Source organism: Zingiber officinale, unplaced genomic scaffold, assembly GCF_018446385.1.
Source record: "Zingiber officinale cultivar Zhangliang unplaced genomic scaffold, Zo_v1.1 ctg232, whole genome shotgun sequence".
Classification (NCBI taxonomy): Eukaryota; Viridiplantae; Streptophyta; class Magnoliopsida; order Zingiberales; family Zingiberaceae; genus Zingiber; species Zingiber officinale.
Genome location: NW_024589907.1, coordinates 383,711 through 505,086, shown reverse-complemented (window position 1 = coordinate 505,086; position 121,376 = coordinate 383,711). Strand labels below are relative to the sequence as shown.

At 37.9% G+C, this 121,376-nt stretch overlaps 4 protein-coding genes and 1 pseudogene across 5 annotated transcripts; all 5 read right to left on the bottom strand.

The window, feature by feature from the left end:
* Positions 1–19,446: 19,446 nt before the first annotated feature.
* LOC122037080 lies at positions 19,447–51,025 on the bottom strand (annotated as a pseudogene).
* A 6,001-nt stretch (positions 51,026–57,026) lies between these two features.
* Positions 57,027–82,812, bottom strand: LOC122037079 (beta-glucosidase 18-like). Its single transcript, XM_042596552.1, has 13 exons — positions 82,639–82,812; positions 82,235–82,552; positions 82,050–82,116; positions 81,929–81,987; positions 81,756–81,831; positions 81,599–81,673; positions 81,416–81,503; positions 81,076–81,328; positions 80,872–80,987; positions 80,536–80,779; positions 57,797–57,899; positions 57,577–57,685; positions 57,027–57,484 (listed from the first exon to the last, which is right to left on the bottom strand). The coding sequence occupies exons 2-13, from the start codon at positions 82,361–82,363 to the stop codon at positions 57,304–57,306; spliced, it is 1,500 nt and encodes a 499-aa protein (XP_042452486.1). The 5' UTR covers positions 82,364–82,552; positions 82,639–82,812; the 3' UTR covers positions 57,027–57,303.
* Positions 82,813–90,108: 7,296 nt separating this feature from the next.
* On the bottom strand, positions 90,109–102,061 carry LOC122037075 (beta-glucosidase 18-like). Its single transcript, XM_042596543.1, has 13 exons — positions 101,923–102,061; positions 101,654–101,832; positions 101,473–101,539; positions 101,341–101,399; positions 101,171–101,246; positions 101,012–101,086; positions 100,825–100,912; positions 100,485–100,737; positions 100,284–100,399; positions 99,947–100,190; positions 90,836–90,938; positions 90,615–90,723; positions 90,109–90,518 (listed from the first exon to the last, which is right to left on the bottom strand). Exons 2-13 carry the CDS (start codon positions 101,825–101,827, stop codon positions 90,329–90,331), a joined length of 1,554 nt encoding a protein of 517 aa, XP_042452477.1. The 5' UTR covers positions 101,828–101,832; positions 101,923–102,061; the 3' UTR covers positions 90,109–90,328.
* A 17-nt stretch (positions 102,062–102,078) lies between these two features.
* LOC122037073 (beta-glucosidase 18-like) lies at positions 102,079–106,560 on the bottom strand. 2 transcript variants are annotated; one of them, XM_042596539.1, is made up of 13 exons: positions 106,419–106,560; positions 106,155–106,334; positions 104,396–104,462; positions 104,265–104,323; positions 104,122–104,197; positions 103,957–104,031; positions 103,796–103,883; positions 103,458–103,710; positions 103,233–103,348; positions 102,868–103,117; positions 102,692–102,794; positions 102,511–102,619; positions 102,079–102,432 (listed from the first exon to the last, which is right to left on the bottom strand). In XM_042596539.1, the coding sequence occupies exons 1-13, from the start codon at positions 106,443–106,445 to the stop codon at positions 102,216–102,218; spliced, it is 1,620 nt and encodes a 539-aa protein (XP_042452473.1). In that variant the 5' UTR covers positions 106,446–106,560; the 3' UTR covers positions 102,079–102,215. The 2 variants fall into 2 exon arrangements, with proteins under 2 accessions (XP_042452473.1, XP_042452474.1); XM_042596540.1 differs by lacking the exons at positions 102,079–102,432; positions 102,511–102,619; positions 102,692–102,794 and having other exon boundaries at positions 102,977–103,117; positions 103,207–103,348.
* Positions 106,458–112,478, bottom strand: LOC122037072 (calcium-dependent lipid-binding protein-like). Its single transcript, XM_042596538.1, has 12 exons — positions 112,164–112,478; positions 111,520–111,621; positions 110,341–110,391; positions 109,313–109,433; positions 108,594–108,712; positions 108,398–108,496; positions 108,188–108,268; positions 108,016–108,101; positions 107,704–107,929; positions 107,456–107,623; positions 106,828–107,359; positions 106,458–106,599 (listed from the first exon to the last, which is right to left on the bottom strand). Exons 1-12 carry the CDS (start codon positions 112,266–112,268, stop codon positions 106,571–106,573), a joined length of 1,719 nt encoding a protein of 572 aa, XP_042452472.1. The 5' UTR covers positions 112,269–112,478; the 3' UTR covers positions 106,458–106,570.
* Between the last annotated feature and the right edge of the window lie 8,898 nt (positions 112,479–121,376).

Here is a 121,376-nt window from a genome sequence, read left to right as displayed (position 1 = left end):
TGTCAGGAAATAATTATCATATGTCAGAGAATATTCCAATGGTCTGCTATCATTTGCAAATGTAACCTTCTTTTAACCAATAAGAGGGTGCCACATGTCCTCTATCATCCAACAAGCCCTGACACCCAACATTCTCTAACATCGATCAGGTTCCAAAGATACGTATTGTCATATAAAAAAGGAGGTATTCTCCCTTGAGCAGGTAAGGGGACGCACACATTCGCACTCGTCTTCTACAATTCTTTTTTCCTTCGTACACTATTCTTCTAGGAAAAAAGTATCTGACTTGAGCGTCGGAGGGTCTACGCCTGGTTTCCAAGACCAAAGAATATAAAAGAGAAGGTAGAGGTGCCTCACCTCATAACAACACATCTATTATTCCTATCCTCTTTTCCTTGGTTGTAGCCGACCCTCTTCTTCCTCCTATTCTTCTTCCTTAGTGGCCGGCGGCATCTCATCTCAAGGAGTTCAAGGTGGCCGAATCTTGTTAGAGGAAGAAGGAGAGATAGGAGGCATTGTTTCTTAGCATCCCTTGGAGCTTGGTTGGTGGCCGAAGTTCTTCATCTCTAGGAGATTGTTGGTGGCCGAAACTTGGTAGGAAGAAGAAGGTTTTAGTGGAGTCTCATCTTGGTAGATCGTCGCCCACACGACGTCCAAGATAAGAAGAGGAATATAATAGAAAATTGTGAGGTCTATAAGCTACAAAGAAAAGTATAACTAGTTGTCTTATTCCACATCATACTAGTTTTCTTTGTATGGATTTTGAAATACCAAACACAAGAGGCTAACGATTCTAGGTTTCGAATTTATGATTTGATTTTGTGTTTCTTTTGTTTTTTCAATCTTGTGATTCGATTGTTCTTAATAGTTAAACCTAGGGTTACTATAAGAAGATTAAATATTGAATTTCGTTGAAAGGCTTTGTTTAGGAAGTGGTGGATGCTCCCATAACCAAGAAAGCCTAGTGGCTCGCCATGTTTAACCTGGAAGTCGATGTCTGAAATAAATATTTAATCAAATTTGTAACATGGGTGGATCTGGATTAATAATATTAAGCATCGTTTGCGATCCAAGTCTAAACCTCTAAGAACAGATAAGTTGAATTTGGAATCAATAATGTTAAGTTCTGTTTGCGATTCCAAATTTAATTTCTAAAAAACACAATAGGTTATTAGGGAAGGTTCGGGACTTGTACAAAAATTTTGTACAGGGGACCCAATATAATATTCCGAGTAGCAACCAACAGTTTCGCCCACCAAGTCAAGCTTCATCCTCCTCCGCTCGGCGTTCCCTTCGTCGTAGTGTTGCACCCGATTGGACTCTACTCCGACTTCCACCGAGATGACCGCTTCGCCACCGTATACCAATTGGAATGGGGTTACGCCAGTCACTTCTTTTGGAGTCGTACGGAGCGTCCATAGTACACTGGAGAGCTCATCCACCCAGCTGCCCCCATGTGGTCAAGCCGAGCGTGCAAGATTCGAAAGATGTCCCGATTAGTGACTTCAGCTTGCCCGTTGCTCTACAGATAGGCCACAGACGTGAAGGCCTGCTGAATTCCATATCTTTCGCACCACTCCCTGAGCCTTTGACCGACAAATTGTTTTCCATTGTCTGAGACGTGTGATAACCATGATTTTATTGTATTATTTTGATTTATACATGCATGGTTTGATGTTATGTTTATAGATAACATCTATATTTGCGTCACATTTCATACATTGTCCTTATTCTTGGACTTAATTGTAAATTATCTTATTTTTGTGTTATTTGATGCTAATATTTGATTATTATTTTATAGACATCAAAGGATCTTGGATTTGGATCTATTCGAACCGAAGTTGTGCTCGAATTGAAGTTTAAACGAAAAGATCAAGCTACGGAGCATTATGGACCGTTCATCAAAGATTGGACAGATCTGAACCATCCATTGAATATCTGGTCCATCCCACCTAAGGGAGAGTAGATCCAGACCCTTGATCAAGATCAGTACCTCCGGATCATATTTTAGGTGACTTTCCATCGTTGATCAGGAGCCAAATCGCCCACAGCCATCCATTCAGATCTCAGATCTGATTTAAATGAGAAGCTACAGTGCTTCATCCTTCGTCAATCCCCTGTGCTTTGCGTTGCGCGACGCATCTCAATGATTCCAACCCTTCTCCATTTCCAAATCTACATTCCGACCAACTTCATCGGCGACGAGGTTCCCAGCTACTGGCGATCATCTTCCGTCCATCTGAGCTCGTTTAAAGGCGTTCCTGCGGCGACAATTCGATTCTGGATGTTCTGCTTCTACCCTGATCGACAGCATTCCTCCGATCCAGCGGCTCCGCCTCACAGCAGTGATCATCGGCGGCATTCCTCCGGTGGCACTTGACCACTTCCGATGACATTATATTCCATTCTCCATAAGCTCCACACTATATCAAAACCTCAGGAATTCAGAATTGCAGATTTGGAAGGGAATTGGCAGTTCGTTCCTTACAACTTCACGTCGAGGGTTCCTTTGCGTGATTTCTAGTGAGACCAAACTGATGTTTAGTTGCAGAGATCTTCTTCTTCGATTGTCGAAGTGAGGTTTCACCGAGCTTCCTTGTGTGACAGCAAGGAGAAGTTGCTGTGTAGTGTGGTTTGGATGAGGAGATGGTTTTCTTTATTTCTTGCATTTCTTTAATTCTAGAACAGATTTCTTTTAATGTTTGTCATGTTCTTATCTTTGCAATCTAGCATTTCTTTGTCTTATTGAAGTTTAATTCATGTTTAGTAGCTAGAATTTCATTGATGCAATTTAGTTTAAGTTTTGTTAGAGTTGTTTAATTGTTAAGTTGTTAAGTTTTAAATTAGGGTTTAAATTATGCTTAGGATCAGATTTAATTGTGTTTTGTATTTCATTGCTAGTTTAAGTGTGTTGAAGATGAGATTCATTACGTAGTGTGACAATGCGTCTTGGACTGATCGGTGACACTTAGTTAGGTTTCATTTATGCATTGAATTAAGTTCTTATTTGCTGTGCTTTTCATTTATTAGATTTAGATTCAAAGTTAAACCACCCCCCATTTTCATGTTAAAAATCCCAAAAATAGGAATAAAATACGATCCTAAGATTACATCCTACCGTTGGTTCCTCGAAAGATTCGATCATGGGCTCGTTATTACAACATCATTGTGTATGTAAGGGGTTCGTGGATATCATTTGTTAATTTGATTTGCGGGTGTGACAGACTGTTGCGAGCATCAACGAGCTAGCGGGGGATGCCGAACCGGCAGATGATGTTTTGCCATACGAACTTCATGACCATCTGCTCCGTTATCTTGGCTAGGGGCTTGACTTCAACCCACTTGGAGAAGTAGTCCACCGTCACGAGCAGGAACTTCTACTAACCGGTCTCCATGGGGAATGGTCCTACGATGTCCATACCTCATTGGTCGAACGAACAGGAAACAGTGGAAACCTTCATCTCCTCTGTAGGTCGGTGCGAGAGGCTGTGGTACTTCTGGCAGGATAAACATGTAGGTCGGTGCGAGCAGAAACCTTGATTCAAACTCAATTCCATATACACAACACTTCGATTTTATTTGGTATCCACCTCCTTGAGGTGACTAATCCAAAGGTCTACTCCTATCTCACCATTTCCACTAAGAACTTCCTCCTTCTTAGAAACCTTCTGGAGGTGGAGAAGCCTTTTATAAGATTGAGCACAAGAATATAATAAGAAAATGAGAATGCAATGACAAATGAAATTGAAAATAACTTTATAATGAAGAGCCTGACTTTGTTTGCTATTTTATTGCTCTGGATTACCTTTTGGTGGTAGAAAATGTAGGAACACTTTCTCTCCAAACCCTCAAGAATTAGCTCTGAAAAAACTCCTCGAAATCCCTTCTCTAAGGCCTTTAGGTTGGGTCCAATTTTTGTCTATCAGTTGACTGATTTTATCCATCAATCGATTGATATGGTATCTAATCATTGAACAACCTCTGCACTTTCTTATTTTTTTATTTTGTCAATTATTGAAAACAACACTCACATGACTCTTTAGTGTCGGTTCTTGGGACATTGAGGAAGAAGTGTTCACTACAACAAAAACTGCAAACGACAACACCCTACGACAACGGTTTTAAGAGAAAGCGTTGCATATTTGCTCAAAGACAACGGTTTTTGCCAAAATTGTTGTCTTTGAACTCCCCATTAAATATAAAAGACAACGGTTTTGGCAAAACTGTTGTCATTGAGCGACTTCTTTTTAAAACGACAACACTTTTTACAACGGTTTTATAAACTGTTGTCTTTATCCACGTTTTTAGGGGTTACAACAACAGTTTTGATAAAACCATTGTATTTGACTTTGGTCTTTTTTCCCCTCGCGCGCAATTTTTGCTTTCCCTTTCTTTGAATATCTTTTCGGCGCCGTGTCTTCCCCTTCGCGTTCAACCCTAGCCATTTTTCTTTCCCTCTCCTCATACAATCTCTTCACATCGTCCTGTCGACGAACCGTTCGCCTCTGCTGGATCTTCCTCCCTCTCTCGATCCTGCCCAAAACACTACCAGGTTTCGCTCTCACCGGTCCATCTTCACTGCCGTCGGAAGAGGAGGAGTTGATTTGTCCGCTGAAACGGCCAGGGAGGATATTTAGCAGCTCGTGCTCGACGCGCTGTAGGTGGAGCATTTTTATTTATTTTAATTTTATGTTCTATGATTTGTGTTCGATTTCGTTGGGTTGTTCCAATTTCTCGTAGAAAGCCATATGTTGACCTTAATGCCCCCTTTCCTTCTCGCATCGGCGGTCATCTCCTCCATTTCGCTTCTGCCCTTTTGCCCTCTTCCTTCCCCAAACCCTTCCTTTTTTTCCCTTCCTCGCCTTCTAAATCCCTTCGCCCTGCCTTCAAATCTCTTCTCCTCCTCTTCCTCCCTCCTTCCCGCGTACTGAAGGAGGCTCCAAACGAGCCCTAGATTTCCTTCTCCTTCTCGACTCCGCCTGATGTGTCCCGGCTGGTTCTGCGTCGTTTTGTGATGCCTTTCGCTTTCCCTCATCAAATATCGGATCTTGGCGGCCTTCCTTCGAGGCTGGTGGTCTTCGAGTTAGCATTTAGCGTGTACGAGGTATTCTTGCTGCTTTTCTATTTCTGGATGTTGCGTTCTTTCGGTGAAGTTTGTGTTTTGAAGCAAATCGGTAGGGTTTGGGTCGGGTTTATATGAATACTACTGCGTCATTGGTTATGGAGATGGAAAGTTGGAATTTTGGACTTCAGATTAGCACAAAGCTGTAATTTTTCTTTCATGAGCTACGTTTTATTAGTGACGATTATTTAATTATGGGGGTTTTCACATTGTCTATCATGGTTTTGATGTTCGACAGCTATTGACGGAAGTAGGATTTTTGTGCTTTCTGTTCAGCTCTTTGATTGGAACATCACAATTTCTATCATCTAGGCAGTAAGGATGTCGACTTCTGCGAGGAAGAGGCTCAAAAGGGACTTTAAAAGACTGCAGCAGGATCCTCCAGCTGGTATCAGCGATGCTCCTCATGACAACAACATCATGCTTTGGAATGCTGTTATATTTGGGTATGCTTGGAAGGAACTACTTGTTACATTATTAGTTTGATGTGGTGGATTACTGATACTTTGGTACTGTCAATTGCAGCCCAGATGATACACCTTGGGATGGAGGTAACTTGTAGTGAACAATGGTATCATATTGATTTTGTATCTTGTTTTTACATTATTTAACCTTGTTTTCAAGTAAGCTGGTTAAGGACTGAATTTGTTTCATTCAAACTGAAGTATAATTTAAAGAAACAACATTTATGTCTCATGTCAAGGCATATATTGAAAAAGGTACTTATCATTGATTTCTAAATATTATAATCCATACTGGATTTCCATAGTAAACAAACAAGATCTATTCTTATCTAAAAAATTGTAAAGTTAATGATTCTCAGGAATATGGTCTTGATATCAAATCTCACTTTCATTTGATTTCTTTTCCGTTGTATATATCAAGCCTTGTGCCTGAGTTGTTAAATATCTTAGTCGATGATGCCAAGATCTAAGGTTCCAAGCCTGCCTCACTATTCAGTATGTTGAAGATCGTGGACTGCTGCAAAGATATTGGATTTCAAGATAGTTTTACTTGAGATGCGCACAAGTGCACAAATATAGGTGTGATACCCTAATGTTTCCAAACCTGCCTTACCACTTATTAAAGACAATGGACTTTGACACAGCTTTACCCAACACACACACACACACACATTAATGGTTCTCTGATGTAATACAAGTTTGCTGCACAGGGATGCAGAAAAATCCTATAAGAAGCAATGGTTCTCTGATGATCATAGAAACTGTTCTCGTAGAATATTTTAAGGGTTTTTTTTCGATATATTGTTCTTGATGATGCTTGTTTTTCTTTCTTTGTAGGTTGTTGTATCGACATCCAGAGCATAGGAAATCAATACTTCCATTTGCTTCCATTTGCTCAGTTAGTTGTCTGTCTTCCATTTGCTTTGTTTCTTAATTGAAGAGATAATTGTTATAACAATACTTCTAACAGATAACATTACTTGTTTCCTTGTGTAATTCTAATAGTCGGGTTCTCTAATTGTTTGTTTCCTTGAACCTTCCATAGATTGCTATTTTTTCTCTACAACACAGAGAATTTGTATTAAAGTTCGCATATATATATTTTGAATGTTGATAGTGAACTTAATTGATTTTAATTTTTAACTAGAGAGTAAGTGATGAACAAAAGAATAGAAGAAGGCAGAACGTATACTCTCATCAGCTGTTCCGTAAAGGATATCCATCGGTATATATGTATTTAATTGTGGATACTTAATATTATTGCCTCTCTTTGTTATCATCTTTTACTTTGATATATCAATACCTAATATACATCCATGTGTTATCTTGCTGATTGAACATTTTGTGAATTTAGTTATAGGTATTGTCGTGGTGTCCTTATAATTTTGTTTTTGTTTTGTCTATTAAACTTTGCCTCTGGGAAATAGGCTCGTCGTTTAGTGATTAAATTCGGCTGAGTTAGTAAATGGAGTTTATAGCATGTTGACTGGAATTATGAGCATGTTTTGTATATAAAGACATTTTTCCAGGAACAAAGCATATATCAAATTCCTTGTCTGTTTTCAACATTTGCCTAGACAAGTTCTTGTCATTTTGTCAATCCTGCCTATAACTCAACAAGTCTGCATCCTAAATCAATGTTTAGATGCATTTTCCGCAGGTTTAGTTAATTTCTTATTGCCAAGAGTATCTTTTAAGAATATTTTTGACTGATTATTTAGAAACTCAATGGCAAGGTCAATGACATTCATTGATCTAATAGACAGGCATAGGCAGAGTAAACTTATTCTGGGAATTTAAATCTATGTGCATAAGTTTTCCAATGGAAGTTACCAAGACAACTCTAAGTTGGTTAAATTGCTTGTATTGTATTAGTTTGTATTACATTAGTTTGTATTGCATAAGTTACATTCTGAGACTATAAGTTGGTTACATTGTTTGTATTTTATGTAGATTTATATGAATAAATCTAATTCTGGAATTCTAGAAATGAATGTTGTCCTAGAATTGCTTTATATTAGACCCATGCGAAATCATGGAATTGCTTGTATTGCATAAGTTTGTATTTCATAAGTTAAATTCTGAGACTATAAGTTAGTTATATTGCTTGTATTTTATGTAGATTTATATGAATAAATCTAAATCAGAATTCTGAAATTCTGGTATTGCCCGTTGTCATGGAATTGTTTTATATTAGAGCTATGTGAAATCCTGTAATTGCTTGTATTGCATAAGTTTGTATTGCATAAGTTTTATTTCTTAGATCATAAGTTGGTTATATTGCTTGTTTTTTATGTAGATTTATATGAATAAATCTAAATCAGAATTCTGGAATTCTGGTATTGCCCGTTGTCAAGGAATTGTTTTATATTAGAGCTATGTGAAATCCTGTAATTGCTTGTATTGCATAAGCTTTATTTCTTAGATCATAAGTTGGTTATATTGCAGATCAATTTGCAGCTCCGAGCAACTGGTTACTTGCAAAATGGAAAAGCATATTGTGCCTACCAGGTCTCAAAGGTAATGCGGTTTGGAAAAAGGCACAGAAAATTGCATGAATATTTTGTTTCAAGATGTTAATGGATGTAATGCGCTTTGCATGGATTCTATTGATCTTGCATGATAGTTCACTTAAATAATGTTAGCTGCATGTAGTGCTAATTATTTAGTAAACTATGCTAAGCTAGGTATCACTGCTCCTAGTAGATTCTGTTAGGACCAAAAGTAGCTAGAGGGGGGGGGGTGAATAGCTCGTCGCGTTCGCTCGGTGCTCTTCGTTGCTTGTTTCTTCTTGGATGTGCAGCGGAAAATACAGAAACAAACACAAACACGCTAACACTAGGATTTTACTTGGTATCCACCTCACAAGAGGTGACTATTCCAAGGATCCACACCAACGCACACACCCTCCACTATGAATAACACTCCTTTATGGTAACTACCAAAGGCGGAGAAGCCCTACAACACTCTCAATACAAGAAGAAGAAAGGGAAATACAAGTTAAGCAAAAGCTTACAAGATGTGCCGTAAAAACCCTAACCCTAACTTCTTCCTCTTGCAATAGATCCGCCTCTTGACTTGGAAAGCCTCCAAGAACCTTCAAGAACTGGCGATCACGTGCTTGTAGAGAGCTGTGGAGGAGTTGGAATGAATCTGAGAAGAGCTCGTAAAGAGATGCCGAAGACCACGCTCGCCTGCGGCTTTAAACCCGACGCAACGGTCGGATCCCGATCGATTCGAATGTTCCGAATCGATCGGGAGGCTGGATCGATCCACGGATCGATCCGAGCGCTCGTGCTCGAAGCGCGCTGGATCGATCCGGCGCTTATCGCGCGAAGCAGCATCGCAATCGATCGGCTGATCGATGGGACCTCTGGATCGATCCACGGATCGATCCGAGCTTCGTTGGGAAGAATCTAGATCGATCCACCGATGATCCACGGCTGGATCGATCCACGGATCGATCCGACGCTTGGTTTTGCCCAAAACCAAGTTCCAAACCTCCTAACCAACATCCGGTCAACCTTGACTGTTGGTACATCATGCCTCGCATCGGTCACTCCCTTGACCTGCCAGGACTCCCCACCAAGTGTCCGGTCAATCCCTTTGACCCACTTGGACTTTTACTCGTCGTGCCAAGTATCCGGTCACTCCATTGACCTACTTGGACTTCCACCAGATGTCTGGTCAACCTTGACCCATCTGGACTTCCTTCCTTGCCAAGTATCCAGTCAATCCTTTGACCTACTTGGACTTCCCAGCACCAGATGTCCGATCATCCTTGATCCATCTGGATTTTCCCTTGCCTGGCTTCACTCACCAGGGCTTTCACCTAGCTTCACTCACTAGGGTTTTCAATCTGCCTAGCTTCACTCACTAGGACTTTCACCTGGCTTCACTCACCAGGGTTTCCATCTGCCTAGCTTCACTCACTAGGACTTTCACCTGGCTTCACTCACCAGGGCTTTCACCTAGCTTCACTCACTAGGGTTTTCCATCTGCCTAGCTTCACTCACTAGGACTTTCTTCTGCCTGACTTCACTCACCAGGACTTTCACCTGGCTTCACTCACCAGGGCTTTCACCTAGCTTCACTCACTAGGGTTTTCCATCTGCCTAACTTCACTCACTAGGACTTTCTTCTGCCTGGCTTCACTCACCAGGACTTTCACCTGGCTTCACTCACCAGGGCTTTCACCTAGCTTCACTCACTAGGGTTTTCCATCTGCCTAGCTTCACTCACTAGGACTTTCTTCTGCCTGGCTTCACTCACCAGGACTTTTCTTCTGCCTGGCTTCACTCACCAGGACTTTCATTTTGCCTAACATCCCAGTTAGGACTTCCCAGTCAAGTATCCAGTCAACCTTGACCTACTTGACTCTTTTTCAATCAATATCTTATTGTCAAACATTTAAACCCAAACCAAGACTCAGCTTGGTTACCCAGGTCAACCTTGACCTGAGGGATATTGCACCAACAATCTCCCCCTTTTTGATGTTTGACAATACCACAATAACACTTACAATCTCATATGTAAGTTAGGCTAATCCCATAGCCTCCTTCTTCATGCCACTAGGTAATGAAAGCATAAATTAAGCTCTTCATTCTCCCCCTAAGAGGGCAAACTCCCTCTAGGTAATGAAAGCCTAACTTACTCCCTTTCATGAGTCCTTTCATTCTCCCCCTATGAGCTTCCCATAGGTAATGAAGGACTAAGCTTAACCATACATTCTCCCCCTATTGGCACACATCAACCCATCGTTGGACACACATCAACATATGCTCCAATTCTGGGCACACTTCAACAAATCCATTTGTTGAAGACTCTCCCCCTGAAGAGTTGCTCATCGTTGTTCACAACATCACTCGTTGTGATCAACACGATAATGAAGGTCCCATACCCTTCATTTATCCTTAACCTCTCCCTCAATGTTGACAAATACCCAACCTTGAGCATTTTCAACCACTTGAGTGTCCACTTGAAATAATGAGGATATCCACTCCCCATTTTTCCCATTTCAAGTTTAAATGCTCAACATTGAGCAAGTTCACAACAGAAGGTTAACCACCTTCCAAGGTTCATGAAAAATAATTTTCATGTCTTTAAAGAGTCCCTCCCCCTAAAGACATGGTGGTAACTTCTGTCATTGCACCAACAATGACTTGGAATCCCTAAACCTTTAGGAAACCCAAATGTGGAAGTTTTGAGGTTCAAATATTCAAAATTTGAAACAACCTCAACCTAACCTTCTATTTAGTCTTCGTTAACCAATCCATCCTTGTTTTCAACATGAAAACACCCTTTGTATGTATACAAATGTATTTAAGGGGTTTGGAATGGTTACCTAGACTCAAAGAGGTTCAAAGATGCTGAAGTCAGGCCTGCCGTGCCAAATTCAGCAACTTGGATCGATTGGAGTTGGGTTCCAATCGATTGAACCTTTACGAATCGATCCACGGATCGATTCAGACTCCTGATCGATCGGCTGATCGATCCAGTGAGTCCTCGCGGAATTGCCGTTTGAATCGATCCATGGATCGATTAGAACTCAATCGATCCATGGATCGATCGAGCTCGATAGTTGCTGAAATTCCATTTCAGTCAACTTGAAACCCTAGAAAATTCTACAAAATCCAAAAATTATGAAATTTCGTGTAGACATTATTTAGGGCATACTTAATCATGGAAAAATAGCTTTCATGAAAATACATCATATTTTCAAAGATTGACACAAACTTGAAAACTTGCAAAAACTTTAGTGTTTTCTTCAAGTTTGTGTCTAACTATTCAATGGTGATTACTATCAAAAGATAGCCTTCACCAAGGTTTTCCAAAAACATTTTAAAAACATTTTCAAAACCAATATCCCATCATGTTCCTTGGGCATAATGCACATGACTTGTACATTAGCTTTCCCAATGATGGGAAAACACATAACTATGTGTTTTGATGAACCTAAAACTCAAAAGAATGCACTAAATCAACATCTTGAGTTTTGTTCATCATCCTAACATCTCACTTGTATCTAATGTGCACTAAAACACATATAAGTCACCTTATAGTCTTTGTGAGATGTAGATTTTGGTTTTGCCCTAATCTAGGGATCATGCATATCTATCTAGGCATTTTAGAGATATTAGACATCCACCTAGGATGTCACTTGTTAATAAGTGTTGTTAAATGTCATTCGTCCTTAATTACAAGGAATTAAACTTAATGCATGATTATGTTATGGCATACATCAAAATAAAATAGCTTTCAAAGGAAAGATTTCTATAACTACATGATGTATGTATGGCATGACATGGTATTTTTGTATTTTTCATGATAAGTCATGAATGCAAAATCCAAATAAGATAAAATATGATGTCATGGCATATTATGAGCAAACAATCATGGCATGGTTTAGCATAAATAAAATATACCTAGATTACCTATCTAAGTATCATTAATCTTAGCTAATCCTAAAACTTAAACCCTAGATTGCCCTAAAGTGCTTCAAGAAAATGCCAAAGCCTAAGTTTGCATTTCTTATTCCCTTGATTAATTTATGCCAATTAAAATAAACATGTCCTCAAATGTTGGCATATTCCATTTTTCCTCAAGAGTAGCACTTTTAAATTTAAGGCCCGGATTGCCTTAAATTGCCTAAGAACATACCACAAACCCAACTTGATAGTTCTTATTAATTTTCCAATATGTGCCATTTAAGATAAAATCAATACTTCTCCAATTTGGCACATTTACTCTTTCAAGGAGTAATCATTAATTCCATTTCATTTTCAAAGGTTAACTAAAACCTTGAAAATGCTCCTTGAGTGTCAATTTCCTCAAAGTTGGGTTAACTACCCTTCTAATCGGAGTTGACACTCTCTAACCCATCTATGGGGTAGAGAAGATGCTCCTAGGAACCCAACACCTATTGGTGCTCCTTGGATGCTCTAGGTACTCACTAGGGATAACTTCCCTAGATACCTTCCTAGTGACCTTGTTGGGCCTCTTAGAAGCCTTGGTCACATTTTCTAGGTCAACTCTAGGGATAACCTCCCTTGTGACCTTGTTTGTGACTTTCTTAGACTTCTTAGAAGTCTTAGTCACATTTATTGCAAAAATACTCTTAGGGATGACTTCCCTAGTATTCTTGGCTTGACCACTAGACCTAGGGTTTGTTCCATAACTATATGGAACTCTATGGTAAGAGGGCACATCCTTCTTAGCCTTTGGTTTGTATCCCAAACCTCTATGGCCATTGGATGACTTTTGTACCCCTAAACCTAGGTTATGCTCATTTTGCCCTAATAGGATATTTTCCATCCTTTTTAGGGTCTTTTCCATTTTATCAAGTCTTGACCTCAAGACTTGATTTTCCATCACTAAGTCCTTAGTTTTTGGTTTTCCATTAAGTTCATGAGCATTTTTGTTTCTTGGCTTGTATCTTACATCCTTAGAGTTATCGCCTAGGTTTTTACCTACATTCCTAGCCTTAGGGATAGTAGTTTTGGCATGTAGGGCCACATGCTTTTCCTTAAAGCCCTCATGCTTCCTATTCTTATGGTAAATCGCATTAAAATGATAAAAGTTAGAACTATCATGCTTTTTACCATAATGTAAAGGGTTAGGCTCAATAAATGTTACCTTCTTCTTTACCTTGGAGGCTCCCCCTTGCCTAGTGCCTCCTTGAGCCTTGACCACCTTCTTCTCCTTGGGGCATTGACTTCGGTAATGCCCCTTTTTATGACACAAGAAGCACACAATGTGCTCCTTGCTCTTCTTTGTCCCGGGGTTGGTCTCCTTGAGCTTCTCCTTGCCCTTTTGTGCCATTTGGCCCTTCTTCTTGGCCAAGTTGGGACACTTACTCTTATAGTGCCCATGTTCCCTACACTCAAAACATATTATATGATTTTTATTATTAATTGAAATATTTATACCTTTGCTTGCAGGGGTGGCATCTTTTTCTTTAGATCCGGAGGTAGAAGCTTCCTCTTGATCGGACCTTGATTCTCCTCCATTTGATTTTTCTTGACTTGTGGAGGTAGAAGCTTCTTCCTCCTCTTCTTCTCTTGACCCGGATGTAGAAGCTTCTTCTTCTTCTTGCTCCGGTGTCACCAAGGATTGCTCCCCCTCAATCCTAGAGGTGGAGGCTTCATCATCTTGAATGTGAAACAAGGAGTATGCTCCCTCCTCGTTCCCTTCGGTGCATTCCCTTGAGAATGAAGCTTCTTGGATTTCCTCTTCTTCGGAGGTTGAGTATCTCTCAACCTCGGAGTCCTCCTCTTGGTCTTGCTCCAAAGAGTCACCCTCTCTGGATTCTTCATTATCTTGTACAGTGGAGGGGATCTCTTCATGAAGCTTAGCCAATTTTCTCCAAAGTTCCTTTGCATCTTCAAATTCTCCAATTTTGCAAAGAATGGTACTTGGCAATAAATTGACCAAAAGCTTGGTCACATTGTCATTTGCCTCGCACCTTTGGACTTGCTCCGGGCTCCATTTGCTTTTCTTTAGAACTTTGCCCTTTGAATTTCTTGGAGCCTTGAAACCTTCCATTAGAGCAAACCATTGCTCTATCTCCATCATCAAGAAATTTTCAATTCTTGATCTCCAAGAATCGAAGCTTGCCGATGTGTATGGTGGAGCCACCCTTGTGTCAAATCCAAGTCCATCTTGGAATTGCATCTTGAAGTTGAGCTTGATAAAATCTTGAACTTGAAGAATTTGCTCCAGCTTCTTCACCCTCTAGCTTTTCTTGTTATGCTTGACCCTTCCGGCGATGATTCCGGTGAAGAGCGGCCTTGCTCTGATACCACTTGTTAGGACCAAAAGTAGCTAGAGGGGGGGGTGAATAGCTCGTCGCGTTCGCTCGGTGCTCTTCGTTGCTTGTTTCTTCTTGGATGTGCAGCGGAAAATACAGAAACAAACACAAACACGCTAACACTAGGATTTTACTTGGTATCCACCTCCAAAGGAGGTGACTAATCCAAGGATCCACACCACGCACACACCCTCCACTATGAATAACACTCCTTTATGGTAACTACCAAAGGCGGAGAAGCCCTACAACACTCTCAATACAAGAAGAAGAAAGGGAAATACAAGTTAAGCAAAAGCTTACAAGATGTGCAGTAAAAACCCTAACCCTAACTTCTTCCTCTTGCAATAGATCCGCCTCTTGACTTGGAAAGCCTCCAAGAACCTTCAAGAACTGGCGATCACGTGCTTGTAGAGAGCTGTGGAGGAGCTGGAATGAATCTGAGAAGAGCTCGTAAAGAGATGCCGAAGACCACGCTCGCCTGCGGCTTTAAACCCGACGCAACGGTCGGATCCCGATCGATTCGAATGTTCCGAATCGATCGGGGAGGCTGGATCTATCCACGGATCGATCGGGCGCCTCGTGCTCGAAGCGGCGCTGGATCGATCCACGGATCGATCCGGCGCTTATCGCGCGAGCAGCACGATCGATCGGCTGATCGATCGGGACCTCTGATCGATCCACGGATCGATCCGAAGCTTCGCTGGGAAGAATCTAGATCGATCCACCGATCGATCCACGGCTGGATCGATCCACGGATCGATCCAACACTGGTTTTGCCCAAACCAAGTTCCAAACCTCTAACCAACATCCGGTCAACCTTGACCTGTTGGTACATCATGCCTCGCATCTGGTCACTCCCTTGACCTGCCAGGACTCCCCACCAAGTGTCCGGTCAATCCCTTTGACCCACTTGGACTTTTACTCGTCGTGCCAAGTATCCGGTCACTCCATTGACCTACTTGGACTTCCACCAGATGTCTGGTCAACCTTGACCCATCTGGACTTCCTTCCTTGCCAAGTATCCAGTCAATCCTTTGACCTACTTGGACTTCCCAGCACCAGATGTCCGATCATCTTTGATCCATCTGGATTTTCCTTGCCTAGCTTCACTCACGGGGCTTTCACCTAGCTTCACTCACTAGGGTTTTCAATCGCCTAGCTTCACTCACTAGGACTTTCACCGCTTCACTCACCGGGGTTTCCATCCTAGCTTCACTCACTAGGACTTTCACGCTTCACTCACGGGGCTTTCACCTAGCTTCACTCACTAGGGTTTTCCATCCGCCTAGCTTCACTCACTAGGACTTTCTCCTGGCTTCACTCACCAGGACTTTCACCTGGCTTCACTCACCAGGGCTTTCACCTAGCTTCACTCACTAGGGTTTTCCATCTGCCTAGCTTCACTCACTAGGACTTTCTTCTGCCTGGCTTCACTCACCAGGACTTTCACCTGGCTTCACTCACCAGGGCTTTCACCTAGCTTCACTCACTAGGGTTTTCCATCTGCCTAGCTTCACTCACTAGGACTTTCTTCTGCCTGGCTTCACTCACCAGGACTTTTCTTCTGCCTGGCTTCACTCACCAGGACTTTCATTTTGCCTAACATCCCAGTTAGGACTTCCCAGTCAAGTATCCAGTCAACCTTGACCTACTTGACTCTTTTTCAATCAATATCTTATTGTCAAACATCTAAACCCAAACCAAGACTCAGCTTGGTTACCCAGGTCAACCATGACCTGAGGGATATTGCACCAACAGATTCCATGTACTATTATTCTCTAATAAACACCACTTTTTGTTTCCTTCATTTGGTTTGTTTTTGCCTTCTATGCACTACAGATTGGTTAATTACATTCTCCTTTTGGAATTCTGGAATTTGATAAGTTTTGTTAAACTTTTCTCTTGCAGGTCTGTCAATTCGTGAGGCGGCTTGAGTTTTTTTTGATGCAAGAAGTGAGCTTTGTTAGATGTAGCTTGCCTTGCTATTTTGTAAATTAAAAGCCATATGGAGAACAGCAAATGGAAAACATGTGATTTAGTGTATATGGAGAGTAATGGAAAACATGTGTATTTTGATGAGTAACAAGTCATTTTGTATATTTTTGTATATGTGGCTACAAGATGAATTATATATGGATGTTTATTTTGGATTTAATGTAGTAAATATTTAGTTTTGCATTGGTGGTTTGCTTATAGTAAAATAAGATTGGTTGTTTGGTATTAATGAACATTAAAGACAACAGTTAAAAATGTTGTAAAAACTAGGTAAATCACAACGAATTTTTTTTGTAAAAAGTGATAAAAGACAACGGGTTTATCCGTTGTAAAATATATTAAAACTGTTGTTAAAAAAAACAAAACATGTCAAATATTATCTACCACAACAGTTTATATCTGTTGTAAAACGTATCTACCACAACGATTTATTTCTGTTGTTGAAATTATCTACCACAACGGTTTTAAAACGTTGTCGTATCCTTCGTAGCAAAATTTTGGGCATATAAACAACAACGGATAAAAACCGTTGTCAAATGTCTACAAAGACAACGGATTCAAAACCATTGTCGTAGGGCAATACATTCTACAACACCCTCAGTTACAACGGTTTTTTTACCCTACGATAACGGATAATATCCGTTGTCGTTTGCAGTTTTTGTTGTAGTGGTTATTGTATTTCCAATCAATCAAGAGGCATTTGAAGCAACAAGAGATCAAACAAACAAGGTGTTTATTGTAATGTGTTTTTATTTTCTTGTTCTTATTGTATTCTTCTGTGTTTGAGCTTATATGAGATTTCTCTACCTCCAGAGTATTTTCGAGAAAGAGAATTTTTTATAGTGGAGTGTGTGTACAGTGTGGATTCTTGGATTAGTCACCTCAAGGAGGTGGATATCAAGTAAAATCTAAAGTGTTTGCATTGGTGAGTTTTCCCTTCAAGATATCCGCTACAAATCATCATTGGCGAAGCGATCGAAGCTATTCACCTCTCTAGTACCCGGAGTGTCCTAACAAGAAGAAGAAACGAAGGATTACAAGTTTTTGGCTTGGTTCTCCTTTTCTTGATTGCTTGAAGATTGAAAATGAGAGCTTAGCATGGGATGATAGTAATGGAACAGTAGTTTCGCTTCGTGCCCAAATCTCCCCTTTGAATGCTTCAAAATCTAGTTGTTTCTCAACTTTTCGTCGCAGCTAATCGATTATCAAGAACCCTTAATCGATTATGGATTTATGATTTATCCATTAAACGGTCACTGACTTCATATCAATGGCTAAGATTACTCCATTTTGAATCTTAATCGATTGGTGGGAGTTTATAACCGATTTGTAACCTTAATCAATTGCACAATCGATCTACCAACCTTGTTTCCTCACAAAGAAAGCATTCTAATCGATTGTACCAATTGATTAGCCATTCCTAATAGATTTTACAATCAATTCGAAAACTCTCTGTGTGCTCATAGAAAACCACTAATCTATTTCACCAATTGATTACTCTAGTGCCTAATCAATTATGCAATTGATTCAGCAACTCTCTGTGCGCTCGCAGAAAGTTGCTAATCGATTACACCAATCGATTAGACATGCCTAATTGATTGTGCAATTGATTCGGCAATTCTTAGTGCGTCGCAGAGAACTTGCTAATCAATTACACCAATCGATTAGACATTCCTAATTGATTGTCCAATCGATTTGACAACTCTCTGTGTATTGCAGAGAGCTTGCTGATCGATTGTACCAGAACCTAATCGATTATGTAATCGATTTGGCAACTCTATGTCCTTGCAGAAAGTTGCTAATCGATTACACCAATCGATTGATAATCGATTGCACCAATCGATTGATAATCGATTGTGCTATTGATTCGGCAACTCTTTATGCGTCACAGAGAGCTTGATAATCGATTGCACCAATCTATTAAGCTAGTGCATAATCGATTGGTTAATTAATTTGAGAAGGGTTTAGGGTTACCCATCAATTGATAAACACATCAACTGATTCCAATTACCTCATGCTAGATAGCCTCCTATTTCCTAGACTTTTTGTCTGGAGTTTCCTCATCTTCGAGTCTTCATCTACCTTAGTATGTGATCTGCTTGGGTTCTCACCATTTGCCAAGAATCCGATCCTCGAGCTTCTTGCACTTAGCTTACCTTGCATGTAGTCTTCCAACCTATAAGGACTTCATCTTGCCAATAATTCGATCCTTGACCTTCTTAGCTTCTTTTATCTTGCAAACTTGTAACTCAAGTTAGATCCAATGTATTAACCTAAACTTAAATAATTGGCAATCATTGAAACTTCTCACCCAGGGCATGATTGTATCAACAATCTCCCTCTTTTTTATGTTTGATAATCTATTTAAGTTTAGACTATTTTTCAACATATATTATCATCAAGATGTATCATAAGCATAAAAATTGCAATTAACATAATGTTAGTCAATCGACTAATATTCCTGTTTCAGTTTTATAAAAGTTGAATTCTCATCTTGTCAAGTATTCAGTTGACCTCAATTTATAAAAGTATCTGACTATCCTTAATCTACTTGACTTTTCCTCGACCAACTAACATATTGATCGACTATCAAATATTCATTATATTCAACTTTGGCGTACCTAACGTCTCGACCAATTAACATGTTGATCAAACATCAAAATTTCAATTCAAATCAAGTCAAGTTTAATCAACCCGATCAATCTTGACTAGGAGTCAATTGCACTAACAAAAATCATCCTAAGTAACTAATTACGTGATTAATCAGCATTAATACTAATGGCCCACAAATTTAGATTAAAAAATAACATCGACAAATTGTCTAGCACAACGTTTTCATATCTTAACAAAAAGATTCTTTTTTATTTTATTTTTTTTTCCTTTTTTAATAAATATATTAGTACATTATCAATTATAAATTTAGTAGATATATCAGTAAATAAAATACTTTCTATCACAACAGATGATGCCATTGAAATATAATTATTATACAAATAAAATTGAACAAATTCCACTTAATCAACTTAATTACATATCATAAATGTACAACCGTCACATCAATAATAATACTAATCGTCTATAAATTTATATTAAAAAGTGACATAAAAAGTGCATGATTAAGACGCATCGTCCTATGAATATGAAGGGAAGTAAATACAGGTACACAGCTAAAAATGTATGACTATGATGTTAACTTCAAATAATGACACTCTAAAAATTAAACCGTGACTCTCGATCACGCGTGCGCCCCTAGCTATGCTACGCCTAGGGACGACTTAATTACAATTCGTTAATTAGCAATTTTGAATTGTCAAGGAACTCTTGATACCAAGTGGCCGAGAGCTTTGGAGTCCTCACTTGTGTTTCATAATCGACGTGATAAAATCCAAACCTCAAACTATACCCAGATAACCATTCGAAGTTATCCATCAAAGACCATATGAAATACCCTCTCACGTCAGCACCTTGCCTACAGCCAAAATTAATCATCATTAGTCATTAATCAACCTCATTAAGATCACAATTACTATCGTATAAAATTAATTAATTGATGGGTTAATTATACCTCATTGCTCGATGCAAAGAAGTGAGGTAGGTTTGTAAGTATTCCACTCTCTCCTTATCATTTAACAGTATTTTCAATGGAGTCCTATGGTCACTCTTTTGTGGATATCCTGAGTAAAATTTATATTTCATAAATAATTTTATATAAAAATAATAAAAAAATATTGAAATTCTCATCATTAATTTTCGCATGTAATATAATTAATGAGCATATATACTAACCATTTTCTGTGATAAAAATAGGTATATTTTCGTATCTTTGCTTCATGTACATCACGATCTTCTCCATGCCACGTGGAACTACAAACATGTCTGTCATGGCTGTCTGTATGTGTATAAATAAATAAATGTAAATGAAATATGAATAATTTAAATAAATGCATAAGAAAGAACAGATTATATATTATATTGGAGGTGGATCTCACGAAAACTTTTAGCTACAAGGTTTTCATGATATTTTGATTTTGGGGAATATTCCTATATTAAAAATATAGGAAGAAGATGGTGAATTGATAAGATGGCAGATTTATTGATTGCTACGATTATTTTTTTCAGAGTCTAAAAATAAAATTATAAAGGTTCAGATTAAAAAAATAATATTATATTATTATAAAAATATATAATTTTTTTTATTTTAGTAAATGGTATTAGAGTCATGGTCAAATCAAATCATATGGATGAAATATGTAGGATTTAAATTAGAAATCTTGTATTCAGGTTTTGACATAGAATTAAGATATAAGTTGAGCTAATGGCTTAGCATAATTAACTTAAACATATTATTAAATATAAAAAAGGAAATATTATTAGTGTATTTATCCTCAGGTCAAGATTTACCAGTTTAACTAACCTTGAGTTAGGTCAAGCTTGAGTTTCCATGTTTCACAATGTGTGAGAAAGAAGTTAAGTAAGTCAAGGGATGATCGGATACTTTTTTGGATCAGTCTTAACTAGAGGTTAATTAGGCGACAATAAAGTCCTAGTTGGAAACTAGGCAATGGAAGTTCTAGTGGGACTAGATAAAGGAAAGTCTAAGTAGATCAAAGAAGATCACATGTTAGCAAACGAAAGTCCTAACTATTAGGATCGTTGAACCAGCTAAAGGAAGTGAATAGCTTATAAATTTTAAATTATAACTTCTCTTATTTTCTACTTCAAAAATACACACATTAGTTAAAAAATAAATAACATAAAGAGAGTAAGGAGACTAAGAATTTACTTGGTTAACATTCTAGATCGTTGCTAATCTAAGGCAATACTAAGTGCACTATTAAGCTCCTTCTTTGACAAGGGTCGGAGGCAGAGTAGCCCCTTATAGTATTTGAAAACAATATTTGTGAATACAGAATTGGAAATTGAAAGTACAAAATGTGTGTAGAAACCTCGAGCATCAGGGGCTCTTTTTATAGCCGTCTGGCGGAGATATTTGTTTGTTGATGTGGCACATTTCGAGCGCCTGGAAGCAGTTCAGGTGCTTCGACTCGGTCGAGTTGATCCACTTAGCAACGGGTCCCTTAATGACTCTAAATGGTTTCAGTCATTCCAAACAGTTGTATATGATTCGAACCCCTGGAGTCTGTTGACGTAGACTTCGTGCTGATCCATTTTGGCAAAGGCTCTGCTAACATGGCCGCCCATCAAGGCATTTAGAATGGTCAACTTAGAAGTTGACTAATCTTCATTCTGATTGCATGGGTGATGCTAACGACATCCAGAATTGAGCTCACCCGAACTCAGCTCCGTCTTTCTCCTCTAGCGGGTCTTCTCTCGGTTTTTTATCCGTTGGATGCGCCTCATGCACACTTCTTGCTCTACCGGTATACTTTTCTGCAGCTCCTCATCCCTCGAACACCGAGCCCGTCGGTTTCCTTACCATGTTATCCTTCTTGCTCGCTGCATTTTATGCTCAACTTCTTATGTTCCTAAGTTTCTACACACTTAGACACACGACATCAAACACACATGACATAATTTAACTCAGTTGATCAATATCACAACTAACTAGGGTACTTACAATCTCTCACTTTTTGATGTATATCAACTTGAGTTAAAGTTAGAGAAATCAAATAATAAATGATTTATGTTAAAATAATTGAAAACATGAAATTTTACAATTTACTTCTCTTCTAAACTTAACACCCATTAATTCTCCCCCTTTGCACCAAAAATATGGGTAAATAAAATGAAAAAGATAGAGAGAAAAATATGAAATTTTTTCTAGGGGATGTTTATATAGTATGCAAGTCTATATATTTTTTCAAGTCGTTATTTTAAAAAAAAAAATGAATTTCTTAGAATTAAACATCAGATTTTCTAAAAAAAAAGAACTTCCTAAAAATATCAAAAACAATTAATGTACGACATAATCAATCTAATCATAGAATATTATTTTTATTGTATTAAAAAAAATATTTTTTTTGATATACATGAGTATTTTTTTTGTAAAATAAATGTTTAAAATAAATTTTGACTTCTAAAAATCTTACTAATTTTTCTAAACATTCACAATCTGGTTAATTTTGAAAAAAAACAAATTTTTAAAAATTAATCTATGAATTTTTTTTAATTTTAAAATTTTATTTTTAGTAAAAAAAACTTCATAAAAATTTATGTAATTGTTGAAAATTTTGAAAAAAAATGCTAATAGTTAACATATTTATTTATCAAAAAATTTAAACATAAAGAAAATTGAACAAAAAGTTTTTGAAATATAATTTTATCAATAATATTAATAAATAATATAAATTAATTTCTAACAATTAAATCTAAAAAATAATCTAACAGGTAAAAATGTATTTTTGAATCTAATATAAATTTTTACTTACTGAATTGATTAAATATTTTCTAGGAATATCATTTTTTGATACTTCTATAATTTGATCTTTATAATTTCTAACGTACCAATTAGACCCTCTATAATATCTAAAATTTGAAACTTATAAGAAGTTTGAATTTGAGTATGTATGATTCATTTCTAACATTTCTATTTGATCTTTTAATTTTTAATTTTTAATTTTTAATCTTAATTTTATCAAAATCTTCTAATAAGCATGCATAGTCTTTCTTTGAATTTATATATTTGGTCCTAGTTTTACATAGAGTTCTAGATAATATTTTAATATTATCATGCATTTTATCAGAAGATAAGAATTGTACCTCACTTACTGTGTTGAATTCATAGGTGAATGCTCCTCCTTCGTCGATGCTCTCTCCTGAATGCTTTCATCGTCTTTTTCTTGGTGGTTGGCCAATAGTGCTAATCCGGCATATTTCTCAGTCTCGGACTCTTCTGATGATGACTTGTTCCATGTTGTTTTAAAGTTCCTTTGCTTGGACCTTCTTGACCCTTTTGTTGGTGCAATCTTCCTTGGGTCAAGGTTGACAGGTTGACTAAGTTTGAGTTAGCTTTGTTATAATTTGAGGGATGTCCTAAGGCAATTGCCTTATGATTTTTTCTATTTATTTGATAAGTATATATTCACTATTTGAGTGCATATTGATATATTATATATTTGATTGTCTTAATCTCACTTACTGAATGTCCATAATATAATTCATAGCATGAGAGAATTTGTGATTAGATCACAACTAGTGATTATCTCTACATGCGCAATTATGAATATATTGAAATTTTCCTAGTCATCGAATTGATGCTTTCGAACATCATCAATTATGTAAGACTAGCATAGATTATACTCCTTGGTTCGGTCAAGCAGCTATTTTCTTACTGGTTGGAGACATTGAGATGTCGAGAGTTAAACGTGGATGTCGGTTATGGTAACTAGTTCATTAGAGTGACTCGTTGTAAGATTTCATATGGCTCTTTATATATATATAGATATGTCTATGAAGTTTTTACTGTAGTACGAGTGCAGGTTTCCTTCAACTTGAGGTATATAAGTCATCTTGGTCATGGAGACTTATATTTTGACATGTTAAGCAAGCATCTCATTGAGGTGTGGACCCGGGATAATTGGGTATAAGTTGAAGTGCCTGAAGGTGTTGGATAGCCCACAGAGGATTCACATCTTCTTGCAAGGAGATGTATACCCTATGCCCACTCGTTAGGATTATTACTCAAAGTGTTTGGCTAAAGCATCATATGTTAAGAGTGTGAGACTCTTGTACACATGTATGAGTAATTTGAATCCTCAAAACGAGGAAGTATTACTTGGGCTAGGTATGACGTAGTCAGCCTAGTGGGGATAAGACACATAGATCATGTCCTGAACCAAGTGGATATAAGACGAGTGAAAGGAACGAGGTACAACTCATTGTAGCTCCTGAACCAAGTGGATATAAGATAATTTCTCTTCTCCTCTCCCTCTCCCCTTTCTCTTTGCCACCGCCAATAAGGGGAAGCTTTTCCCCTTGTTGTCGTGACCACCACAAGGAAGAAATCTCTTCCTTGTGTGCTTCTCTTCCTCTTCCTTTTGATCCCTCTTTTTCGCTTGTGGCTAGTAACTTCTGAAGGAGAGGCTTATACTCAAGGAGTTGTTTTGAGGAGCTCAGTGTGGATACGAATAGAGGCGAGGTTCGACAACATCGCTACAATTGATGTTCTTCTTGTTACAGGTCATTCCTAAGGCATACCTAGCGTAAATTTACTTTCCATAAAAAATTAATTATGCGATCATGTTTAGCATATTGTATCCTTATATGCGTATGGTGTGTGTGATGTAATAATTTAGAAATTATTATTATTTTATTTTCTGCTGCGCATGTTTACGAAACGTGTTTTAGCACACACCGCATCGAGCATATCCCAACAGGCTCGAGCTTGAGTTTCGATGTTTGAATAATATGTGTGAATGAGAAGTCAAGTGGGTCAAGGATGATCAGAGACTTGACTAGCAAAGAACTAATTGGAAGTTAGGAAAACGAGAATTCCTAACTGGAGATTAGACAAATAGAAGCCCTAGTAAAATTAGGCAAATCTAGTTGAGAACTAGGTTAAGTCAAAGGTGGGTTAGCTGAGAGATAAACACTTGGCACAAGTAAAGTCCTAGTGGGACTAAATAAACCTAGTTGGGAACTAGGTTAAGTTCAAGGTAGTTTAGCTGGGAGCTAAACACTTGGCACAAGTGAAGTCCTAGTGGGACTAGGCAAACATAGTTGGAAACTAGGTTAAATTTAAGGTAGGTGGATTAGCTGGGGAGCTAAACACTTGGCACAAGTAAAGTCCTAGTGGGACTAGGCAAATCTAGTTGTGAACTAGGTTAAGTCCAAGGTGGATTAGCTATGAGCTAAACACTTGGTACGTGAGAAATCCAAGTTGGGAATTAGGCAAGGGAAAGTCCAAGTTGGTCAAGGATTGAATAGACACTTAGTGAAGAAGTCATAGCAGGTTAAGGGTGACCGAATGCTAGGCAAAGAGAAGTCTCAACGAGTGATGGATGGCTTTAGAGTTGAGCTAAGCTCGAATTCAGATTTTAGGCATGAGTAATCAATTAGCCCAAGTTCAATCGATTAGTGGATCTATTGGGAGTGTGTTCACGAAACCACAGTGGGGCTCTGGATCGATTGATGAATCGATCATGGCTAATGTTAATCAATCAGTGAATTGACTGAATATAATTTTCACGAAGCACAGAGGCGTGGTGAATAGATTGGGTAATCGATTCAGTCTCTCTCAATTGATTGGGTAATCGATTGGGAGAAGCACTCTCACCAACATGAATCGATTGGGAAGGTGCCCAATTGATTGGGAGTTTTATTGTGAGAAAATAGAAGCTTGGTGAATCGATTACGTAATTGATTCATCCGAAAGTGAATTGATCAAGTGATCGATTGGAAGAAGTAGAAAAAAGTCCTTGCAAGATTTGGACAACTAGATTGAATCTAATTTGATTTGGTAATCGATTGGAAGACCTAAATCAACACAATAAAAGGATTTCACGAAGATTCAAACACACTTCTTCTTCTCCGCTGATCCTGTCCGAGTCGCTGAATCGACGGACGCTGGGGATGTGGCGCTCTCTGCTGGATCCTCGAATGCTCCGGCGAACCTGCACAGAAGTCGGGCCGGGGAGGGGTCCCCGGCGACGACCCTCCGACGTTCAAGTCAGACAAGCAGACAGCAGATATGAGGCTCCAACATGCGAGAGAGCGTACCTCCGGCGAAGGGTGAGGACCCTTATATAGGGTTGTGAAGAGGCATGTGCACTCATACCGAGGTGCACACGTGTTCTGTGCCATACCTTAGCATGGGTTTGTCAGATGAGCTTGCCTGACCCCTTACTGCTACAGTCCGAGCACGTCTCTGATGGGACAGTGAGCCCATGCCCTAAGATCCTGCGTATCACCTGCTGTCAGAGGATGTTTCTGTCCTTGTCTCCATGCCGAGCGTCCGACCGGTCGGCGGTTTCCTCACGTCCGACCGGTCGGATGTGCTGATCCGCTCGGGAGCTTCCTGGTCGCGTGCTCGGGACTGTTCGTAGTGTTGATACTTTATTCTTTCGGCCGAGCGGGCCATCCGCTCGGCACTACTATACTGTTCATCATGAGCGTCAGAACCCCGACTCCCCGCCGGGGTGTATCGCTTCCGCTCGGAAGCTTCAGCCGGTCGTCACCATCATAATCAGCTTGGCCAAGCTTCTGGTTGGCCTTTTACCTTTCGACCTCCACGTGGCGTTGACTCTGCTAAATGGGGTCCCTCATTCTTACTGCCGGATCACTTGCCTCCCCTTCAAGTCTAGTCGAAGGAGGTGATTAAGTCCGACTGACTGGACTGTGTGTCCGAGCGGGAGGGTCTACTCGCTCTACACGTATCTAGCCTGTGCCAAGTATCGAAGGACCAACGCCCGAGCGGGCCTAAATGTTTTAATACTTATGGTTTCCGCGGTTTCTTATTCTCTGATATTCGTTCGTACGCCCGGGGTATTTATAGTCGCCGGACCGACTGTCGATTTTTAACGATGGTGCTCGTCGGTTTTCCGCTCGGTATTTATAGCCGGTCGGCGCGGCTCTCGATCTTTAACGACGGAGCTCGTCGGTTTTCCGCTCGGTTTTTATAGCCGGTCGGTGCGGCTCTCGATCTTTAACGACGGAGCTCGTCGGCGCGGATATTTATAGCCGGTTGGCGCGGCTCTCGATTTTTAACGACGGAGCTCATCGGCGCGGATATTTATAGCCGGTCGGCGCGGCTCTCGATCTTTAACGACGGAGCTCGTCGGCGCGGATATTTATAGCCGATCGGCGCGGCTCTCGATCTTTAACGGCGGTCGTTAGCGGATATTTATAGCCGGTCGGCGCGGCTCTCGATTTTAACGGCGGAGCTCGTCGGTAGCGGATATTTATAGCGGTCGGGCGGCTCTCGATCTTTAAGCGGGCTCGTCGGCGCGGATATTTATAGCCGGTCGGTAGCGGATCGGCGCGGCTCTCGTCGGCGCGGATATTTATAGCGGTCGGCGCGGCTCGATTTTTAACGTCGGAGCTCGTTAGCGGATATTTATAGCCGGTCGGCGCGGCTCTCGATCTTTAACGACGGAGCTCGTCGGCGCGGATATTTATAGCCGGTCGGCGCGGCTCTCGATCTTTAACGACGGAGCTCGTCGGCGCGGATATTTATAGCCGGTCGGCGCGGCTCTCGATCTTTAACGACGGAGCTCGTCGACGCGGATATTTATAGCCGGTCGGCGCGACTCTCGATCTTTAACGACGGAGCTCGTAGCTCCGTCGGCGCGGATATTTATAGCCGGTCGGCGCGGCTCTCGATCTTTAACGACGGAGCTCGTCGGCGCGGATATTTATAGTCGGTCGGCGCGGCTCTCGATCTTTAACGACGGAGCTCGTCGGCCTTTCAAGGCTAACTCCTTACCAGGCCGAGCGGCCTGAGTCTTCGTATCATATCCTGCGCTCGAACAATATTTATGCCCGGCCGAACAGCACGGGTCATTCGCTTACGAGTCTAAATATATACACCTCCTGGCCGATCGGCTCGAGGGCCTTCGCTTTTTTGTGCCGATGAAGGATATCGCACGCACGGCCGAACGGCTCGGGCCTTCGTCCTTGAGCATTTTGCATGAATAATTTACCTCCGGCCGAACGGCTCGGGGCCTTCGTTTTTTCGAGCGTGCAGCTCGTTCAATATACCTCCGGCCGAATGGCTCGGGGCCTTCGATCCTTGAGCGTGCGGCTCGATCAATATACGTCCGGCCGAACGGTCCGGGGTCTTCCCATCGAGCTTCTGGCTTGACTAACATACTCCCGACCGAGCGGCACGGGCTTCCCATCGAGCCTTTGGCTAGGCTAATACACCCCCGGCCGAGCGGCACGGGGTCTTCCCATCGAGCTTGGGGCTCGGTTAATATGCTCCCGGCCGAGCGGCACGGGATTTATCCCATCGAGCCTTTGGCTCGGTTTCTATACTCCCGGCCGAGCGGCATGGGGCTCGGTTAACATACTCCCGGCCGAGCGGCACGGGGTCTTCCTATCGAGCCTTTGGCTCGGTTAACATACTCCCGGCCGAGCGGCACGGGGTCTTCCTATCGAGCCTTTGGCTCGGTTAACATACTCCCGGCCGAGTGGCACGGGGTCTTCCTATCGAGCCTTTGGCTCGGTTAACATATTCCCGGCCGAGCGGCACGGGGTCTTCCTATCGAGCTTTTGGCTCGGTTAACATACTCCCGGCCGAGCGGCACGGGGTCTTCCTATCGAGCCTTTGGCTCGGTTAACATACTCCCGGCCGAGCGACACGGGGTCTTCCTATCGAGCCTTTGGCTCGGTTAACATACTCCCGGCCGAGCCGCACGGGGTCTTCCTATCGAGCTTTTGACTCGGTTAACATACTCCCGGCCGAGCGGCATGTGGTCTTCCTATCGAGCCTTTGGCTCGGTTAACATACTCCCGGCCGAGCGGCACGGGGTCTTCCTATCGAGCCTTTGGCTCGGTTAACATACTCTTCGATACTCGAGCGTTTGGCTCGGATAATTTACCTCCTGCCGAACGGTCCGGGGCCTTCGATACTCGAGCGTTTGGCTCGGATAATTTACCTCCGGCCGAACGGTCCGGGGTTCCCATCGAGCTCGGGGCTTGGCTAATATACTCCCGGCCGAGCGGCATGGGCTTTTAGCTCGAGGAATTATAATAAATCTTACAACGGAAAGAGGATAACTAAAGAACTGACCTGCCGACCAGCGAGGGTTCTGACCCAATTTCTCGACTCCCGAATACCCGTGGAGTGATGAAGAATATATATACTTGTCGAAACTCATCATGGCTCCCTCGTCGGACCGATATCGGGGCAGGAGTTACTCCCACTTGAGTGCTGGTCGGACCCTTATTTTGCCCCCATTTCTAATGCTTCTCCGGTCGTTCCTCTTGGGCCGCTCAGATATCCGCTCAGCTTGAGCCTTCTGTTTCTGTTGCTCCACGAGCTTAGCTGCTCTTGCCTCAATTAGAGCGTCGAGTTTCTCCTGGGAGAGCGTCACGGTGAGGTCGTCCAGCTTCGTCCATTTATTCTGCTCGAATACAGGCGCGTTCCCACAGACGGCGCCAATTTGATCATGTCCGAGTCGCTGAATCGACGGACGCTGGGGATGTGGCGCTCTCTGCTGGATCCTCGAATGCTCCGGCGAACCTGCACATAAGTCGGGCCGGGGAGGGGTCCCCGGCGACGACCCTCCGACGCTCAAGTCAGGCAAGCAGACAACAGATATGAGGCTCCAACATGCGAGAGAGCGTACCTCCGGCGAAGGGTGAGGACCCTTATATAGGGCTGTGAAGAGGCATGTGCACTCATACCGAGGTGCACACATGTTCTGTGCCATACCTTAGCATGAGCTTGTCAGATGAGTTTGTCTGACCCCTTACTGCTACAGTCCGAGCACGTCTCTGATGGGACAGTGAGCCCATGCCCTAAGATCTTGCGTATCACCTGCTGTCAGAGGATGTTTCTGTCCTTGTCTCCATGCCGAGCGTCCGACCGGTCGGCAGTTTCCTCACGTCCGACCGGTCGGATGTGCTGATCCGCTCGGGAGCTTCCTAGTCGCGTGCTCGGGACTGTTCGCAGTGTTGATACTTTATTCTTTCGGCCAAGCGGGGCATCCGCTCGGCACTACTATACTGTTCATCATGAGCGTCGGAACCCCGACTCCCCGCCGGGGTGTATCGCTTCCGCTCGGAAGCTTCAGCCGGTCGTCACCATCATAATCAGCTCGGCCAAGCTTCTGGTTGGCCTTTTACCTTTCGACCTCCACGTGGCGTTGACTCTGCTAAATGGGGTCCCCCATTCTTACTGCCGGATCATCCGCTATTCTTCGCCCATTCTTAAGGTTTTGTAAAAGAAGTGTTGCTACACTTTACAACCGATCTAGAGGCAATCTAGTGCAATAACAGATCAAGGTCAAGGTTCTTCATTATTGTATTTATTTCTTTGTTCTTGTTGCACCCTTGTTGTATTTTCTCATGTATGAATTTGTATGAGACTTCTCCACCTCCAAGAAGGAGATTTTCATTGTGTATTTGTGAGTGAACAATGAACCCTTGGATTAGTCACCTCAAGGAGGTGGAGACCTAGTAAAATCTAATGAGTTAGCATTACTTCGAGTTTCCACTACAACAAATCATTAATGAAACGATTGGAGCTAATCACCTCCCCCCCTCTTGCTCTCAAAGTGTCCTAACACCTTTGTCTTTTTCTTTTTCTTTATTCTTCAATCTAGGGCGTGATATGCTCTTCTTTACTGTAGTTATAGCACCTCACTTTCCTGTGTTCTCGTACTTCTTAGCTTATGTCTTATCAAATTTGTTAGTTATAAGAAATTTATTTAATTTTATTACCATGTATTCTTTTTCATCTTTGTCAGGTGATGACTCAGAATCTAGTTCAATCTTCTTAGCTTTTAAAGTGATATTGTTGTTTGACTTTTCTATGTCTTTAAATTCTGCACATCGAGATTATTGTAATTCCAAAGTTGAAAATAACTCTTCTAAATACAAGTCCTTCAAGATGTAGTAGAAATCCACTATTGATGTCCACTCTTAGATTCTAGGAAAGACGTTGACTACTGTATATCAGAGGGAATCTCAATTAGACATCATTTCTCCGAAGTTGGTTAGTCCAGTGATCAACTTCTTGATTTTTGCGTGTAGTTGAGCCACCATTTCTCACCTTTCCATATGAAGGTTGGTTAGTTGATTTCAGAGCAGGTCACATCTTGATAGTTTGGCCTCCGAGCTTTTTTCATGAAGCTTTAGGAACTTCTCTCAGAGTTTTTTAACGGTGTAGTAAGTATCAATTCAGTTGACTTTCTAAGGTGGTTGTATGCTTAAAAAATGAAATTCTACTTTACCATTGGCTACAAAGTCAATACGTAGGTACTCTTCCTTTTCTTCTTTATTCTCATTCTTTGGTCTTCAAAACTATATTTAATTATTAATAAGATATCGAAATTGGTTTTAAAAAATATCTCCATTCGTCGCTTCTAAAAAGCGAACTTTCCCTCGAATTTTGGTGGGTTAATGCTTGATCCGACCATTCTTCTTATTGTTTTAGTCAGTGGTTAGTTCTTAATAGTTGGGCTTTGATACAACTTGTTGGGATCGTTGGACCGACTAGAGATGGGTGAATAGCCTGTAAATTTTAAATTATAATTTCTCTTGCTTTCTACTTAGCAAAGATACACCTTAGTTAAAAAGAAATAACATCAAGAAAGCAAGGAGACTAAGGTTTTACTTGGTTTATAATATAGATGGATACTAATCCAAGGTAATATTAAGTGCATTATCAAGCTCCTTCTTCGATAAGGGTCGGAGGCTAAGTCTCCCCTTACAGTGTTTGAAAACAATATTTGAGAATACAAAATTGGAAATTAAAAGTACAGAGTGTGTATAGAAACCTCAAATATCAAGGGCTCTTTTTATAGACTTATAGCTAAGATAGTCATTTGTTGATGTGGCACATTTCGAGCAACTAGAAGTAGCTCGGGCGCCTAGATTCGGTCAAGTTGATCCACTTGGCAACGGGTCACTCAATGGTTCTAGATGATTTCGGTCATTTCAACCACTTGTATGCATTCCGGGCGCCTGGAGTCTACTGATGTGGACTTATACTGATCCACTTCGACAATTGTTGTGATGGCTTGACTGCTCATTCAGGGCGCTTGGAATGGTCAACTTAGAGGCTGAGTATTCTTCATTTCTGGTCCCATGGGTGATGCTCCGGACATTCAGAATTAAACTCACCCAAACTCAACTCTGTCGTCCTCAAACAGGCTTCCTCTCGGCTTCTCATCCCTCAGATGCGCCTTGCACACCATTTTCGCTCTATTGGTGTACTCTTTCGCAGTTCCTCATCTTTGGATGCATCGAGCTCGTTGGCTCTCTTTTCATATCATTCTTCTCACTCGCTGCATTTTTCGCTCAACTTTTTATACTCCTAAGTTTCTGTATACTTAGACACAAGGCATCAAACACACAAGACCTAATTTAACTCAGTTGATCAATATCAAAACTAACCCAAGATACTTACAATCGTCTCCTTTTTAATGTGCATCAACCTGAGTTAAAGTTAGGGAAATTAAACAATAAATGATTTATGTTAAAATAATTTGAAACATAAAATTTTACCATTTAGTCTTCTCTTAAAACTTAACACCTATTAATTCTCTCCTTTTAATTACATCAAAAATATGAGTAAATAAAATGAAACAAGATAAAGAAAAAATCTGAAAATTTTTCTAGTGGATGTTCATATAGTATGCTAGTCTATATATTTTTCCAAACAGTTATTTTCAAATAAATGAATTTCTAAGAATTAAACATTAGATTTTTTTAAAAAAATGAATCAATTGATGTGGAATTGATTGGCTAATTGATTCAACCCTTATGTGAATTGATTGGACAATCGATTCAGAGTTTTTTCGCAAGAGCACACAGGAAATGATTGGGTTGAAGTTCAATCGATTGAGCCAATCAATCAACCTGTTTTAGTGAGAGCATAAAAAGGTTGTGAATTGATTGAGAGAATCAATTAAGCCCTTCTCGATCGATTGGGCCTATTGATTGGGACCTTTGTCACGAGAAAGAGCTTGAGAATAGATTGTGCAATAGATTATGTTGTTTTCTCTCGCGAATAGAAAGTTTCTAAATTGATTGGGACAATTGATTAAAAACTGTCAAATCGATAGTATACCTCACCAATCGATTAAGGGTTTGAAAAAGAGTTGTTCTGCAGGTTGTTGGATGGTTAGCTGAGACATGACAATTAATTAGGGGAAAACATAATCGATTAGGAGGCGAAAAGCAGTTCGAACAGTATTCATATAAAAGGGAGTTCATCTAAGGTTTTCATCGCCAGTTCTCAGGACCCTAAGGAAAAAGTGTTGTTGTATTTTCAATCGATCAAGAGACATTTCTATTTCCAAACAACAAGATTAACAAGTCAAGCAAGATTTCATTATAAAGTATTTAGTTTTATTTTCACTTATATTCTTATTATATTTCTATAAGATTTCTTCGCTTCCAGAAAGTTTATGAAAAGGAGTATGGTCATAATGGAGCTGTGTGCAAGGTATGAATCTTTGTATTCTTTGAGGAGATAGAGATTAAGTAAATTTGAGATGTTAACATTATGAAAATCAAGTAAAAGAATCTAAAAGTATATAAAGGACTAAAAAAATTTCAAGAAATCCTCAAATAATTATATAAAATAAATTTCTTTGACCTTTTTTCCAATTGGGACTCCATCTCTGTCTCCGGTGGTGAGCACGAGGGCATCGCCTTTGGGCCCCACAGCTCCACACTCCGGGCAATCTTTCACATAGAGACTCGTATAATGATTTATTCCAATGAAGTCCAATTTACTTTGCAATTTTCTCTTGTCACTCCCTGAAAACTTTGGCAGTCTGGACCCTAAAATTTGCCTCATTTCAGAAGGATAATCTCCGCGTATAATGGGATCAAGAAACCTTCACCCAAAAAAATAATGAATTATTATTTTTCCTTAACATTTTTTTGATGCATAATTAAGAGAATAATTAAAGAGTTAATTAATCAATTACCATCGAGTTAATTAATTAATCAGTTAATTAATCATTAAATGCTAATGCTCGCTGAGAGGCCTTGTAATCCTCCGTTATATTCCTGAGTGGCTCAAACCAAGTGGTCGACATCGCAATTCCAATAGCACCTTCTTGTTTTATCTAATTTAATAAACTTTCAGGGGTAAAATGCCATAATTTTGAAATTCTAAATTGTATTTTTTAAAAAAATACAATTTTCCTATACCTGATACTTGCTCCGGTAAGTTTCTACTGCAGTAGCATGGGCCAAGATTATGTGATGAGCCGCGACATAAGGCTCGGTGCTTGAGTTGCCCGACCAACAATCTTCAAATCCACGCGAACAACGGTTGGGAGGATACGATCCGATCCGATACCCATAAGTAACTACGATGTTGGGTTCATTGAAAGTCGTCCAATACTTGACCCGGTCGCCGAATTCCCTAAAACAAATATCTGCAAATTCTCCAAATTCCTCCCTGGTAGAAAATAATTTACACACACTGTGAGCTTCATTTGTATAAAACGATTACAATTTTTTTCTAAAATATGCAAAAAGGTCCTCACTGTAGTTGTGGGTTGAGCCATCCACCGTATCCGACTTCGAGCTCTTGTGGAATGTCATAATGATTCAAGGTAGCAAATGGTTTTATTCCTAATATTTAAAAAAAAAAAAATATTCATTTACAAAAATAATTAATCAATTTTGGATTAATAATTTTGTGTTTTTAATTAAGATTACCTTTAAGCAACAAGGCATTAATGAGTCTGTTGTAGAAAGCAATTCCTAGTGAATTAGTTCCTCCAAGCCTCCCTCCTGCCAAATTAAGAAAATAAATACATTAATTAAAATTTAAATTTAAATAGTAGAAAATAATTTTATTTTATTTTTTATAAAAATACTCACTTGGTAAAATTCTGGACCATGATACGGAAAATCTATATGCATTGACTCCAAGAGATTCCATTAATTCTATATCTTCCTGTGCATAATTAATATATTCATTCAATTAAATCATATTAATTAAAATAATATTAATCAATTAATATTTATGCATATTTAAAAATTATTGGCACCATGTAACGATGGTAATGATCATCTGCTATTTCTGCATTGCTGCCGTCCCTGATTCGCCCTGAATATCTAATAAATAAATAAAAACTTAAATATATAATTTGTATTATAATTATTCAATATATAATATAATTATACCGGGAATATGTGTGAGTATATCCCAATTGCTTAAGCTCTTATTATCTTCCGAGTAGGCTCCCTCACTTGGTAGAACTCTTGACCATGATATAGAAAATCTATATGCGTTGACTCCGAGATACTCCATTAATTTAACATCCTCCTGAAATTATATTATTATTATTATTATTATTATTATTATTGATACGGTGTATAAAGATAGAGTTTGATAAAACCAGACAGTCAAAAATCAAAGGGATGTGACATTTAAGGACAATCCAAAGTTAAGAGGACGTGACAGTAAAAAATCAAAGGGATGTGACAGTCAACAGTTAGGATGAGAAAGAAGGAGTTAGACCACATGACGTCATCGACCGCATAATTCTTAATCGGGTATAGACAGGTCAAGGTTCTAGATCTGAGACATGAGATATAGCCTGGAGTAATGCCTAACCTGCCTCAACTGGTCGGGTTTCCGCAGCTCGATTCGCATAGTCAGACCTGACACTTTCGGTAAGACAGTTCCCGATTAGCCCTTAAGTGATTCAGGCGTGAAAGATGAGATCCTCGCCACAACTCGTGTCCTTCATCAAGACTCGAGCCAGGTGCCACACCCGAACGGTTATCCCGAGCCAATCGTAACTAAACCCGCGCGAGACAAGAAGCACTAGGTGACAATAATGTCAGAGAATCGTAACCTCCTCCTATCAGGAAATAACTGCTATATGTCAGGGAATATTCTAATGGTCTGCTATCATTTGCGAATTGAACCTTCTTTTAACCAATAAGAGGGCGTCACGTGTCCTCCATCACCCAACAGGCCCTGACACCCGACATTCTCTGATATCGGTCAGGATCCAGAGGTACGTATTATCATATAAAAGGGATGTCTTCTCCCTTGAGCAGGTACATGGACGCACACATTCGCACTCGTCTTCTACAATTTTTTTTTTCCTTTGTACACTGCTCTTCTAGAGGAAAAGTATCTGACTTGAGTGTTGGAGGGTCTGCGCTCAGGACTTTTTCCCTGATTTCTGGTCTCTAACATTCCGGGTGCTTGTCTGAGTGTGCGCAGAGCCTAAGTAGAGTCATTTTTGTCACCATTGTCCTTCAGCTCCACATGGGGGTCCGTCTTCCGGTGCATATACGCTAGGTGTGTCTAAGTCGCCTCTACGTCAACATCGACTCCATCTCAACCGGCCTTCGTCTGACTCAGATTCCGGACAGAATTGTTGGGACCTTTGTGACCGCTAGAGGGGGGTGAATAGCGGTTCGTCGCGCGCTTGCGTCGTTTGCTTTGTCTTGATGGTTTACAGCAGAATACAACTCGAAGACAAACTATACAATGCTAACAAGTAGGATTTACTTGGTATCCACCTCAAGAAGAGGTGACTAATCCAAGGATCCACACATCGACTCACTCCTTCACTATGAAATACTCCTTCTGGGTCGCAGCCGGAGGCGGAGAAGCCTCGTACAAACCCAAACACACAAATAGAACTTATACAAGAAGAGAAATACAAAAATACAAGTGAAAACACACTCTTCTTGCTTACTTACTGTGTGTTGTTGTTGCCTCTTGAATCTTGGAGATGCACTCCAAGAACCCTCAAGAACTGGCAAGAATCTCGGAGAAGATCGCTGGTGAAAATCGTAGAAAATTGCAGAAGAAGAACGCAAAGTTCTGCGAAGAAAACGCTCCGCCAAGGCTTTAAACAGTGCTCCCAATCGATCCAATCCATCCCCAATCGATTGTCACGTCAGCACCGCTCCATCGCAGCTGTCCATCACCTACATCCTGCCCAACGGTCGAATCCCAATCGATCGACCGATCGATTGGGAACATCTGAATTGATCAGTGGATTGATTCAGAAGCTTTCTGTGTTCTCGCGATCGCGCGAGAACTCCCCTGCCCAATTGATCGACCGATCGATTGGCAGCTCCTAATTGATCGCCCGATCGATTGGGAAAGCTTCTGTGCTCGCGATTTCACATCCCAATCAATCGACCGATTGATTGAGCCTTCCCACAATCGCAACACACTCCAATCGATCCACTGATCGATTGGACTCTGGTTCAATCGATCGCCCGATCGATTGACCAGCCTGGACTTAACTCAAACTCAAGTCCAAATCCCCAAACCCAACTCTGGTTAGCGCGCTGCGGTAGTATGACTTAAAGTTAAATCTACTGAAGTGTTTGTTCGGAGCTCGAGGGAGAAAATTCCAGGGGTACCTCGCTACTTAGCGCGGAATCGAAGCCAACCCGGCGAAGGCTCAGTCCCTTCGAGATATGCAAGCGCCCAGGAATTTGAAAGAAACACAGAAGCTGGTGGACAGGATTATGACACTCTCTAGGTTCATATCTCGATTTGCAGATCGGGTGCTCCCTTTCTTCAAAATACTCAGAAGGGCTGCTAAGTTTCAGTGAGACAAATAGTGTAGCAAAACTTTTGAGGAAGTAAAGCAACACCTAGAGACCTTGCCTTCATTGTTTAAACCTATAGCCGGAGAGCCGCTCTGGGTATATCTGTCAGCTACCCCTAAGGTCGTGGGGGTAGTGTTGGTAAAAGAACAGGACGATGTACAACAGTCAGTGTACTTCTTTAGCCACCTATTGAAAGAGGTCGAGTCTCGATATACGACCTTGAAAAAGCTAATTTATGGATTGATTCTCATGGCTCGCCACTTAATATCTTACTTTTTGGTACACCCAATTATTATCATGACCAATAGTACCATAGGGAAGACCCTTACCAACATGGAGATAGCCGACCATCTCATCAAATGGGCAACCGAGTTAGGGGAATATGATATACAGTATCAGCCCCGAAAGACGATCAAAGCACAAGCCCTGGCTGACTTCCTAACAGAAATCCATCAAGATGATGTTGAGGAAACATGGAAAATATATGTTGATGGGTCATCCACTCAGTAAGAAAGCAAAGTGGGGATACTCCTTATATCCTCTCAAGAAGATATTATGCAACTAGCTGCCCGACTGAACTTCAGAGCTACCAACAATGAGGCGGAGTATGAGGCAGTACTAGCTAGATTGCAGGCAGCTCGACATGTAGGGATAACCTGGGTAATCATTTATTCAGATTCTCAGCTGATGGTTCAGCAAGTGGCTGGTAACTTTGAAATCAACAATGGGAAGCTGCAGCTATATAGAGAAGCATAAGACAAAATGAAGGAGGGCTTCAAGGAAGTTATAGTGACCAAGATTCCCCGAGCGGATACCCAGAGAGCAGATGAACTAACCAAAATGGCTAGTTCTTTGACTACTTGGGTGTTGGATAAGTTGATATCCCAGAGCTTCCTGATAGCCCAGATTAACCTGCAGAACAATTTAGATGAATCAATTGTCTGGAGAGCGCAAATGATCATTTATCTTCAACAAGGAGTTTTGTCGACCGATGTCGAAGAAGCTAGATTGATTAGGAAGAGTGCTCATGCATAAACATTGATCGGGGATCAATTATACAAGCGGGTATTCTCTTGACCACTACTCAAATACCTAGGTTCGACAAAGCGGAGTATGCCCTGCCAGAAGTTCACCAGGGATGTTGCGGTAGCCATGTAGGAGGAAGGATGCTAGCCCGAAAAGTACTCCTGGCCGGGTATTTTTGACTTACATTGCAGAGTGATGCTCAACAGCTGGTGGACACTTGCCTCTCTTGCCAGAAGCACCAAAACCTGACCCACCGATCGATCGAGATTTTGAAGACCTCAATAGTCTCTTGTCCTTTGATCAATGGGGTATGGACATTGTGAGACTTTTTCCCAAGGCTCCTGGGTAAAGACGCTTTTTACTCGTGGCAGTAGATTACTTCTCTAAGTGGATAGAGGTAGAAGCCCAGGCCAGGATAATGGAAGGAGCTATCATCCAGTTCCTATGGAAGAACATCTTGTGCTGATTTAAAATTCCTTACAAGTTAGTCTTGGACAATGGTCGACAATTCCAAGGGCGCAAGATCCAAGAATGGTGTCGAGGATTTGGCATCATCCAGGCCTTCACCTTCGTGGCGTATTCACAGAGTAATGGACAGACTGAAGTCACTAACAGAGAGATAGTTCATGAGCTGAAGGTCAAGCTGGACCATATGGGCGGCAAGTGGGTTGAAGATCTCCCGAGTATTCTTTGGGCATATCGAACGACTCCGTGAGAGAGTACAGGACTTACTCCCTTCCATCTTGTCTACGACAACGAAGTAATCATGCCGGTCGAGGTTAGAGTTTCATCCGTTCGGCGTTTACTATATGACCCGAAGAATGCTGAGCGGCGACTGCTAGAGCTAGATCTTATCAGTGAAACTTGTTATAGGACAGCCGCCTGATTGACAACCTACTGACAAAAGATGCGGCAGAACTATGATAAGTGTTGGTGCAGCGGAGGCCGACAAGAGGGGGGTGAATTGCCTACACAAATTAAAACTACCCTCCTCGTCTTTCAACTCAATAAATCGCAACTATATAAATGAAACAGGAAAGTAAAGTATAACAGAATTTAACCTAGTTACAACCAAGGAGGTTGTTAATTCAGGGCGATGAAAAGCTCCACTAGCAGAATCTCCTTAACTGTAGGCGAAGAAGCCTTTTTACACTTAGAACGCTCAGTTAGTTGCAAGGAATTGATTACAAGTTGGATGCTTGAGTTGATTCTGAATTCCTAGCTCTAGGGGCCTTTAAATAGCCTCTGAAAATCTGATCTCGAGGGTCCAAAGCTCCTCCAATAAAGGTCCAAGGCGCCTCGAACCGAGTCAGCGGATAAAACTTTATCTGCGCTCAAACGGTCAAATTTGATCAGTTGAAGGTGCCTTAAGACTTGTTGAAGGCGCCTCCAAGGTGGAGGCGCCTCCAACAAGCTTTAAGGTGCCTCCAAGTTAGAGCCGCCTCCAGTACTTGTTGAGGGCGCCTTGAGCTTGCTTTCCGGCTTGTTTTTGCTTCACTTTGACTTCCGAAGCTCTGTTCTTTTAGGTGATTTCGGCCAACCGAAATAGGGCTCACCTGAACCCAATTTTCGGCCTTCCTCGAGCAGCCTTCCTCCCCGGCTTAACGCCCCTCGAACGCCGCACACATTCTTCTCGCCCACCGGTGTACTCTTCCGCAGCTCTCTCGTCCTTCGGGCCCACCGAGCCCGTCGGCTCCCTTCCCATGCCGTCCTTCTCGCTAGCTGCGTCTTCTGCTCGACTTCCTACGCTCCTAAGTTCCTGCACACTTAGACACAGGGATTAAACACAAAGCAGGACCTAACCAACTTGGTTGATCACATCAAAACTACCACGGGGTCCAACAAAGTGTTGGTGCGGTTAGCACTAACGGTTTAACTCAGGTTTTGATGAATGACAAATCAGGTTAAGTTAGGTTTGTCGTTGTCTAACATTCTGATTGAGTGTGCAGGCGAAGTCCAGACAGGTTGATGGGCTGACCGGATGTCTGGCACGAAGCCCAGCTAGGTCGACGGGCCGACCGGATAGCTGACACGAAGTCCAAATGGGTCGAAGGGCTGACCGGACATTTGGCACGAAGTCCAGCTAGGTCGACAGGCTGACATGAAGTCCAGATAGGTCGAAGGGCTGACCGGACGTCTGGCAGGTAAGTAAAGGTAAGTCACTGGAAGGGAGTGACTGTGAGGATGCATTCCCGGGAAGGGAACTTAGGTGCCGATCCGACTTAGAACCATTTCGGAACTCTAAGTCGAGATCGTAACTAGATTCCGGTCTCGGAAAGACGGAATCTAAGTCATTCTCTTTTCTCTTAAATTATAAACTGTGCTAATACTTTGTTTTGCAGGATATATTTTATATATTTGTCTCGGACTAACGTTGTCTTGCAGGAGAAGATGTTTTCTGGAGAAAGGTGGTCCGGGCGTCCGGAGGCAAGTTTTATCCTGATCGCGGCGTCGACACGTGGAGCTCGCTGGTTGGGTTAGCCACGTCATGATCGAGGCGCCCTGAAGGTTCCAAGCGCCCCAAACCCTCCTATATAAGGAGGGTCAAGGCTGAAGCTTCAAAACAACTCAGAACTCTCAAACTGCTCTCTTGTGCTCTTGCGACGCCGCGAGACTACTCCGACAAAGCGCTGTCTTCAGTTTATTTTCTTTCATTTTGTCGGTATTTATTTTCTTATTAGCATTCCTGTAATTCATTTTTGTAACACTCTTCGAATTGCTAGTGGATTGCCCAACGAAAGCACCCTTGTGTGTGGGCCTTGGAGTAGGAGTCGCCAAAGGCTCCGAACCAAGTAAAATTGGTTTGTGTTAGCTTTGTCTCATTTTCGTACTTTCCGCTACGTACTCGTTCGAAATTTTAGATCGATATTCACACCCCCCTCTATCGAAATTTACGATCCAACAAGTGGTATCAGAGCAGGTACCGTTTTGATTTGGTGCAACCACCAATCAGACAAGGGGGTGATATGTTTTAAATCTTTTTTCTCTTCTTTCAGCTTTCAGTTTTTCGTACAATTCCAAACTGGTATTATTACCTTTTTGAATTTTTTTTTCCGTTGTAGTTAATCTAAATTGGTGCAACACCAATTTAGTTTTCCTTATTAATTCTATTTCTTCCCGCACTACTAAATTCAAGATCAAGTCTTGGGATTTTTTTTGTCGCTACTCTCTTGTGTGCAGGATATCTCAGATCGAAGGCTTCAGCACAGTGCGACCTCCCCTGTTCAAAGGGGATGGTTTCCCGTACTGGAAGAAGCGGATGGAGGTGTATCTCAGGACGGATTTCGACTAGTGGCTTAGCATCACAAAAGCCTACAAAGCACCAGTTGACAGCTCCGGGAATCTACTGGATCCTGAACAATGGACGTCAGACATAAAGAAGAAGGCATTAACAAAGAACAAGGCGATCAACACGCTACAATGCGGATTGACAAGGGAAGAGCTGAATCGGGTCGGACCGCATCAGAACGCGAAAGAACTATGGGATAAATTGATAGAACTGCATGAAGGAACTAGTGATGCTAAGGTAACAAAAAGGGATTTGTTGTTAAATAAAATTTTTAATATAAAAATACAGGAAGGAGAAAAAGCAAGTCAGCTCCACGCGAGGATCAAAGACATCCTCAACGGGCTCCACGCAGATGGACAACAGAGACCTACTCAGGTATGCATTAAACGTGTTTCCACGCAACAATTTGCAGGCATCCATCGTGGATGCCTACAAAAATTCTAAGAACCTCTCTAAACTTAAATTAGATGAATTATTTTGTGAATTAGAGTTACATGAGCAGACTAACGCTGGAGCCGAGAAAGGTATTGCTTTATTTGCAGGTTCCTCCAAAGAAAAGAAGATCAAGCCTGAACCTGAAGAAGACTCTGACAAAGACTCCGAAAACGAAGAGTACCTGGTGAACTTGGTAAGAAAAATGTTCACCAGGAGAAAGAGAAGTTTCAGCAAGAAGGATCTACAAAAGATCAGTTCTCCAACCGAACCGAGGAACGTGACATGCTATGGATGCAACAAGAAGGGGCACTACAAGAATGAGTGTCAGAAATTGAAGATCGACAAAACAAAGCTTACCAAAAAGAAGGTCCTCAAAGCGACGTGGGACGACTCCTCGGATGAATCGGAGGTCGAATATTAGAAGCACCAGAGTCATCTTACGCTAATGGCCTACGAAGCTGAGTCGGAAGACGAATTGGAAGACGAGTCCGAACCCGAATCGAGCCACGAGTCCGTATTCATTTCCGAAGGTTCCGAAGAGGTATACCTAACTTTAAATCGAAAGTTTTTTAAAATTATTTCTTGCTTAAATAGTAAATTAGATAAATTAGAAAGTGAAAACAAATCACTCATTGAGGAGAATCAAAATCTCAAGGAACAAATTGTGAATAATAATCTAACTCAAGATCTAACACTTGAGAATGAGAATCTAACACTAAAATCAAAAATTAATAATTTAAAAGAAATGTTAGAAAAATTTACAATAAGATCAAAAAACTTAGATCTAATTTTAAATAATCAAAAAACATGTTATAACAAAGCCGGACTTGGATATAAGTCAAACTCAAACAAAACTTTTAAATCATTAATAACTTAACACAAACCAACGAGTAAAGCCTGGGTTCCGAAAGTGTGTTTGATCACACAAGTAGGACTTAACCAATACTATATACCTAAAGAAAAAATATATTATATAAATTCGAATAAACCAAATCAAAACCCAAAATACAAACTTAAACAAAAAAATTCAAAATCTAAATATTTTAAAGCTCACCAAAACTTAGACTATCACCAAGTAAAGTATAACTATAAAAGAAATAGACATAAACCTAAAACTAAAAATTAAATTAACGGCCAATAATTCAGGGGGAGGCTCCAGAATAGCTGACACCTCTAAAACTAACCTACCCGGAAGGGTAACTCAAACTAATCTACCCAGCAGGGTACTTAGGATTAATTAGAAAAGGGGACTCAAGTTTAACTTGAAAAAGGGTACTGGTGAAGTTTTGGATGATAATACGTTAGAGAAGCTTAGTCTATGCATGTCTAGGAAGATATGACTTCGACCTGGTGCATTTGGCTAAGTGGTACTGACCGAAGCTACCCTTTATGGATCCTAACCAGTTAGACCAAGGTTTTGTACTAAGTCCAGTGGATAAGACTATTTGGAAAACCTCAAAGGCATGATTACTCTAATGATGTCCACGTGACTCACCATAGTCCAGAAGTTTATCCTGAGAATGCCTATCTGTTGAACCCAAAACTAAACCCGAATTTAACACAAGTTAAAACCAAACCCTAAAATTGAATCTAATTCATCTCACAAAATTATAGGATTTCCTGATTGAAAACATAGATTGGGCGAGATGACTAAGGATTTAAAATTAAAATTAAATCAAATTAAAAATTAAATTTAATTAAATTACAATTAAAATTAAAATTAAAATTAAATTAAACTAAAATTAAATTTAAACTTAAATTTTGTTTTAACCAAAAAGTTATTTTTAACTTAAAAATTTATTTTAAAATTGAACTTAATTTTTTTTAAATTTTATTTTAAAATTAAACTTAATTCTTTTTTAACTTAAAAATTCATTTTAAAATTAAACTTATTTTTTTAAAAAAAAAATTCATTTAAAAATTAAACTTAATTTTTTCTTCTTAAAAATTTATTTAAAATTAAACTTAATTTTTTTAAAAAAATTCATTTTAAAATTAAACTTAATTTTTTTTAAAAAAAAATCATTTTAAAATTAAACTTAATTTTTTTTCTTCTTAAAAATTTATTTTAAAATTAAACTTTATTTTTTTTTAAAAAATTCATTTTAAAATTAAACTTAATTTTTTTAAAAATCCATTTTAAAATTAAACTTATTTTTTTTAAAAAAAATCATTTTAAAATTAAACTTAATTTTTTAAAAATTCATTTTCAAATTAAACTTAATTTTTTAAAAAAATCATTTTAAAATTAAACTTATTTTTTTAAAAAAAATCATTTTAAAATTAAACTTAATTTTTTAAAAAAATTCATTTTAAAATTAAACTTAATTTTTTTTTAAAGTGAGACAAGGTAGATTGGACTTGAGACAGTTTTGCCCGCAAAGAGTCCAACTCTATAACTTGAGATTCCAAATCCCTTCTATAGTGTATGAGGATCACGTCCTTAGCATTAAGTTCCTTGGTTAGGCGGTCCATCTCTTGCTTGTGCTTAAGCTTGAAGTTCTCCAGGGCTGCAGTTTGTTGAGTCAGCTCTGACTGAGCCTTTTCCTTGAGGGTCAGCTCCACCTGATACTTAGCATTAGCTAATTGATAGAGGACCTCAAGCCCCTGACTATTAATAAGAGGCTCCTGCTAAAGCACTAGCTTAGGGAATCTTCTGACTAGACATAATCTCTCTGTCTCGCTTCCATAGGATTTTACTGGGCATTACGGAAGAGCCAAGGGCGAAGGTTCGGAACATGATGACTTCTGCAGGCAAACGAAAACACCTCAGTTAGTGAAGATATGAAAGAAGAGTTGGGTAATCTTACTGAAAGGTGTGCTCAAAGGCGTCTGGATGGGGCTCAGCCTGAAAGTATACAACACGCTCTCCCGTAGCAAAGAGGAGAGTTGAAGTTGCACTCCATCCAATTTCTCAGAAGCAAGGAAGCAGGCAGGTTGATGCTTATGATCACTCAACTCAAAAGGAGAGGGAAGATTGGGACGCCATTCAACATGCCAAGTCACGAAATCAGGCAACCGAACATAGAAAAAATGGTACTTCCAGCCTTTATAGGAGGAAGGCATGCCGCCAAAAAATTTATACCCGGTCCTGGATTGCACTATGAAGACACCCGACTCAGATCACTTAATGGAATAGAAATGGTAAAAAAGTTGAGGAGTCAAAGGAATTTCATACAGGAGACAAAGAATTACCATTCCACATATGGCGCGGAAAGCATTGGGGGTGAACTGGGATAAGGGGATACCAAAATACTGACTCAAGGAGGAAAAGAAAGAAGGGATAGGAAAACGAAGACCGCTGAGAAGCTGGTCTTTGAAGAAGGTCATGAAGTCGGTGGGAGAAGGATAAGGATGGTCATTGGGTCTCGGAACGTGAAACTAGTATGCTTCAGAAAGCTGAAGCTAGATTGCACCGACCGGAGGTCACTCTTATCAAAATCAGAAAGAAAATATGCATACTACAATACTACTACTTCTCCGACCATTATTGAATCGAAAACAAAGAAGAAGAAGATGTGGGAGGAGAAGCACTTACAAAGGAGATGCACGAAGGGGAAAGTGAATGAGCAGAGAAGGAAAGGTCGAAGGAAGAAGAAGCATTGATGAGTAGCCGTCGGAAGCCTTTAGGGTTTTTAAACCAAAACTCTTAAGAAACATGGGGATTTGAGCTAGACAATCGAAATATTGAGCTGCACGACAATCGTCAGATCAAGGGAGAGAAACACCATCGGGTCGCATGCAAAAAGTATGCGTTAGACATCATATCGAGGAGAGTTCATAAGACACGTGTCAGCTCCCTATGAAAGGGCATTTATGATGGAAAGGACAGGAAAATCATGGAGTTTATATGAGAACAGTGGCACCATGTCTCATTGGTACCATTCTTGAGGACCGAAAATTCCATTTGGCTGCCTCGGGAAGTGGAGTAAGAGGCGGCGGGAAGCGTTGGTCAAAATTTAATGTCTCATCGCAACCTCGAAATCAGAGTAAGATTCAAATTTAACTAATGTCTTATCTAATACACTTCATGATCCCAGGTGAATGAGACTAAGTCCACAGGGGCGCTTCCTTCAATCTACAACGACTTCTCGGTCGGAATTCCAGACTCTCGCCCCAGTACGAGTTATAAGTGAGTATGCTCTCACAACCAATGACCTCTCGATCGGGATTCCAGACTCTCTCTCTAGCGCGAGTTATAAGTGAGCATGCTCTCACGACCAATGACCTCTCAGTCGGGATTCCAGACTCTTGCCCTAGCGCGAGTTATAAGTGAGCATGCTTTCACGATCCAATGACGTCTCGGTCAGGATTCTAGACTCTCTCCCCAACATGAGTTATAAGTGAGCATGCTCTCACGACCAACGACCTCCCGGTTGGCATTCCAGAGTCTCGATCCAACGCGAGTTATAAGTGAGCATGCTCTCACAACAAACGACATCTTGTTCGGGATTCCAGACTCTCGCCTCAGTGCGAGTTATAAGTGAGCATGCTCTCACGCCTAACGACCTCTCGGTCGGTGTCCTAGACTCTCACCCCAACGCGAGTTATAAGTGAGCATGTTCTCATGACCAACGACGTCTCGATCAACATTCCAGACTCTCGCCCCAGCGCGAGTTATAAGTGAGCATGCTCTCACGACCAACGACGTCTCGATTGGTATTCCAGATTCTCGCCCCAGCGCGAGTTATAAGTGAGCATGATCTCATGACCAACGACCTCTAGATCGGGATTCCATACTCTTGCCCCAGTGCGAGTTATAAGTCAGCATGCTCTCACGACTAACGACCTCTTGATCGAGATTATAGACTCTCGCCCCAGTGCGAGTTATAAGTGAGCATACTCTCATGACCAATAACATCTCGGTCGAGATTCCAGACTCACCCCAACATGAGTTACAAGTGAGCATGTTCTTACGCCTAACGACCTCTCGGTTGGTATCTCAGACTCTTGTCCCAGCTTGAGTTATAAGTGAGCATGCTCTTACGACTAACGACCTCTCGGTCAACATTCCAGACTCTCGCCCCAGCGCAAGTTATAAGTGAGCATGCTCTCACATCCAATGATCTCTCGGTCGGTATTTTAAACTCACCACATCATGGATGATAGATGGGTAGGGCCCCTGCCATGGCTCAGAGAAGTAGTGTTTCTGGAGGCAATTAGCATTGCTATCGTCGCATCATTCATGGATATTCAAAAATGCCTTTTCTATTAAAGATGTATGCATGAAGCAAGAGAGTTCTAGTGGGAAAGGAGTAAAGATACAGGAATAAAGACGGAATCTCGATCAGATCTATTGGTACCCCAAGGTTATTTTGATGTGATCAAATAAGTTAGGTTAGGTCATGTTGTGTTTGATCCTATGTTTAAGTGCTCAGGAACATAGGAGCACAGGATGTCAAGCAAAAACCGTAGCTAGCGAGAAGGACAGCATAGGAGAGAGCTGAGGGACTCGGTGCGTTTGAGAGACGAGGTGTTGTGGAAGAGTACGCGAGTGGACGAGAAGGAGGCGCGTGGCGTTTCCGAGGGGCGAGAAGCCAGGAGCGGAAGCTTGCTCGAGAAAGCTGGAAATTGAGTTCGGGTGAGCCCTATTCTGGATGGCCAAGATCACCAAGCAAGAGGAACCGGAGCGGAAGACCCCGACTAAGCCGTGCAAAATTGGAGTGGAAGGCCCGGACTGAAAAAGTCAACTTGGTTGACTTTCTTGGTTCGGGCGCTCGGAACTGGATTTTATCCTGATCAAGTTTGACCGCGATCCGTTGCAAAGGGGATAAAGTTTTATCCCCCTCCAGGCGCCTGGAACCCTTCCAGGCGCCTCGAGCAGGGCTATATAAGCAGCCCTGCTCCTAAAGCTAAAGAAGAACTAGAATTACAAAGTAACAACACTTGTGCTTGAGTTTGTTTGAGTTTAGCTTTCTAATTTTGTGTGTTCATTGCTATAAGAGGCTTTTCCGCCCAGAGGAGATTGTTAGTGCGCTTTTTCATCTACCTTGGGTTAACAACCTCCTTGGTTGTAACCAAGTAAATCTGTTGAGCCTCATCTTTTTAGTTTATTATTAGTTCTATATTTATGCAAGTGTTTTAATTAAGTTATAAGTTCGAGAAAATTTTTTTTGCTTGATTTGTGTAGGGGCTATTCACCCCCCTCTAGCTGGCCACCAAAGGTCCTAATAAGATCTACATTTAGTTGATAAACTATAGGGGAATGCCCCTCAAACAAAATCTCATTCTTAAATCCGTAAAGGCATAGAGGTTCTCTAAATGCTCAAAACTCTCTTCCAATGTCAGTCGTGAGTCGGCACCCCAAGCAATAGCGTTATGCTTGACCTGCTTGCTCAAGATGGATTCGAGCTTGTTCTAACTTAGCCTGAGTCAACTGAAGAGCGTGTCGTTGTTGATCGATCGTTTCATCTTTAATCTTTGTTTCAACTTGCAGAAGGGATATTGAAGAGGTGTGTTTCTCTTTTAAATAGATCATGAATTGAGCTTGACTCTTCAAGTCTGAATAAGCTTTCTGTTTTAGCGCTACCTTAGCTCGGGCTTGAGATTTAGCAGCTAGCCAGAGTTCTTCAATTTCCCTACGAAGGGAAGACTGAAGATCCCTCTCTTGTGCTAGTTCGGCTAAGGTCATATCCTTCTGGGTAAACAGTTGGGTCATATGAGCCAGTTGCTGGCGAAGGTATTGCAGTTCATCCAACTCGGAGTCCAAATCCATGATTAAGGGGCGTCAGTTAAAGGAAGTATGTTTATGTAGGCAAAGGTCAACCCCTTTTAAAGAGGAAGAGGGGGGAAGTCAACTTCTATATAATTAAAGCGACCTTTCCCCCAAGATTGATTGAGCAATTAAACAGGTTACAATACCAATGGTCTGGGAAAAGAAGCGGCATTTATAGTCATAATGATGAAGTAAATGATACTTGAGTTGGGGTCTAGTCAGTCGGACTTGAGCCTCCTACGACTAGACTTGGAGGGGAGGCTTGTGATACGGTGCATAAAGGTGGGGCCTGATAAGGTCAGGGAGTTAGAAGTCAAGGGGACGTAGCAGTCAAGGACAATCCAAGGTCAAGGGGATGTGACGGTCAGAAGTCAAAGTGACGTGGCAGTCAACAGTTAGGAGGAGAAAGAAGGAGTTAGCCCGCATGACATCATCGGCCGCATAATTCCCGGTCGGGTACAGATAGGTCAGGGTCCCAGTTCTGAGACATGAGATGTAGATTAGAGTAATGTTTGGCCTGCCTCGACTGGTCGAGTTTCCACAGCCCGGTCTGCATAGCCAGACCTGACACTTTCAGTAAGACAGCTCTCGGTCGACCCTTCAGTGATCCATGCGTGAAAGATGAGACCCTCGCCGCAGCTCGTCTCCTTCATCAAGACTCGAGCCAGGTGCTACACCCGAACAGTTATCCCGAGCCGACCGTAACTAAACCCGGGCAGGACAAGAAGCACTAGGCGACAACAATGTCAGAAAATCATAATCTCCTGTCAGGAAATAACTGTCATATGTCAGGGAATATTCCAATGGTCTACTATTATTTGCGAATGGAACCTTCTTTTAACTAATAAGAGGGTGTCATGTGTCCTCCATCACTCGACAGACTCTGACACCCGACATTCTCTGACATCGATTAGGCTCCAGAGGTACGTATTGTCATATAAAAAGGGAGGTCCTCTCCCTTGAGCAGGTACGCGCACGCACACATTCGCACTCGTCTTCTACAGTTCTTTTTTCCTTCATACACTGTTCTTATGGGAAAAAAGTATCTGACTTGAGCTTCGCAGGACCTACGCCGAGGGCTTTTTCCCTAATTTCTGATCTCTAACGTTCCATGTACTTGTCTGAGTGTGCACAGAGCCTAAGTAGGACCGTTTTCGTCACCATTGTCCTTCAGTTCCACTTGGGGGTCCGTCTTCCGGTTTACATACACTAGGCGTATCCAAGTCGTCTTTCCGTCAACATCGACATTATCTCAATCGACTTTTGTCTGACTCAAATTTCGAACCGAATCAATTATTATTATTTTCAAAAAAATAAAATAAAATAAAATAATTACCAGGTAGAGATGATAATGATCGTCAGCTATGTCAGCGTTGGCACCATCCTCAATGCGGCCTGCAAAAATTAATATGAAAATGACAATAAATTAATGATAAAAAAAATAGGAATTAAGTAATTATTTTGTACCAGGAATATGAGAAAAAACGTCCCAATTGCTTAAGCTTTTTCGATCATCCAAGTAACCTCCCTCTATCTGCAATTTATTTAATTAATTAAATTAATCAATATAGTTTCGATAGGATATTCATCAAAAGCAATAGAACAGCAAGTGTGTACCTGAAAAGAAGAAGTGGAAGTTCCGAAGATGAATGAAACAGGGAAGTGACTTCTTCGTAGATCATCGCAAGCAGAGAAGGGGAGAAACTCAAGTAGCACTAACAATTGTATAGCTATGGCTAATATTCTTGTCGTCCTCATCCTCTTCGTCTTACCTTCTTTCTAAGAGACAGAAGGAGTTAGGAAACAAGAATCATAAGATCTCAATGTTGACATAAAAAACGCCTACCAATTAAGCGGAGATGGTCTATTCGATATATCGCCTACTCGATTGATGATGATTCCCAACTATTTTGTCGAGGCTGCCCGGAGGTAGCTGCCTTTAGCGAAAAGAGGAGGAAGAGTAGGAGGAGTAGTTGGATCCAAAAATTTTGCTAATTAGTGAGGAAACAAATTATGCAACGTTTTAAATGCAATTAATTTAAATTGGAGAGATAAAGTTGTTGGTTTTAATTTAAATTGGTTAAATGTCCCTACCTCTATTATTTTCCCTATCTCTATCATATTCTTCATAATAGTGACACCATTTTTATATATTTTTTTTTGTAAAAAGAGTAATCACCATTCAATTTTATTTATAACCCAATTTTTTTTTCAAATTACAATAAAAAAAATGTCCCAAATGACATCACAATTATAATTTCGTCTTCTGCCATGTCTTATTTAATCAATAATTTTGAATCACCACGAAACTTTCTATACCAATTGATGACCGAGACTCGAGAGTTTTGGGATCCACCCTTGTGTCTCATAATCCACATGATAAGGTCCAAACCTTATACTAAAAGCATGTAATTAACCTAGCTACAACCAAAATTAATCATGTTTAGCCATTAATTACACTCATTAAGATCAAAATTAAGTGCATAGTAAACTTAAACTGATTGCTCTATCTATGTCCTTTTTGTCCCCGAAATTATGGTACCGCAGGAAGATATTTAAGTTATCATTCAGGTATCCGTGGTTCGATTTCTAGCTATAGCGTATTTATAGGAATTTTTTCTTCAAATAGAGCTCGCAACCAAAGAATACTGGACTTCTGGGCTACCCACCATGTGCACTTCCCAATTTATCTCAATGATAAATGAAAAAATTTAATAGAGCGAATTACATTTTACCCTTTGAGGTTTGGTTAAAGTATGAAACAACCCTCGTGGTTTCAAAAGTAACAAAAAAGCCCTTGATGTTTGGCTAAAGTAATAAAAAAGCCCCTTGACTGGTCGGCGATAGTAAACCGGCAAAGATAAGAAAAAGACATATATACCCCTACGTTTCAACGGGAAAAAGGTAAAAAATTATCTGAAACAGTTGAAAATTAACTAAAGTAAAAAATTACTACCGTTTGAGAGAGTCATTCCACTGATCGAGTGTGTAAACCCTAAATCCATGAAGCCAGAATATCTTTAATTACAAATTCCTTACCAAAATGTATCTATTATAAAAATCCGTTCTCCTCGTCTTATGCTCCAAATCATAACCAACCGTTCTCCTCGTCTTATGCTCTCAACCAAATTCTTCTTTCCCACGTTCTGTTTCTTTCACTATAAGAGTAATCGATCAGTGGAATGACTCTCTCAAGCTGCAACTGTAACTTTTTATTTTAGTTAATTTTCAACTACTTTAGATTATTTTTTACTTTTTTTTCCCTCTGAAACGTAAGGGTATATATATCTTTAGCCAAATCTTATAGACTTTTTTTTCCCTTTTGAAATTACGAGCATCGTTTCGTATTTTAACCAAATTTCAAAAGGTAAAATATAATCCGTCCAATTTAATAAAATCTTATCGATCATCCTAGAACTATTAATAAAATTTATTATTATTTTTCCTATCTATATCCTCATCCTTGATGTTAATTTAGTGTGTCTAGTGATAAGCAGATTCAGCTCCATTTGTTTTTATCCTGTCGACAGTTGTCAGTTGTCTTCATCGTAATAAATAAATAAATAAATAATAACAAACTGTTTGAATGGATTTTTAGATAGAGCAATGACCTCAAAATAATAGATCGCGTTTCCTTATCTTCAGCAAACACTTCAAATAACTCGCTTGTGGAAATATATCAAGCACAAATTATAATTTAACGATGAGTAATTAAAGAATTAAAACACTTGGGAGCGTTTTGAAAAGGTGAGAAAATATAAGGTAAAAGTGAAAAAAAAATTGTTAGGACATGTGCGATCTAGAGGTGGGATGAATAACTTTGATAGTTTCATCTTGATCATGAGCTTATCATTTGAATGCGTTATGGAATATTTGAATCAAACTTGACGTTACATGTATAACACATTGGTTTTACGTGATATCCGTCTCTTAAGACGATTAATCCAAGGTGTAGTCCTAATTATGATCCACCTCCAGTACTAAATCTTCTCATTCTCGAAAATTTATTAGAGGTGGAGAAAACACTTACAACATATTTCATAATAATACAACAACAATACAAGATATAGAAATAAATATAAGAATGTAAACAATTTTACAAGAATCTCACTTTTGATAGTTGTTGATTGTTTGAGAATATCTCTTGTTGGTCCGGAAATGTAACAGTATTAGGATTAAAAAAATTCACATATTTCTATAATAGTATGATATTATTCACTTTAGACCTAAACTTTATGCATTTATTTTTGAACTCTACCCAAAAGGTTTTATACTAATGGAGATATATCTTCCATTTTATAAACTTAGGATATGTATTTTCAATGTGAAACTTTGATCGTATTCCCTATTGAGACCAAAAGTATTCACATATTTTCATAATAATATGATATTGTCTACTTTGGGCCTAAACTTTCATGGATTTATTTTTGGATTCTACCCAAAAGACTTTATACCAATGGAGATATCTTTCATCTTTTAAACTCATGATCTTTTCCATATATTTTTAATATGAAACTTTGATTGTATTCCCAATAATCCTCCCCTCAAATAAAGGACTATCATTACTCTCATAGTCCGGGCCTCTCCTCAAATATCTGGTCACTCTTGACCTACTCCGGGCATCATCGCAAGTATTCAGTTACTCTTGACTTGCTTCGGCCCTTCTCGCAAGCATCTGGTGAATCTTGACCTACTTCGAGATGTTAGGTCTTGCGCAAGTTAGAGGAGGCGAATAGCTTAGATTGCTTCTCTTGATCTTGTCATTGTCATCATTTGAATGCGCAGTAGAAACCTTGATTCAAACTCAATTCCACATACACAACACTTTGATTTTACTTGGTATCCACCTCCTTGAGATAACTAATCCAAGAGTCCACTCCTACATCACCACTTCCGCTAAGAACTTCCTCCTTCTTAGAAATCTTCTGGTGGTGGAGAAGCCTTTTATAGGATTGAGCACAAGAATATACTAAGAAAACGAGAATACAAAGATAAATGAAATTGAAAATAACTTTATAATGAAGAACCTTACTTTGTTTACTATTTTCTTGCTTGGATTACCTTTTGGTGGTAGAAAATGCAGGAGCACTTTCTCTCCATACCCTCAAGAATTGGCTCTGAAAAACTTCTCGAAATCCCTTCTCAAGGCCTTTAGGTTGAGTCCAATTTTTGTCTATCAGTTGACTGATCTTATTCGTCAATCGATTGATATAATATCTAATCATTGAACGACCTCTGCACTTTCTATTTTTTTTTATTTTGTTGATTATTGAAAACAACACTCACATGACTCTTCAATGCCGGTTCTTGGGACATTGAGAAAGAAGTGTTATTGCATTTCCAATCAATCAAGAGGCATTTGAAGCAACAACAGATCAAACAAACAAGGTGCTTATTATAATGTGTTTTTATTTTCTTGTTCTTGTTGTATTCTTCTGTGTTTGAGTTTATACGAGATTTCTTCACCTCCAGAGTATTTTCGAGAAAGAGGATTTTTTATAGTGGAGTGTATGTACCGTGTGGATCCTTGTATTAGTCATCTCAAGGAGGTTGATATCAAGTAAAATCCAAAGTGTTAGCATTGGTGAGTTTCCCCTTCAAGATATCTGCTACAAATCATCATTGACAAAGCGATCGAAGCTATTCACCTCTCTAGTACCCAGTGTGTCCTAACAAGAAGAAGAAAGGAAGGATTATAAGTTTTTGGCTTGGTTCTCCTTCTCTTGATTGCTTGAATATTGAAGATGAGAGCTTAGCATGGGATGATAGTAATGGAACAGTAGTTTCGCTTCGTTCCCAATCTCCCCTTTGAATGCTTCGAAATCTAGTTGTTTCTCAGCTTTTCGTCGTTGCTTATCAATTATCAAGAACCCTTAATCGATTATGGATTTCTATTTATCTATTGAACAATCACTGACTTCATATCAACGGCTAAGATTACTCCATTTTAAATCTTAATCGATTGGTGGGAGTTTCTAATCGATTTGTAACCTTAATCAATTGCAAAATCGATCTGCCAGCCTTCTTTCCTCACGAAGAAAGTATTCTAATCGATTGTACCAATTGATTAGTCATTCCTAAAAGATTTTACAATCAATTCGAAAACTCTCTATGTGCTCACAGAAAACCACTAATCGATTGCACCAATCGATTAGTCTAGTGCCTAATCGATTATGCAATTGATTTAGCAACTCTCTGTGCGTTCACAGAAAGTTGCTAATCGGTTGCACCAATTTATTAGACGTGCCTAATTGATTGTGCAATCGATTCGACTACTCTTAGTGCGTTGTATAGAACTTGCTAATCAATTACACCAATCGATTAGACATTCCTAATCGATTGTGCAATTGATTTGACAACTCTTTGTGTATTGCAGAGAGCTTGCTAATCAATTGTACCAGAACCTAATCGATTATGTAATCGATTTGGCAACTCCATATGCTCGTAGAAAGTTGCTAATCGATTGCACCAATTGATTGATAATCGATTGTGCAATTGATTTGACAACTCTTTGTGCGTCACATAGAGTTTGATAATCAATTGCACCAATCTATTAGGCTAGTGCATAATCGATTGGTTACTTGATTTGAGAAGAGTTTAGGGTTACCCATCCATTGATAAATACATCAATTGATTCCAATTACCTCATGCTAGATAACCTCCTATTTCCTAGACTTTGTGCCTGGAGCTTCCTCATCTTCGAGTTTTCGTCTACCCTAGTATGCAATCTGCCTGGGTTCCCACCGTTTGCCAAGAATCCAGTCCTCGAGCTTCTTGGACTTAGCTTACCTTGTATTCAGTTTTTCAACCTGTAAGGACTTCATCTTGTCAAGAATTCGATCCTTGACCTTCTTAGACTTCTCTTATCCTGCAAACTTGTAACTCAAGTTAGATCCAATGTATTAACCTAAACTTAAATAATTGACAATCATTGAAACTTCTCACCCAAGGCATGATAGCATCAACATTCTCCTCCTTTTTATGTTTGACAATCTATTTAAGTTTTGACTATTTTTCAACATATAATATCATCAAGATGTATCATAAGCATAAAAATTGCAATTAACATGACGTTAGTCAATTGACTAATATTCCTGTTTCAGTCTTATCAAACTTGAATTCTCATCTTGTTAAGTACCCAGTTGACCTCAATTTACCAGGACTTCCTTTGCCCGATATTCGATCAATCTTAACTTACCGAAACTTTTCGTTGCCTAGCATCTCATCAATCTTGACCTAATTAAGAGGACTTCCTCATTGTCTAATCTCTCGTCAATCTTAACCTGTTGGAACTTCCTCGTTATCTAATATCCAATCAGCCTTGACTTCCGAGACTTTTTCATTGCCTAACCTTCGTTAAACCTTTATCTACTAGGAATTCACGTCATATGTCAACTCTTTGTTGGACGTTTGACCGCCAAATGTTCAGTCAATCATGATCCACTTGGACTTTCTTCTTGTGTCGAGTCCATCTTGGACTTCCAATCACTAAGTGTTCGGTCAACCGTAGTCCACTTGGACTTTCCATCTCGTCCAGTATATGACTATCCTTAATCTACTTGATTTTTCCTCAACCAACTAACATATTGATCGACGATTGTCAAATATTCATTCAACCTTAACTTACATAACGTCTCGACCAATTAACATATTGATCAAATATCAAAATTCTAATTAAGTCAACTCGAGCTTGATCAACCTGATCAACCTTGATTAGGAGACAGTTGCACTAACAAAAATCATCATAAGTAACTAATCACATGATTAATCAGCATTAATACTAATCGTCCACAAATTTAGATTAAAAAAATAACATCGACATATTGTCTAGCACAACGTTTTCATATCTTAACAAAAAGATTCTTTTCTCTTTTTTTTTTTTTTTTTTTTTTTGCCTTTTTTAATAAATATATTAGTACATTATCAATTATAAATTTAGTAGATATTATCAGTAAATAAAATACTTTCTATCACAAAAGATGAACAAATTCCACTAATTAATCAACTTAATTACATATCATAAATGTGAAAACGCCATATCAACAATAATACTGATAGTCTACAAATTTAGATTAAAAAAATGACATCAAAAGCACATGGTTGGGATGCACGATCTCACATATATGTACACAGTTAAAAGCACATAATCGAGACGTTAACTCCATATAATGACACCATAAAAATCGAACCATGGACCTCTCGATCACGCTTGTGCCCCCTGTTATGCTACCCCCTGGGGACGACCTAATTACATTTCTTTAATTAGCAATTTTGAATCGTCAAGCTAAGGAACTCTTGATACCAATTGGCCGAGAGCTTTGGAGTCCTCACTTGTGTTTCATAGTCGACGTGATAAAATCCAAACCTCAAACTATACCCACATAACCATTCAAAGTTATCCATCAAAGACCACATGAAATACCCTCTCACGTCAGCACCTTGCCTACAGCCAAAATTAATCATCATTAGTCATTAATCAAGCTCATTAAGATCACAATTAATAACAAATAAAATTAATTAATTAGTTAATTATACCTCATTGCTCGATGCAAAGAAGTGAGGTAGGTTTGTAAGTATTCCACTCTCTCTTTATCATTTAACAGTATTTTCAATGGAGTCCTATGGTCACTCTTTTGTGGATATCCTGAGTAAAATTTATATTTCTTAAATAATTTTATATAAAAATAATAAAAAATATTGAAATTCTCATCATTAATTTTCGCATGTAAGATAATTAATGAGCATATATACTAACCATTTTCTGTGATAAAAATAGGTATATTTTCGTATCTTTGCTTCATGTACATCACGATCTTCTCCATGCCACGTGGAACTACAAACATGTCTTTCATAGCTGTCTGTACGTGTAAAAATAAATAAATGTAAATGAAATATGAATAATTTAAATAGATGCATAAGAAATTAAAGAACAGATTATATATTATATTGGAGGTGGATCTCACGAAAACAATTTTAGCTACAAGATTTTCATGATATTTTTATTTTAGGGAATATTCCTATATTAAAAATATAGGAAGAAGATGGTGAATTTATAAGACGGCAGATTTATATATTGGCATGATTTTTTTTTAATAGAGTCTAAAAATATTATATTTTATAAGGGTTCGGACTCAAAATAATAATATTATACTATTATAGAAATATATAATTTTTTTTAACCAAACAAATAGTATCAGAGTCAGATCAAATCGTGTGTGTGAAATATATATATATATATATATATATATATATATATATATATATATGAAGGATTTACATTAAAAATTTCTCATTCATGCTTTGACATAGAATTAAGATATAAGTTGAGCTAATGAGTTAGCATAATTAACTTAAACATATTGTCAAACATCAAAAATAAAAGATTATTGGTGCATTTATCCTCAGGTTAAGGTTGATCAGTTTGATTAAGCTTGAGTTAGGTCAAGCATGAATTTCCATGTTTGGTAATGTGTGAGAAAGAAGTTAAGTAGGTCAAAGGATGACCGTATACTTTTTTGAGAAAGTCTTAACTGAAGATTAGACAATGAAAAATCTTAACTGGAAGTTAGATGACAATAAAGTCCTAGTTGGAAACTAGACAATGGAGGTCTTAGCAGGGCTAGGTAAAGGAAAGTCTAAGTGAGCCAAAAAAGATCACATGTTAGCAAATGAAAGTCCTAACTATTAGGATCGTTGCTAAAGGGAGTGAATAGCCTATAAATTTTAAATTATAACTTCTCTTACTTTCTACTTCAAAAATACACACATTAGTTAAAAAAAAAATCACATAAAGAGAGTAAGGAGACTAAGAATTTACTTGGTTTACATTCTAGATTGTTGCTAATCTAAGGCAATATTAAGTGCACTATCAAGCTCCTTCTTTGACAAGGGTCGGAGACAGAGTAGCCCCTTACAGTATTTGAAAACAATATTTGTAAATACAGAATTGGAAATTGAAAGTACAAAATGTGTAGAAACCTCGAGCATCAGGGGCTCTTTTTATAGCCTTCTGGTTGAGATATTTGTTTGCTGATGTGGCACATTTTGAGCGCCTGGAAGTAGTTTAGGTGCTTCGACTCGGTCGAGTCGATCCACTTAGCAGCAGGTCACTTAATGACTCTAAATGGTTTCAGTCATTCCAAATAGTTGTATATGATTCGGGCGTCTGAAGTCTGTTGACGTAGACTCTGTGCTGATCCACTTTAGCAAAGGCTATGCTAACGTGGCCGCCCATCAAGGCATTCAGAATGGTCAACTTAGAAGTTGACTATTCTTTATTCTGATTGCATGGGTGATGCTCACGACATCCAGAATTGAGCTCACCTGAACTCAACTCCGTCCTTCTCCTCTAGCAGGTCTTTCTCGGTTTTTTATCCTTTGGATGCGCCTCGCGCGCCCTTCTTGCTCTACTGGTATATTTTTCTGCAACTCATCATCCTCGAACACCAAGCCCGTCGGTTCCCTTACCGTGTTATCCTTCTTGCTTGTTGCATCTTCCTCTCGACTTCTTATGTTCCTAAGTTTCTACACACTTAGACACACAACATCAAACACATATGACATAATTTAACTCAGTTGATCAATATTACAACTAACTGGGGTACTTACAATCTCTCCCTTTTTAATGTACATCAACCTGAGTTAAAGTTAAGAGAAATCAAACAATAAATGATTTATGTTAAAATAATTGAAAACATGAAATTTTACAATTTACTCCTCTTCTAAACTTAACACCCATTAATTCTCCCCCTTTGATGCACCAAAAATATGGGTAAATAAAATGAAAAAAAAGATAGAGAGAAAAATATGTGTTGGATCGAGAAGCGCTAGAGGAGGGGGAGGAGGAGGAGGAGGGGGGGGGGGGGGGGGGGGAATAGCGCTCGTGGCTTTCACACGTTTCGGATTCAAAAAACTCGACGAGAGTAGGCAGCGGGATAGAAAATAAAAACAAAACACGAGGACACCAAGATTTACTTGGTTCGGAGCCTTGGGGGACTCCTTCTCCAAGGCCCACGATCGTTAATCGCTTTTGGTGAGCAACAACTATTATTTCGTAAAATGATTACAATCTTCAAGTACAATTAACAATAATAAAAATATACCAACGACAAGTGTAATAGCAGATTCAGAGCTCTGGGTCATCGGCGTCAAGTTGTAGCTTCGTCAGAACTTCTCGTTAGCAGCTGGTTGCAGAAAGGTCACTTTTTAGGTTCTCTCTTAAAGCTATTGTTCCAGACCTCTTATATAACCTACTGAAGGCGCCTCCAAGCCTATCTGAGGCGCCCCAACTTACTGAGTTAACCGTGCGGATCTGAACAGAACTGGTCGCAACTTATCCAGTTGAAGGCGCCTCCATCAACCTTTGAGGCGCCTCCAAGCTTGTCTGACGTGCCTCCAGATCCGTCCGAGGTGCCTCCAGCCCTGATGTGTGCGCTGCATCTGCCATGCACCCGAGGCGCCTCAAGCTCCATGAGGACGTCTCGGGTACTATTTGTTGGAGGATCGGTCGGCCGGCTTTAAGGGGGGTTGGATAGACGGCGCCCCCAAATACTCGCTTCCTACGTATTCGTTAGTGCGCAAGCGGAAATACAAATACTAAAGCAATGAATACGAAAGCTAGAGACAAGGAAAAGAACTAGCAAACCAATACACGTCAATTTACGTGGTTCGGAGATGATGCTCCTACTCCACGGCTGTCCGTAAGGTGGACGATCCCGATCCTTCAGTGGATTAGCCCCCGGAAACTCTGGCTATCTCAAGTCGCTCCTTGTGGGTGGAGAAACCTCACCACAACACACCAAGACCTCTTGGATTCCACAAACACTTGAGCACTCTTGTGACTACTAATTAGGCTTTAACCAAGTCTAATTTCGTCGCCTTGGCCGGCCATACCAAGCTCCTTCTTATAGAGCTTGGAACAAATCAGAACCTGATTTGCCCGTTACCAGTCGACTGGTCCTTGCACCAGTCGACTGATGCCAGCCCAACGGCTCTCTGCTACAGTGCATCAGTCGACTGGTCCATACACCAGTCGACTGCTACAGTACGCTACAGTAACTGCTACAGTGCCGCTACAGTAAAACCCTAAAACTAGGATTTTACTCCGAGTACAATCTCTCATGCACTCGTACCCTCACGACTCATTTGACTCTTCTTTGCAGCCTTGACCTCTTGCCTTCAAGCCTACTTCCTTTGGCTCTCGTCCCTCGGATGCATCCAAGCCTGCGGCTCGTCCCCAATGCCATCCTTCGCGTATGCCTCGAAGTCGCTTCCCTCGGCCCTTGTCCTCGCTGCCTTGTCAACAGTCCCTCGGATGCTCCATCCTTCACCGGATCCGAAGCCGTCAACCTGAGTCATATGTGTCACCTGCAGTCCTGCACAACTCAAGTACACATATCAAATAACAAGGGTAAACCTAACTTAAACCCTTTGCCCAAACACCAAAATACATGGTCCCGCGGACCATTGGGATTGCTCCAACAATCTCCCCCTTTTTGGTGTTTGGCAATACGTTTAAGTTAGGGAAAACATATAGCAAATAAACATGCTAATACAATGGAGTTACGATGCCAAGGCTACACACTTGGACTTACTCCGCCGAATGGACTTACGTTGCCAAGGCTACACACTTGGCAACCGCCGAATGGACTTACGTTGCCAAGGCTACACACTTGGCAACCGCCGAAACAATGCACCAAGCATTGGAACCTATCACAAGGCTCCCCCTACACCTACGCTCCCCATTGAGCTAGGATTTTATCACAGGGCTTTTTAAGAACCTATCCCAAGGCTCCCCCTACGCAAAGGCACTAAAGGTTTTCCCAACTAAACCTTAATTCTCCCCCTTTGCCTAACATCCAAAAAGTTCTCCAACAATATCCCAATTGTTGAAAATTTCTCATCCAAACTGACCCTAAACTCATGTATTAATCCCCCTTGGATCCCATACATCTAAACAAGTTGAAATGGTCAAGATCAGCGCTGAAAAACACTTTCAGGCTGGTATCAGTCGACTGCCCTAAGTGCCAGTCGACTGCCCCCTTCGACAGAACCTTACAGAAACATTCTGTAGTCGAAATCTACTGTTACCAGTCGACTGGTATCATCACCAGTCGACTGGTATCGATAAAATGAGCTTACAGAGACATTCTGTGCTCAAAAACACTGTTACCAGTCGACTGGTATCTGTACCAGTCGACTGGTACCCTATTTATGAAAAAATCAGCCTTTTCAGGCCAACTTCAGAAATGCACCAGTAATTCCCTAGACCTCCAAAAATTCCCAAATTTTGTGGAGAGGTCTATTGTACTAGTGTCTACTTGGGAAAAATATATTACAAAATATATCTATCACCAATCCCAAGATTGACACAAAATCCAAAACTAGCTAAAAAGTTCAATTGAACCTTGACCTAAAGTCCTAGTTTTGGCTTCCTCTTGATGTATTTGCCCATACCAACCCACAATGCATCCCTAGCATTGGTTTATATGGCATCTATACATCCAAAACCATTTATCATGCTATATGAACCCAAATGTCATATTTCTTGCATGAAACACAAACCATGTGTGCCAAATCCCTAGGTTTGAGACTCAAATCCATCTCCAAACCTTTTGGCACACTCCATGACTCCTCTAGACTCCCAAGTAGTACCCACCTGAGATCCATTGGCCATGGGTCCCAAATTGACTCTTAGAGCTCCCCCTAGAGCTCTTAACCTTAGTCACCTTCCTAGGTGACTCATCCACAATGGCTAGGCCACATTGGTGCACTTCCGGTAACACTTGGCCTACAAACCTTACCTTTTTAACCTTGGACACCTTGTCCTTGGTTGATTTTTCCTTACCTTTAAATGGCTTTCCCTTGCCATTTATTGACTTCTCCTTGCTATAGTCATATGCAACCCTAGCATAAGACTTTCCCTTAGCCTTGGAGACCCTAGATTGGTATCCTAGACCCGATCTATCATTGTTGGGTCTTTGACTACCCAACACCATACTTAATCCCTTAGATCCAATAGTGAATCTCTTAAGGAATTTCTCTAACTTATCAAGCTTTCCCCTTAAAGCTTGATTCTCCTTCTCTAGGTTCCTAACCCTAGAGTTAATTTGTCCACCTTGGACATTCCTAGACCTACCCTTCCTAGGCATGTGTCTCCCCTTCTTGGGATTAATGCCTTGGTTCTCCATTACCTTCTTCTCCTTAGGTAATGAGAATTTAACGTGTCTAGGTCTATCATGTATAGGTCTCCTAGGGTTATGATCTACATTAACCCTATTCTTATCATGATATTTAAATCCAAAATTTTTCATTGCTACATAATGATAATCATTATTTTTCCTAGCATGCTTGGAAGAATGAAAATTTGAATTACAATTCAAATTAGGATATACCTCCCTTACCCTTGAAGCTTCCCCTTGACTTGAGCTCCTCTTCTTCTTTTCCCATTTCTTTAGATGCTCCAACTTCTTGAACTCTCCCTTCCTCGAGCATCTTGTGTGGTAGTGTCCAAGTTCTCCACACGTGAAGCATCTAATGTGCTTCTTCTCCTTCTTCTTCCTACAACTCAAATTAGATTCTAAAGAGATTGAATTGAGTTTAGGAGATACCTCTTTCTTACCCATAGGACATCTACTCTTGTAGTGTCCCTTCTCATTGCAATCGAAGCACACAATGTGGTCCTTTGACTTTGCTTCGGTGGAGGTGCTTGCTAGATTAACCACTTCCAAGACCTCTTCTTCTTCTTCACTTGCCTTGGAATTTTCTTCAATTATTGAGGATGTAGATGATGCCTCATCTTCCTTCTCCTCCTCGGATGTTGAGCATGGCTCAACTTCCGGTTGCTCCTCCTCCTCTTCTTGAGCTACTAAGCCCATCTCCTTGGGCTCCACATCCGATTGGTCCTTCTTCTCCTCTTGGACCACTTCATCACTTTCTTCGGATTTTCTTTCTTCTTGTGTAGGCATGAATTCCTCCCATGGAAACTTCTTCACTTTGCTCCATAACTCATGGGCGTTCTCGTATTTACCTACACCACTTATCACATTAGGAGGCAATAAATCAATTAAAATTGCTATTACCTTTGAGTTTGCCTCCGATCGTGAGGTTTGCTCCTCCGTCCAATGTCGTGTTCGAAGCTTCTTTCCTTTCTTGTCCTTTGGGACTTTGAATGGTTCATTTACCACCATCATGGTGTCCCAATCCGTGTTGAAGAAGATCTCCATCTTCTTCATCCAATAGGTGATGTCCCCAAGGCTTCCTCCTTCAAATTTTGGAGGGACAATCAACCCGGCCATCTTATGCTTCCTTGGCGGTTAGTCCAACGAAGAGCGTCCTCGCTCTGATACCACTTGTTGGAGGATCGGTCGGCCGGCTTTAAGGGGGGTTGGATAGACGGCGCCCCCAAATACTCGCTTCCTACGTATTCGTTAGTGCGCAAGCGGAAATACAAATACTAAAGCAATGAATACGAAAGCTAGAGACAAGGAAAAGAACTAGCAAACCAATACACGTCAATTTACGTGGTTCGGAGATGATGCTCCTACTCCACGGCTGTCCGTAAGGTGGACGATCCCGATCCTTCGGTGGATTAGCCCCCGGAAACTCTGGCTATCTCAAGTCGCTCCTTATGGGTGGAGAAACCTCACCACAACACACCAAGACCTCTTGGATTCCACAAACACTTGAGCACTCTTGTGACTACTAATTAGGCTTTAACCAAGTCTAATTTCGCCACCAGCCATACCAAGCTCCTTCTTATAGAGCTTGGAACAAATCGAACTGATTTGCGTTACCGTCGGTGGTCCTTGCACCGATCGATGCCACCAACGGCTATCTCAGCGGCACTGCTACGGTGCATCGGTGGTCCATACACCGCCTGATCGATGACGCTACGGATCTTGTGCGATCTTGCTGATGCCGCTTCATAGAAACCCTAAAACTAGGATTTTACTCCGAGTACAATCTCTCATGCACTCGTACCCTCACGACTCATTTGACTCTTCTTTGCAGCCTTGATCTCTTGCCTTCAAGCCTACTTCCTTTGGCTCTCGTCCCTCGGATGCATCCAAGCCTGCGGCTCGTCCCCAATGCCATCCTTCGCGTATGCCTCGAAGTCGCTTCCCTCGGCCCTTGTCCTCGCTGCCTTGTCCACAGTCCCTCGGATGCTCCATCCTTCACCGGATCCGAAGCCGTCAACCTGAGTCATATGTGTCACCTGCAGTCCTGCACAACTCAAGTACACATATCAAATAACAAGGGTAAACCTAACTTAAACCCTTTGCCCAAACACCAAAATACATGGTCCCGCGGACCATTGGGATTGCTCCAACACTATTCATCTGATGCTAATCTTGCTCCTTTGTCCCAACAAAACATATTAGTCCACAAACCAACTACATATCCTGCAAAACAAAATTAGCACACACAATAAACATAATAATGTGAAAGTTTGACGGTCACGGACTGTCTAGTTCTAACTTCGGATTTCTAACCGAAAATCCTAGGTCGAACCGACGTCTACTGTTCCCTCTTCCGGAGAACGCATCCTCACCTACTCCTCTCGGGAGAGCATACCTGATGCCAGTCCAGTCCTTCAGATCGACTGGACTTTCTGCTTAGGGTTACCACCCCTAGGGGTTTTCGCCACTTAAGGTTACCACCCCCTAGGACCTAAGGTTACCCCCCTTAGGATTTCCACCACCTGGGGTTACCACCCCCTAGGACCTAAGATTGCCGCCCCTTAAGGTTTTTCTCTACCTAGGGTTACCACCCCTAGGATCTAAGGTTACCGCCCCTTAGAGTTTTCTACCTGCCTAACCGCAATTAGGACTTTCTGCAAACTTATTCATACATATCCGATCACAAAACAACTTAACTTGAACCCTTTGTCATAATCAAAATATCGATTCGATCGTCAGATGCTTCCTGCACCAACAATCTTTCCCTTTTTTATTATGACAACACAGTTCAAAGTTAAGTGAAAATAAATAAGAATTTTAAACATAAATAAAAAATTTTTAGAACTTATGCCTCTCCTTATGTTTAAATTCTAAATTCTTAATTCTTAATTTAACTTTGACTCTTCTCTCTCCCTTTGACATAAATCAAAAGGAATAAGTAGAGAGAGAACTAGAAAATATCCTATGTAATTTTAAGCTCCTCCTGAATAGTAGCACTTAGTAAAATTTAGTTTTGAAAATACTTAGCCTTTTTTTAAAAAATATTTTCTTCTAAAAATATTTAGCTAAGAAAATGATTTTTTTCCTTTTTTTTTTTGAAAAATATTTAAAAAAAAAACTTTATCAAGTACATAGCTTTTGAAAAGATTTTTAAGAAAAACTTAGTTAAGTACATTGAAACTTAGTCAAAAAAATTTTCAAAAACTTATTTTTCTAGATACAAAAATATTTGAACTTAATGAAGTATTTGATGTTTATTTAAAAACGATTGAATTTCTTAAAAAATTTAACTTAATAAAAAAAAACTTGACTCCCTTCACTCCCCCTTGTTTAATGCCTTAAAAATTTTGAGGATCCTTGAGTCCAAACATGTATTTAAACAATAATAGAAGTTATTATTTACCTAATTTTCCATCTCACTCATTCTAGATTATCAAGCATGTTCAGCTTATAAGTGAGTATGAGACGTTGTCATTAATTTTATTAATATTGAAATGATATTTAAGATAAGTTTGAGTTGGAATTTCAAATGAGTAAACATTTGAAATTTTAAAGATTTTGACAATTTATTAAAAATTAATTTAGTTTGTAATCATAATTTAAAAATATGATTTAAGAATTAATTAAGATTTTTTTTTAAAAAATGATTATGAATAAGACTTTGAATTAACTATAATTTGAAAATATAATAATTAATAATTTGAAATTTAATTATGATTTAAAAATTACAATTTTGTAGATAATAATTTTGAATTTTGAAATTATTATGATTTGAAAATGTTAATCTTGTAGATGATGATTTTGAATTTTAATTATGATTTGAACATTTTAATTTTGTAGATGATGATTTTGAATTTCAATTATGATTTGAACCTTAATAATTATCATTTGGATTTTAAAGATTGAGTATTATTTGAAACTTAAGATTAAGATTTTGAAAAAAAAATTAATAATGAATGATTATAAAATTAATTTAGATTTTTAAGATAATTATTTAAAATATTTTTAAATTTATTTTTAAAATGATTTTAAATCATTTTTAAAATAATTTTTTAAATAATTTTTAAAAGGGTTTTAAAATGATTTTTAAATAATTTTAAAAGGATTTTTATAAGGATTTAAAAATGATTTTTAAATAAATTTTACAAGGATTTTAAAATGATTTTTAAATAATTTTTAAAAGAATTTTTTAAATGATTTTAAAATAATTTTTAAAAGGATTTTTAAATAATTTTTAAAAGCATTTTAAAAGTATGTTTAAAAGGATTTTAAAAGTATTTTTAAATGATTTTAAAATAAATTTTCAAAGGATTTTAAAATGATTTTTAAATAATTTTTAAAAGGATTTTAAAAATATTTTTAAAATGATTTTAAAATAAATTTTAAAATGATTTTAAAAATAATTTTTAAAATGATTTTTAAAAGATTTTAAAAATGATTTTCAAATAATTTTTAAAATGATTTTGAAATAATTTTTAAAATGATTTTTAAAATAATTCTAAAAGATTTTTAAAATAATTTTTAAAATGATTTTTAAAAGAATTTTTAAAATAAAATTTTAAAAGCATTTTTAAAATAATTTTTTAAAAGGATTTTAAAATAATTTTTAAAATGATTTTTAAACTAAATTTAAATAATTTTAAAAATGATTTTTGAAATATTTTTAAAACAAATTTTTAAAATGATTTTTTTAAAAGGTTTTTAAAAGGATTTTTAAAATAATTTTTAAAAGGATTTTTAAAATTAATTTTTAAAAGGATTGTTGAAATAAAATTTTAAAATTATTTTTAAAATAAATTTTTAAAAGGTTTTTTAAAATAAATTTTTGAAAGAATTTTAAAAAGATTTTTAAAGTAATTTTAAAAGATTTTTGAAAGTTTTTTAAAAGGTTTTTAAAATAATTTCAAATGGATTTTTTAAAGGATTTTAAAAGATTTTTAAATAATTTTTAAAAGGATTTTTAAACGGGTTTTTAAAAGGTTTTAAAAGGATTTTTTGAATAATTTTTAAAAAGATTTTTTAAAAGGTTTTAAAATGATTTTTTAAATAATATTTAAAAGGATTTTAAAATAATTTTTTAAATAATTTATCCTAGATTCATCTCATCTGATTCTAAGTTATCAATAATGGAACTTTATATAATTTTATGAGATGATTATCTTTTAATTAAGATTATTTCTAAGGAGTAATTTACATTTGAGTTAGACTTAGGTTTTCCAATTAGTTAATTAAATACACATTTCAAAGATTGACTCTCAGGCTGTGGCGAGGCACTAGGCCTTCTTGGGTATGAGATCATCCACCACTTCTAGACAGAGCCTTTTAAAGAAATCATATATTTAATTTCCTTTTTTGAAACCCTTGGGTTTAACTAAATGATCCGGCGATAAGAACAGGGGACTCCCGTTCTGGGGAGTCAAAGCCACGTGGAAGTTAAAGGGCCAGGTGGTCGATAGGAGAAGGATGGACCGACCGGACGCCCGAGAAAAGGTTGGATCGATAGGCTGACCGGAGAAGGGTGGGCCGACCGCCCGGTGTCTAACTGATGGCAAAAGGCGCCCCGGCAGGAGTCGGGGTTCCGGCGCTCATTGAACAGGATCGTAGGCCCGAGCGGATGGCACGGTCGGCCGAAGACATAAGGTAGCATACTGCTAACAGTCTCCACAGAGCACATTACCGAGAATCTCCCAAGTAGACCACTATATATGACCGGCCGGACGTAAGGCGAGTGCTGGCCGGCCGGACGCCCAGCAGGGAGTAAGGAGAAAAGGACAAGGGACATCTTCTGACAGCGGGCATACTCTATAATCCGGCCATACTCCAAATCTTACGACAAGGGGTTCCGCTGTCCCATCGAAGACGTGCTTGGACTGTAGCAGTATGGTGTCAGGTAAGCTTGCTGACAGGCCCTTACTGGGGTATGGGCTGAGGACACGTATTTGCCTAGGTATGTGTGCCTGAGCTCCTTCCCAGCTCTATATAAGGAGCTTTGCACTTCACCAGAGGTACGCATTGTCTGATATTCGACGCCACTTCTTCGTTGTCCACTTACCTGACTTGAGCGTCGGAGGGTCGTCGCCGGGAACCTCTTCCCGGCCGGACTTCTGTGCAGGTTCGCCGGAGGTCCGTGCGGACAGTCAGGAGATCTACGTCAGCCGCTTGGAGAGCGCCACGTGCCCAGCGTCCGTTGATTCAGCTTTCGGACAGGATCACTAAACAATTGTAAATTACGCCTAGGTCCTTAATCTATCCTAGTCTAAGCATGTTTATCATAAAAAAAATAAACAAACATCAAACAATTCTATTTTATAATAAAAATGATCTTTTAATTGGCTCCCCCTAGATCATAGCCTCGATAAGGTTTATCAAGGTAATGAATTTGATCCTTGGCGACCCAATATTGTCCAAGTCCAACTTAATTAATCAAGTAGTTCGACTTTGGGACCCATGCTTGGACTAAGTTTCTATTATTTCTATTTACCAGTGATAAGTAAGACTTATATTTGTGTTTGGTCTTAAATCCAAGTTTGGATTTGTTGTAAACGACTCGTTGTTTTCCAAGAATCATATTAAGATTCTTGGAACCCAATGTAAATTGTTCCAACGTATCTTTCAGTTCTTTGACTTGAGTTTTCAAATTGAAATTTTCTTCCTTAAGTTGTTGGACTTAAGTTGAACTTCCAGTTTGAACTGACTCAGTCAAAGGACTCGAGTTAGTCACTTCCTTAAGGATTGTTACCTCCTTTTGGAGTGACTTAACTCATACGTTGGATTTAGCTAATTTCCTTAACAAATAAGAAACTAACTTTTGTAAATCGTTTACTTGAGTACCGATGAATAGAGAACTTATAGTGGAGTTAGGCCCTTTGGAAATGGATACGGAGTCGTGGCTTCGCTCGGATTCGGTATCTGATTCGTTCTCGGTTTCAGTCTTGAACTCAGACTCGGTTTCGGCAACATGTGCTAGTACCGGTAGAGCGAATAGGTTTGCTTGTTCTTCTTCGTCGGATTCGGATTCGTCTGATGACTCAGACCATGTTGCCTTCAACACCTTCCATCTTTGGTTTGGTTCCATTGTCTTGATTGTACCTGCAAATAACGCAACACCTTCCTCAGCCAGAGTAGTATCAGTCTGCTCATGTAATAATTTGTCTATTAAATCATGCTTACTTACTTTATTGGAAATACCTTCGTATAGCTCAATCAGCTTCTCCCATAGCTCTTTTGCACTAGAGAAGGGGCCGACGCGGTTCAGCTCCTCATTGGTTAGGCATCGCTGAAGTGTATATATTGCTTTGGTGTTTGCTTCTACTTTCTTTATGAGTGCAGCATCCCAATTTATGCAAGAAACTAGTTCTCCAAAGCCGTCGAGTGGAAGCTCGAGTCAGGTTTTGATGATTGTCCAGACTTCAAAATTTGTTTGGAGGTACGACTCCATCCGGCTCTTCCAGTAGCCGAAATCTTCTCCGGTGAAGAGCGGAGGTCGGGCTGTACTGTAGCCTTCTTGGAGTGTCATACAAATGAATCTCACACACAAAAAGGAAAAAGAAATGAATATCCCAAGACTTGGTCTTGGATTAGTAGTGCGGAAGAAAAAATAACAATTCACTAATTTTAGGGAAAAAATAATAAAATATTAATAAAATAATAAAAAAAATATTATTTCAAACTTTTGAAAATGTGATATTTCGCTAATGCCGACCAATGGTGAAAAAATGAAAATGAATTTTTGAAAACAGTTTTGGAGGGAAAAAGAACGAAAGACGTTGCGTTATTTAACACAAACAATATCTAATTTTCTTTCAAAATAGGAACCCCCCACTTGATTGGTGGTTTCACCAAATCAGAGCAGCCTAGCTTTGATACCAATTGTTGGATCGAGAAGTGCTAGAGGGGGGGTGAATAGCGCTGGTGGCTTTCACGCATTTCGGATTCGAAAAACTCAACGAGAGGAAGGCAGCGGGATAGAAAATAAAAGCAAAACACGAGGACACCAAGATTTACTTGGTTCAGAGCCTTGGGTGACTCCTACTCCAAGGCCCGCGATTATTGATCGCTTTCGTTGGGCAACAACTATTATTGCGTAAAATGATTACAATCTTCAAGTACAATTAACAATAATAAAAATATACCAGCGACAAGTGTAATAGCAGATTCAGAGCTCTAGGTTGTCGGCGTCAAGTTGTAGCTTCGTCGGAACTTCTCATTAGCAGTTGGTTGCAGAAAGGTCGCCTTTTAGGTTCTCTCTCAAAGCTGCTGTTCGAGACCTCTTATATAACCTGCTGAAGGCGCCTCCAAGCCTGTCCGAGGTGCCTCCAACTTACCGAATCAGCCGCGTAGATCAAAACAAAACTGGTCGCAACTTATCCGGGTAAAGGCGCCTCCATCACCCTTTGAGGCGCCACCAAGCCTGTCTGACGCGCCTCCAGATCCGTCCGAGGCGCCTTCAGCCCTGCTGCGTGCGTTGCATCTGCCTTGCACCCGAGATGCCTCAAGCTCCATGAGGGTGCCTCGGATACTGTTCATCTGAGGCTAATCTTGCTCCTTTGTCCCTGCAAGACATGTTAGTCCACAAACCAACTACATATCCTGTAAAACAAAGTTAGCACACACAATAAACATAAATAATGTGAAAGTTTGACAGTCACGGACTGTCCAGTTCTGACTTCGAATTTTCGACCGGAAACCCTAGGTCGAACCGACGCCTACTGTTCCCTCTTCCGGAGAACGCATCCTCACCTACTCCTCTCGGGAGAGCATACCTGATGTCAGTCCGATCCTCCAAATAGACTGGACTTTCTGCCTAGGGTTACCACCCCTAGGGTTTTTCGCCACCTAGGATTACCACCCCCTATGACCTAAGGTTACTCCCCCCTTTAGGATTTCCACCACCTAGAGTTACCACTCTCTAGGACCTAAGGTTGGCACCCCTTAGGGGTTTCCTCTACCTAGGGTTACCACCCCTAGGACATAAGGTTACCGCCCCTTGGGGTTTTCCTCTACCTAAGGTTACCACCTCCTAGGACCTAAGGTTACTGCCTCTTAGGGTTTTCTACCTGCCTAACCGCAGTTAGGACTTTCTGCAAACATATTCACACATATTAGATCACAAAACAACTTAACTTGAACCCTTTGCCATAATTAAAATATCAATTCGATCGTCGGACGTTTCTTGCACTAATAATATGAAATTTTTTTCTAGGGGATATTTATATAGTATGCAAGTCTATATAGTTTTTCAAGTCGTTATTAAAAAAATGAATTTCTTATAATTAAACATTAGATTTTCTAAAAAAAGAACTTCTTAAAAATATAAAAAAAATTAATGTACAACATAATCAATCTGATCATAGAATATATTTTTTATTTTATTAAAACAATATTTTTTATATAAATGAGTATTTTTTTGTAAAATAAATATTTGAAATAAATTTTGACTTCTAAAACTCTTACTAATTTTTCTAAACATTCAAAATCAGGTTAATTTTGGATAAATCAAATTTTTAAAAATTAATCTATGAAAATTTTTTAATTTTAAAATTTCATTTTTAGTAAAAAAAATCATAAAAATTTATGTAATTGCTGAAAATTTTGAAAAAAATACTAATAGTTAACATATTTATTTATCAAAAAAATTAAACATAAAGAAAATTGAACAAATTTTTTTTGAAATATAATTTTATCAATAATGTTAATAAATAAAACAAATTAATTTCTAACAATTAAATCTGAGAAATCTAACAGGTAAAAATGTATTTTGGAATTTAATATAAATTTTTACCAACTGGATTGATTAAATATTTTCTAGGAATATCATTTTTTGATACTTCTATAATTTGACCTTTATAATTTTTAACATACCAATTAGACCCTCTATAATATCTAAGGGGGTGTTTAGTTCTTTCCTAGGAATAGGAATCGGAATGAAAATCATTGTATTGTGGAATGAGAATGGGTATGAGCATGAATATCACTCTTAAAAGCAATGTTTAGTTAGTTGCATATTTTCTATCGGAATAAATCAAAATTTTCTTTTTTACCCTTAAAGGAAAATAAGAGAAAAAATTAGATGTGAGAGAAAGATGAATGTGAGAGAAAAATATGATGAAAGAGAATGATAAGAGAGCAAGTATGATGAGAGAGAAAGTGTGATGATAAAGAATGAAGAGAGAGAAAGTATGATGAGAGAAAATAAGAAAAGAGAGTGTGATAGGAGCGAGCATGATGAGAGAGAAAATATGATGTGAGAGAAAGTATGATGGAAGAGGATGAAGAAAGAGAAAATGTAATGAGAAAAAATGAGGAGAGAGATTGAGGAGAGAGACAGTATGGTGAGAGAAAGTATGATGAGAAAAAAAGAGAACAGCGAGTGTGATGGGAGAGATTGAGGAGAGAGAAAGTGTGTTAAGGAAAAAAAGGAGGGAGTGTAACAAGAGAGATTGAGGAGAGAGAAAGTATGATGAGAGCGGAAGTGTGATGAGAAAAAAAAGAGAAAAGAGATTGTGGTGGGAGAGATTGAGGAGAGAGAAAGTATGATGAGAAAAAAAAAAGAGTGCGATAGAAGAGATTGAGGAGAGAGAAAGTGTAATGAGGAAAAAAAAGGAAAGAGAGTGTGATAGGTGAAATTAAGGAGAGAGAAAGTGTGTGATAAAATGATGAGAGAGAAAATATGATGAGAGATAACAAAGAGAGAGAAGTGATATGAAAGAAAAAATAAATAAATATATTTTAATATTTGATATTAAGGGAGAAAATTTTAGTTTTAGGTCAAGGATATTTTTGAAATAAAGGAAATTTTGATTGATGAAAATAGGGTAATGGCTCATTGAAGGGGTGGTACATGGGAATGAGTTATTACCCAATTTCAAGGATTCATTCCCTTATTTGTATTCCTATTCCTATAATCTAAACATTAACAATGACAATCAATGATTCTCATTCCCATTCCCCACTCCTATTCCCCTAAATCAAACACCCCCTAAAATTTGAAACTTATAAGAAGTTTGAATTTGAATATGTATGATTCATTTCTAACATTTATTTAATCTTTTAATTTCTTTATTTTTAATCTTAATTTTATCAAAATCTTCTAATAAGCATCCATAGTCTTTTTTTGAATTTATATATTTGGTCCTAGTTTTACATAGAGTTCTAGACAATATTTTAATAGTATCATGCATTTTATCAGAAGGTAAGAATTGTACCTCACTTACTGTGTTGAATTCATAGGTGAATGCTCATCCCTCGTCGATGCTCTCTCCTGAACGCTTTCATCGTCTTTTTCTTGGTGGTTGGCCTGAATTTGAGGGGCGTCCTAAGGCAATCGCCTTATAATTTTTTCTATTTATTTGATAAGTATAGATTTACTATTTGAGTGCATATTAATATATTATATGTTTAATTGTCTTAAACTCACTTACTGAATGTCCGTAATATAATTTATAGCATGAGAGATTTTGTGATTAGATCATAACTAGTGATTATCTCTACATGCGCAATTATGAATATATTAAAATTTCCCTAGTCATCGAATTGGTGCTTTCGGACATCATCAATTATGTAAGACTAGCACGGGTCATACTTCTTGGTTCAACTAAGTAGCTATTTTCTCATTGGTTGGAGACATTGGGATGTCGAGAGTTAAACGTGGATGCTGGTTATGGTAACTAGTTCATTAGAGTGACTCATTGTAAGACTTCATATGATTTTCTACATATATATAGATATGTTTGTGAAGTTTTTACTGTAGCACGAGTGCAGGTTTCCTTCGACTTGAGGTATATAAGTCATCTTGGTCATGAAGACTTATACTTTGACATCTTAAGCAAGTATCTCATTGAGGTGTGGACCTGGGATAATTGAGTATAAGTTGAAGTGTCTGAAGGTGTTGGATAGCCCACAGAGGATTCACCACTTCTTGCGAGGAGATGTATACCCTATGGTCACTCGTTAGGATTATTACTCAAAGTATTTGGCTAAAGCATCATATGTTAAGAGTGCGAAACTTTTGTACACATGTATAAGTAATTTAAATCCGCAGAATGAGGAAGTATTACTTGGGCTAGGTGTGACGTAGTCAGCCTAGTGGGGACAAGACATATAGACCATGTCCTGAACCAAGTGGTTATAAGACGAGTGAAAGGAACGAGGTACGACTCACTATAGCTCCTAAACTAAGTGGATATAAGACAATTTCTCTTCTCCTCTCCCTCTCCCCTTTCTCTTTGCCATCGCTAATAAGGGGAAGCTTTTCCCCTTGTTGTCGTGACCACCACAAGGAAGAAATCTCTTCCTTGTGTGCTTATCTTCCCCTTCCTCTTGATCGCTCTTCTTCGCTTATGGCTAGTAACTTCCGAAAGAGAGGCTTATACTCAAGGAGTTATTTTGAGGAGCTCAGTGTGGATACGAATAGAGGCAAGATTCGACAACGTCGCTACTATTGATGCTCTTCTCATTACAGGTCATCCGTAAGGCATACCTAGCGTAAATTTTATTTACATAAAAATTTAATTATGCGATCATTTTTAGCATGTTATATCCTTGTATGCGTGTGGTGCATGTGATGTAATAATTTAGGGATTATTATTATTTTATTTTCTGCTGCGCATATTTACGAAACGTGTTTTAGCACACTCCGCATCGGGCATATCCCAACAGGCTCGAGCTTGAGTTTTGATATTTGAATAATATGTGTGAATGAGAAGTCAAGTGGGTCAAGGATGATCAGAGACTTGACTAGCAAAGAACTAATTAGAAGTTAGGCAAACGAGAATTCCTAACTACAGATTAGACAAATAGAAGCCCTAGTAAAATTAGGCAAATCTAGTTGAGAACTAGGTTAAGTCAAAGGTGGGTTAACTGAGAGATAAACACTTGGCACAAGTGAAGTCCTAGTGGGACTAAATAAACCTAGTTGGGGACTAAATAAACCTAGTTGGGAACTAGGTTAAGTTCAAGGTAGGTTAGCTGGGAGCTAAACACTTGGCACAAGTGAAGTCCTAGTGGGACTAGGCAAACCGAATTGGAAACTAGGTTAAATTCAAGGTGGGTGGATTAGCTGGGAGCTAAACACTTGGCACAAGTAAAGTCCTAGTGGGACTAGGCAAATCTAGTTGGGAACTAGGTTAAGTCCAAGGTGGATTAGCTAGGAGCTAAACACTTGGTACGTGAGAAATCCAAGTTGGGAATTAGGCAAGGGAAAGTCCAAGTTGGTCAAGGATTGAATAGACACTTAGTGAAGAAGTCAGAGCAGGTCAAGGGTGACCGGATGCTAGGCAAAGAGAAGTCTCAACGAGTCATGGATGGATTTAGAGTTGAGCTAAGCTCAGGTTCATATTTTAGGCATGAGTAATCAATTAGCCCAAGTTCAATCAATTAGTGGATCTATTGGGAGTGTGTTCACAAAAGCACAATGAGGCTCTGGATCGATTGATGAATCGATCATGGCTAATGTTAATCAATCAGTGAATCGATTGAATATAATTTTCACGAAGCACAGAGGCGTGGTGAATAGATTGGGTAATCGATTCAGTCTCTCTCAATCGATTGGGTAATCGATTGGGAGAAGCTTTCTCGCCAAACTGAATCGATTGGGAAGGTGTCCAATTGATTGGGAGTTTTGTTGCGAGAAAACAGAAGCTTGGTGAATCGATTACATAATTGATTCATCCGAAAGTGAATTGATCAAGTGATCGATTGGGAGAAGTAGAAAAAAGTCGTTGCAAGATTTGGACAACTAGATTGAATCTAATTTGATTTGGTAATCGATTGGAAGACCTAAATCAACACAATAAAAGGATTTCACAAAGATTCAAACACACTTCTTCTTCTCTGCTATTCTTCGCCAGTTCTTGAGGTTTTATAAGAGAAGTGTTGCTACACTTGACAACCGATCATGAGGCAATCTAGTGCAATAACAGATCAAGGGCAAGGTTCTTCATTGTTGTATTTATTTTTTTTTTGTTCTTGTTGTACCCTTGCTGTATTTTCTCATGTAAGAATTTGTATGAGACTTCTCCACCTCCAAGAAGGAGATTTTCATTGTGTATTTGTGAGTGAACAATGAACCCTTGGATTAGTCACCTCAAGGAGGTGGAGACCTAGTAAAATCTAATGAGTTAGCATTGCTTCGAGTTTCCACTACAACAAATCATTAACGAAACGATTGGAGCTAATCACCCCCCTCCTGCTCTCAAAGTTTCCTAACACCTTTGTCTTTTTCTTTTCCTTTATTCTTCAATCTGGGGCGGTTGTCCTTGATATGCTCTTCTTTATTGTAGTTATAGCACCTCACTTTCCTGTTTTCTCGTACTTCTTAGCTTATGTCTTATCAAATTTGTTAGTTATAAAAAATTTATTTAATTTTATTACCATGTATTCTTCTTCATCTTTGTCAGGTGATAACTCTGAATCTAGTTCAATCTTCTTAGCGTTTAAAGTGATATTATTGTTTGACTTTTCTATGTCTTTAAATTCTGCACATCTGGATTATTGTAATTCCAAAGTTGAAAATAACTCTTCTAAGTACTTATCTCCAAGTCCTTCAAGATGTAGTAGAAATCCACTATTGATGTCCACTCTTAGATTCTAGGAAAGGCATTGACTACTGTATATCAGAGGGAATCCCAATTAGACATCATTTCTCTGAAGTTGGTTAGTCCAGTGATCAACTTCTTGATCTTTGCATGTAGTTGAGCCACCATTTCTCACCTTTTCATCTGAAAGTTGGTTAGTTGATTTCAGAGTAGGTCACATCTTGATAGTTTGGCCTCCGAGCTTTTTTCATGAAGCTTTAGAAACTTCTCTCAGAGTTTTTTAGCGGTGTAGTAAGTGTCAATTTGGTTGACTTCCTGAGGTGATAGTGTGCTTAAAAAATGGAATTCTACTTTACCATTAGCTACAAAGTCATTATGTAGGTACTCTTCCTTTTCTTCTTTGTTCTTATTCTTTGGTCTTCAAAACTATATTTAATTATTAATAAGACATCGAAATAGGTTTTAAAAAAATATCTCCATTCGTCGCTTCTAAAAAGTGAACTTTCCCTCGAACTTTGGTGGGTTAATGCTTGATCCGACCATTCTTCTTATTATTTTAGTCAGTGGTTAGTTCTTCTAAGACAGTTGGGCTTTGATACAACTTGTTCGGATCATTCTTATTATCGAAGAAGGACCATTCTTCTAGAGAGGGGTGAATAGCCTGTAAATTTTAAATTATAATTTCTCTTGCTTTCTACTTAGCAAAGATACACATCAGTTAAAAAGAAATAACATCAAGAAAGTAAGGAGACTAAGGATTTACTTGGTTTACAACATGGATGGATACTAATCCAAGATAATATTAAGTGTATTATCAAGCTCCTTCTTCGATAAGGGTCGGAGGCTAAGTATCCCCTTACAGTGTTTGAAAATAATCTTTGAGAATACAAAATTGGAAATTAAAAGTACAGAGTGTGTATAGAAACCTCAAATATCAAGGGCTCTTTTTATACCCTTCTGGCCAAGATAGTCATTTGCTGATGTGCCACATTTCGAGCGCCTAGAAGTAGTCTGGGCGCCTGGATTCAGTCGAGTTGATCCAATTGGCAACGGGTCACTCAATGGTTCTAGATGATTTCGGTCATTTCGACCACTTGTATGCAATCCGGGCACCTGGAGTCTACTGATGTGGATTTATGCTAATCCGCTTCGACAATTGCTCTGATGACTTGATTGCTCATTCAGGGCACTTGGAATGGTCAACTTAGAGGATCACTATTCTTCATTTCTGGTCACATGGATGATGCTTCGGACATCCAGAATTAAACTCACTCGAACGCAACTCTGTCCTTCTCCTTAAACAAGCTTCCTCTCGGCTTCTCATCCCTCAGATGCGCCTTGCACACCCTTCTCACTCCACCGGTATACTCTTTCGCAGCTCCTTATCTCTTGGATGCATCGAGCCCGTTAGCTCTTTTTTCATATCATTCTTCTCACTCACTGCATTTTTCGCTGAACTTCTTATGCTCCTAAGTTTCTGCACACTTAGACACAAGGCATCAAACACACAAGACCTAATTTAACTCGATTGATCAACATCAAAACTAACCCAAGATATTTACAATCTTCTCCTTTTTAATATGCATCAACCTGAGTTAAAGTTAGGGAAATTAAACAATAAATGATTTATGTTAAAATGATTTAAAACATAAAATTTTACAATTTAGTCATCTCCTAAACTTAACACCTATTAATTCTCTCTCTTTAATCACATCAACAAATATGGATAAATAAAATGAAAAAGATAGAGAAAAAATCTATAAATTTTTCTAGTGGATGTTCATATAGTATGCAAGTCTATATATTTTCCAAGCAGTTATTTTCAAATAAATGAATTTCTAGGAATTAAACATCAGATTTCCTTTTAAAAAAATTGAATCGATTGGCGTGGAATTGATTGACTAATTGATTCAACCCTTATGTGAATTGATTGGACAATCGATTCAGAGTTTTTTCATAAGAGCACACTGGGAAATGATTGGGCTGAAGTTTGATTGATTGAGCCAATCAATCAACTTGTTTTAGCGAGAGCACAAAAGGTTGTGAATTGATTGAGAGAATCAATTATGCCCTTCTCGATTGATTGACCTTATCGATTGGGACCTTTGTCAAGAGAGAATAGAGAACTTGAGAATAGATTGTGTAATAGATTGTGTTGTTTTCTCTCGTGAATAGATAGCTTCTAAATTGATTGGAACAATTGATTAAAAATTATCAAATCGATTGGTATAATTCATTAATCGATTAAGGGTTTGAAAAAGAGTTGTTCTACATATTGTTGGACGATTAATTGACGTGACAATCGATTAAGAGAAAACCTAATCGATTAGGAGGCGAAAAGCAATTCGAACAACATCCATATAAAAGGAAGTTCATCAAGAGTTTTGGCCGCCAGTTCTCAGGACCCTAAGGAAGAAGTGTTGTTGTATTTCCAATCGACCAAGAGACATTTCTATACAACAAGATAATAATTCAAGTAAGATCTCATTGTAAATTGTTTACTTTTATTTTCACTTATATTCTTAACTTGTATTCTTGTTGTATTTCTCGTGTTTGAGGTTGTATAAGACTTCTACGTTTCTGGAAATTAAGTTTTTGAAAAGGAGTATGATCATAATGGAGTTGTGTGCATGGTGTGAATTTTTAGATCAGTTACTTTTGATCAAGTAAGTTGGATGTGTTAGTATTGTGGAGATCAAGTAAAAGAATCTAGAAAATATAAAGAACCTAAAAAATTCTAAGAAGTCCTCAAATAATTATATAAAATAAATTTCTCTCACCTTTTTTCCAATGGGGACTCCGTTTCTTTCTCCGGTGGTGAGCACGAGGGCATCGCCTTCGGGCCCCACGGAGCCACACTCCGGACAATCTTTCACATAGAGACTCGTATAATGATTTATTCCAATGAAGTCCAATTTACTTTGCAATTTTCTCTTATCACTCCCTGAGAACTTTGGCAATCTGGACCCTAAAATTTGCCTCATTTCAGAAGGATAATCGTCGCGGATAATGGGATCAAGAAACCTTCACCCAAAAAAATAATGAATTATTATTTTTCCTTAACATTTTTTTATGCATAATTAAGAGAATAATTAAAGAGTTAATTAATCAATTACCATGGAGCATTAAATGCTAATGCTCGCTGAGAGGCCTTGTAATCCTCCGTTATATTCCTGAGTGGCTCAAACCAAGTGGCCGATATCGCAATTCCAATAGCACCTTCTTGTTTTCTCTAATTTCATAAACTTTCAGGGGGTAAAATGCCATAATTTTGATATTCTAAATTGTATTTAGAAAAAAACAAAACAATTTTCCTATACCTGATACTTGCTTCGGTACGTTTCTACTACCGTCGCATGGGCCAAGATCATGTTGTGAGCCGCAACATAAGGCTCGGTGCTAGAGTCGCCCGACCGACAATCTCCAAACCCACGCGAACAACGGTTGGGAGGAAACGATCCGAGTCGATACCCGTAAGTGACTACGATGTTGGGTTCGTTGAAAGTCGTCCAATACTTAACCCGGTCGCCGAATTCCCTAAAACATATGTCTGCAAACTCTTCAAATTCATCCCTGGTAGAAAATAATTTACACACACTGTGAGCTTCATTTTTATAAAAAGATTACGATTTTTTCTAAAATATGCAAAAAGGTGCTCACTGTAGTTGTGGGTTTAGCCATCCACCGTATCTGTCTTCGAGCTCTTGTGGAATGTCATAATGATTCAAGGTAGCAAATGGCTTTATTCCTAATATTTTATTTTTAAAAAAAATAAAAATAAATTCATTAAAAAAAATAAAATTAATCAATTTTGGATTAATAATTTTGTGTTTTTAAGATTACCTTTAAGCAACAAGGCATTAATAAGTCTGTTGTAGAAAGCAATTCCTAGTGAATTAGTTCCTCCAAGCCTCCCTCCTGCCAAATTAAATTAAGAAAATTAATTAATTAATTAAAATTAAAATTAAAAGAATAAAAAATAATATAAAAAAATACTCACTAGGTAAAATTCTCGACCATGATATAGAAAATCTATATGCATTGACTCCAAGAGATTCCATTAATTCTATATCTTCCTGTGCATAATTAATATTTTCACTCAATTAAATCATATTAATTAAAACAATAATAATTAATTAATATTTTATGCATTATTTAGAAAACTATTGGCACCGTGTAACGATGGTAATGATCGTCTGCTATTTCTGCATTGCTACCGTCCCTTACTCGCCCTGAATATATAATAAATAAATAAGTATATTATAATTATTCAATATATAATATAATTATATACCAGGAATATGTGTGAGTATATCCCAATTGCTTAAGCTCTTATTGTCTTCGGAATAGGCTCCCTCGATCTGTATATATATAAAAAAATATGTCATATAATGCTATAAAATTATAAGAAATAATGATTCTACCCCCTATCTCCCTCCTTTTTCAGGGGTTGGAATGATATTTCTTAAATATTCATACCTGAAACGATGAAGTTGCGGTGCCAAAGAGAAATGAGGAAGGAAAGTAGGTCCGATCAATACAATCAACGGAGAAAGAGAGCATGCCGAGCACGATGAACAATTGCATTAGCAATCTCTTGGTCTCCATTCGCTCCGAATGAAATAACAAGTCTATTGGATCGGTATGTCGAAAACAAATTATATATCGACAATAAAATCCCTATAAACCAGAAGTCAAGGGGAAGGGAGATAGATCTGCACTAGTTATGAATTTGGCCTTGTATGCAAATGCCCAACTGTTTGTCCGTGCATGAATTTGGCCTTGTATGCATGGGAGCTGCTAAAGGATTACTATTCTTAGCATAAAATCAAAACTAAAAGTAGAAAGAAAGAGGATACTTTGTCGATTGATTGCTAGCTTACCAATCGTGAAGCTGACCTATGCGATCATCTACTCGGTCGATGATGGTTCCCGACTATTCGGTCAAGGCTGCCCGGAGCTAATTAACTGTCTTTACAGAAAAGATCAGAAGAGGGAATAGGAGGAGGAGGAGGAGGAGGAGGAGGAGGAATTAAGCATAAGAATACATACAACACATCACCGTCAATTATTGAAATGCCGGCACCATATCTTTATTAATTTCTTTTTCAAGTAAATGCCAAATTACATCACAATAATGTCTTCCATGTCTTTCTTAATCAATAATTTTGAGTGGCTGAGAAACTTTCAAAGTTATCCATCAAAGATCATATGAAATACCCCCTCACGTCAGCCCGGCCCTTGCCTATCACCCAAATTAATCATGATTAATTAGCCAATAATCAGACTCATTAAGATCGCATTTAAATTAATTGTTAATTACCTCATTGCTTCGTGCAAAGAAGAAAGGTAGCTTTGCAAGTAATTACCGGTTTTCCAATTGGGACCCCCTTCTTGTCTCGAACCGGAGCCGCAAACCCAGCCAGTAGGGGTCCCACGACGTCACACGCGGTAAACTTGCAATCTTTCACGTAGAGACTCGAGTAATGGTTAATTCCAATGAAGTCCAGTTTGTTTCGCAATTTCTCCTTCTCGCTCGTTGAAAACTTTGGCAATCTGCCCCCTAAAATTAGATTGCATGGCATCATTGGACGCATAATTCCCGATCGGGTACAGATAGGTTAGGGTTCTAGATCTGAGACATGAGATATAGCCTAAAGTAATGTCTAACCTGCCTCAACTGGTCGGGTTTCCGCAGCCCGGTTCACATAGCCAGGCCTGACACTTTCAGTAAGGCAGCTCCTGGTCGGCCCTTAAGTGATCCAGGCGTGAAAGATGAGACGCTCGCCACAGCTCATCTCCTTCATCAAGACTCGAGCCAAGTGTCACACCCGAACGATTATCCCGAGCCGACCGTAACTAAAGCCGGGCGAGACAAGAAGCACTAGGCGACAATAATATCAGGGAATCGTAATCTCCTGTCAAGAAATAATTATCATATGTCAGAGAATATTCCAATGATCTGCTATCATTTGCAAATGTAACCTTCTTTTAACCAATAAGAGGGTGCCACATGTCCTCTATCATCCAACAAGCCCTGACACCCAACATTCTCTAACATCGATCAGGTTCCAAAGATACGTATTGTCATATAAAAAAAGAGGTCTTCTCCCTTGAGCAGGTACGCGGACGCACACATTCGCACTCGTCTTCTACAATTCTTTTTTCCTTCGTACACTATTCTTCTAGGAAAAAAGTACCTGACTTGAGCGTCGGAGGGTCTGCGCCTGGTTTCTAAGACCAAAGAATATAAAAGAGAAGGTAGAGGTGCCTCACCTCATAACAACACATCTATTATTCCTATCCTCTTTTCCTTGGTTGTAGCCGGCCCTCTTCTTCCTCCTATTCTTCTTCCTTAGTGGCCGACGACATCTCATCTCAAGGAGTTCAAGGTGGCAGAATCTTGTTAGAGGAAGAAGGAGAGATAGGAGGCATTGTTTCTTAGCATCCCTTGGAGCTTGGTTGGTGGCCGAAGTTCTTCATCTCTAGGAGATTGTTGGTGGCCGAAACTTGGTAGGAAGAAGAAGGTTTTGGTGGAGTCTCATCTTGGTAGATCGTCGCCCACACGACGTCCAAGATAAGAAGAGGAATATAATAGAAAATTGTGAGGTCTATAAGCCACAAAGAAAAGTATAACTAGTTGTCTTATTCCACATCATACTAGTTTTCTTTGTATGGATTTTGAAATACCAAACACAAGAGGCTAACGATTCTAGGTTTCGAATTTATGATTTGATTTTGTGTTTCTTTTATTTTTTCAATCTTGTGATTCGATTGTTCTTAATGGTTAAACCTAGGGTTACTATAAGAAGATTAAATATTGAATTTCGTTGAAAGGCTTTGTCTAGGAAGTGGTGAATGCTCCCATAACCAAGAAAGCCTAGTGGCTCGCCATGTTTAACCTGGAAGTCGATGTCTGAAATAAATATTTAATCAAATTTGTAACATGGGTGGATCTGGATTAATAATGTTAAGCATCGTTTGCGATCCAAGTCTAAACCTCTAAGAACAGATAAGTTAAATTTGGAATCAATAATGTTAAGTTCTGTTTGCGATTCCAAATTTAATTTCTAAAGAACACAATAGGTTATTAGGGAAGGTTCGGGATTTGTACAAAATTTTTGTACAGGGGACCCAATACAATATTCCGAGTAGCAACCAACAGTTTCGCCCACCAAGTCAAGCTTCATCCTCCTCCGCTCGGCGTTCCCTTCGTCGTAGTGTTGCACCCGATTGGACTCTACTCCGACTTCCACCGGGATGACCGCTTCGCCACCGTATACCAATTGGAATGGGGTTACGCCAGTCGCTTCTTTTGGAGTCGTACGGAGCGTCCATAGTACACTGGAGAGCTCATCCACCCAGCTGCCCCCATGTGGTCAAGCTGAGCGTGCAAGATTCGAAAGATCTCCCGATTAGTGACTTCAGCTTGCCCATTGCTCTACGGATAGGCCATGGACGTGAAGGCCTACTGGATTCCATATCTTTCGCACCACTCCCTGAGCCTTTGACCGACGAATTGTCTTCCATTGTCTGAGACGTGTGATAACCATGATTTTATTGTATTATTTTGATTTATACATGCATGGTTTGATGTTATGTTTATAGATAAAATCTATATTTGCGTCACATTTCATACATTGTCCTTATTCTTGGACTTAATTGTAAATTATCTTATTTTTGTGTTATTTGATGCTAGTATTTGATTATTATTTTATAGGCATCAAAGGATCTTGGATTTGGATCTATTCGAACCGAAGTTGTGCTCGAATTGAAGTTTAAACGAGAAGATCAAGCTACGGAGCATTATGGACCGTTCATCAAAGATTGGATAGATCTGAACCATCCATTGAAGATCTGGTCCATCCCACCTAAGGGAGAGTAGATCCAGACCCTTGATCAAGATCAGTACCTTCGGATCATATTTTAGGTGACTTTCCACCGTTGATCAGGAGCCAAATCGCCCACAGCCATCCATTCAGATCTCAGATCTGATTTAAATGAGAAGCTACAGTGCTTCATCCTTCGTCGACCCCCTGTGCTTTGCGTCGCGCGACGCATCTCAATGATTCCAACCCTTCTCCATTTCTAAATCTACATTCCGACCAACTTCATCGGCGACGAGGTTCCCAGCTACTGGCGATCATCTTCCGTCCATCTGAGCTCGCTTAAAGGCGTTCCTGCGGCGACAATTCGATTCTGGATGTTCTGCTTCTACCCTGATCGGCAGCATTCCTCCGATCCAGCGGCTCCGCCTCACAGCAGTGATCATCGGCGGCGTTCCTCCGGTGGCACTTGACCACTTCCGATGACATTATATTACATTCTCCATAAGCTCCACACTATATCAAAACCTCAGGAATTCAGAATTGCAGATTTGGAAGGGAATTGGCAGTTCGTTCCTTACAACTTCACGTCGAGGGTTCCTTTGCGTGATTTCTAGTGAGACCAAACTGATGTTTAGTTGCAGAGATCTTCTTCTTCGATTGCCGAAGTGAGGTTTCACCGAGCTTCCTTGTGTGACAGCAAGGAGAAGTTGTTGTGTAGTGTGGTTTGGATGAGGAGATGGTTTTCTTTATTTCTTGCATTTCTTTAATTCTAGAACAGATTTCTTTTAATGTTTGTCATGTTCTTATCTTTACAATCTAGCATTTCTTTGTCTTATTGAAGTTTAATTCATGTTTAGTAGCTAGAATTTCATTGATGCAATTTAGTTTAAGTTTTGTTAGAGTTGTTTAATTGTTAAGTTGTTAAGTTTTAAATTAGGGTTTAAATTATGCTTAGGATCAGATTTAATTGTGTTTTGTATTTCATTGCTAGTTTAAGTGTGTTGAAGATGAGATTCATTACGTAGTGTGACAATGCGTCTTGGACTGATCGGTGACACTTAGTTAGGTTTCATTTATGCATTGAATTAAGTTCTTATTTGTTGTGCTTTTCATTTATTAGATTTAGATTCAAAGTTAAACCACCCCCCATTTTCATGTTAAAAATCCTAAAAATAGGAATAAAATATGATCCTAAGATTACATCCTACCGTTGGTTCCTCGAAAGATTCGATCATGGGCTCGTTATTACAACATCATTGTGTATGTAAGGGGTTCGTGGATATCATTTGTTAATTTGATTTGCGGGTGTGACAGACTGTTGCGAGCATCAACGAGCTAGCGGGGGATGCCGAACCGGCAGATGATGTTTTTCCATACGAACTTCATGACCATCTGTTCCGTTATCTTGGCTAGGGGCTCGACTTCAACCCACTTGGAGAAGTAGTCCACCGTCACGAGTAGGAACTTCTACTAACCGGTCTCCATGGGGAATGGTCCTACGATTCCATACCCCATTGGTCGAACGAACAGGAAACAGTGGAAACCTTCATCTCCTCTGTAGGTCGGTGCGAGAGGCTGTGGTACTTCTGGCAGGATAAACATGTAGGTCGGTGCGAGCAAAAACCTTGATTCAAACTCAATTCCATATACACAACACTTTGATTTTATTTGGTATCCACCTCCTTGAGATGACTACTCCAAAGGTCTACTCCTATCTCACCATTTCCACTAAGAACTTCTCCTTCTTAGAAACCTTCTGGAGGTGGAGAAGCCTTTTATAAGATTGAGCACAAGAATATAATAAGAAAATGAGAATGCAATGACAAATGAAATTGAAAATAACTTTATAATGAAGAGCCTTACTTTGTTTGCTATTTTATTGCTCTGGATTACCTTTTGGTGGTAGAAAATGTAGGAACACTTTCTCTCCAAACCCTCAAGAATTGGCTCTGAAAAAACTCCTCGAAATCCCTTCTCTAAGGCCTTTAGGTTAGGTCCAATTTTTGTCTATCAGTTGAATGATTTTATCCATCAATCGATTGATATGGTATCTAATCATTGAACAACCTCTGCACTTTCTTATTATTTTTTTTTTTGTCAATTATTGAAAACAACACTCACATGACTCTTTAGTGCCGGTTCTTGGGACATTGAGGAAGAAGTGTTATTGCATTTCCAATCAATCAAGAGGCATTTGAAGCAACAAGAGATCAAACAAACAAGGTGTTTATTATAATGTGTTTTTATTTCCTTGTTCTTATTGTATTCTTCTGTGTTTGAGCTTATATGAGATTTCTCTACCTCCAGAGTATTTTCGAGAAAGAGAATTTTTTATAGTGGAGTGTGTGTACAGTGTGGATTCTTGGATTAGTCACCTCAAGGAGGTGGATATCAAGTAAAATCTAAAGTGTTTGCATTGGTGAGTTTTCCCTTCAAGATATCCGCTACAAATCATCATTGACGAAGCGATCGAAGCTATTCACCTCTCTAGTACCCGGAGTGTCCTAACAAGAAGAAGAAACGAAGGATTACAAGTTTTTGGCTTGGTTCTCCTTTTCTTGATTGCTTGAAGATTGAAAATGAGAGCTTAGCATGGGATGATAGTAATGGAACAGTAGTTTCGCTTCGTGCCCAAATCTCCCCTTTGAATGCTTCAAAATCTAGTTGTTTCTCAACTTTTTGTCGCAGCTAATCGATTATCAAGAACCCTTAATCGATTATGGATTTATGATTTATCCATTAAACGGTCACTGACTTCATATCAATGGCTAAGATTACTCCATTTTGAATCTTAATTGATTGGTGGGAGTTTCTAACCGATTTGTAACCTTAATCAATTGCACAATCGATCTGCCAACCTTGTTTCCTCACAAAGAAAGCATTCTAATCGATTGTACCAATTGATTAGCCATTCCTAATAGATTTTACAATCAATTCGAAAACTCTCTATGTGCTCACAGAAAACCACTAATCGATTTCACCAATTGATTACTCTAGTGCCTAATCAATTATGCAATTGATTCAGCAACTCTCTGTGCGCTCGCAGAAAGTTGCTAATCGATTGCACCAATCGATTAGACGTGCCTAATTGATTGTGCAATTGATTCGGCAACTCTTAGTGCGTCGCAGAGAACTTGCTAATCAATTACACCAATCGATTAGACATTCCTAATTGATTGTCCAATCGATTTGACAACTCTCTGTGTATTGCAGAGAGCTTGCTAATCGATTGTACCATAACCTAATCGATTATGTAATCGATTTGGCAACTCTATGTCCTTGCAGAAAGTTGCTAATCGATTGCACCAATCGATTGATAATCGATTGTGCTATTGATTCGGCAACTCTTTATGCGTCACAGAGAGCTTGATAATCGATTGCACCAATCTATTAGGCTAGTGCATAATCAATTGGTTAATTGATTTGAGAAGGGTTTAGGGTTACCCATCAATTGATAAACACATTATTCCAATTACCTCATGCTAGATAGCCTCCTATTTCCTAGACTTTGTGTCTGGAGTTTCCTCATCTTCGAGTCTTCATCTACCTTAGTATGCGATCTGCTTAGGTTCCCACCATTTGCTAAGAATCCGATCCTCGAGCTTCTTGGACTTAGCTTACCTTGCATCTAGTCTTCCAACCTGTAAGGACTTCATCTTGCCAAGAATTCGATCCTTGATCTTCTTAGACTTTTCTTATCTTGCAAACTTGTAACTCAAGTTCGATTCAAAGTATTAACCTAAACTTAAATAATTGACAATCATTAAAACTTCTCACCCAGAGCATGATTGTATCAACAATCTCTCCCCTTTTTATGTTTGATAATCTATTTAAGTTTAAACTATTTTTCAACATATATTATCATCAAGATGTATCATAAGCATAAAAATTGCAATTAACATGATGTTAGTCAATCAACTAATATTCCTATTTCAGTTTTATAACAGTTGAATTCTCATCTTGTCAGGTATTCAGTTGACCTCAATTTATAAAAGTATTTGACTATCCTTAATCTACTTGACTTTTCCTCAACCAACTAACATATTGATCGACTATCAAATATTCATTCAACTTTGACGTACCTAACGTCTCGACCAATTAACATGTTGATCAAACATCAAAATTTCAATTCAAATCAAGTCAAGTTTAATCAACCCGATCAATCTTGACTAGGAGTCAATTGCACTAACAAAAATCATCCTAAGTAACTAATCACGTGATTAATCAGCATTAATACTAATCATCCACAAATTTAGATTAAAAAAATAACATCAACAAATTGTCTAGCACAACGTTTTCATATCTTAACAAAAAGATTCTTTTTTTATTATTTTTTTTTTGCCTTTTTTTAATAAATATATTAGTACATTATCAATTATAAATTTAGTAGATATTACCAGTAAATAAAATACTTTCTATCACAACAGATGATGCCATTGAAATATAATTATTATACAAATAAAATTGAACAAATTCCACTTAATCAACTTAATTACATATCATAAATGTACAACCGTCACATCAATAATAATACTAATCGTCTATAAATTTATATTAAAAAGTGACATAAAAAGTGCATGATTAAGACGCATCGTCCTATGAATATGGAGGGAAGTAAATACAGGTACACAGCTAAAAATATATGACTATGATGTTAACTTCAAATAATGACACTCTAAAAATTAAACCGTGACTCTCGATCACGCGTGCGCCCCTAGCTATGCTACGCCTAGGGACGACTTAATTACAATTCGTTAATTAGCAATTTTGAATTGTCAAGGAACTCTTGATACCAAGTGGCCGAGAGCTTTGGAGTCCTCACTTGTGTTTCATAATCGACGTGATAAAATCCAAACCTCAAACTATACCCAGATAACCATTCGAAGTTATCCATCAAAGACCATATGAAATACCCTCTCACGTCAGCACCTTGCCTACAGCCAAAATTAATCATCATTAGTCATTAATCAACCTCATTAAGATCACAATTACTATCGTATAAAATTAATTAATTGATGGGTTAATTATACCTCATTGCTCGATGCAAAGAAGTGAGGTAGGTTTGTAAGTATTCCACTCTCTCCTTATCATTTAACAGTATTTTCAATGGAGTCCTATGGTCACTCTTTTGTGGATATCCTGAGTAAAATTTATATTTCATAAATAATTTTATATAAAAATAATAAAAAAATATTGAAATTCTCATCATTAATTTTCGCATGTAATATAATTAATGAGCATATATACTAACCATTTTCTGTGATAAACATGGATATATTTTCGTATCTTTGCTTCGTGTACATCACGATCTTCTCCATGCCACGTGGAACTACAAACATGTCTGTCATGGCTGTCTGTATGTGTATAAATAAATAAATGTAAATGAAATATGAATAATTTAAATAGATGCATAAGAAATAACAGATTATATATTATATTGGAGGGGAATTCACGAAAACTTTTAGCTACAAGGTTTTCATGATATTTTGATTTTGGGGAATATTTCTATATTAAACAAAATATAGGAAGAAGATGGTGAATTGATAAGATGGCAGATTTATTTATTGCTACGATTATTTTTTTCATAGAGTCTAAAAATAAAATTATAAAGGTTCAGATTAAAATAATAATATTATATTATTATAAAAATATATAAATTTTTTATCTTAGCAAATGGTATCAGAGTCATGGTTAAATCAAATTATATGGATGAAATATGTAGGATTTAAATTAAAAATCTTTCATTGAGGCATTGACATAGAATTAAGATATAAGTTGAGCTAATGAGTTAGCATAATTAACTTAAATATATTGTCAAATATCAAAAAGAGAATATTATTAGTGTATTTATCCTCAGGTCAAGGTTGACTAGTTTAACTAACCTTGAGTTAGGTCAAACTTGAGTTTTCATGTTTGACAATGTGTGAGAAAGAAGTTAAGTAAGTCAAGGGATGATCGGATACTTTTTTGGAACAGTCTTAACTAGAGGTTAGACGACAATAAAGCCCTAGTTGGAAAATAGGCAATGAAAGTTCTAGTGGGACTAGGTAAAAGAAAATTTAAATGGATCAAAGAAGATCACATGTTAACAAACGAAAGTCCCAATTATTAGGATCGTTGAACCAGCTGAAGGAAGTGAATAGCCTATAAATTTTAAATTATAACTTCTCTTACTTTCTACTTCAAAAATACACACATTAGTTAAAAAATAAATAACATAAAGAGAGTAAGGAGACTAAGAATTTACTTGGTTAACATTCTAGATCGTTGCTAATCTAAGGCAATACTAAGTGTACTATCAAGCTCCTTCTTTGACAAGGGTAGGAGGAAGAGTAGCTCCTTACAGTATTTGAAAACAATATTTGTGAATACAGAATTGGAAATTGAAAGTACAAAATGTGTGTAGAAACCTCGAGCATCAGGGGCTCTTTTTATAGCCTTCTGGTTGAGATATTTGTTTGTTGACGTGGCACATTTCGAGCGCCTGGAAGCAGTTCAGGTGCTTCAACTGGGTCGAGTTGATCCACTTAGCAACAGGTCGCTTAATAACTCTAAATGGTTTAATTTCAGTCATTCCAAACAGTTGTATATGATTCGGACGCCTGGAGTTTGTTGACGTAGACTTCGTGCTGATCCATTTTGGCAAAGGCTCTGCTAACATCGTCGCCCATCAAGGCATTTAGAATGGTCAACTTAGAAGTTGACTATTCTTCATTCTGATTGCATGGGTAATGCTCACAACATCCAGAATTGAGCTCACATGAACTCAACTCCGTCTTTCTCCTCTAGCGAGTCTTCTCTCGGTTTTTTATCCTTTGGATGCGCCTCGCGCACCCTTCTTGCTCTACTGGTATACTTTTCTGCAGCTCCTCATCCCTCGAACACCGAGCCCGTCAGTTTTCTTATCGTGTTATCCTTCTTGCTCGCTGCATTTTCCGCTCGACTTCTTATGTTCCTAAGTTTCTACACACTTAGACACACGACATCAAACACACATGACATAATTTAACTCAGTTGATCAATATCACAACTAACTAGAGTACTTACAATCTCTCCCTTTTTGATGTATATCAACCTGAGTTAAAGTTAGAGAAATCAAACAATAAATGATTTATGTTAGAATAATTGAAAACATGAAATTTTACAATTTACTTCTCTTCTAAACTTAACACCCATTAATTCTCCCCCTTTGCACCAAAAATATGGGTAAATAAAATGACCAAAAATATGGGTAAATAAAATGAAAAAGATAGAGAGAAAAATATGAATTTTTTTCTAGGGGATGTTTATATAGTATGCAAGTCTATATATTTTTTCAAGTCGTTATTTTCAAAAAAAAAAAAAAAAGAATTTCTTAGAATTAAACATCAGATTTTCTAAAAAAAAGAACTTCCTAAAATATCAAAAACAATTAATGTACAACATAATCAATCTAATCATAGAATATTATTTTTTATTTTATTAAAAAAATATTTTTTTTTATATACATGAGTATTTTTTTTTGTAAAATAAATGTTTAAAATAAATTTTGACTTCTAAAAATCTTACTAATTTTTCTAAACGTTCATCTGGTTAATTTTGAAAAAATCAAATTTTTAAAAATTAATCTATGAAAATTTTTTAATTTAAAAATTTTATTTTTAGTAAAAAAACTTCATAAAAATCTATGTAATTGTTGAAAATTTTGAAAAAAAATTGCTAATAGTTAACATATTTATTTATCAAAAAATTTAAACATAAAGAAAATTGAACAAAAAGTTTTTAAAATATAATTTTATCAATAATGTTAATAAATAAAATAAATTAATTTCTAACAATTAAATCTAAAAAAAATCAAACAGGTAAAAATGTATTTTGGAATCTAATATAAATCTTTACCTATTGGATTGATTAAATATTTTCTAGGGATATCATTTTTTTTATACTTCTATAATTTGATCTTTATAATTTCTAACGTATCAATTAGACCCTCTATAATATCTAAAATTTGAAACTTATAAAAAGTTTAAATTTGAGTATGTATGATTCATTTCTAACATTTCTATTTGATCTTTTAATTTTTTATTTTTAATCTTAATTTTATCAAAATCTTCTAATAAGCATGCATAGTCTTTCTTTGAATTTATATGTTTAGTCCTAGTTTTACATAGAGTTCTAGATAATATTTTAATAGTATCATGCATGCATTTTATCAGAAGGTAATTGCCTCACTTACTGTGTTGAATTCATAGGTGAATGTTCCTCCTTCGTCGATGCTCTCTCCTGAATGCTTTCATCGTCTTTTTCTTGGTGGTTGGCCAATAGTGCTAATCCGGCGTATTTCTCAGTCTTGGACTCTTCTGATGATGACTTGCTCCATGTTGTTTTAAAGTTCCTTTGCTTGGACCTTCTTGACCCTTTTGTTGGTGCAATTTTCCTTGGGTCAAGGTTGACAGGTTGACTAAGTTCAGTTAGCTTTGTTATAATTTGAGGGATGTCCTAAGGCAATTGCCTTATGATTTTTTTCTATTTATTTGATAAGTATATATTCACTATTTGAGTGCACATTAATATATTATATATTTGATTGTCTTAATCTCACTTACTGAATGTCCATAATATAATTCATAGTATGAGAGAATTTGTGATTAGATCACAACTAGTGATTATCTCTACATGCGCAATTATGAATATATTGAAAATTTCCTAGTCATCGAATTGATGCTTTTGAACATCATCAATTATGTAAGACTAGCACGGATTATACTCCTTGGTTCGGTCAAGCAGTTGTTTTCTCACTGGTTGGAGACATTGAGATGTCGAGAGTTAAACGTGGATGCTGGTTATGGTAACTAGTTCATTAGAGTGACTCGTTGTAAAACGTCATATGGTTCTCTACATATATATAGATATGTCTGTGAAGTTCTTACTGCAGTACGAGTGCAAGTTTCCTTCGACTTGAGGTATATAAGTCATCTTGGTCATGGAGACTTATATTTTGACATTTTAAGCAAGCATCTCATTGAGTGCAAGTGTCTGAAGGTGTTGGATAGCCTACAGAGGATTCACCGCTTCTTGCGAGGAGACGTATACCCTATGGCCACTCGTTAGGATTATTACTCAAAGTGTTTGGTTAAAGCATCATATGTTAAGAGTGTGAGACTCTTGTACACATGTATGAGTAATTTGAATCCTCGGAACGAGGAAGTATTACTTGGGCTAAGTATGACGTAGTCAGCCTAGTGGGGATAAGACACATAGACCATGCCCTGAACCAAGTGGATATAAGACGAGTGAAAGGAACGAGGTACGACTCACTGTAGCTCCTGAACCAAGTGGATATAAGATAATTTCTCTTCTCCTCTCCCTCTCCCCTTTCTCTTTGCCACCGCCAATAAGGGGAAGCTTTTCCCCTTGTTGTCGTGACCACCACAAGGAAGAAATCTCTTCCTTGTGTGCTTCTCTTCCTCTTCCTCTTGATCCCTCTTCTTCGCTTGTGGTTAGTAACTTTCGAAGGAGAGACTTATACTCAAGGAGTTATTTTGAGGAGCTCAGTGTGGATACGAATAGAGGAGAGGTTCGACAACGTCGCTACGATTGATGCTCTTCTCGTTACAGGTCAATCGTAAGGCATACCTAGCGTAAATTTACTTTCTATAAAAATTTAATTATGCAATCATGTTTAGCATGTTGTATCCTTGTATGCGTGTGGTGTGTGTGATGTAATAATTTAGGAATTATTATTATTTTATTTTCTGCTGCGCATGTTTACGAAACGTGTTTTAGCACACACCGCATCGAGCATATCCCAACAGGTTCAAGCTTGAGTTTCGATGTTTGAATAATATATGTGAATGAGAAGTCAAGTGGGTCAAGGATGATCAGAGACTTAACTAGCAAAGAACTAATTGGAAGTTAGGCAAACGAGAATTCCTAACTGGAGATTAAACAAATAGAAGCCCTAGTAAAATTAGGCAAATCTAGTTGAGAACTAGGTTAAGTCAAAGGTGGGTTAGCTGAGAGATAAACACTTGGCACAAGTAAAGTCCTAGTGGGACTAAATAAACCTAGTTGGGAATTAGGTTAAGTTCAAGGTAGTTTAGCTGGGAGCTAAACACTTGACACAAGTGAAGTCCTAGTGGGACTAGACAAACCTAGTTGGAAACTAGGTTAAATTCAAGGTGGGTGGATTAGCTGGGAGCTAAACACTTGGCACAAGTAAAGTCCTAGTGGGACTAGGCAAATCTAGTTGGGAACTAGGTTAAGTCCAAGGTGAATTAGCTAGGAGCTAAACACTTGGTACGTGAGAAATCCAAGTTGGGAATTAGGCAAGGGAAAGTCCAAGTTGGTCAAGGATTGAATAGACACATAGTGAAGAAGTCATAGCAGGTTAAGGGTGACCGAATGTTAGGCAAAGAGAAGTCTCAACGAGTCATGGATGGCTTTAGAGTTGAGCTAAGCTCAGGTTCAGATTTTAGGCATGAGTAATCAATTAGCCCAAGTTCAATCAATTAGTGGATCTATTGGGAGTGTGTTCATGAAACCACAGTGGGGCTCTGGATCGATTGATGAATCGATCATGGCTAATGTTAATCAATCAGTGAATCGACTGAATATAATTTTCACGAAGCACAGAGGCGTGGTGAATAGATTGGGTAATCGATTCAGTCTCTCTCAATCGATTGGGTAATCGATTGGGAGAAGCTTTCTCACCAAGCTGAATCGATTGGGAAGGTGCCCAATTGATTGGGAGTTTTATTGTGAGAAAATAGAAGCTTGGTGAATCGATTATGTAATTGATTCATCCGAAAGTGAATTGATCAAGTGATCGATTGGGAGAAGTAGAAAAAAGTTGTTGCAAGATTTGGACAACTAGATTGAATCTAATTTGATTTGGTAATCGATTGGAAGACCTAAATCAACACAATAAAAGGATTTCACGAAGATTCAAACACACTTCTTCTTCTCCGCTATTCTTCGCCCGTTCTTGAGGTTTTGTAAGAGAAGTGTTGCTACACTTTACAACCGATGAAGAGGCAATCTAGTGCAATAACAGATCAAGGTCAAGGTTCTTCATTGTTGTATTTATTTCTTTGTTCTTGTTGCACCCTTGTTGTATTTTCTCATGTATGAATTTGTATGAGACTTCTCCACCTCCAAGAAGGAGATTTTCATTGTGTATTTGTGAGTGAACAATGAATCTTTGGATTAGTCACCTCAAGGAAGTGGAGACCTAGTAAAATCTAATGAGTTAGCATTGCTTTGAGTTTCCACTACAACAAATCATTAATGAAACGATTGGAGCTAATCCCCCCCCCCCTCTTGCTCTCAAAGTGTCCTAACACCTTTGTCCTTTTTTTTCCTTTATTCTTCAATCTGGGGCGTGATATGCTCTTCTTTACTGTAGTTATAGCACCTCACTTTCCTGCTTTCTCGTACTTCTTAGCTTATGTTTTATCAAATTTGTTAGTTATAAGAAATTTATTTAATTTTATTACCATGTATTCTTCTTCATCTTTGTCAGGTGATGACTCTGAATCTAGTTCAATCTTCTTAGCTTTTAAAGTGATATTGTTGTTTGACTTTTCTATGTCTTTAAATTCTGCACATCGGGATTATTGTAATTCCAAAGTTTAAAATAACTCTTCTAAATACTTATCTCCAAGTCCTTCAAGATGTAGTAGAAATCCACTATTGATGTCCACTCTTAGATTCTAGGAAAGGCGTTGACTACTGTATATTAGAGGGAATCCCAATTAGACATCATTTCTCCGAAGTTGGTTAGTCCAGTGATCAACTTCTTGGTCTTTGCGTGTAGTTGAGCCACCATTTCTCACCTTTCCATCTGAAGGTTGGTTAGTTGATTTCAGAGCAGGTCACATCTTGATAGTTTGGCCTCCGAGCTTTTTTCATGAAGCTTTAAGAACTTCTCTCAGAGTTTTTTAACGGTGTAGTAAATATCAATTCGATTGACTTCCTAAGGTGGTTGTATGCTTAAAAAATGGAATTCTACTTTACCATTGGCTACAAAGTCAATACGTAGGTACTCTTCCTTTTCTTCTTTGTTCTCATTCTTTGGTCTTCAAAACTATATTTAATTATTAATAAGATATCGAAATCGGTTTTAAAAAATATCTCCATTCGTCGCTTCTAAAAAACGAACTTTCCCTCGAACTTTGGTGGGTTAATGCTTGATCCGACCATTCTTCTTATTGTTTTAGTCAGTGGTTAGTTCTTAATAGTTGGGCTTTGATACAACTTGTTGGGATCATTGGACCGACTAGAGAGGGGTGAATAGCCTGTAAATTTTATATTATAATTTCTCTTGCTTTCTACTTAGCAAAGATACACATCAGTTAAAAAGAAATAACATCAAGAAAGTAAGGAGACTAAGGATTTACTTGGTTTATAATATAGATGGATACTAATCCAAGTTAATTTTAAGTGCATTATCAAGCTCCTTCTTAGATAAGGGTCGGAGGCTAAGTCTCCCCTTACAGTGTTTGAAAACAATCTTTGAGAATACAAAATTGGAAATTAAAAGTACAGAGTGTGTATAGAAACCTCAAATATCAAGGGCTCTTTTTATAAACTTCTAGCCAAGATAGTCATTTGTTGATGTGATACATTTCGAGCGCCTAGAAGTAGCTCGGGCGCCTGGATTCGGTCGAGTTGATCCACTTGGCAACGGGTCACTCAATGGTTCTAGATGATTTTGGTGATTTCAACCACTTGTATGCAATCCGGGCGCCTGGAGTCTACTGATGTGGACTTATACTGATCCGCTTCGACAATTGCTCTGATGACTTGGCTGCTCATTCAGGGCGCTTGGAATGGTCAACTTAGAGGCTGACTATTCTTCATTTCTGGTCGCATGGGTGATGCTCCGGACATTCAGAATTAAACTCGCCCAAACTCAACTTTGTCTTTCTCCTCAAACAGGTTTCCTCTCGACTTCTCATCCCTCAGATGCACCTTGCACATCCTTTTCGCTCCATCGGTGTACTCTTTCACAGTTCCTCATCTGTTGGATGCATCGAGCTCATTGGTTCTCTTTTCATATCATTCTTCTCACTCGCTGTATTTTTCGCTCAACTTATTATGCTCCTAAGTTTCTGCATACTTAGACATAAGGCATCAACATCAAAACTAACCCAAGATACTTACAATCTTCTCCTTTTTAATGTGCATCAACATGAGTTAAAGTTAGGGAAATTAAACAATAAATGATTTATGTTAAAATAATTTGAAACATAAAATTTTACCATTTAGTCTTCTCTTAAAACTTAATACCTATTAATTCTCTCCTTTTAATTACATCAAAAATATGAGTAAATAAAATGAAACAAGATAGAGAAAAAATCTGAAAATTTTTCTAGTGGATGTTCATATAGTATGCTAGTCTATATATTTTTTTTCAAACAGTTATTTTCAAATAAATGAATTTCTAAGAATTAAACATTAGATTTTTTAAAAATAAATGAATCAATTGATGTGGAATCGATTGGCTAATCGATTCAACCCTTATGTGAATTGATTGGACAATCGATTCAGAGTTTTTTCGCAAGAGCACACAGGAAATGATTGGGTTGAAGTTCAATCGATTGAGCCAATCAATCAACCTGTTTTAGTGAAAGCATAAAAAGGTTGTGAATTGATTGAGGGAATCAATTAAGCCCTTCTCGATCGATTGGGCCTGTTGATTGGGATCTTTGTCACAAGAAAATAGAGAGCTCGAGAATAGATTGTGCAATAGATTATGTTGTTTTCTCTCGCGAATAGAAAGTTTCTAAATTGATTGGGACAATTGATTAAAAATTGTCAAATCGATTGGTATACCTCACCAATCGATTAAGGGTTTGAAAAAGAGTTGTTCTGCAAGTTGTTGGATGGTTAGCTGATCTGACAATTGATTAGGGGAAAACCTAATCAATTAGGAGGCAAAAAACAGTTCGAACAGTATCCATATAAAAGGGAGTTCATCTAGGATTTTCGCCGCCAATTCTCAGGACCCTGAGGAAAAAGTGTTGTTGTATTTTCAATCGATCAAGAGACATTTCTATTTCCAAACAACAATATTAACAAGCTAAGCAAGATTTCATTATAAAATATTTAGCTTTATTTTCACTTATATTCTTGTTATATTTCTTGTGTTTGATGTTGTATAAGACTTCTCCGTTTTCGGAAAATTTCTGGAAAGGAGTATGGTCATAATGGAGCTGTGTGCAAGGTATGAATCTTTGTATTTTTTGAGGTGATAGAGATTAAGTAAATCTGAGATGTTAACGTTATGAAAATCAAGTAAAAGAATCTAAAAATATATAAAGGACTAAAAAAATTTCCAGAAATCCTCAAATAATTATATAAAATAAATTTCTTTGACCTTTTTTCCAATTGGGACTCCATCTCGGTCTCCGGTGGTGAGCACGAGGGCATCGCCTTTGGGCCCTACAGCTCCACACTTCGGGCAATCTTTCACATAGAGACTCGTATAATGATTTATTCCAATGAAGTCCAATTTACTTTGCAATTTTCTCTTGTCACTCCCTGAAAACTTTGGCAGTCTGGACCCTAAAATTTGCCTCATTTCAGAAGGATAATCTCCGCGTATAATGGGATCAAGAAACCTTCACCCAAAAAAATAATGAATTATTATTTTTCCTTAACATTTTTTTGATGCATAATTAAGAGAATAATTAAAGAGTTAATTAATCAATTACCATGGAGCATTAAATGCTAATGCTCGCTGAGAGGCCTTGTAATCCTCCGTTATATTCCTGAGTGGCTCAAACCAAGTGGTCGACATCGCAATTCCAATAGCACCTTCTTGTTTTATCTAATTTAATAAACTTTCAGGGGTAAAATGCCATAATTTTGAAATTCTAAATTGTATTTTTTAAAAAAATACAATTTTCCTATACCTGATACTTGCTCCGGTAAGTTTCTACTGCAGTAGCATGGGCCAAGATTATGTGATGAGCCGCGACATAAGGCTCGGTGCTTGAGTTGCCCGACCAACAATCTTCAAATCCACGCGAACAACGGTTGGGAGGATACGATCCGATCCGATACCCATAAGTAACTACGATGTTGGGTTCATTGAAAGTCGTCCAATACTTGACCCGGTCGCCGAATTCCCTAAAACAAATATCTGCAAATTCTCCAAATTCCTCCCTGGTAGAAAATAATTTACACACACTGTGAGCTTCATTTGTATAAAACGATTACAATTTTTTTCTAAAATATGCAAAAGGTCCTCACTGTAGTTGTGGGTTGAGCCATCCACCGTATCCGACTTCGAGCTCTTGTGGAATGTCATAATGATTCAAGGTAGCAAATGGCTTTATTCCTAATATTTTATTTTAAAAAAATCAAAAAATATATTCATTAAAAAAAATAAAATTAATCAATTTTGGATTAATAATTTTGTGTTTTTAATTAAGATTACCTTTAAGCAACAAGGCATTAATGAGTCTGTTGTAGAAAGCAATTCCTAGTGAATTAGTTCCTCCAAGCCTCCCTCCTGCCAAATTAAGAAAATAAATTAATTAATTAAAATTTAAATAAAAAGAATAAAAATAATAAAAAATAATATAAAAATACTCACTAGGTAAAATTCTCGACCATGATATAGAAAATCTATATGCATTGACTCCAATAGATTCCATTAATTCTATATCTTCCTGTGCATGATTAATATTTTCACTCAATTAAATCATATGAATTAAAATAATATTAATCAATTAATATTTATGCATATTTAGAAATTATTGGCACCATGTAACGATGGTAATGATCATCTGTTATTTCTGCATTGCTACCGTCCCTGATTCGTCCTGAATAAATAAATAAATAAAAACTTAAATATTAATTTGTATTATAATTATTCAATATATAATATAATTATACCGGGAATATGTGTGAGTATATCCCAATTGCTTAAGCTTTTATTATCTTCCAAGTAGGCTCCCTCGATCTATATATATATAAAAATATGTCATATATAATGCTATAAAATTATAAAAAATTATGATTCTACCCTGTCCCTCCTTTTTCAGGGGTTGCAATGATATTTCTTAAATATTCATACCTGAAACGATGACGTCGCGGTGCCAAAGAGAAATGAGGAAGGAAAGTAGGTCCGATCAATGCAATCAACTGAGAAAGAGAGCATGCCGAGCACTATGATGGACAATTGCACTAGTAATCTTTTGGTTTCCATTCGCTCCGAGTGAAACAACAAGTCGGTCGGATCGGTGTGCATGGGAGCTGCTAAAGGATTACTATTCTTAGCATAAAATCAAAATTAAAAGCAGAACGAAAGAGGATTCTTTGTCGATTGATCGCTAGTTTAATTACCAATCGTGAAGATGACCTATTCGATCGCCTACTCGGTTGATGACGGTTCCCGACTATTTTGTCAAGGCTGCCCGGAGCTAACTGCCTTTACAGAAAAGAGCAGGAGAGGGAATAGGAGGAGGAGGAATTAAGCATAAGAATACATACAACACACCATTAATATCGTCAATTATTGAAATGTCTTCATTATACCTCTATCAATTCCTTTACAATAGTAATCATCAATCATCAAAATGTAACAATCACGCACGTTTATCATATTCACACCCAAATTTTTTCAAATACATGCCAAATTACATCACAATAATTTCGTCCTCTTCCGCGTCTTTCTTAATCAATAATTTTGAGTGGCCGAGAAATTTTCGATACCAATTGGCCGAGAGCTTCGGAGTCCTTACTTGTGTCTCATAATCCACATGATAAATCCCAAACCTCAAACTATATCCATATAGCCATTCAAAGTTATCCAACAAAGACCATATGAAATATCCCCTCACATCAGCCCCTTGCCTACCACCCAAATTAATCATGATTAATTAGCCATTAATCAGACTCATTAAGATCGCATTTAAATTAATTGTTAATTACCTCATTGCTTCGTGCAAAGAAGAGAGGTAGCTTTGCAAGTATTCTACTCTCTCCTTGTCGTTTAGTAATTCCTTCAGTGTAGTATTGCGATAGCTCCCTTGGGGATAACCTACACAAATTAAACCTAATTAATTAGGCTTGCATTGATTTAATGGTGAGTAATTAAAGAAGTAATACTAACCATTTTCTGTAATAATCATGGGCATGTTGTTGTATCTTCGCTTCATGTACATCACAATGTTTTTCATGCCACGTGGAACCACGTAGAACTCCGGCATTACAGTCTGAAAAGGATTAATTATGAGTTAATTAAATTAACAAGTAATTTAATTTTAATTTTAATTTAATTTAATTTACCGGTTTTCCAATTGGGACCCCCATTTTCTCTCCAACCGTCGCCACAAACGCATCCAGTCCGAGGTCCACGACGTCACACGCGGAGAGCATGCAATCTTTCACGTAGAGACTCGTGTAATGGTTAATTCCAATGAAGTCCAGTTTGTTTCGCAATTTCTCCTTCTCGCTCGCTGAGAACTTTGGCAATCTGGCCCCCAGAATTTGCCTCATTTCGGGAGGATAATCCCCGTGCACAAAGGGATCGAGAAACCTACGCCCCAAAAGTAAATAAAGATAAATTAACAGCCTTTTTTGTAAAATAAGATTAGTAGAAGGGAAATAAATATTCGGTTCACCCACTGTAGTTTTCCTTTTTCCTTTTTTACCATGAGAAATAAAACGCTGATGCTCGTTGACATGCCTCGTAATCTGCCGTTACGTTCCTGAGCGGCTCGAACCAATCGGTGGCCACTACAATGCCAACGCTGCCCCCTTGCTTTTCCTAATTAATTAATTAATTAAAATATATATATATATATATATATATATATATATATATATATAATTAAAATTTAATTTTGTGAAATATAACCAAAGATGTATTTATTTACCTGGTATTTCAGTCTGTATAAGTCGACAGCAATCGCGTGAGCTAGTATTATGTTATGGGCTACGATATACGGTTCGATGGATGAGTCACCCGAAGAACAATTACTGAATGGATGCGAGCAGCGATTGGGAGGGTATGATCCGGTCATGTATCCTTTAGCGGCTACGATGTTGGGTTCGTTAAAAGTGATCCAGTACTTGACTCGGTCGCCGAATTCCTTAAAACATGTATTTGCAAAATATCCAAAATCCTCCCTGAAAAATATTTTTTTTATTCATGAATTTTTTGAGATAAAATGAAAATAAGAGTGAAATAATTAATTTAGGATTTAATAATTACTGTATTTGAGAGTTCAACCATCCACCGTATTGTTCTTCGAGCTCTTGGGGAATGTCATAATGGTTCAGGCAAACAAATGGCTGAATTCCTGATAAAATAAAATGTTTTTTAAATGATTTTTTATTATTTTTATTAAAAAGGTATATATAAAAAAAGATTACCTTTAAGCAATAAGGCATCGATGAGTTTGCTATAGAAAGCAATTCCTAGTGAATTAATTCCTCCATTTCTTCCTCCTGCCGAATAAAAAAATAAATACCAATTTATATATATTTTAAAGTATTAAAATTAATATATAAAATATTTTTTTAAAAAAAAATACTCACTTGGTAGAACTCTGGACCATGATATAGAAAATCTATATGCGTTGACTCCAAGAGACGCCATTAATTTAACATCTTCCTGAAAAAAAATATTATTATTATTATTATTATTATTAAAATAAAATAAAATAAAATAAAATAATTACCGAGTAAAGATGATAATGATCGTCAGCTATGTCTGCGTTGCTAGCATCCTCAATGCTGCCTGCAAAAATTAATATGAAAATGAAAATAAAATAATGATAAAAAAAGTAAGAATTAAGTAATTATTTTGTACCGGGAATATGAGAGAAAACGTCCCAATTGCTTAAGCTTTTTTGATCATCCAAGTAAGCTCCTTCGATCTGCAATTTATTTATTTACTTAATTAATTAATTAGTTAAATTAAAGATGTATATAGTTTTGATAAATTATCTAAGTTTCAAAATATCTAAATCACTTTTCAAAATTAACAATTCAGATACCTCATATTTTTTTAAACCTTTTTTAGAATCAATTGATAATGTGCAGCGATTCAGGATATTATTCATCAGTTTTTTTTAAATGTTGATTTGTATTAAAAAAAATTACTGTTTTTAATATATTATATTAAATTAATATGTGAGGAGTATATATATATATATATATATATATTTTCATGGTCGACCCGCCACTCTATCCTTGTCGCTTTGCCACTCCGCTTGGTCGAACCGAGCTAGTCTTCTTGGTTGATCTGTCACTCTTTCTTGTCAATCCTCCACTATGGTCGATCCGCCATTCTTTCTTGTCGATCCGTCACTTTAGTCAATTCGCCACTCATCCTAGCTGGCCCACCACTTTAATCAATCCCGCCACTCTGGCCAATCCACCATTTTTCTTGGCCGATCTGTCACTCTTTCTGATAGATCCGTCACTCTTCCTAGCCGATCTGCCACTTATCATGGTCGACCCGCCACTCTTCCGAGGCTGACCGACCAATCAACCACTCTTCCTGGCCAAGCCAAGTCCTTACAGAAACCGAGTCCCCAGGATTATCAACATTCCTTAGCCAAGTCGGCCCCATCCAAGAACGAGGTTTGGCCCGACGCTGGAGGGGACTGAGCCAACTCATCCTCATAGCGCATTAGTGGTCCATCAGTTCAATATTCCTCTTTTTGGTGTTTTGTATCACGGAAGATAAATTTTGCATGCAAATTGTACATTAGAAGCTCCTCTATGCCAAATGGAGAGATTATGGGTCCGTTTTAGAAAAGGTGTTAGAACATCTTTATAATTTGTCCTTTTCTGAACACGTTTTGAGATTCGTACATATACAAATAGTGACATTATAAAAGGGATCTCTATTTATATGTAAAGGTATATGATGCTACATAATTTTACGCATTCATAGCTACTGTTCATTCGACTATTCAATCTACTCAACTTGATCATTGACTTTAGAGTCGGAGGGCTTGTGCCAGGGACCTTTTCCCTACCCCAGTTACTAATGCTCTTTGAGACACGTAGGACAGCGAGGAATCTTTATTTGATCAATATCAGAGCCATCTTTTCTAGCTAATCATTTTCTTCACTTTTAGACACCATTATATATATATATATATATATAGGGGGATTTACCTTGCACATTCATGAACGACTGAGTATAAATTTGGACGCCTGAAAGCCCGTTCGGATGCCCCGATCGGCAAAAGTGAATCGGGGCGCCTAGACAACCTTCTAGACATCCAAATTTATACTCAGTCACTCATGAGTGTGTAGGATAAGGGTATACTATATATATATATATATATATATATATATATAAATATAAATTTAACATAATATATTTTTTAACACTAATTGATTATTTAAAAAATAATCATAATCAATTGCTACAGATTTGGAATTTTACTATATTGATGAACAAATCGCGATCCGGAACGGTAAGGGGTAAAATGAGTAAGGGCTAATCATTTTGAAATTTGGGTGGATATTTTGAAAACTTTAATACATGGTTGGGCAACTTGGCAATATAATTCTGATAACATCATCGATCGAAAGCAATCGAAGGAGCGTACCTGAAAAGAGGAAGTCGAAGTGCCGAAGATGAACGAAGCAGGGAAGTGACTCCTCCGTAGATCATCGCAAGCGGAGAGAGGGAGAAACCCAAATAGCACTGACAATTGCAGAGCTATTGCTATGGCTGATATTCTCCTCTTTATCGATCCTCTTCTTCCTGATCCGTCGTCAATCGACAGCTGCCAAAGGATTAATTAGTACTTTTCTTAGCGTAAAATTAAAATAAGAGACGGGGAATTAAAGGAGGAAACGAAATTACTTACGATAAATTGGCATAAAAAACTCTTCATCTCGGTCGATCGATCGGATGATGGTTTCTGAACTACTTAGAGAAAAGAGGAGGAGGAGTAGTGTCGGTGGACGTATAAGAAAATTTTGGTAATCAGCGAAGAAACAGATCACGCAACATATTCAATCAATTTCGCTGACTGACATTTCCACGTGCTGAGATATATAAATCGAAAATAATTAAAAATATTTTTTTTATTTCTTTAAAACTCACATTATCTCCCACAGAGCCAATAACATTATTTTAATCGCGCTGAGTGATGAATAATGAAATTTTTTATTGTGCTAAAAGTTTTCCTTTTTAAATAAAATAAATTTATTGTGAAAAAAAAATCAAATGGTATGGCTTATTTTTTTTTTTTTATTATTATTATTTTAGTTCACCTCCTTTCTCCGGATTGCTGGTCTTCTTAGAGCTGCTGAACTGGTTCGTCACGCTTTTGCCCATGAACTTCCCAGCTCTGCTTACGGCGCCGAGCCCGCTTCCGACGAGTCCAACGCCGGCGCCGAGGCCGGATCCGACCATCCCGACGCCGGCGCCGACGCCGGATCCGACCATCCCGACGCCGGCGCCGACGCCGGTCTGCACTAAGTCTGCGCCGGCGCCGAGGCCGGACCCGACTATCCCGGCACCGGCGCCGAGGCCGGACCCGACTATCCCGGCACCGGCGCCGAGGCCGGACCCGACCAGCCCGACACCGGCACCGACGCCTGTCTGCACCAGGTCGGCGCCGGCCACGATGCCGGTGTCGACCATGCCGACGCCTGAGCCGACCAAGGAAGCCGCCCTGCCGATGACAGCCTTCGTGCTTCCGATGACCCCCTCATCCTTCAGCTTCTTCCTCGCCTCTAGAGCTCTCTTTTCTTCTTCCAGCGCCACCAGCTGTTCTTCTTTCGTGAACGAATGGTATAGCACCTGATGAAGGATTTCAGCAAGTATTTAGTTACAATATTAATCTGATAATAAACAAAACAAATATTATTTTCTTATTTATGTAAACTGAAAACCGACCTTCACCGTAAGGCTCCCTCTGTCCTTCTTATCCTTGATGCTTAGAGTGTCCAGTGATGAAAGCAGCTTCAGCTCCATCTCTTTGGTGGCTTCAGGTTTCAGTTCCTGTAAACTTAATTTCGCAACGCCCATCTTTTTATCCTGTTGAAGGTTGTCTTCATCGTAAACCTGAAAATAAATGAATAACAATCGGTAATTAAGCCGATGTGCAACCAAACTGTTTGAAAGGATTGAGATAGAGAAATGACCTCGAAATTAATAGATTGCGTTTCCTTGTCCTCGGCAAGAAGTTCGAATGTCTCATTCCACACAGGGTTGAGATTGTCGTCGACGACTTTGGTTTTGACTTTGAAAACTGGGCGGACGTATAGAACTACGTACGGATCGGATTTACCGACAAGTTCTTGATTCTTTAAGCTGGTCGCTCTGACAATTGTTACTGTGAGCTTCCCTTGTGGTTTGAGCTCTAGCTCACTGCAGAAATCGATGATACAACTTTCAGTAGAACATTACGATTGTACAAGTAGTCCACACACAAACCAAACTAAAATGATTGTTACCTAATATCGACATCTACTCCACCTAGTGGAACAACAATTCTGTGGGGCCATTCAAGCATGTCAGTGATTATTGAAGTGACAGTATCCTACATAACAAGATTTAGAATGATCTTCATCACATTTATTTTGATGAATTTGGAGTGTGTGTGTGTATATATCAAATTCAACTCACATCGATCATGTCTGAAAGGCCAGGAATAGCAGTGAGGCTCCCTCCCACAGCCTTCAATGTATAATCTATTCTAGGCTTTGGCTGAAAGGAAAGAAAAAAAAATCAATGAATCAGTCATTTTAAACATGAAGAAGACACAAAGCAGATCACGTCAGTTCTATGCTAACATACTGGTGTAGAGTAGTGCGACGGTGATCATTTTCGACATACCTCGGCGAGTAGTGCAACGACAACAGCAGAAATGCAGGGAATCTCTTCGGAAAGTTGAAATATAACACGTATTACGGTGAAGACCTGTAGATCCTTTAACTACGCCCAGAGAAATGTAGCAGCATCAAATTTACAAAGGTACAGAGTAATCAAGGGCATAGTAGCCTGTTAGAAAAATACAATCAACTAAACTAACCTGAATAGGCAGTGAAGCAACGAATGCATCGACTACAAGAATTATGCTCAGATCTCCACCCCATAGAAAATCAATGTCCATTGTAAGTTGTCCTTTCTTGAGACACTGAACTCTAATACCTTTGGTAAAAGATGAATATATCAAATGCAGTGTAAAACTTAATTCAGATGGAACAGCTAATTAGGTAGAAATTTCTCCTGTAGAGTTACCCCTTTCCATAAAAATACTAGGAATACTAAAATGTGAACATCTTATAAAACAAAAAGGATTTAGCTTAGAAGCTTAGAATCACTAAAAATATTAAGACTCCCGAAAGGAAGTAAATAAATCGAGGAATCTTAGTGAAAAGAAAAGTAATACACAAACTCAGTTTCACTCCAGGAAGATGAAATTAAGGAGAAGAAAGCATATCAATCCTTGTAAGTTTTAAGCATAAATAACCAATTCAACAGTGAAGTTAGCTCATATATCATTTCACTGTAAAAACAACAAACTAGTGAAAACAAGAACCTTAGAAGTTGGTAAAGTTAATGTATGAGATCTCAATACATTAACAGCCTCAGTGAAATATTTTAAGCAATAGAACAAAGCACAATGTAACTAAATCATTCTAACAACCCAGCACCGTCAAACAAGTAGCAATTAGGAAAGAATATAAGAAAATTACTAAATATATAGATATTTGATATTTAGAAGTTAGAACTGCACCGTAAACAAACCTTCAATTTTAGGTGGCACATTCCCAAGAGAGAGCTTGCTGAACTTGAGTGAAGATATTCCTGATGGCCTATAATCATCCAGTAATGGTTCAACTGTATCCTTGATTACCAGCGTTGCTGCCTCAAACCATGTAAACCAATAAATTAGATTCAGGTAGAATTTGACTAGTTGATCAGACAATAAAATACCAAAAGCATAAAGAATCATAAGACTATGGTTGGAGAATTAACACTAACTGATTATAATCAATCCATGTTCTAATTGTGAGAGAATGCATATGTCTGCATTTGGGATAGCATATGAATCGCTAGTATTTATGTGCTATCTTTTGTAATTTTTACTATTCATTAGTGCATGATGCTTTTGAAAAGGTAGATTGAGTTTTCCTTCAGTCACCAAGAATTTCTCATCATATTGAATGGTTTTGTCGTGTACATCTTTTTATTAAATAATTCAAAATTTGATCCCTATCACCTTCCATTTTGTTTTATATGTTCCTTTTTAGTTCATAATACATATATTTCAATCTCTTCCCATATAATATAGATTAGTTTCTTTTTCATCCTTCTTTACCAAACTTTTCATTTACATTTTTCAATCCTACCGAAGAAAGACAATGAACAACCAGTCACAACTTACTCAAAATTACACATTATACTACACACAAGGCACCTGTGCCTGTAGGTTACTGGATACTTGGATAGATCACTCTGTAATCCTGTATACAGATGTCAGAGTGATCAGAGTTCAGATTGTTTTGCGATTAATAAATATACTTGAAACCTAATACAAGAAATATAGAAGAAAATTTTCTTCTCATTGCATGATCTTTCTGGTAGAAATGCTCCAACACAGTAAAAAATAAAGCATAAAAAAACAAAAAAAAAAAAAAAGAGAGGCTCTGTCAGCATTGTCATTCCAATGATTCAATGTCACTGTGATCTCGTAAAAATAGAATTAAAGCTCTATCAAAGTTTCCAATCTTGGAATAGCAGTACAACTCTAAACAAGTAGTAGCTAAGCTTACTTCTGCAATAAAGGGCCACATTTTGCCTAACAACTTGTTTAGCCACTTCACCTGAAAACATTGAAACATAACTTCACCGAACAAAGTACATGATTAAAACTGACCCAAGTGAATAAAAGAACCAAAAGAAGTTGCAATACAACAGCACAGGGATCAAATCGAAAAGCAAATTATCAAGAGCCTAAAGAGAAAACAGGAAAGATTAAAGTTGATGGCACAATTCTACTATCACATAAATACAAAATTGGCAAAATTTTCAAGTATCTATTCCCTACATGATTTCTATCAGAAGGCAGAAGAAACATGTAGTTATTCACTACACATGAAACACCTAGCTAATAAATCAATTAGCCCAACTCTCCTCCGTACTTAAATCTAGAAATGGGAGTCAATTATGCACCTATCTAGCCATATTATAAAGAAGAAAGATGGCTATCACAGAACTACACAATTGGCAAAATTCTAAAGCACCTTTTCCCTGCATGAATTATTTCAAAAGGCAGAAGAAGCAGGTAACTATGAAACTCCTAGCTAATAAATTTATTAGCCACACTCCATCCATAAATCTGGAATCTGGAAGCCAGAAGTTTGTAAGGAAAATAGTAATGAACACTTCAACTTTTGAAACCTCTCTAGCTAATCTAAACAATGCTTTTCCAGATCTCCCTACAATAAAGTGTCTTTGCCTAAATTATGAATTAGTTCAAAGATGAGATTATGCGGTCTTTCTCTCCATTTGTGTGCTTTTTTTCTTATTAGACAGAAAGCAAATAAATAGTTGACAAATCATTATAAAAAGTAATCAGACAGCAATTAATTTTACCACAATTCTGGTTGAAAAGAAATTTAATAATATTTATTTACTTAATATGATATCAAATACTGAGTTATCCATAAATACAAAAGTCACCACCAAGTGGAGTACACTTCAAATTTACAGCTATTTCCAATATTGAGAACATCTGTAGACTTTGTGAGAACTAGTTCTCACTGTTATTCATCTCTCTTCTTCCTCATTCGGCACCAGAAATTTGAAAGTCCATTCAAATCTTTGTGAGATGTTATAATAAGACTGTGACTGAATACCCAACATGACTAAAATAACTGAATGGGCCATATATTTCAGATGTATGCTCTTTGAAAGTGTTTGGGCTTTTATAATCAATATTGTGCAATAACCTGTTCAAATGCAGGAAACGAAACCCATTCAGGGTAACTGTCACCACAAAGTTTCTTCAACTCATCTCTGCCCATAGACGCAAGGAGTTTTATATCAGCAGCCTGTAGAGAAGTGAATGTGAACAATAGCATAAATATGACCTTTTCCAACTAATCCTAGCATATTATAATGTGAAGAAGCATAACTCAGTTAATGCGAAAGATAAAATGCTAGTACATACACGATAGATAAACCACTACAATCACTATCTAATCTAGGCATGAACAATGTGTTGCTATACCGATTGAATCAAACCATAGAGCCACTATATATCAAGAACCTTGAGTAATTCTCATTCCCACATAAAAACCAGTTTTTAGTTGGCACGACTGCAAGCTGATCGCATACTGTTCAAGGAGACCCTAAAAATTCTATCATAATTCCTGATCCAAATCTCAATTTATGCACATCATCCTTGAGCGCGGACCTTGCTAATCTACTACGTCTCTTTACAATTTTCATAGGCAAACAAAATTCCAGATCCAAAAGCAACCTCGTAGAACAGATTATGAAACACGCATCAAGCTACATTACGCACCGACTTCCAACAAACAAATGAACGGCGCCAGAGCGAGAGGGGTGCGCGTAGGGGAAGAGATCGTACCTTGGCGGCGCGCTTAGCGCTTCGGCGCTTCATCATGCGGTTCCATCCGGCTATCAGAGAAATTCCAACCATCGCTCCCATAATCAACCCCGAGATCAGCCCCATCCTTCCCACTTTATTTCCTCAGCGATACCGAACCACAGAATGAGTCGATCCAATATTCGTCGAAGACTCGATCGCACGCTGTGAGGAAACCGACGGATCCGAAGAGTTGAAAAGCAGAGAGAGAGAGAGAGAGAGAGGGGAGAAGATGGAGGAGGAGCAAGCGAGTGAACGAGAGAGAGTTTGGAGAGGAAACGGCCTGGTGACAACTGACAATTCGGATCGCGTGCCGTATCATACGATTTTAATAAATTTAGAAATGCCTATGATTTAAAATACTTTAATATCATCAAATTTTCTTTTATATTTCTAATTTTGATGGGTGTTAAACAAATTAATTATTAGTATTTTATATAATTTACATATTCAATTCTTACTTATATGGTCCTTACTAATATTACTATTTATCAATTAGAAGAAATTATAAATATTGAACAAAATTTAGATACTTTTTCAAATGAACCTTAAATCCAAGAAGAATATACAGTCAAAGATTGTTATTCTTTTTATACAGTACTCTATAGACATTACAGAACACAACCACTTCATTTACCAGATGGAGAGGAAGAATATTTCACACTTATGACTGAAGAATCAGCAAAAACACTTTTACAACAAAAACATAATTACATCCATCTAGCACTAATTGTGTTTGATCTAAGAGGACTTATTAGAAAAAGCATAGGAGTTAAAAGTCTTTTTAACCCTTTATAACTCAAGATTTTCTAATAATGATAAAACAGTTATTGGACTTATTAAAGTCAATATAAATAGCAACTTGAGAATTACTTATTTTTACCCAAACTTTAATATGACTATTTCAGACTTTACAGAACATATTAAAATCTTAGTCCAAATAAGAGACTATGAATATTTTCAATGTCATAATATCCAAATTGACATAATTTTTCTTGAAAAAATAATGACTAATATTAATAATAGTTTTAAAGTTCAAATAAACAATATTATTGAAACACTTACTAAAAAAGAATTTATTTTCTTAAACCTAAATACTTTTCATCTAATCTACTGGTCGGGTTAGACTGAACCCTTAATCTAGAACTTAGTACTAAACAATAAATTTTACAACCAATGAAATCTATTATTTATAAAGATAGACATGGTAGTTCTATAGTAAAATTTCATAATTATAAACCCTTAACATCACAAGAAGAGGATCATGATGATAACCAACTAATATGAACTTAATGAATATACAATACATCACACAATCAGACCAAAATAATGAGGCAAATTATTTATTTTATAACTTAAATGAATATGTTTACATCTCAGCTGAAATAGCTATCTATTTCACTAATGAAGATTTAATAGAATTAGAAACTTTTGATCTCTTATACCATAAATTAGAACATAACTGGATGTTATATTTTGATGAAGATTATAATATAATTGCTAAAAAGAAAGATTATTTCTCAAACATCAATTTAATGAATTCAGCTAAATCTAGTAGCACTAGCAATTTCAGACCACAACCTCCACAAGTGAGTTATCCTAAAAGTTTTATGAGAATTATAGATTATGGACTAATAACAATCTCTTATTGAGAACAATAGGCAAAAGAAGACCACTAGAAATTACCTACTTTGGTAAAAAAAAACAATCTTATTAAATATAGGAGAATGTAATGATCCACAACAATATGATATCTATTTAGAATAATAGATAGTTTCCGTTAAAAGAGATTACCAAGTCAGACATGAACTAAATATAAAATTTGGTAAAGCCATGATAAGAGTATGAGAAAATTGTTGGTTAGTCATAGGAAAACGTACTGGTTCCACTGTACAAAAATTTTTGTACAAGTGTCGAACCTTTCTTTAAATAACCTATTGTGTTCTTTAGAAGTTAAATTAGGAATTGCAGACGGAACTTAACATCATTGATTCCAAATTTAACTTATCTGTTCTTAATGGTTTAGATTTGAATCGCAAGCGGAACTTAACACTATTGATTCAAATCTACCTAAGTTATTAATTCCATAAATATTAATTTTCAAAATCGGCTTCCAGGATTGCATGGCGAGGCACATGGCCTTCTTGGATATGAGAGCAACCACCACCGCCTAGGTAAAGTCTTTTAAGGAAAGCTAATATTTATTTCCTTAAATAACTCTAGGTTAACCAAAAAGAATAATCGAATCACAAATTCGAAAAAGAAGAAAACACAAACTCAAAAAATAAATTCGAAAAACTAGATCTAATTGCCTCTTGTATTTAGAATTCATACAAAGAAAAATAACTAGTATGATGCGGAAGAAAAATACTAGTTATACCTTCTCTTTGTAAGCTAATGACCTCAAGATCTTCTGCCGTATTCCTCGCCTCGCCTTGGACATCGTGTGGGCGACGATCCTCCAAGATGAACACCACCCAAAAGCTTCCTCCTCTTCTTCTAAAATCCGGCCGCCACCACCACCAAGGAGAAGAGAGCAAAGGGAAAGGGAGAAGGGAGAGGGCCGGCCACCAAGAGATCTCCAAGCCAAAGAATAAGAGTTGTGTCTCATGAAGCCCTCTCACCCCTTCTTTTATATTATTTGCCCAAGGCAAATAGGAAAAAACTTTTTACAAAAAATAAAATCATCCAAGAGTTTTTCCTCTTTCCTTTTAATTTTTTCTTTTCTTTCCTCTTGATCGAATCAATCACCAAATTTGATTTTGTGATGATTTTAATTTATTTTATTATGGTCGGCCCCTTGCTTGGGCATCAAGCAAGGTGGTCGGCCACCTCATCAAGGGAATAAAGGAAATATAAAGTTTAAAAATTTTACAAGAAGAAATCCTCTTATAAAATTTACAAGCTCTCTTTCCTAAAGTAGGAGTTAAAAAAGGAAAGTTCTAAAAAATTAAAACCATGTTTTAAAATTTAAAACTTCTCTAATAAAATATCCTTTTTTAACATGATGATAGAAAATTTTAATTTTAAAACTTATCTCCCTTTTTTTCTTAAACCATGAGGATGGTTAAAAAAGGAAAGTTTTAAAACTTTTAAAACTCTCTATTAAAACATGTGGCCTAATTCAAATAAGGAAAGTTTTAAAAATTAAAATCTCTCTTTTAAAACTTATAGTTTTCTACAAAGAGAAAATTTTAAAAATTCAAAACACCCCTCCTATTTGAAATAATAGTGGCCGGCCCCTACATGCTTGGTCACCAAGCAATAGGGTCGGCCCTATTAAGAGGAGATGTGGCCGGCCATTGCTTGGTCACCAAGCAATGGGTCGATCCCCTTCTTGGACACCAAGACGGGCCTTTCGTTGGATGGACTTGAGGCTTTAATGAGGCTACGACAGGGACCTAGAGGAGAAATTGGTTTTGGCCTTCCGATGAGCTTGAGTATCCCGTGTTCGCCCCGAACACACAACTCAAGTTCATCGATAATAACTCATTGCACTAGAGAGTTATTACCGCACCAATCCCAAAGTACATTATGGGCTCCTTCTTATCATGAGTGTGTTAGTCTCCTTGTGTTTAAGATTACGAATGTCCACTAATTAAGTAAGTTACTGACAACTCACTTAATTAATATCTAGCTCCAAGAGTAATACCACTCAACTTCATTATCATGTCGGACTAGGTCCACCTGCAGGGTTTAACATGACAATCCTTATGAGCTCCTCTTGGGGACATTCTCAACCTAGATAACTAGGACACAGATTCCTTCTATAATCAACAACACACACTATAAGTAGTATCATTTCTCAACTTATCGGGCCTATTGATTTATCGAGCTAAATCTCACCCTTTGATAAGTTAAAGAAATAAATACTAAATATATGTGTTTGTTATTATATTAGGATTAAGATCACACACCTCCATAATAACTAAGGTCTGGTTCTTTTATAAAGCCAGTACAAAAAGAACTTACCTAAAATGGTCCTACTCAATACACTTAGAGTGTACCAGTGTAATTTATTAATCAAGATAAACTAATACTTAATTACACTATGACTATTCCGATGGTTTATTCCTTTCCACCTTAGTCGTGAGCAACTGTTTATAATTTATAGAGAACCGACAACATGATCTTCTAAGTGTGACACCACACTCCATATTGTCTACTATATAAATTAATTTAACAAATAAATGCAGATATTGACCAATGTCATTCTTTTATTTCAACAAAATAAATGTTTACAAAAGCTAGGCTTTTAATATACACTCTAACAAAAAATACTTAGAAAATGTTGCTAGAGCAGCATGGGAAGCTTATAAAACTACTTATCCTGAGGAAGTAACAAGGATTGCTTCATAAGAAAACAACATACTTAATTTTTGTTATATCATTCATCGGCTATTTACTGCCAAAGATGTTAATACAGGACTAAACATAAGGCAAAGAGAAGCAATGCAAGATTTAGAACAATTACAACTCTTTAGTTAGAACTGGATTAAACCCTTCTGTAATGACTTTTTATCATTAACAGCAGTTTTAGGCAATTATTGTAACCCAGAATTAGGAGAACAACTCTTTAACAAACTTTAAGAAGATTTAGCAAAAGAAATACATAAAGCTTGGACAAATATGAAAGTAGCACCACAATATGATAATATTGGAGTACGAATTCAACATATTATCTCAATATTTAAAGAAAAGTATACCTATATTCATATATAAGAATAACATTAAAATCAACAATATGAATTATGTAGCTAGATTTATACTCCACAATAATATGATCTCTCCCAACCTAAAACACAAACAAACCATAGAAATATTTTATCAAGAGTACCCAAACCATCAGTAACAAAACCTAAAATAGCTAGACTTAGAAAAACATACTATGTTAGAAAAAGTAGAAAACAGAAACCATACCTAAACAAAGATAAACAGGTAAGAAAAGTTAAGTCAAAGAAAACTTATCCCAATACTATTACTTGTTTTGCCTATAATGAACTTGGACATTTATCTTATGCTTGCCCAAATAAAAAAAATCTATACATAAGAGAAGCAAAATTAGTTACATGTACCAATCTTGACTTAGTAAAACTACAATCAGATGTCTCTGATACATCTTCGATTTACTCTATTGTTTCAGTAGATGATGTAGAAGAAATACTGTTATCTTCTGACTATAGCCTAGTAAATTCTTTCTTATATCCTTCATACCCTCCTAACCCTGAAACATCAGATTACATGCTCTTAGATAATTTAGAAGAATTATGGGAAGATTTTCCAGACACAAATTTAATGCTCAAACAACTTAACACAAAACTACAGAAGAACTTAACTGTCTCCATTATTGGGTACTAAAAATAGGAACTGATAATATTCTTTTTTTTTAGTTATTATCCATTGTTAGATAATAAAGGCACATGTAAGATATGTAGGAAACATGCCTATAACCTATGCCTCCATCAACTCTTTTCCATTGTAATACCCATAAGCCAGCCATCTAAGGGTAGCACTCGAAATGTTTTACTGAAAACGCGTGTCTCTGTATTAGAAATTCATCTTAATCAATTAGAAATTGAACTTGCTACCATACATAAAACATTAAATGGACTCCTTACTCCACCGTTTTCAGAGATTCCACCTTCTTCATCGGTTTTTGATAAAGGTAAAGGCCTGCAACTTTTTATTACTCCATTAGATACTAATCTAGTTTTTATCAAACCCTCTAGTATATGTAACACAGGAAAAACCCTAGACATTAGAGTCAAATGTCTTGTTAATATCCATGTATGTGAATTCACATTACATGCCTTTCTAGATAGTGGGACTACTAACTCCACAATAGATAAAACCACACTTTTTTTTATATTACTAAAAATCCTTATCAAAATTACCTCCCAACCATTAATTTATACTCAATTTGATGGTCAATAATTAGAATGATTATAATTTGTTGCTAATATAGATTTATAAGTTTATGATAATTATGACACATACAGTATACCCTTCCACTCTTTAAACTATGGATAAAACCATTATTACATCCTAATATATACTTGATCTTAGGATTAAATTTTCTTTTAGCACCAGACAGAGCTTTCCTTCTAACCAAAGATTATGCTCTTTCCTTCTCCTCACCCATAGTCTCGGACTATCCATCTATTATTCATCCCTTAACTACCAAACCACTCTTAGAACCCCTGCCTCTTGACAGTGCCGATAGTACTTCTTGTAAATGTTCTACTAAACATGTCTGTAAATAGTCAAGTGAGCAAACAACATCTCTTAATAACTCATGTTAAACTTGTGGTCTAGCTCTCTGACTATCAGGATCAAGAAAACTAGAATTACTTGGCTGGTCAAGCCCTATATCAAATCTTGATAACACCAGGACTATCCCACCTGATTTAATACTCTTAAGATAGTTGCTTCAAATAATAAATACTCATCAACCTGATTTAGACTCTCTCATTTCTAGATTAGAGAAACTAGAAATTATTGGAGAAAATTCTACTAAATATTGGGACAAAGATAAAGTCTACAGTAAATTATCAATAATTAACCTAGATCTCACAATTAAAGCTTAGGACTTAAGATACAGAAATTGGAAAATTGAAGAATGTAATACACATATAAATCAACTACTAACTCTAGGAGCCATCCAGAGATCAACAGTTAGATACAAAAGCCTAACTTTTATAGTTAATAAGAGAGCAGAACAAAAACGGGGCCAATCAAGGATGATGTTTAATTACAAAAAACTTAATGATAACTGTCAAAAAGATGGTTATAAAATTCCTAACAAGGACTAACTCTTGAATAAAATTCAAAACTCTAAATGGTACTCTAAGTTTGACACGAAATTAGGGTTTTGATAAGCAAAAATGTACCCTAAGTATGTTGAATAGATAACATTTTCATGCCTAGAAGGACATTTTGAATGGCTCGTCATGTCATTTGGTCTGAAGTTGCCTCCCAAATATTTTAAAGAAAAATGGATGATATTTTCAGAAATGCATCCATGTTCACTAGTGTCTATATTGATGATGTCTTAGTCTTTTCTAAAACTAAGCAAGAACATTATGCTCATCTATACATAATTTTTAATCTTTTTGAAACCCATGGTCTTATTATTTCTCGCAAAAAAATACAACTAGCAACTACCCACATCTCTTTCCTTGATACTGAAATGGGTCACGGAATAATAGCACTTCAAGCACATATTTCAACTAAGCTTCTCAATTTTCTTGATAAAATAGAAGATACCAAAACTCGATGCTCTTTTTTAGGCCTTCACAATTATGAACACCCTTATTTAAAAGACATAGGAAAAATTAGTGGTCCTTTGTATAATAAAACTTCATTAACAGGACAAAAACACTTTAATCAATGAGATGTAGCTCTTGTCCAACAAATAAAACAACTAGTTAAAACAATTCCAATGTTGGCTCTACCATTAGATTCAGATTATTTAGTTTTTGAGACAAACGACTATGAATCTGAATGGGATGGTATTTTATTCCCAAAACTTCTAAATATGAACCTAAAAACTTTATAATCTTATGTCATTATGCCTTTGGGAAATACCAAGAAAAGGGACCTTACTTCCCTAGATTATGAAATATTAGCTGGTATCTACTGCCTAGAAACATTTAGACTATTTATATGTAATAAACAAGAAGTTACTATCCAAACTGATTATGAAGTTATTGTAAAATACAGTCAACAAACACAAGGCTTATGAAAAGGTTTAGGACATAAAAGATGGCATAAATTTATAGATACTATTATTAATAAATGTTTACGCATCCACTAAGAATACATCAAAGGATTTAATAATTCTTTAGCAGATATATTATCTTGTTTATTACACTAATTTTATTTTTTTTTAGACAATGGATCGACCACGGAATGTACGTAATTTTGCTACTAAGATATTAAGGTTTGGAAACCAAGAACTACAACAATTTACACAACATCAAGATCAGTTTCATTCTACATTTAGAGACAAGTTAGATCACATTCAATATTGCCTTATTGATAACATTTGGCACATTTCAACTATTCCTGGTAGTTTTGGACATAAGATTGTAGTTATTAGCACTTTATCAAACTACTTTCTGACAACCATACAGAAACCAGCTGGTAAGAAATTTTCTTGTTATGTAGTTTTCTCTAGAACACAAGCTAGTGTCTATGTTACTTGGAAAGAAACAAATGTGGCAATACAAGGTTTAGAACATTCCTTCTTTAAAAAGTATTATTCTTTTGAAGAGACTTTCAATGCCGCTAGGACCCAACTTGGTCCTAATTTCTTTATTAGTACCTTATTAAAGACAACAACTTTGGTTACAAGCCCGGCTATTTCACAACCTCATGATTTTTTTATTTCCCCTTAAACATATGCACAAATTATCGAAGGAACCCATAAGCATCCTTCCTCTCCTACACCTTCAACCAATAAAAAGCTTTATCGACCTACTTACTTAACACTGGCTCAATTAAAGGAGCAAACTGCTACAACATCAACCCAAAGAACTTTAGAAGCCCATTTATTGAGCCTTCCTAACACTACCGGATGACATTAATTCTTATGTCTGAAATTTATAGAGAGGTCGACATTATAGACTTTCATTGAACTATCCAAAGCCTTGAAAGCTTTCCATAAAAATCCCCCTCCTGAGATAACTATTGTCTACGAAGCAGAATTTAGACCAAAACTCAAATGCCAGAAGCTTGGCCCAGCCTGTGAAGATTCTACTAAATATGGATGCACGTGTCAACTTCTATACTCTTTCCACAAAGTTAATTTAGATTATGAAAAGTATACATCAACCTCGTATAAAGGAAGGCTAATCACTCCTTTCACTTTAATGGACTATGAACTTCTCTATAAAATCTAGATTCACGACATAGACTCAGTCAAAGATTTTCTTAAGAAACTTGGAATTATTATTTCTCTTGTCCTTTTTATAGTATGTACTTTTGATAGTTCTCCTCCTAAATGGATTGATCTTAAATGGAACCAGCCAGACATCTGATCAAAATCGATATAAATGAAGTTGGAGGATATCAAGCTGAACTTGAAAATTATCCTTCCGATCTAGAACTTGATTGGGAAGCTCCTCCTACTTTTGGCGATCAACTAAAACATTGGCGAGCTTCAGTACAAGGAACCAATTGGGCTTGGGACCT

Coding starts and splice junctions, on each gene's coding strand:
- LOC122037079 (XM_042596552.1), bottom strand. CDS start 82,363: ATGGAGACCAAGAGATTGCTAATGCAATTGTTCATCGTGCTCGGCATG. Junction 80,780..80,871: donor TTAGCATTTAATGCTCCATG/GTAATTGATTAA, acceptor TTTTGGGTGAAG/GTTTCTTGATCCCATTATCC. Junction 57,900..80,535: donor GAGTCCCCATTGGAAAAAAG/GTGAGAGAAATT, acceptor TTACACGTACAG/ACAGCTATGAAAGACATGTT.
- LOC122037075 (XM_042596543.1), bottom strand. CDS start 101,827: ATGCACACCGATCCGACCGACTTGTTGTTTCACTCGGAGCGAATGGAA. Junction 101,540..101,653: donor CCGCGACGTCATCGTTTCAG/GTATGAATATTT, acceptor ATATATATATAG/ATCGAGGGAGCCTACTTGGA. Junction 100,913..101,011: donor TAATGCCTTGTTGCTTAAAG/GTAATCTTAATT, acceptor ATAAAATATTAG/GAATAAAGCCATTTGCTACC.
- LOC122037073 (XM_042596539.1), bottom strand. CDS start 106,445: ATGAAGAGTTTTTTATGCCAATTTATC. Junction 103,349..103,457: donor TATACAGACTGAAATACCAG/GTAAATAAATAC, acceptor TTAATTAATTAG/GAAAAGCAAGGGGGCAGCGT. Junction 102,795..102,867: donor GGGTCCCAATTGGAAAACCG/GTAAATTAAATT, acceptor AATCCTTTTCAG/ACTGTAATGCCGGAGTTCTA.
- LOC122037072 (XM_042596538.1), bottom strand. CDS start 112,268: ATGGGGCTGATCTCGGGGTTGATTATGGGAGCGATGGTTGGAATTTCT. Junction 107,930..108,015: donor GGAGTAGATGTCGATATTAG/GTAACAATCATT, acceptor CGATTTCTGCAG/TGAGCTAGAGCTCAAACCAC. Junction 106,600..106,827: donor CAGCAATCCGGAGAAAGGAG/GTGAACTAAAAT, acceptor TATATATCTCAG/CACGTGGAAATGTCAGTCAG.